The 140,576-nt window shown below is 33.7% G+C and overlaps 15 protein-coding genes and 2 long non-coding RNA genes across 44 annotated transcripts in view; 5 read left to right on the top strand and 12 right to left on the bottom strand.

The window, feature by feature from the left end:
* Positions 1–7,142, top strand: part of LOC102615607 (uncharacterized) — a 13,707-nt gene extending 6,565 nt beyond the window's left edge. For 8 of the 9 annotated variants that reach the window (XM_052437651.1, XM_052437650.1, XM_052437648.1 and 5 more), the window contains 6 exons: positions 1,968–2,373; positions 2,803–3,048; positions 4,793–4,862; positions 5,534–5,712; positions 6,332–6,398; positions 6,767–7,142. In XM_052437651.1, coding sequence (XP_052293611.1) covers positions 1,968–2,373; positions 2,803–3,048; positions 4,793–4,862; positions 5,534–5,712; positions 6,332–6,398; positions 6,767–6,915 — 1,117 coding nt within the window. In that variant the 3' untranslated portion in view covers positions 6,916–7,142. Of the gene's footprint in view, positions 1–1,967; positions 2,374–2,802; positions 3,049–3,281; positions 3,461–4,792; positions 4,863–5,533; positions 5,713–6,331; positions 6,399–6,766 lie in introns of those variants that run through there. The other variant, XR_008053277.1, reaches the window with a different exon arrangement.
* Positions 7,143–10,134: 2,992 nt separating this feature from the next.
* Positions 10,135–12,318, bottom strand: LOC102615910 (NAC domain-containing protein 83-like). The gene is made up of 4 exons (XM_052436061.1): positions 12,126–12,318; positions 11,564–11,835; positions 10,813–11,136; positions 10,135–10,374 (listed from the first exon to the last, which is right to left on the bottom strand). The coding sequence occupies exons 1-4, from the start codon at positions 12,277–12,279 to the stop codon at positions 10,135–10,137; spliced, it is 990 nt and encodes a 329-aa protein (XP_052292021.1). The 5' UTR covers positions 12,280–12,318.
* A 5,440-nt stretch (positions 12,319–17,758) lies between these two features.
* On the bottom strand, positions 17,759–28,257 carry LOC102614345 (ATPase family AAA domain-containing protein At1g05910). Of its 3 annotated transcripts, none has more exons than XM_006478619.4 (11): positions 28,090–28,257; positions 26,137–26,401; positions 25,017–25,118; positions 23,033–24,859; positions 22,758–22,946; positions 22,427–22,569; positions 21,282–21,527; positions 19,431–19,617; positions 18,748–18,813; positions 18,392–18,641; positions 17,759–18,287 (listed from the first exon to the last, which is right to left on the bottom strand). In XM_006478619.4, the coding sequence occupies exons 2-11, from the start codon at positions 26,353–26,355 to the stop codon at positions 17,899–17,901; spliced, it is 3,618 nt and encodes a 1,205-aa protein (XP_006478682.2). In that variant the 5' UTR covers positions 26,356–26,401; positions 28,090–28,257; the 3' UTR covers positions 17,759–17,898. The 3 variants fall into 3 exon arrangements, 2 of the variants coding, with proteins under 2 accessions (XP_006478682.2, XP_052293080.1); XM_052437120.1 differs by lacking the exon at positions 28,090–28,257 and adding an exon at positions 25,272–25,327 and having other exon boundaries at positions 26,137–26,264; XR_003065335.2 differs by lacking the exon at positions 17,759–18,287 and having other exon boundaries at positions 18,574–18,641; positions 19,412–19,617.
* A 1,636-nt stretch (positions 28,258–29,893) lies between these two features.
* On the bottom strand, positions 29,894–42,421 carry LOC102614635 (protein SEMI-ROLLED LEAF 2). 4 transcript variants are annotated; one of them, XM_006478622.4, is made up of 21 exons: positions 42,258–42,421; positions 41,445–41,611; positions 40,719–40,793; positions 40,181–40,296; positions 39,622–39,736; positions 38,980–39,108; positions 37,757–37,804; positions 37,363–37,568; positions 37,066–37,262; positions 36,687–36,979; positions 35,054–35,203; positions 34,620–34,970; positions 34,383–34,529; positions 33,554–33,629; positions 33,227–33,354; positions 32,891–33,091; positions 32,233–32,373; positions 32,023–32,151; positions 31,253–31,459; positions 30,201–30,384; positions 29,894–30,098 (listed from the first exon to the last, which is right to left on the bottom strand). In XM_006478622.4, exons 2-20 carry the CDS (start codon positions 41,577–41,579, stop codon positions 30,226–30,228), a joined length of 3,003 nt encoding a protein of 1,000 aa, XP_006478685.2. In that variant the 5' UTR covers positions 41,580–41,611; positions 42,258–42,421; the 3' UTR covers positions 29,894–30,098; positions 30,201–30,225. The 4 variants fall into 4 exon arrangements, with proteins under 4 accessions (XP_006478685.2, XP_006478683.2, XP_006478684.2 ...); XM_006478620.4 differs by having other exon boundaries at positions 29,894–30,384; XM_006478621.3 differs by lacking the exon at positions 42,258–42,421 and adding an exon at positions 41,994–42,239 and having other exon boundaries at positions 29,894–30,384.
* Positions 42,422–52,540: 10,119 nt separating this feature from the next.
* Positions 52,541–54,615, bottom strand: LOC102616203 (3-oxo-Delta(4,5)-steroid 5-beta-reductase-like). The gene is made up of 2 exons (XM_006478708.4): positions 53,876–54,615; positions 52,541–53,168 (listed from the first exon to the last, which is right to left on the bottom strand). Exons 1-2 carry the CDS (start codon positions 54,567–54,569, stop codon positions 52,711–52,713), a joined length of 1,152 nt encoding a protein of 383 aa, XP_006478771.2. The 5' UTR covers positions 54,570–54,615; the 3' UTR covers positions 52,541–52,710.
* A 3,598-nt stretch (positions 54,616–58,213) lies between these two features.
* LOC102615505 ((S)-8-oxocitronellyl enol synthase CYC2-like) lies at positions 58,214–61,309 on the bottom strand. Its single transcript, XM_052436411.1, has 2 exons — positions 60,495–61,309; positions 58,214–58,886 (listed from the first exon to the last, which is right to left on the bottom strand). The coding sequence occupies exons 1-2, from the start codon at positions 61,171–61,173 to the stop codon at positions 58,423–58,425; spliced, it is 1,143 nt and encodes a 380-aa protein (XP_052292371.1). The 5' UTR covers positions 61,174–61,309; the 3' UTR covers positions 58,214–58,422.
* Positions 61,310–64,111: 2,802 nt separating this feature from the next.
* LOC127900934 (uncharacterized) lies at positions 64,112–65,444 on the bottom strand. Of its 2 annotated transcripts, none has more exons than XR_008052838.1 (2): positions 65,210–65,444; positions 64,112–64,384 (listed from the first exon to the last, which is right to left on the bottom strand). It is a non-coding gene; the product is annotated as an uncharacterized LOC127900934 (long non-coding RNA). The 2 variants fall into 2 exon arrangements; XR_008052839.1 differs by lacking the exon at positions 64,112–64,384 and adding an exon at positions 64,697–64,874.
* A 3,197-nt stretch (positions 65,445–68,641) lies between these two features.
* Positions 68,642–70,737, bottom strand: LOC102615812 (3-oxo-Delta(4,5)-steroid 5-beta-reductase). Its single transcript, XM_006478625.3, has 2 exons — positions 69,939–70,737; positions 68,642–69,544 (listed from the first exon to the last, which is right to left on the bottom strand). Exons 1-2 carry the CDS (start codon positions 70,627–70,629, stop codon positions 69,081–69,083), a joined length of 1,155 nt encoding a protein of 384 aa, XP_006478688.2. The 5' UTR covers positions 70,630–70,737; the 3' UTR covers positions 68,642–69,080.
* A 1,233-nt stretch (positions 70,738–71,970) lies between these two features.
* Positions 71,971–76,692, top strand: LOC102616108 (5-oxoprolinase 1). The gene is made up of 2 exons (XM_006478626.4): positions 71,971–72,137; positions 72,716–76,692. Exon 2 carries the CDS (start codon positions 72,754–72,756, stop codon positions 76,546–76,548), a length of 3,795 nt encoding a protein of 1,264 aa, XP_006478689.2. The 5' UTR covers positions 71,971–72,137; positions 72,716–72,753; the 3' UTR covers positions 76,549–76,692.
* Positions 76,693–76,765: 73 nt separating this feature from the next.
* LOC102616395 (uncharacterized) lies at positions 76,766–77,430 on the bottom strand. The gene has a single exon (XM_006478627.4). The coding sequence runs from the start codon at positions 77,421–77,423 to the stop codon at positions 76,911–76,913; it is 513 nt and encodes a 170-aa protein (XP_006478690.3). The 5' UTR covers positions 77,424–77,430; the 3' UTR covers positions 76,766–76,910.
* A 3,827-nt stretch (positions 77,431–81,257) lies between these two features.
* LOC102616686 (uncharacterized) lies at positions 81,258–87,376 on the top strand. 7 transcript variants are annotated; one of them, XM_052438553.1, is made up of 12 exons: positions 81,258–81,480; positions 81,995–82,071; positions 83,212–83,287; positions 83,367–83,439; positions 83,539–83,590; positions 83,717–83,778; positions 84,024–84,087; positions 84,457–84,514; positions 84,603–84,689; positions 85,298–85,391; positions 86,199–86,302; positions 87,102–87,376. In XM_052438553.1, the coding sequence occupies exons 1-11, from the start codon at positions 81,398–81,400 to the stop codon at positions 86,289–86,291; spliced, it is 819 nt and encodes a 272-aa protein (XP_052294513.1). In that variant the 5' UTR covers positions 81,258–81,397; the 3' UTR covers positions 86,292–86,302; positions 87,102–87,376. The 7 variants fall into 7 exon arrangements, with proteins under 7 accessions (XP_052294513.1, XP_052294511.1, XP_006478692.2 ...); XM_052438551.1 differs by having other exon boundaries at positions 87,007–87,376; XM_006478629.4 differs by lacking the exon at positions 87,102–87,376 and adding an exon at positions 86,620–86,936.
* Positions 87,377–89,345: 1,969 nt separating this feature from the next.
* On the top strand, positions 89,346–92,970 carry LOC127900969 (uncharacterized). Of its 2 annotated transcripts, XR_008052884.1 has the most exons (4): positions 89,346–89,653; positions 91,623–91,689; positions 91,835–91,929; positions 92,329–92,970. It is a non-coding gene; the product is annotated as an uncharacterized LOC127900969 (long non-coding RNA). The 2 variants fall into 2 exon arrangements; XR_008052883.1 differs by lacking the exon at positions 92,329–92,970 and having other exon boundaries at positions 91,835–92,123.
* Positions 92,971–93,543: 573 nt separating this feature from the next.
* LOC102617196 (tetrapyrrole-binding protein, chloroplastic) lies at positions 93,544–94,861 on the bottom strand. Its single transcript, XM_006478630.4, has one exon. It carries the CDS (start codon positions 94,637–94,639, stop codon positions 93,788–93,790), a length of 852 nt encoding a protein of 283 aa, XP_006478693.2. The 5' UTR covers positions 94,640–94,861; the 3' UTR covers positions 93,544–93,787.
* Positions 94,862–96,034: 1,173 nt separating this feature from the next.
* On the bottom strand, positions 96,035–97,917 carry LOC102617489 (uncharacterized). The gene is made up of 3 exons (XM_006478631.4): positions 97,750–97,917; positions 96,498–96,963; positions 96,035–96,362 (listed from the first exon to the last, which is right to left on the bottom strand). Exons 2-3 carry the CDS (start codon positions 96,942–96,944, stop codon positions 96,210–96,212), a joined length of 600 nt encoding a protein of 199 aa, XP_006478694.2. The 5' UTR covers positions 96,945–96,963; positions 97,750–97,917; the 3' UTR covers positions 96,035–96,209.
* A 926-nt stretch (positions 97,918–98,843) lies between these two features.
* On the top strand, positions 98,844–117,415 carry LOC102617770 (eIF-2-alpha kinase GCN2). Of its 2 annotated transcripts, XM_006478632.4 has the most exons (29): positions 98,844–99,324; positions 100,497–100,565; positions 100,659–100,718; positions 100,805–100,910; positions 101,177–101,281; positions 102,383–102,799; positions 104,064–104,195; positions 104,284–104,370; positions 104,515–104,601; positions 104,694–104,805; positions 105,288–105,405; positions 106,176–106,230; positions 106,377–106,546; positions 107,228–107,412; positions 108,265–108,413; positions 108,554–108,803; positions 111,090–111,363; positions 111,443–111,536; positions 112,388–112,468; positions 112,629–112,685; positions 113,247–113,378; positions 113,456–113,539; positions 113,900–114,008; positions 114,321–114,457; positions 115,109–115,231; positions 115,795–115,880; positions 115,988–116,090; positions 116,372–116,491; positions 116,887–117,415. In XM_006478632.4, exons 1-29 carry the CDS (start codon positions 99,203–99,205, stop codon positions 116,995–116,997), a joined length of 3,735 nt encoding a protein of 1,244 aa, XP_006478695.2. In that variant the 5' UTR covers positions 98,844–99,202; the 3' UTR covers positions 116,998–117,415. The 2 variants fall into 2 exon arrangements, with proteins under 2 accessions (XP_006478695.2, XP_015385986.2); XM_015530500.3 differs by lacking the exon at positions 98,844–99,324 and having other exon boundaries at positions 100,659–100,722.
* Positions 117,416–117,508: 93 nt separating this feature from the next.
* Positions 117,509–121,102, bottom strand: LOC102618047 (serine/threonine-protein kinase-like protein ACR4). Its single transcript, XM_006478633.4, has one exon. The coding sequence runs from the start codon at positions 120,397–120,399 to the stop codon at positions 117,655–117,657; it is 2,745 nt and encodes a 914-aa protein (XP_006478696.2). The 5' UTR covers positions 120,400–121,102; the 3' UTR covers positions 117,509–117,654.
* A 4,065-nt stretch (positions 121,103–125,167) lies between these two features.
* Positions 125,168–134,023, bottom strand: LOC102618334 (uncharacterized). Of its 6 annotated transcripts, none has more exons than XR_370742.4 (9): positions 133,857–134,018; positions 133,344–133,491; positions 130,952–131,042; positions 130,695–130,807; positions 129,108–130,181; positions 127,858–127,895; positions 127,539–127,743; positions 125,919–126,028; positions 125,168–125,532 (listed from the first exon to the last, which is right to left on the bottom strand). XR_370742.4 is itself a non-coding variant. In XM_015530502.3 (9 exons), exons 3-9 carry the CDS (start codon positions 133,476–133,478, stop codon positions 126,651–126,653), a joined length of 1,743 nt encoding a protein of 580 aa, XP_015385988.2. In that variant the 5' UTR covers positions 133,479–133,491; positions 133,642–133,708; positions 133,857–134,023; the 3' UTR covers positions 126,233–126,650. The 6 variants fall into 6 exon arrangements, 5 of the variants coding, with proteins under 5 accessions (XP_015385988.2, XP_024954893.2, XP_006478697.2 ...); XM_015530502.3 differs by lacking the exons at positions 125,168–125,532; positions 125,919–126,028 and adding exons at positions 126,233–126,737; positions 133,642–133,708 and having other exon boundaries at positions 133,857–134,023; XM_025099125.2 differs by lacking the exons at positions 125,168–125,532; positions 125,919–126,028 and adding an exon at positions 126,233–126,737 and having other exon boundaries at positions 133,344–133,525; positions 133,857–134,023.
* Positions 134,024–140,576: the final 6,553 nt, after the last annotated feature.

The following is a 140,576-nucleotide window of genomic DNA, read 5'->3' as shown; positions in this document are numbered from 1 at the left end:
TATCTCACAGCTTGTGCAATACTGAAGCCATCAAAGTCAGGAGAGTAACTGATGGGTTGACTTGACTAAATATACATTGTTTGGATGCTGAAAATTTCAAACTAAATAGTTAATATTCACGATCTCATTGGTAGTTGCATTTTGGGCAAGGAAGCAGTTTTCTTTGATCACATAAAATTGAATATTTAAAAATCCGAATCACATTCATTTGAAAGGGATTTCTATTCTCAGCCCTACAACTCTTCCAAATTGTTGGAACCAATCTGCTGTCTTACAATACATGGAACTCTTTCATCTCCGTAATATCTATGTTCAATCAGGAACACCCATTGAGGAGAAAACTTTCCTTGTCTGTATCATCTTATATTTCTCTTGATTGTTCACACAACATTGGATTTCCTCATAATAGAGGTTCAACCCTTGCAATTTTTCAGCTTCTGTTAGTTCCTGAAGTGTCTTGAATTTATTTTTTTCCCCTTTGTCCGGTTTGTTCCTCTCTCTCTCTCTCTCTCCTCTCTCTGTGTCTTATGCTATGTTTACTTGCTGGAGCGGGAGTGAGGAGTGTGGATTCCTCCCACTTTAATGTTTACTCACATATTTTATGAGAGGAGTGGGAATTCCACTAAGTAGTCCCCACCCATTTTTAGAGTGGGGAGTTGGATTCCCACTCCCATAAGGAAAGGTGGGATGGGATTCCCACTCCCACTTCTTCTTTTATTAAATTTAATATAATTATATTTAATAAAATAAAATAAAAAATCTTATTTAGTAAAATAATATTATTGTATTATTTTATAAATTACATTTATTAAGAATAATACTATTAAACTTATTTAAATAAAATATTATTATATTTAGTTAAAAATAATAATTTACATTGACTCAAGTTGAAATTACCTAAAAATAATATTATATTATTCATAGAGAATTAATAATATTACTATATATTATCTTTATTTGAAAATATAATATTATTATATGTATTAAAAATAATAATATTATATTTATTTCATATTAATAATTAATAATAACAAATAGTTTATTCTAAGAAAATATTAATTTTGTACTATATTATTAATAATAATGTTTCATTTGTGTTGCTATTATCAATAATTTTTAATTTACATAATTAAGGATATTAATACTTATTATTATTAATTTACAAGTATAATAAATATATTTTATTAATTTTTTAATTAAAAGCTACAATACTTTAAATAAGGGTAAAACTATAATTTGAAATTATTTACTCCCAATCCAAGATAAAGTAAACACATAAATTAGATTCTGATTCCAACTCCATACTCTCATTTCCGTGTAAGTAAACACCTGCACCCACTCTCACTCCACACTCCCAATCTTAGGATTTCCACTCCTCAGGATTCCATTCCAATTCAAAATGTAAATGCTACCTTAAGTGAATGATTTGTCATTTTAATTTGACAGGTTTGGTTGGTAAGTCATGACCTATGACTGCTGTTGAATGTTTTCTATTGGATGGTTTCCTCTCTCCCTCTGTTTCTGTCTTTAGGGAATCTGTTCATGTCGAAGAGATAGATAACTTTGTGCATCAGATGATCATTTCTCCTTTAACAAGAAACTAATGATTGATAATTGATGAGAGAGCTTTTTTTGTAAGATATGCTCTTCTAGAAACTTTGCTGGTTCTTTATGCCTTAGTCATCTTATATACAGAAGCATTCATAAAATCAACCCATTTTCTAGATTTCTTGTATGACCCTGCTGTACCGCAGAGGTTAAGCCAGTTCAGCCACTATATTAGTTATATTAACCTGGTTTAGCTGGATTGGTAGAAATGGAAGGCTTCAGTAGTTCTATACATTAAAGAAACCATACATATTCATATTACTATTATTTTAATAATCCCGGTGGCATCATTTTCGACTTTTGATTTTAGAGAGTGTGCTGGATCTGATTTATTGATATGTTATTCTTGTGCTGTCCAGAGAAGTGCTTTCCAATAGTTCTAAAGATCATCAGTCAGCATCTGGAAGAATAAATGTGACCAACTCTAAGAGGACAGAAGAACCTCATGAACCAGTAATTCATGATAACCAAGAAGGATCTCATGTAGAGAGCTATATAGAAAAGTTTACTGGAAGCAGTGCAAATACAAGTACTAAATCACCAATGCAGACCAACAAGAAAAGACTACAGACCAACAAGAATGGATGTTCCATAAATGGTTTATCTGGTGATTGTGATGGGCCATGTAGTGTGAATGTGGATGCTCCTCCAAATGAAGAAATGGGCAATAATACTGACACTACCGTCCAAGTTGATGATCACCAAAAAACAATGATGTCCTCTTTAAAGAGTGATTTAAATGGCACAGCCGGCAGTAACACTAAGGTTTGATTTATTTATGCTGTTCAGCAACATGATCTTTAGCATAACATTATTTGCTAACTTTTCTCCTAAAAACAATTTTGATCATTGAGCTAGTCTAGAATGGGGGGTGTGTGTGTGTGTGTGTGTGTGCACGCGCGCTCGCGCAGCACACATTTCTCTTATGGAGTCGTTATCAATGGTTTAACATGAAGATTGGTAATGCATGTGGAATAAACAAGTTTGAATTGACTGATGAAGAAGGTTTGTTAAAAATATAAATGGACTGATGAACATGCGTAAAAGTTTATAATTTGGAATCTAAGCTAAACTCATGGTACAGGAATGAGTTCCATCATATCGTGTTTAGGGACCTCCTAAAGAATGAATTTTTTTTGTTTCTCTCTCTTTTAATCATATTTACGTCATGTGAGCCAATCTTTGGGTCTGCAGGTTGAGATAGCTGGCTCAATGAGGATGCCTTGCATTTCTGAATGCAAAGGTGAAAATTCTCCAAATTTGAAAGCTACCAGTGATATGATCCGTTCAGATGAATATGAAAAGCGAATAGGTGATTGTGCTGTGGTCACTGATCAATCCTACTCCAAAGATACTGACAGACTACAAAACAGCTTAGCCTCAAAGGGAAAAAAGTCACAAACTGCATTGAGAGTTCTTCTTAGCAGGAGGAATGAATTGGTATGCTTCTTTCTTTTGACTCATGCAAACAACGATTTGGATGTGTTATTCTTTTGAATGATGATGCACACAGATAGCAGGTTTATAATTTCAATGTAGCTTAATTGTGTTCTGTACATGAAGCTACAGCTGCATTCTATTGTGACCCCACAATAGATGGAAATAGGGTAAATCCCGAACTTGTAAGGGTGAGTATGCAATATTTCTAACAAGCTAGTCTCTTGGATTTTGAGGTTGTCACATGCTTGGGTGGGGGAGAATGTCATGGCTGGTATTGGAAGAAAATAAAGTGGATGTTGAGCTCATAAAGGACTATCAGCAATATGACCTACGAAGCTAGTTTCTGAGGTGGCAAGTGCCACCTCTGACAAATGGAAATGGCATGGAACCTAGCAAATAACGTGATCACACGGTAGAAATCCACCGACTCTAGATTGTTTCTTTTTGTAACTTTCATCAAGCCCTTTCCTATCAGCTTAAGCAGTAACTGAACCTAGCACTGATGTTAGTTTGACCATGTTTTCTTATAATTGAATTCTCCCTTATCATTAATTAAACAATATTAAGTTGTATTTGTGTTCACCTCACTTGCAATAATTAAACAATATTAAGTTGTGTTTGTGTTCACCTCACGTGCAACAATGTTAGAGCTTAAATACTAGGGATGGCAATTGCGTCCGCAGACTCGCAAACCTGCTCAAACCCGCCCGTTACGGATAATTTTGTGGGTTGCTGGCGGGTTTGGTAATACAAATTAAAACCCGCACTTGGATGCTGGTGGGTTTGGTATTAGTCTAATATTCGGCGGATACCTGCATGGATATCCACTTGACCCGCAGTGTTTTTTTAAATATTTTTAATATAATTTTAATTAAAAAATATTTAAATCTAAAAAATATATAAAGAAAATAATGCAATAATGCAAAGTGCCAAATAACCAAAGTATTTTTGTATGGTCTATTTTTCTTTAACTTAATGCATGAATTATTTCATTATTATAATTTTTTTTCGAGTTAATATTTAAAATGTATTATTCTTTGGAAAATATTAATTTTAATCATTATTGTAGGCATCATGTTAGATGGGTGCTAATGATGGTGAATGAAATGAATATTTTCTCTTGGAGCCTGTGTTAAATGATAATATGAAATATAATTGTTATTTTTAAATACTAGTTTGTGGTTTTTTTTAAAGGATTTGTGTATTTTATACTTAAATTTGAGAATTTGTCTTGGATTGATGTTGAAATTTTAATTTTTCATTTACATTAGTTAAATTTAAAATTGAGTATATATGTGGAATTTGAGGTTATTATTGTAAATTTATATATTGAATATTTGTGATTTTAAATTTACAAACCCGCAAAAAATCCGCCGGATACCATTGCGGGTTTGGTAATTGTCAAAACCCGCAGCGGGTGGGTTTTCTTAAAAAAATTAAAACCCGCTGCGGATTTCGGGTGGATTTGGTAATTTAAATTTTGTGCGGGTTTGGGTTTGATAATGGCAAATCCGCTGCGGGTGGTGCCTATTACCATCCCTATTAAATACTATAGTTGGGCCCTACCAATCGACTTTAAGATTTTAGATCAAGTTTATATCTAATTATATTGGATGTATTTTGGGACAATATTGTGTTTCTAAATGAATCTATCTCGTGGAGTCTTGAATAATTTAATTTTGTCTTGCTTCCATATGTTTGCCTTAGACAAATCATCACATTGCATCTTTACTTGTGTTTGCAGACTCTCCAACAGCGTAATTTAGAGGATGATATTGCCTTGTATGATAAAAGGATCCAGACCATTCTGAATGGTATGTTTATGCTTTAATGTTCTTGTTCTTTGTTTCACCCCTTGTTTCTTTTGATCTTATTTTGTTCCTTTCTATTTTATATAATTTGTTTTTTTTTTTAAAGTATCAGATGACATATTATCAAATTGGATGATTTGCATGTATTCTGGTTTTGTAGAGTAATTTCTTTGAACTTTGAACTATTCTGTGGTCATGTACAATTATGGTTGTTTGGTTCCTGAGGAAGAGAGAAAGGAGTGGGAATAGATTTTGGGAGGGGGTCTGGTCTGGAGCAGGTTATCTTTTCCAACTAAATTTAGGAATTAAGAGTCGGCATCTGATTTTTATTCTCTAGGACTCTTTACTTAGGGAAACAACCCCCATGCTCTTAAATCTCAACCTGAAGTCAGTTAATATTTTGTCGATTTAACCAAAAGAAGACTTGTCTCCTGGAAAGTATTATCCCTTGAAATCTATTAAATTAAAGGAGAAAATTTCAATATCTGGTGAAAATGCATTCTGGATAATCTTGCCTTGAATAATTATTCCTCATGGATAGTTATTTGTCCAACTTAAAAGGTCGAAAACCAGCTCACATTTATCTCATCAGAGGAGTTTCAGTATTTGTCACAGCTTTGCTTGTGACGTATAAATAACATTCCCTTTTACCTCTTTCTATGTTATTACCATAGGCGGTGATGATGATTTGGGACTAAAGATAGAATCTCTTGAAGAAGATAGCAATGGCATTCGCCAAGGAAGTCTTACCCATGAGAGGATTTGTCAACAGTTTGGGAACCAAAGCTCATCTCAGTCTATCGAAATGAAGCGATTGTCAGAGGCTGTTCTCGTCAATAAAAATTCATGTCAGGCAAGTTCTTTCATTATATTTCTAATTTTATTTCCTCCCCAATGTTCTTAGAAGGATCTTAAGATTTATCGTCTTCAGTTATTCTACTTTGTCATTGTGATCTGAGAGACCTTAGAATTAGTATTTTGCTTTTAAATTCAACCAAATTTTTTCTGGGTTTGCTACAAAGGAAATATTAGAGCTTTTCTAGGGTGTGCATAATCAGGTCACAAATAGTATACTGCTGAGCAAATGTGTGCTTCTTTCCTTGCTAGTATGCATATCATGGAGTATATCTGCGACAGAAGTAAATCAGCGTTGGTTTATTTTTTTAGCCCATCCTAACAAAGGACAAAAAATGGGAGAAAGAAGGGAGAAAATAAGCAAAACTTGCATGGCTATAGCTCATGTATGCACAGGATGCTGTTGCATGAAATCTTGTGATCAGGGATTCTTGATCACAGATCTCTGTTGCCTAGGTCAAGTCTGAGAGTCAGTGTTCGGGGTCTTCCATATATGCATCTACAGCCCTCACCCATCTTGAGTTCCTTTAAATTCTGTACCTTTCTAGGTATAAACAAATGATGTTTTGATATATTGTTCTCTCATAGATCTTTAATTTATTTTTTTCATTCAGCAGGAATTGGATGGTATATGCAATCAGAACAATTGGATATTACCAACATATCGGGTATCTCCTTCAGATGGTAAGATCCTTTAATCTCTATATGCAACCTGAAAAAGAAGAAATTATAATTACTTTTCTTAGTTCTGTAATGCTCTACCAATAAACTAAGTATGCAAATAATTCATCTCACAAGATCTAATTCCAGATCAAGCATACCATTTTAGTCATTTTGTTCATTACCTTAACACTATTTGATATTGAGGGGAGATAGATATAGGAGAGAGCTGGTTTTTAAGACAGTAAGCATGTCTCCTGGGATCTTGTTGTCAATGTACTTTGATGTATCTTGAATATTCCAGTTAAAGTTATCACTGAGTATGTATTATAAGCTAAAACAAAATTCTATTGCAGGAATTTAACTAATCTGATTTGTTTTCCCATTTAAAGGTGGATTCCAAGCACATGTAACCATGAAAGGAATTGATTTTGAATGTTCAAATGCCGGTGACCCACGTTTGAATCCTCATGAAGCTAGAGAATCGGCCGCATCACTGATGTTGGCCAAGCTGCGCCGTATGGCAAGTCAGATCCAGTAACTTTCTGCTTGATTAGTTTAGAAGCCTAGGAACGATATGAATGGTGGGTACCTGCAGTATAGCTCTCTTTTGTCATTAACCTGGCAAGTCTTTTTGAAATATTTATTCAACGAATGGACTCCTACTAGCTTCAGGAAAAGTCATTTCTAAACAATTCTCAACAATTGGATTGGATTCTTACTAGCTTCATTTATGATATGGCCGGTATACTTGCGCTTTTTAATACAGCTAACGTAATCGACTGAGCGAAAGTTCCAAATAGATTTTGAATAATTCAAAATTTATAAACTAGCCCAATTTCTCTCACTGGTAGCATGAGATGTCACTGTTAATAACTTAATATCAAAGCAAGGAGGGGTTTAGTTTTCATTGTTGTCATATTATGTGTGTGTTTTTGTGTATATATATATTAGAAAAAGGAAAAGAAACTTTCCAATTTTGATACTCCCTTTGGTGCTTAGTGGAGTAGAGTCTAAATGAATAGAGCAACAGAAAAGGATTAGAAGGTTTGGTTAAATGTACAGAGACTCCTTTGATCTTAGAAATGGTCATACAATCCTTTTAATTATACGTCTTAAGTATAGCGATTCAATTGTATTCCATCTGGATATAATTGTCGAATGGTGCGGATTTTAAAGTGAAACAGTAGCATCGTAATTATAATCATAAAGTTGCCCCATTCCGCAAGACCATCCACACCCAGCATCAGCCAAACCGTTGTTCAGCCGAGAGAGATAGGTAGATAGATAACACAAAAGCTTTCCAAAATCCTTGACTCACTCCATGGACATAGAGAAGTATTTTAAAAGTATGAGGATAGGTATTAGGACTTTTATGAGTTTCCAAAACCCTTACTCAAAGTGTAAATAGATTTTCCTAAACCTATCTAGTAGGATACGGATTAGGGTTTGATGAGTTACCATCCAGCGAAACCTTTTCAAAATCCTTCCACCACTGCTACGTGGGAGGAATATGAATTCTTCTTATAAGAGCTTGAGTGTCCTTTCCTCGTCATCATCCTCAATATTATCATTGGAGAGCCAGAAGAAGAAGGAGAGTCTTTGTTTATCATTATCGTCCTCGTCATCCATGCAGATAGAGACAGAGAAAAAGAATCGTGGGTCATTGTTTCTTGGTTATTTCCATAAATCTTCTTGGGAGCACAAAATGATTTGATGAGAAGGTTGAGAAAATGATTGATGAAAAGCATAAGAAAATCATGGAGGAAATATACAAGTACAGGACGAGAAAGAAGAAGATGATAAGAAATCGCGGACGACCATTAGGACTAACCACGGCGCCGATCTGAAAAACAAATTTAACTACTGAAGAAGAAGAAGAAGAAGAATGTTGGAGTGCTTGTGGAATGCGACAAGTGCGGCTTCATCGACGAATCCACTAGGACTAGCTCATCATCATCATCATCATCATCAAAATCAAAGTCGTTAACGATGACTCCACCAAATCCTGCAAACTTATAACGATTGCCTACCATTTCAAGTGCCCCAGTTGTTCGGCCGAGAAGACAGTACTTGAACATAAGCAGCAGGAGGACGAGGGCGAGTATCACCTTTCCGAAGGCGAACGGATCATGTTTCACCCTCGCTGACCTCACTTGATCAGACTTGCAGATATATATTTATATAATGGCACTTCCTGCAGATATCTACGTGACGATGATGCTCTCCAATCTTTTTTCCAATGATTTTCCTATTTCATTATCATCTATTAGCTAGGCCTTGTTTTATAACAATTTTAGTTCAATTCACATTAATTTATTTATTAAAATAAATCAACCACTTGTTTTATCGTTTACTGATTAATTTGATGCATCTATTTATTATTTGTTATCATGTGTTTACACGATTTTAATTTCCCTCGTGTTTTCTTTATATTATGCATGTGTATATGTTGTGTTCCTAATTTGTGATCACGACTATCAGTACTAAGATGTATATTATGATTTCTTTTGGTATTTATATGTAAGACGGTGCACATATCGAATCAAATTGATGATGTGCGTGCTTAATTTGCTTCAGCATATATAACACTCATCTCAGTAGGATCAGGATTAGGGTTTGATGTAGTTTCACAAGCAAAGCAACCGATTATATAGGAAGGCTGCACTTAGACGCATGCAGGAGGCAAGCCGTCGTACATACTATAAAAATCTAAAATTATCCTTATTAATAAAAAAAATAAAATCATTAACTTTCAAGAGATTCTTATAATTACTAATTATATTGAGGTAATAAAATAATAAAATGATGTTAATAATATAAAATATTTATTTTAGTTATCAATTTATTGTATTGTACAAAAAAAAAAATTGATTACGTGTTAATAAATGGTTAAATATATTTTATTATTATATTATTAATTTTTATTATATTGAAAATATAACTAAATAATGTATTATTTAATTATATTATAGTTAATATAACTAATAATAAATATTTGAATATGAATAAATATAAATAATTTTAATTTAAAATTAATTGTAGTATAAATAAAGATATAAAATATTATTACATATACTACATTACATATTACATCAAACAAAATATTACATTACAGCTTAGTATATCTTAATGCCATACAAAAAAAAAGGTCAGGACTATACATCACGAAGAAGCCTAGAAAGTCACTGCCCTGCCCACGACCCCTATTTAATTTGTTGGAATGAGAGTGATAGAATCATATCATGCGTGTTGACAAAAATTGCATTAGACAAGATCCAAGATCTTGATCCTGGATATGATATTTATCGGAAGAGAAATATCATGAATTTATGAATTTGACATTAACACGTGGCACCTGTTACGAATTTGGAGAATTAATTAATTCCCTGTTATTTCCCTGTTTCAGTTTGATGCATGCAGGGGGAAACCTTCCATCTCGAGAGAGAATTACACAAGGCGGAGCTAGCTCTCCAATATCCTTCATCACTACGTAACATTGAGAAGGAGAATAAGACTTTTTGTTGTCAGAAGAAGAATAAAAGGAGTGGTAAGAGTGTCCTTTCACCAATATCAATGGAGAACAAAAAGGACATGTCGCATAGGAAACCAATGATCATGACATTATTGGAAGGGCAACAACCGCCGGTGCGATCTAAAAAATAAATTTACCAAGTAAATGATAATAAAAATGTTGGAGTGCTTGTGCATGCGACAACTGCGGCTTCATCGACGAATCCATGAGTCCTCATCTTCACGTTCATCTTCTCAAGACAAAGACGGAGACGTCACCGCCACCAAATCCTCCAAAGTTGCAAATATTATTACCTAGTGCCCCAATTGTTCGGCTGAGAAGACAGTACTTGAACATGAGCAGAACGACGACGACGATGACGAGGAGGAGGACGACGATGACGAAGAGGGTGACGCTTGGAGTGATAGTTGGTCCAATATCAAGATTTGGACTCCCGAGGTCTCTTTCAATTAAACGCCGATTGATCTAATACTGATATATAGCGGCTGATTAGATTAGATTAGATTTATTTATCTCATTACAAGTTTGCAACGGTGGACCTATTATGGAGAAATAAGGTCTTAATTGAAATTAGCCACTTCCTTGGAAATTTTGCGTTTTACTTCTCTCTAAGGAGTAGCAGTTTTTTTTTTTTTTTTTTTTCCCTTTGGTGTATTATGATCTTCTCAAGTTTGTTGTGTTTCTTCATTTTGGGCTCCAAAATCATGATTAAGAAAATGAAATTAATTACATCATTAACAAAGTGAAGCAACATTAAGTGATGGGAGTTAAAATAAAGTTGAAAAATTTGAACAAAACCAAACAGAACAAAACACACAGTATTTTACAAAGGAAACAGTTATATGAACCTTAATTCTACTGCCAAGACCAAAGGGTGGTAAAGAGTTGCTCTGATGTATGTGCCTGCTCGAGCTGATGATCATGATCATTAAAGTAATCATAACCTGTGCTCATAGTTTGAGTTGAAAACGGATCATACGAAGCATATTGCTGCTGCTGCTCCAGTTGCTGTAAGGGTTGTGGTTGCTGCTGCTGCCGCTGTAGTTGTTGTTCAGCAACAGAATCAGCTAAGTGTTGCTGCATATCCATATTTGTCACGGAAATGCTGCTGCTGCTGCTGGCTTCAAAGTCGTTATTAACCCTTAATCTGTAGTCATTTCTTATGTCCTCTAGCTCTTCTTGTACACTTGGTTTCCCTTTGTACTTGATCTTACAAAGTGTCCAGTCCTGGAAAAATATTAAAATGTCAGTGACCTTAAAAGTTCTTCAGCATATGCATGAGACAAATCTGGAAGTAGTAGAAATTGCTTTTGTTTCTTACTTCTTAGGTCCCTTATAAATTTTTTATACCGATTTCATCCTTGTACTATATTGGCAACCGCTAAATGTGACATTTGAATATACAAATTGACTAATTTAATTTATGATACATGTACATGTGCTAGATTATCAATTTGTATGTTAAAATATCAAATTTATATTTCAATAATTTAACAATACGGATGAAATGGACTACTAACATTTTATAAAGACTTAAATGGAAAAAATAATTTGTAAAAGAAATGAAAGTGTTCGTTCTCCCCCAAAAAAAAAGGACCAAGAAAGAACTTAGTAGAATAGGAAAGAGCAGATCTGTACAAATTAATAAACAAACCGTTGAGAGGGAATGAAGAGTATATTCATGCATAATCCAATTAGTCTTGATAGCATTGCTGCGGTTTCTTCTGGTATCTTTAAACTTGTGAAATGTTAGAGGCCTTTTATAGCCAATAACATCAGCACATGATCCATTATTATTGGTAGCATAAATTTTCTTGACATGGCTTGTAGCTTTCCACCATCCTCGGCCTGAAACTTCTCTTGAATCATTCTCCCTCATGCAGTAGCAGTATCTCTCGTTCTCAGGTAAAGCTGAGGTGTTATCCCCTTCATCAGCATAAATAAATTTCAATGTTAGATACAAGTATGCAGAAAGAATAATCTGTAATGTTCATAATGTGTGTGTATGTGTGTGAGATGATCTTAAATTTGGGTGATAAATAAACTTGCGATAACACGTTCGGTTATCATGTTGGATATCTTGCATACAAAGTGAAATCACATTTTTGCAAAGACGACGTGATCATCAAATTATAAAGCAAATATGCTCATGATATAAAGTAATTGGTAATTGCAATATGAAAATGGAAGAAGAAAGGGGAATGAACATTACTCACATTGAAGCTGTTGAGGTTCAAGCTCATAAAGGTTTCTTTCAACAATGAAACTGAAATGGAGAGGCATTTGTTGTCCAGATACTTTGCTTTCTAGTATTTGAATGAGCTCCTCATCTGTTGGATTGAACCTGAATCCTTTAGGCACCATCATCATCTTGATCCTATAGAGATATTGTGTTAATGCAAGACTAGCTAGCTAGGTCAGTTCTCTCGAAGGCAACAAACTGATGACGCTTCTAGGTATTATATATAGAAAGAAGATGAGCCAAAGAAAAATTAAAAAGAGGGAGAAAAAGTGATGAGATATAAGTTTAATTTATTGTTACTTTTTTTTTTAATATTCATATATATTAAATAATAATATAATGTACTTTAAAGTTCAAAGTGTATATAAACTTATGACTAGATAGATATTCGGTGTGTGCATGTTTCCCTCTAAGTTGCTCAGTACTTGTTTAAGGTGCAGGGGACAAATGCTACTTTTATTCTTATTTTGACTTAATTGATTATTTAATCTCTATATTTTTTTAAAAAAAAATTAAATTTTATAATCAAATATATTATATTCTTGTCCTTAATTTTTCTTTACTTTTACAATAATATCCTTATAATAATATGTTTAACATTAATTAATTTATCTTTAAAAAGCTAATTTTAGCAAATTGACTAATAAATATAGTATGAAAGCACTAGTTTTTTTTTTTGCACTCATGTAGCAATCTTGCTAATTATTATTTATAGATACATTACTATCAGTAAACTCATATCAATGTTTAATATTCTTGCAACAATCTTACTAATAATTACTTTACAAAAAATTAATTTACTAAATAAATCCTAAAAGTAAAATAATAATATAAAATTGTGGGTGAACTTTTATGTTAATTTTAAGGCTATTTTAATAAATTATCATGTTTTTTTTTTCTTTTCGTTATCATCCGCAAGTATATATTGGTGTAAGGGTATTATTGTAAAAACAATAAAGGTAAAAGTCTAACATATTTAACAACAAAAGTGACTTAAAATATGATGACTAAACAAACACTTAAGTTAAAACATATGAATAAACGAGCATTTACCCCAATATTTAGTGCTAACATAGTTCTTTTCTACTTAAAAATGTAGTTATAAAGGGCAATATGCATAACAAAATATATTCTCGAAGTTTGATAAAACACATATAGGCTCGAACAATTTTTTTTTTTTTTTTGGTGACAGATAATATTATTTAGTCTGAATGCAACTTAATCTCTTCATCACTCATATAAGCAGGAGTTGAACCTCAAACTAGTGGTAGACTGCCCATAACCAATTACAAATATTAAAAGTGATATTTATATAAACGATCACTATGTAATTATATTCAATTCACGTGTAGTTGACCGTTACCCTTATATATATATATATATACGCGTACACAATTACGTACACGCGGCCACGGTGATGACGTGGTGTTAATGTGTTGCACAACTGTTTGATTGTTCGCAACATCAAGATTCACGACTCAAGTCAATTGTGTATATCTAAAATTGATTCTAACAATGATTTTGGGTATCAAAATCAAATCTCCATGTGATCTAACTTTTAGTGGCAAAATTAAATCATAGGAATCCAAGAGCTGGTTTGTTCATACCATATAATCTTCCTTATCAGGAACATGGTGGGTCCTTGTTTGTTGTATAAATTCATAATTCTATGTCGAGGATTGCATGCTTGTTCATGGAAATTTGTTTGAAAAGGGCTTTAGTTTTTGTTTTCTTAATGATATCTCAAAAGTCTTTATAGCCATTGATTCTTCAATTGAATACGGATGAACAATTTGTTACTTTTATTAATTTTTTGTAGTAGTATAAGGCACGGGGTCAATTGATGAGGTCAACTCCTTCGTACATATATATATGACTCGCTCCACAAATCAACTATTAGATTTATGGAGAATTAATTAATTTTTTTAATTATCAATTATTTTGAGATAAAAAATAAAAGAAATGAAATTATCATAATAAAAATATGATTTTATTAGTTATTAGTTTATTGGACAATTAATTAATTTTTAACCTTTTTATGATATCAAAATTCGAACTCGAATGATCAACTAAATAAAGATACTTGAAAAATACTTACCAATTCCCTATCAGTTCAGAAGAAATGATGTATATTATGAGTCTATAATTTTTTGTTTCTGTTTATCGTATGATTCACATGTCAAGATGAAACAAGTATCATTATTTGAGAATCAAAAAGATAAGTGCAAACTTAAGATGGATCTACTTACATAAAACGTTCAAGTGGAGAGACTTTTTGCTCGACCATTCTCAACCTACTCCAGAATAATTATACAAAGATATCCATTGTGAAAATGATGGGGGATCCTTAAAGATTTGGAGTAAATCAAAATAGATTTTAATGCAAGATCGAAGATATATATACTTGCAATGACTATCAATTTACAGTTGTCTGAAAGGAATTGTTGGATTTGTAATCTTGTTTGGTCCCATTTGAAATGAAAATTTGATGGTTGATTTTGGAATTGTAATTTGGTCAACAAAAGTGTTAAGAAAAGGAGCTCTCAGAATCAAATCGGAAAGATTTGTTGTATCAAAACGAAGATACATATTCAGTTTCCCTGAAAGACTTTTACAGATCCTGTCTTAAGTTGGTGCTGCATTCCAATGACTTGAGAAGAATTAATTGATGGAAGATGACAATTTGGATCATAACATGACAACACAGCACAAAAATAACGAGTTCCAATTTGACATAAAATGATATCATTTTCATGTACCTGTTTCCGTATATCCGTTATGTCAACATATATATTTAATTACGACTAGAATCCATGTATGAAGATTTGAAAAGAACAAAAATAAAATGTTTACGGGCAAGGGTGCACCTATAACAGAGATCAATGATGAAGAGAAACAAACTCTAATTAACATCTTGTTTGTTACACTAGATAACGTTATAATAATTTTAGAAAGTAAATGAAGATAAATTGAATTTCTTAAACGTAAGCGACCTTTGTGTATAAAAAAGGTAGAAATACAAGAAAATACTTAGTATTGTGTTACTTGTTTAGTAATCATATGTTATTTATTTTTGAGTGTTTTGATATGATAATTAAATGGGTAGTATTTGTGTGGTAATTTATGTTATTAAGGGAAAGATAAAGGTTTTTTTTTTTAAATTCAAGACCCGTTTGGGATTGTTTTAGGAAGTTAAAAGTTTATTTTAGTATCTAGTAAATTTTTAAAAAAACTACTTATACGCTATAGTAAAAACCACCTATCTTATAGTAGATTTTGAAAAGCGCGAAAGAGTAGCATTTCAAAATATGATTTTGAAAATCAGTTTTATACTTAATACAATGTATACATCCTCATAGATATCATAAAAATCTAAAATTATTCTTATTAATTAAAGAACAAAATCATTAACTTCAAAGAGATTATTATTGTTGCTATTTATTGAGATAACAAAATAAAATATAAAATTAATAATATAAAATATTTATCTTAGTTATCAATTATTATATATACACAATAAAAAATATTTTATATACAATTTATAAATGTGTAAATAAATTTTATTTAACATTATGTCAAATTCAGTTATTTATATTCTTATAGTAATTTATCAACAAGATTTACCAAACACATATAAGAGCTTTTAAAACTCACAACACTTTTAAAATATAAATTTTACTAGACGTTTAACTAATTCTCTTCACAACTGATTATTTCTACAGAACAGCTAACAACAATTACTTTAAAAGTTATCGTATTACTAAACTGACCCTTAGTCAATTTCTTAAAAATTTTACATCTGAACCCTTTATGTTATGGAAGTTTTATTATATCCATATCCTCTCGATGAGAACTATTCACAATTTTATTATTTAAAATTTATACGAATGGGTCTAACATAGAGCTAATAGAGGATATTCATAAAGATTTCGGAACGTAAATATTACTATATAATTATGAATGGCTTAATATATCATAATATCGACATGATATCATAATATATTATTATTTTTTGTTTAAAAAGCCTTATTATTATATGCAATCGCAAGTTTAGTATTTACTTCTATAAAAATTTATATTGCAGTAATAATTCATAAAATTCTTTCCCCGCCACAAAAAAAAAACAAGTTGATTAACTCCACTATAGAATGTTCTTTTTATTAAAATGTGAATATGGTGAGTTCCTATTGTTGGCTCTTCTAAAAGTTATAAAAAGATAATCTTCTAAGTTCTTATGCAACTTTTTCTTATTATCTCATTTGAAAAAATAAAAATAAAAATAAAAATTTCACGGGTAAATATTACATCACCACCTAGATTTTGGTAATCATTTTGTCGATACTAAGAACCAAAAAGAACAAGCCGTATCTTATGATATAAAGTTGGAAAGATAAACATGAATCATATCTTGGGTAACAAGTAGAAATGAGAATAGAAGTTTTTAATACTAGCAATCAAATCCCCTTCAGTTTATATGAGTTAGGTTCGAAACAATGAATCTTTACTTGATTATTAAATTTATTGTTCAGCGAGTCCTTAAAATGTACGCTTTTAGTGACCCTCATCTACTTATAATACAATGTTAAATTAATAAAACTAGAGAAACAAATTAGCTTTAATCATTACAATCTAAAACCATGCCGGAAGTAACGAAGCCAGAGCCAGTAGCTCAAAGCAAAGAAATCAATAAATATTTATTCATGAATAAAATCTATATGACTATTTCCCATTCAATTTTCGTGGATTAATATGGTCTAAATCTAATCGATTTTATCCCATGATATTGACTTGCTGAGCAAAATAAGTGTGAACCGAAGAATTTAGTTACTTCTTTTTCATTTGGAGTTTCTCCATTTTTCAGCCAATACCAAGCTTAATATAAATCGTGTAAAACGTGGAACAAAAAAGTATAAGCAGGAACATGGTAATATTTAATAAATTACTAATAAAACAATATATTTAAACTATAAAAGAAATCCATAAGACATGATTTTTAAAGAAGATAACCATTATGTTTTTGGTCACAAAATTGCGAAAGATTTGTGTAAGACTATCCCACAAGCTCAGTATGATGTTCGCTGTTAAAGACCAACAATAAGTCACAGAATAAGACCCACCAGATTTATTATTAAAAAATTAATAAATCCCAATGTGCGACTCATTGCTTTACCATGAGCCTTCCGACCAGCCGAATATGGACAGCCCCACAATTTTTCTTTTTTTTCCCACAAAACAGCTTCAACACAATATTTCTAGTTTCCTACCGAAAATCTGTTAATGCTTTCAAAAGTTTTACCATTGGATTCATAGCTAATAATTAGAACAATTGAAAACACAGCCAAAGTTGATCCAATTTAACTAAGTATAATAAGATTAATTTTTTCTTTCCAAAAAAAATTGATATTAATCCCCACATTTATCTTATTAGACCTCATTCTCAAAGTATTAACCATCAAAACTGTAGTGATAACACAGGTTTGATAAGACATAAGTGAAGGCTTAACAGCATTGCTCTCCTTTAAAAGAAGACTCGTCGAATGCAAACCTTAACTTGACACAAACATACACGTAGAGACAGGGAGACAGAGAGAGAAAGAGAGAGGGAGATTGCTTTCACTCACTAATTTGCATTGAAAAGAAAATCCCGACTTTACATCAACTAACTAAAATGCATTTTGTTTTTCTTTTCATTTTCCCCCCTTTTTCATATTTTGTTAAAAATAAAATAAAATGAAAAGGACAAGAGTTTAGAAATTTGCCTCATCCTCTGCGAACTTCGATAAAAACCCCAAAATTGAAGGCTTGGGATCATCTCTGTCTTTGATATCAAAAATGCCTTTCATTACTCGAGTATAGAGCCTTTCAAGCTGTGGAATGCCGTAACTTTCAGTACGCACCACGAAAAGCTGCTTGATAGGCTCCGCTTCTTGTACAACTTCACCACACAATATTGTCACATCCTGGGATCCACCCCCTTCTGTGAGACCACAAGCTTCCCTGGGTGCATCATGCTGGTTACCGTCAGCACATGAGGATTCCAGCATTTCAGTGTCTGCATCATTTGCCTCAACATCATCGCATGACTTTGTTTGTTGTACTGATTCTTGATGCCGTGATTTATCTTCTACCACTGTAGCTGATTTTTCAAAAACGCATAACATCGAGTAGAGTTGTGTATTTATTTCGTGTACCTTTCTTGTTAAAACAATTTTTAATAAAGATAAAGAGGTGTCACAATACCTGCGTGAGGAGCATCGGTACTCTTTTTTGGCCTTTTAAGAGCCTCATAGCTTTGATCAAGATTAACCTCTGGCTGGACATTACGTAGCCGTGCACTCGCTCGGGTAACAGTTCCTAGCTGCACAACAGGGGTAGTTGGGAAAATAGAACCCCCTAAATCATCTGGCAGAGGAGTCGGACCTCCTTGGGCAGCAATCTTGTCGCAGTAGCTTACGAGTGCCGGATCCATCTGTGACAACATTCCATGCACCTAAAAATAAAAAAAAATAAAAAAAGGGTGATGAGTAAAGGATATTACACTTTTCAGGAAAACATTCTATAAAAGTTTCAGAAAACCAAAACAGAAACGAACATACCGCATCCCGAAGCTCATAACCTCTACTAACAATCCTAGTGCCATTGTAATCATTTCCATTATATGCCTGGATTTAGAAGAAAAATTACATCAGTTTGCCACATTACAAACAATTTTCTGGACTTAAATCTGGGAAAGAAAACAAGCTTGATATACGTCCAGACAGCAGTGAGTAAATTATGTGCGCCATAGTCTTTGACAAATCTTGGTGATGCAACAAGAAATAGAAAAATCATCAATGCTGTTGCCCCCAAAAATAGAAAATAATATTTTCAGTCATTTGTACAGCTGTTTGTTTCCTGATACACCTTAATCTTAGAAAAGTGGGAGAAAATATGATTGAAAATATTATATTTATAGGAAAAAAAGGACATTGAAATCTTAAATAACTTCCAAAATGATTTAGAGACCACACACTGATACTACACAAACACCCGTGTTTTTCATAGAATGAAAATAGAGTTTATTCCCTCATTGCTTGCATTGCTCTGCTAGTTCCCTCATCCAAGAATATAAGTACTTACATAGCGTGCATTTATAAGTGTATGCACACTACAGAGGCTTATGTTCTATGGTTTTCCCTGGTCAATAATAAACCGAAATTTGATAGGAAACTGGTTCAACAAACAATGGAAATAACAAGAAAATTCAGTCAGATGACAAACTTTAGGCACATGTGGACACCTTTGCATTTGTCACAATAAGATCTACATCTTGCAGAAATGCTGAACATGTAACATAATGGCCAGAATCAACACGTTGCAGCAAGGTGGCCAAATCCATAGGGTTCTGGATAATTGAACGATAATTTGGAGCATCTTCATCTGTCACCGGATAATGAAAGGCACTAAATCGTTTATCATATAGCATCCTGCAACCAGATAAAAAGAACATAAATATCACTCCAAGCAATTCAAGCAACTGTTAGCATAATCATTCTTTTTTGCTACAAGTCAAATAATCTCATACACTTAGCAGGAGTCAATGTCTAAATGGTTGACGAATTCTTATTAAATTATAAAATGCTTGATAAGAAAAACAGAGACCTCAACTAATAATTTAAATATCAAACAAAGCAGTGCTTGCAAAGATAAAAATCAAGCTCAAGACCTAAACTCATACTTTCATCTTTGCAATTCTCAGAATATTAGTGAAAATAAGCTCAACACCTAAACTCATATTTACATCTTTGCAATTACCAAAAAATTACTGAAGTTTGTGGAATGTGATAGTCTTGTATGATGGAAGAAGTTGAAAAAGAAAATAATAAAAATAACAAAAATATCAACACATCTGCCTGGTACAAATGTTTGATATAGCTGGACATGAACAACAAACCCATTAGCCTTTACTATGAATGACTTAAACGAACAAAGGAACCACTTGCTTGCAATGAAACAAACAAATCTCAAGCCTAAATGGTCACCTACTTCTTTTTAAAATTAGAGCTCATTTGTCCATCTAGCTCAAGCTGCAAGCATACCATCAAACTCAGTTCATTAACAAGTTGGACCATACACTGAAACTTGGATTCATTATCATAAAGACAAATATGTTGCATGGAATCAGTGGGAGTGTCAGGCATTCGTATGTTGTCTAGGTATTTGATTCTAAAAAACTCAACATTAAGAGGGGCAATGGCTTGGCACCACAAACAGGTGCAGGGATAGATTTATTTCCAATGTAATTTACCTCAGCAGCAGATAGCCCTGGCAGAAAGAATTATTTTGATGACCTTCTCCGCCCCAATATAAATTTTAACTGTAATATTTTGCCTTTAAATTTTGGTCCTAATTGCAATTCCTTTGAGCAGTGATCATAGATAAGCTGGGTTTGTGTTTTCTATGGTTGGTTGCTAGGCAGCTATTATGGAACCCTTTTTTGTTGCCCTTGTGGACCTCTGATTCGCTTATGTATCATCTACCCTTATTTTGATTTTTCTTTTTCCTATCAGAAAAAAACAAGGCTTCACTTGGTTAGATCTGCAAATTTCAAAGCTCTCTAACCAACACTGGCACCATATTTCTTAACAAGTTCTGTGCATTATTGTCTCACATAGATACTACAGGGCATAATAGCATCAAACACAGAGCTGACAGACAAGCCATAGGGATTGAGCAATGCTTTTAAATTGCTTCATCAAGCTTACACGTACTTTATCTAGCAATATCACTGCAAAATTTCTAGACAAACCTAGAATCAGCAGTACAGGGCTTGAAATACTTGAGAGACCATAAATGCTTACACAAGCACTATGCAATTGACTAAGGTTAAAATAACTTAAGTAGAAGTGTAATATTCTAGAGCAAGTTCAATTATGACTATTCTGAGACAAAAAGGGGAATTCAGAAATCCCAGATGGGAAGAAATCATCACCGCCTGCTAAGATGTAACTAAATTCCTACCTTGCCTGAGCCTGGAACCTTGGCAGCACCAGTTCATATATCAATATTAACAATAGTTGTAAAGAGAAAAACAAGAAGGAAAACACAATATTGAAGAAAGGGCCAGGGGCATGAAAGACATTATATTTACCGGTTACAAATGTCTCTAAGACACATCCTCAATCGACGAAGGGCATGCTGCTCAGCCTCTACCTTTGCTTTTAACTCCGATGCCTTTGGGCCACTTTCTACTGTTGGTACTTTGGGAAGTTCAGGAAGGGACACCGATTCCTGGGGTTTTTTGCTCCTACCCTCCAGCACTACTGACACAGCAGCTTCAATTAGACGGCCCAAAAACAAGGATCTGTCTTCAGTTGATGGTTTCTCCACTTGATAGCTGACAATAGATAGTAATTTATACAATTATAACATTACGTTTCAGGTAGTTTATGATTTTGTAGCACAGAATTCGAAACTTATTTTGGAAATTGATTTCACAATCCAAGATATAGCTAATATGTTTTTGAAATGCCACATTTGTATAGTCTGATTCCTACAAGAAAAAAACACGCAGTATTCTAGCATTCCATGCAGGCACCATAAAGTAGTCAAATTTGTATTCCCTCCTATGAAATTTAAGACCTCAAAAAGCTTATTTTAGGTGCAGGCAGTTAAGGTGGATTTAAAGAATTCCCATCTCAATGAAATGACATTTAAAATGAACAGTCATTTAACTTAGAGAAAACTAACCAAAGCACAATAAATCGATAATTTACGTTAAACTAAAGTCTCTAAACCCAGCATTGAGAATATACAATTCACACAGATCCTTCATTGTATTTTCAGTAAGCCACTTTCTGCTACTGGGAGAATGAAAGACTTGCCTTCGAGTGTGCCCAAAAGCATTGAATTCATATCAGTTTGATGTTTGGCATTATTTCAAACACTAAATTGGGATAGAACAAAAATGAGTCCTAATATGGAGCTTACAAGTTTAACACTACTTTGAAAAGTCTCTACAAAATGTGAATACCTATGCAATATTGAACAACAATGAGTCCTAATATGAAGCTTCCAAGTTTAACACTACTTTAAAAGGTCTCTACAAAATGTAAATACCTCCACAATATTAAGAACACAGAAGCTTATTTCATTAAAATTATGAAATACAAGGGTTAGGTTGTCTACAACAGAACCGACTACGAATTTAGGAATCAGTTATCAACAGCCAATATAAAAGCTAGAAACAGTGCAGTGCTAGATTTGCATGAATAACGTGCTTTAAGTAAACCGTACACAGAACGCAGAGGAAAGACTGTAGAAGGATCCCCTTCAACTTCAGCGAGTGGGACCGAGGATGATCCAAGTAATAATATAGGCAAGTGTGAAGGCAATTCTTCTAATAGAGTCAGCAGAACAGCCCTAAGCTGTTCATGTGCCTGTAAATATATAATATTAGAACTCTCTTGATAGAAGCTTAACAGAATAAACTTTACTAACTCTAATGAATTGATCCAGAAAACAATATTTTAAAGTACTTGTAAATTTAAGCATGCACAACCACCTGCTAAGGTAGATATGATAATTTTACTGGAGAAATAAATATATAGATAAATACTTCACTCACGTTCTCCCACCAAAGATTGAACTGTGGTATATAGAGTATTGATGGCGTTGTTCTTCTAGCTTCACCAAATATATGCACCAATGCCTCCTCTGGTGTCTTGGCACTAGGATCTGAAAGAAGAGCTGGAAGACCAAGAGAATGAACAGGAAATTTCTCCAGTTCATGTAAAATTGCAGGCCCAAGATGATCCTGTTAAACTAAATCAGTAAGTATATTTAGTTTGCGAGTCTCACAGAAGATAATTTATCAAAATCAAAAGGTTCCAAGATTATTACCACACCAGTGCCTTCACTACCACACAACAGAAGCCGTGGCCTATATACAAGAGGAATGGCAGAGCCATGGGAAAGCATGCAAAGCTTCGTTAATTCTGACGACATACCAAGAGGAGGGAAAATATCAGATATATAATTCATAGCTTTCTGGAGATGCCTTTGCAGACATGGTGCAACCACTAAAGATAACGGCCTAGAGTGCACAGTGGCACCTCTGTGAGCAGCTGGAGTAATTGTTGACATGGCTTCTATAAAGTGATACTTTTCAACTGTAACTGAATCAACATCAATCAAGAATTTATCATCACTGGTGTAAACTTGAGGATATTTTTCACGGAAAGCACGAATGGCAGCTTCAGTGCACAATGCTTTTAAATCAGCACCACAATATCCTACACAACTAGCTGCAAGTTCAGATTTTAGTTCCCTTGAAGGAGGCTGTTTCCATTTTCGAGTGTGAATGTCTAATATTTCAGCACGTGCCTCACAACCAGGCAATGGGAAGTTAAATTCACGATCAAATCGACCAGGACGGCGCAATGCTCCATCAATTGCATCAACCCTGTTTGTTGCTCCTATCAGAACAACTTGTCCACGAGAATCCAGACCATCCATCAAGGCAAGCAAGGTGGACACAATGGAATTATGAATCTGCTCTTGCTTGCTAGACCTCACAGGTGCAAGTCCATCTATTTCATCAAAGAAGATGATGGAAGGCTGATTCCTCTGTGCCTCCTCAAAAAGTAGTTTCAATTGTCTTTCAGCTTCACCAACCCATTTGCTAAGTACATCAGCACCCTTACGCATATAAAAGCTAACCTTCTGGCCAGCCTTTGATGCAGCACAAGCTAAAGCTCTGGCAATCAATGTTTTCCCTGTACCAGGAGGACCACATAGCAAGACACCCCTGGGAGGAGTGATGTGATAACTAGCAAAGAAGTCTGGATAGAGTAAGGGGAAAAAAACCATTTCTTTTAAGGCATCTATATATTCGGAGAGCCCACCAATGTCATCAAAACTTACACTCTCATCAACCTGTAAGGGTTGAATGTCTGCCCCACCCTTAGAGCTTGGCCCAGCAGTTTGAATCCCAGAAGTCAATGCAGCTAATGTATCACCCTGATGTCCCCAACCTGATGCTGCAACATTTAATCCCCATGCTGTTGTCCCATGCATTTCTAGTCCTCCAAAGAGCCAAGGTGGTCCAGATCTGCTCCCACCTCGCCCCCAGGGAATAGCTGGACCTTGGTCCAACTCATCTACAAGAAGAGAGTCATCAGAATCTTCAGCTCTTGCTAGACGATGACGCTTAAGAACTCTTGATCCTCCCTTCCTTACATCTCTACCAACCTTGGTCCCAATTCCCTGATGTAATACCCTTCGAGGAGATCTCGGTCTCTGCTTGCCTTCTTCCACAGAAAGCCTACGGACCTCTGCACGATTTCGAAGATCATATCTCCTTCTTCCTTCCTGTTCTTCTTCACCTTCTTCATCATCACCATCTTCCTCGTCTTCACCCTCACCCTCATCCTCAGCCTCAGCCTCACCATCGCCCTCAATCTCATTCTGACCATCATCTGCGTCATTGTCAGATTCATTCCCGTTTTCTGTTTCATCTTGGCCAACTTTCTCTTCTGAAGAACCTTGCTCATCACCAGAATCTAAGTTCAACTGTTTTCTAGTTGCTACCATAGAACGACGAGGACGCAATCCCTCACGCCGAGGTGTTGGTTTAGCCTCTACAACCTTCTTACGCTTGGAAGGTGATAACTCATCTTGACTCATATTGTTTCGCATCCGATTTCTCAAAGGTCGATACGAGGGCCTCTGAAACAAACCATTCAAAGCTCAGTGCTAGACTAAAAAATTTTAAAATGCCAATCATTTTAGTTTTATCATAACAATTTGGGATCAGTTCTAAAACCATCAAAGCCAAGCTAATAACTGGTAAAAGTTATATGCTTAGCAAACTGAAATCCCATACCATTAGGTCTTCATCCTCTGATCCAGAACTGTCAGTGTAATCTTCAAGATTCACAGAAATCCTCCTCTTTCTGGTAGACCGCCGAAGGTTGAGTGGAACTGACTGCAAGCAATAGAGTGATAAACTTATAGAAGAACTAAAGAGCATGGCATCCTGAGAAAATAGACTCAATTTTTTTTTTTATCTGTTAAAGAAAAGGCATGAATACAAGTACAAAAAGATGATATATAATTAGGCCCATTGTTAAGAACTTACAAATTAATGTGTATGTGACCATCAATAAATATACTGCAATCATGAACTAAGAATGACTGAAATGAAGAACGCCAAAAACAATGTCAGATCATCTAAAACATCCCAAAAAAAGAAAAAGAGAAAAGATAACGCCTCACTTTTAAGACATGAAAGGTTATGTTCACACAAATTTGACCTCCTGGAGTAGGGATGTAGATATTAAAAACTACAAAACACAAAGACGAACTTCATATGTCCCGCACATCTACAAAGCAATGTTTTTAACTGCCAACTTCCAAGACAAACAGAACACTTGTTCATTTTCAACAGAAAAATTCTTTAGTTCACATTAAGCATAAAATTTAGTGATATCCACTCAGGAAGCTTAAATCTGCATCATTCATGAGTCTGATAACCTTCAAATTACTCATGACAGAAAACACATCATCATTAGAAAACGCAACTGACTCGGTCAGGATGTAAATAGTATCATGTTACATTCAATATAGTAACTGAGATCAGCCAATTAATCAGAGACTGGTTCAAAGAGATCAGAAGCAGAGATGTGCAACTGTGAACCATTGAAGATAAGAAATAGGTGCACTATTCAATGCAGGCAGAGGGAACAGAGGTTTGAGGGCCATAAATCAGGTCAGTCCTTCAAAATTTTGAATGCATTTGCAGTAAGCTTCCACAATATTTTCAATAAACCTATCATAAAATGCCTGCTGTCTCCATCAATGATGACAGACCAGGATTTAAGCATAAACCTATGCTTGAACACTCCTCAATTCCTTCACATGAACATGTGAATGAATAAAAATAAAAGATCATACTCTGTAAACAACAAACATTACAAAAGTACCAGATGGCTTAGTCAACTTACATTTTTATTTGAGGTCCGCACAGTGCGTTTTCCTGGGCCAAACATCCTGGCAATCTGGGAAGCTGCTGTCCTGGCCTTTGTCTTGCTTTTCCTTGGGCGGATAGGATTGTAATACAAGTATGTGCGACCCAATATTTTAGGTCTTCTCCTAAGTCTATCACTTGTGCGTACTGGCCCAGGAACAGACCCATCTCCTTGACCAGATCGTTTAGAATACATAGGCAAACACTAGCTTCGGTTATAATTAAAATCTTCCATAAACAACCTAAATACACACATAAAACATAATCAATACACTGCCTCAAAACCAACATACAAGCATCACAGATACTCAAAATATATAATAAATTAAGTTGCTGAAACTGGCAGAAATTGACACTAAACTTGTAAATTAATGCAGACCATCAAATCAGTACCAGAGGATTAATGAAGTGTAGAAAATTTAACAAGACATCGAATTCTGGATGGCTAAGCAAGTAAAGAAAATACCCCACAATTGTCCACGCTTATCTTAGTGCAGTGACCAAAAGCTTTATTAGAGAAACCAAAAATTATTAGAACTGAACAGATTGAATGCAAAAGGGGGGGAATACTCTTTTGAGCAAGCCTCAAAAATAAAAGCTCTATCAGATTACCAATTTATGCCTCCCCAACCAGAAACCCCTTGCTACCTCATTTTCCCTATATAGTCTTGCATTATAGGGGCACCAACCTATTTCTTCAAAGGGTGGCAACTGAGGAGATGAATATGTATGAAGTCAAATGGCTACATATGACGAAATACAAAGACTGCAGGAGGGTTGATAAACTCTCTTCAGGAGCCATATCACTCCATTCCAATCAGTCTATGCAGATGTTCCTCACCATTTCCTATCAAGTTTTGGATCTCTATGGGAATGATCTTTAGATGTCATTAGGCATTTCTTTGTTTGCAATTCAGAGGAGAAGATAAATTACTAATAAAACTACATTTCAGTATGTCACTATAAACAGAAATATTGGATTTGGTTTAGCAACTGCTAGAAATGTGACTCCCATAACAAAGTGCTTAAATGGCTGTCTAATATATCCATTCTAACCAAATTCTCCTTCCCAATTTGTACACCAGGCCAAATATGTGATGCACTCACACATCCAGTAAAGCTATTGCAGAACATTTCTATAGTCCCCTAAAATAAATTCCATTGAGTTGGGTAGACCTTTCAACTTGCTTTATCTCCTTGTGGCTTTCAAATTAAGAGTGTGTACATGTGTGCACATATAAGCATACATCAAGAAGTTTAACACTTAGTTTAAAACTAAGTACATTTTACCGAACCATCCAATGTAGTGTGCTACTCTTGATCTCCTTATTAGCCAAAGTTAAACTTGATATCGAAATAAGAAAAAAGACTAGTATGAAATACAATCGCTGGTTATTAGGTATAAGTGAGTGGGTGCGAAGTTAGTAACATTCAACAATTGTGCACTCAAAACTAAGTATAAGCACAACAACTACAATAATACCCCTAGCGTAGTTTAACCGAATGCTTTTAGTACCTGAAACAGAGCAACCTCAATTAATAAACTGTACCCTCACATATTACACAAAAATCAAATATTAGGAACCATTTCTTCTCATATTTCATATTATTTAAGCTCCTTCACATACAAAATCAAAAGCAACACTAATAGATAAACAAATTCATCATCAGCATGCAAAAACATTGCATGCAAGATAAAACTCAAAACTGCTTTCCCTCGACAATGCAAAATCTACAAAAAGATTTCAACGATACTACCTAATCAAACAAAACCACATCTCACACATACGCAGCCTCGAAACCAATTCACATTTCAATTTGAATTTTCTTTTTTTTTAAAAAGCAAAATATAAAAATTATAATTATAAACATTCAATATTTAGAGCATTAAAAATGAAAATAAAAAATAAGACGGACGACTGAGATAAACCTGATGATAGAGATCTGGCGCGAGCGAGCGTGCGTGCGTGCGGGGGAAGGGAGAGTGAGAGAGTGAGTGAGAGAAAGCGAGGCCTTAAACCTCAAGAACTGTTTGGTTTTCAGGAGAGCTTTTGAAAGTTTATAAAAACCTAAGAGAACGAGTTTGGCTCTGAGTTTCGTGAAATCACTGAGTTGAATTCACGAGTCACGAGATTTTGTTTAATTGTTTATTTTTCCTGGGAGTGGTCCCACGGACAGCATTGTCGCTTTCTGCCACGTCTTTTAAAATTTAAATGTTGGGGAATCCGGGTGCTTGACGACTTCGGGCCAGTCAGTGATTGCCACGTCACCCAGGACGTGTTTCTTACGACGACGTGTTAATTGGAGTGGTCTTCATTTTATGACGTGGCGAAGTTCAATTGGTGATACTGCAGATTGAAGTTAATTGCATTTGCAGAGTAGATTTTACGCTTCCTGTCAGATAAACACAGAAATATTACCTACCTTTTATCTAGTTTTTAGTGCTAATTAAAAACATGTTTTAAATGCACAAATACGTAGTAAAAATTTATTTGGAAATATGTATCATATCTTTTGTGTTTTTTTTTTCTTTCGCCTTTTTTCAAAGAGCAATGACCATTTAAAGCAGATAGTCTTTAAATTTATTAATTATCAATTATATAATTGCATTTACCCAAATAAAAAATCAATTTCCTAACAACTACAACAGATTTGATTCTTTTATAAAAATAAAAATATTCATCGTCCAATCGTTTTTTTTTTAATTTTTTTAAAAATACACAATTTTTTTTTGTTGTTGCTGGAATCCACTTAAAGTTACATTTTGTTTCATTTTTCCATTTCTGTTTGGAATCCGTTAAGAAAACTAATGGAAATTTAAAATAATGACCATTTTACTCCCCAAAACGAAAATTACAATTTCACCTTAAAAATTACCAAAAATAATCAGATTAAATCTAATTATTTTCCCCATCGATTAATAAAGAAATTAATTACACAACCATCAAATGCAGGTTTTTTTTTTAAATATGTATGTAATTAGAATGCTAAATTATAACAGTAATATTAAAAATAGTCTAATCTCGCAAACCATTAATTGAATTTAAGATAAGTAGAGTTTTATTATTCATTGGGTTATAATCTCTAGTAATTAAGATTTTTTTGTACTTCATTAACGTACCAATAATGATATTTATCATTAAATCTAATTATTTTTGACATTTTTAGGGTGAAATTGTAATTTTTATTTTAGGGGTAAAATGATCATTTTTTTTAGTTTCCATTAGTTTTCTTAATGGATTCCAAACAGAAGTGGAAAAGTGAAACAAAATGTAAATTTAGGTGGATTCCAGCTAAAAAAAAAAAATTATATATTTTAAAAAAAAAATTGGAAAAAAAACGGATTGAAAGTGGATATTTTTCCTTTACAAAACCAAGCTTGATCACTTCAATCAACAACCATAATGATACTTAACACATTTTTTTTAATATTTTTACTTGAGCATAGCACTTTGCATCAAGAACTATCAATAATTTATTTTGTGTTTCGTGATAGACATCTCTTGACCTTATTAATATTTTTATCATTAGTAAACAACACCATATATTAAGTAAAAATTGACACATTATATACCATATCATTTGAGATATAAAATTTTGTATTTAGAAAAAAAAATTATTTTTAGAAAACATTTGATACAAATATCATGAATTTTTAAAGTTACTGATATATTAAAATCTTCTACAGAGATAGAAATTAATAAATTCAATCAATAAATTTGTACAAAAAATAATTGACATGTAAGCATCTATTTATATAACCATCTACCTCGGAATCAACAAATCTTGCCAAGAAGTGATCAACATAATCGCATTTTCACAAATTACAACCCAGTTATCCAACTACTGCCTCTCCCTCTTCCTCTTGTTCCTCTTGTATTTTGGGGACTGGAAAACAGATGTACGACCAATCACACACTGAAACTTCGTTTACAACAACTGCCAAGTATATTACGAATGTGAATTTTCACTATAAAAGAATGGGAAAAGGAAAATCGACAATTTAAGTTGCGAAACAAGCATTTAGACTCAATTACACACTCGAATAAGATACAGCTTTAGCTCTTTAGCATCCAGCTGCTTTCAAGAATTTGTCGTAGGGGCTGGAAGGCGGTAATCTAAAAGAATATTGTCCGTACTCTTGAGAACAGATGGCAAGTTGGTCCTTTGTTCGAACTCGCTCAATACTTGGTAACCTCAAATTCCCTTCAGAAACTGCCACCTCCTGAAACAAGCCAGACAATTTTACATGCATAAAATTCCTGCCGGTAATCTATCTGCCAATACTAGATAATGCAATCAAAATATATGATACTAAATCCTTAGAGCCTTCATTTCTTTTCTTCCACTTTTGATCTTAATTTTGTTCTTTTTTAAATATTGCAACTTGTACGACCCAAGAGATCTTACCCTGCGAAACCTAATGTTAGGCTAGCCTTTTGATCAAAATTCAAAACCAAATCACATACGTTTTCCATTATGAAAAATGGTTCCTTCTATCAACATCTAAACAAGAAGAAAGGATCTTTCCCTTGATTGAAACAGTCCCATCCCTTTTATTGGAGCAAATTAGAGATGACAATAACATAATATATGCTAAGAGGCTAATAAAGGCATCTCAAATGAGGAAATGTAGAAATGTATCTAAGATTAAGATCCAAATCAACTTTCAAGCAAATTCTATATAAAATTACCCCTCAGGTTTATATATTTTCAGCAATCCTAATACTCAGATCGGCCTCTTAATCAAATGCCAAATTACATTATTTTATTTAGTGGCTCTCTCAATTAACATCTAAATAACCTGAAACCATCCATTATTTTTCTGAAGCCGTCAATGATGCTGATATTACCACAAGGATTTTGTTCAGGTGCGTGCAGTCATGCACCAGATTGTTTACTTATCATCACAGACCCAGAAAAGTCCAAGATGCTACAGCTATCAGCACATTTTAATCAAAATCTGAAGGATGATGGTTAATAGAGCTTTTTGCAGGGAGCCACAAAAAAAAAAAAAACACATACACACACAAAAGTAGCACATAAATATTGAATATTATTAGTGCTTGTATCAATAGAATGTATAGACTAACCATGATTGGTAAAGGGGGATCATTCTGATTGTATCCACTAGACACCACTAATGCTTTGACTTCTTGCTGAGTCTTGAAACTTTGAAGCACAGACATCTTCTGCTGTTTGCCTGTTACAAGGGCCTCACACTGACTCTTCATTTGGTCATAAGGTACAGTAGTAGACACAACTGGGTAGCTTGCAACTTGTCGGGCTGTTTCCAAAACCTATTATTCAGAGAAACCAGTACAATTTATGAGAATATGATATCTAGATATTTTTTTCAACCAAAAAGGGTAAGAATTAACAAAGATATTTTTTCAACCAAAGCGGGTAAGAATCATAAGAAGAGTACACCAAGCTCAATACCACAGAGGTTGGTCAGTAAGATTCAACATCTTAGAGAAGAAAATAGCATCGCAGTACTGCTATAGTTCATTTGTTGGGGTTTATCTTCACTGGACACATCCAGTTTGTAGACTAAAATCAGATTAGTGTATTCTTCTACAAAATAAATCTACATACATCTAAGATGTTTCAGGTAGTCTACCCTATTCTTTCTTCACTGTTTTCCCCCTTCCATGCTCTCATTTTTTGAGTAAAGCAAGGCAGTAATTATAATTTGCCAGATGCCCAAAACTATTCAGACATGATTTTTGTTTATTAAATAAAATGAACAAAATGACGTCAATAGTGGTAGCTAATGCAGATATAGGATAAAACTAAGTCAGTTTAGACTCAGAAAATGAAATTGAAAAAATATACACAAGAAAAAGAAAGGGCATCTTACAGAATCCAAAAGTTCATTAACACTTAAAATGTCAAGTGTATTAACCGATAATGATGTTTTTCTATCTGACTGACTTCCATTAGGCTCGGGAAGAGCCTCTTCATCTGTCAAGGCTGCTAACGGCATCACCTGTCAGAAAACCATAATTGAAAGGAAGTCAGCCATGATGTTCTAGACATTCATACGGAGACATATCCTGTTCATATTTACCTCATCAAAGGCCTGAAACTCCATCCGGGCAAGAGGAGAACATGGCCGTGGTGTCTCCATAAACAGTGGACCTCCTAATGGATATGCATCATCAGGTGAAAATCCCAGTAAAAGTTGTTTCTTCATGTCTGACAACTCATCCTGGAGGATACAATTGAAAAATTAAGATAAATCTTGCTAAAAAAAAAGGGTAAACACTTAAATAAGTATCTTACACAATGAATTTTTTGGTTTCCAAAGTTGCCCACATGTTTTCTTAAATTTCTCCAACCAGCAACTCTGGCACAAGAATGAGCCTGCCTATGCTACATACTCTTAAAATAATAGGTTTCAAGAGTTGAACCACAATTAAAACATGCTGACGCGGTAGTACACAATAAAAGAATTCAATAGATAGAAGCTCTTTCAATTATCCACAACCTTTCTCTAATTTATAAATAAAACATCAATGAACACAGGTTCTATCTTGGATCATTAAATGGTATTGTCAGGCCAAGGACGTAAATCAATCACACAATTGCAAGAAATTTGGAACCGTACCATGACCCTGTCTGCAATAACTCAATTGCTTTGCTAACTACTTTATAAGTCTATAGTCATACAGAGTATGCATTGTAAATTTCAGAATACTAGTGCATGAATATAAGCAGCGTATCACCTCCGACAATTTCTCAAATTTAGTCATGAAGTGAGATATCACAGTTTCCTTCAAATGACGGTCATCCAATTCTATTGCCGCCAGAGACTTCATTGCAGCATCTTCATCTTCCTGTGAACCATATGCTGTCTTCACCTTACAAGAATCTGCACATACGGCCTGCAGTCTGATATCTTCAACTAACTCAAGATAAGGATCAACCTGTTCAAAGGATGAATTGAAACAAACTAATGGTAATCGAAAAATTAATTATAACAAATAAATACAAAAACATTTAACCACCAAAGAAAAAAACTTGAATGATGTTACTAAAAGGAACAAGGAGTAGATACTAACAGTTTTTTCTGTTACAGATGCTTTAACAAGAGGAATTAGCTCTGGGAGATTGCCTGCCCTGGCTGAAAATATGAGCATGTATGATGCCAAGGTAAAAAGAGACCTCCTTCGAGATGGTCGCAGGCCACCTTCAATATGCATAAAGAGATGGGGGGAAGAAAAAGAGAAAGACACAATATCAGTAATGAATCTCAACAATATAAGTGCATTATCACACTTTCCCAGATAAAATTATATCATGATTAGCCCGAGTATCCAACTTGTATTGTTTTAAATGGATGAATAAATAACTAAATGAATGAAACCATAATAGAAGATAAATCTTACCTTCGTGGTCCAAAGAAATTCTCCTAAGAGAAAAAGCTAACTGAAAACACCGAATTAAGGCCACATGACTAGATCTCTGCAACCAGCAAAACCACATGGTAGATGTTAAGAACAGCTCAAGTACACAAAATATCATCATACTACTTCAGGCATGCCATAAAACATCAGACAAGGTTGTGAGTGAGACCAAGTAAAAATGGGTCCTGCCTTTAAAATTTCTCAATGGAGCAGAACTTTATCAAATTCCATCTTGTCCCTATGTGCCCACGTCAGCTACCAATCTATTTCTAATAACCATAGCTCAATGCCATGCACAATCAAGCGAACCTCAAGAACAAGAACATAATTCAGTTTAGGTGTACCATCTGCTCCACCACTAATGCCAGATTTAAGGTCCATGCTTGTTAGTCAAAAAGATAGCGGTCAATATTCTGGAACAAACCAATTTATTAGAGCATGTAGTTTAGTTGAACAAAGTTCAAGTGCAAGAGTTCTCCATGATGAGATCAAAGACCATGTGCACCAGCCATCAGTTGAAAGAGTTTCCGAAGTGAAACTGCCAGATGTCTTGGAGTTTTGACATGGCAAGTGCCAAACAGAAATTACACATTCAGTGTCATAAAAAGATTAATTATTTTGAAACTTGATTTTTGACAAATATTATATTGGCTGATAGGGAGTCATATGGGAAATATGACATACAAAAAGTATTCAAAAGGAAAACAGGAAATAAGATAACAAATAATAGAATACAATATAAACATAGCTGACAAAAGGATCACAGGAGATGAGATAATAAACAATAGTACACAATATAAACATTGCTGACCTTAGATCGCGTAAATAGCAAAGCAATATTATAGGTGTGGGCCATAGCCTCAAAATTTGCAGGGCTATTCTCTGTAGATGTTGCCTGAACCCAGATTGATGACAGCAAAAGACTCAGTTGGTGACTACTCAATCGAAACGAAGTTAGCTGCAGAAAATTACAGGCAAGTAAGGTGATTACATAGAATTTACAAGACAACCCCCTTTAAAACTAACTATATGAGTTCTGGGTTCTTACCATTTTTCCATCAGTGACAGCACGCTTAAAGCTATATGACTGATAAGTACATTGTTTCACATCCACATCTGATGTCTTACGCTCCTCCGCACTCAGACCTCCATTTAGGAATTCTTCTTTTTCTTTACCCTCATCCTGAAAGGAGAAGCTAGCACTCCTTACTTTCTGCGATGCACCGACCGGTAAAGCCCCAGAAACAGCATCGGATGTTTCTTTATTCTGTTCCGACCGTGGAGAAAGCAGGGATGGCATCAGCACAACAGATAAAACAGTGTGAGCCCCAACTCGGGTTTCATGATCCGGATGTGCCATTGCTAGCAGCAACTGATGAAATAGAGCTTCAGGAAAAGCCTGAAAAAGAAAATTCAAAATATAGATGGTTTTACGGGTTCTAAAAATTCAGCAATATATGGAATTTTAAAAAATTTAATTACCTTATTGCGATACGATATGTTTGGAATGGTAGAGATTATCTGAGCTGTCCGATGAACAGCAGAGATTGTTGTTCTTGCCACCACAGTATTATTTGACATATTCTCTAGCACTCCAGCCATCACATCAAGAATAGGTCCCACATCCCCGACCTGTTAATTACAAAATGTTTCCTAAAGTAAATAAATGTAACAAATTGAACAGCTTAAAAAGGAAATGTTGCTTCTGAATGGAATTTCACATGAATCTGATTCATTGCTCAGTTTATTTCATTAATACTCATACACCACAGAAAATGCAAGTGGAGTTGTCAATAAAGTGGGGGTCGATTAAGATGTTTCAAGAAAGAGCGATGAAGGGTAATTGCAGCACAAGGAGCAACTGGGTGCCTGAGTAGCTTTGCTAAGATTAAGAAGAAACTGAGAAGGATACAATCAAGAAGGCAACAGACAAATGAATAACCAAAGGACAAGGGGCTGTAAACAGAAATAGAGAAAAGAAACAATTGGAAAAAAAAAAAGGTAGTTCACCAGCCAGGAAAAGTCTAACAGGACAGCTTTTGTTGTGGGTTGATGACGATAGTGGCAATTTCTAATAACATTAAAATTATATTTCTGTTCTGAACTGAAAATATGCTTTCCAAGTGTGGTGTGAGATCAACAATCAACTGAGAAAATTAAAAATTAGAGAGCTATAAAACCTATAAGGTAACCACGCTCTTGGACAACAAATGCTATAAAACAACAATTCTGAAAATTATAGCAAAAATGAAATGTTGAGATAGAAAATAAATGATAAAAGAAAAATGTATGCATGTGAAAACGTGTATGCTTCAGAATAACTAGTAGTAGTAAAAAATGTACAGCATATTTTAGAAACTCAGGGAGGATTGCCCAACTGAAACGAATTGGAAGGCCAAAATTCCCCCTAGATTTTTTTTTTTGAAAGTAATGCATTGTTTTTACAGCAGAGGTCATGCAAGAAAGTACCCAATGATGAATCTAGCTCATCTAGGTGTGTTCCAGAAAATGGAAAGACAGCACATCAAATAGTCTTTTACCATTCAATTTCAGCATTTTAGTGGGCTAAGTAAAGCAAAGAAGCTAAAATGAGCTGGACTGCTCCAAGATCAAGTGAAGAGTTGCTAATTTTTATATTTGGAAAAGATAAGGCCACAACACTGTGGAAGTCTGCTGCCTTAGCTCCTTTTTGGGTGATTTGGCAAGAGATACTTTTTATAACAGATTTAAAGGAGAAAAAGAGAAAACTGATAGCTATTAGAGAAAACTCGATTTCTGTTATCTCTTAGGCCTCTTTTTCAAAAGATTTCCAAGAAACTTTTCATCCATCTCACTTGGGAAGTTAAGCTAGGATGTTTTCTTGGGAGTTCAAAAATGCTATTTTTCATAAGCATGAGAGGCAAAAGATAATTTTCGCAGGCTTCTGCAATCCTTTAACATGAAGTATTATTTGAGAGATTGTACTAACTTCAGCAGGATGTAATGGATTTCGATAAGCATGATGGGCATCACAACCACAATAAAATGTATTGATAATATACCATAAACTCCCTACATTTAAATGACGAAGTGACCTAACTAAATATATGGCACACTGCATAAAAAACTAACAAACCTTTTTTGATAGCCATGAGATGCAATTCTCCAAGGAATATTGAAGATCAGCATTTGTTTTAGCCATACCATCCCCAGAACTGGATAATTCAACTGAATTTTGCAGGCATTTTCGTAAATGTTTAATCAAGTCATTTATTGTTCCAATGATTGCAACAGATGCCAGCAGTTTTGCATTTTGTGCAAGTTTTGTGGCGATATCAACAATATTAGTCTGTGCAAGAGGTTGTTTGGCAACACTCTTATGATCCAAGTGCTTGACCAAGTTACATAACAAGAGATGGGAGTTTTCTCCTGATGTTTGAAAGAAAGAAAAATGTTACATGGATTATGTCAACACAAAAATTATTAGATAACTAACTGGAAATTCCATGTAAAACCTGATTCCTCCAAAAGTGACTGCAAATACAATAAGACAGAGCAAGCAACTCCAGTTTCTGTTGACCAATGATTTTCAGCATCAAAAATTTGAAAAAGAGGTTCAAGCACACGCCTCACTGTTGTAGTTTCCTTAGCCAATCTGGCCATGTTGTCTAAGCAAACTCTAGACCAGTAGGAGGGGCTCTTGGAAGTATCCCTGTAACAATAAAACATTTGAAGCAGAGTATATTAAAGAAACAAGAAACAAATCCTCATACAATGAATATACACTGAAGAATAATGAAGCAATTCCTTACATTGTTGGATCAGGACCAGGATTAATCATCGAATCTTTGAGGGAAGAAACCTTCTTACTCATATCGGGAAAAGATGAGTCATTATCTTCTTCGTTTTGTAGTCCTTGAACCCACTGGTCCTCAGATTGAGAATGTTGTCTGCCCTCCTTACCATTTGCTGGTTTCATTTGAAGGTCCACAAAATTCTCCAAAGTCACTGAAATAATCTATTTCAGAGTGGAAAATTACTTCAAATTAATAGGAAAGCAATAAAATGTTGCACACTTGCCAGTGCACATCAAAATGCAATTTAAGATATAAGAAGGTTCCCAAATTTCATCTTTAAACTGCATTAAATTGACGGCATCTTCCATAACCAAAACAAAGTCAATAAGAAAAGGAAAAGGCAACTCACCTTGTCAAAGTCCATTGACATGTGTGATTGCTCACCCATGAATTTCACCTAAAATAAGAATATGTGAAAAGGAAATAAGCAGGAAGTGAAAAGGATGCATGAGAAAGTAAATTGTACAGAGAGTAAAGAAAAGGAAAAAGGAAGTAAGTTTAAAGAAGATTACTAAAGCGTACAGAACTTTGATATAGGAATACAATATGCTCAAAGAATTCATATTAGGAAATGAAATGTCTAAATATGAACCCCAAACCCCCCCCCCCCCCCCCCCCCCCCACAAAAAAAAAAAAGAGGTTGGACGAAGCTTTTGAGGGGAGCAGAATTCAAGATTCAAAGATTAGCCATTCAAGTCACTGAGGCAGAAATATAAATCAATTCATCATCTTTGTAAGATGTTCAAGATCAGTTGAATAACAGCTTATAAATTCCATGCATAAGTTACCACTTAAAGTCCTCAAACAGATTTAGATTTGGAAGTAGCAGAACATAAGAAGATTACAAGCAAATTGCACACAACAACTCCGATTGGTATAGCTTTTTAAATAGAGCTCATTTAAGTAGGATTTTTACCCAAAAAAATAAAATTTGTTCTTTACCTGTCGCTTTTATTAAAAATTTTAAAATTACTTTAATAGACAAGTTTTTAAAGTTATGTTATCAAAGAAATGAAATAAGATTATAAAAATAAATAATGGGCATTTTAGATAATTTAACATTTTTTAAAAGATCTACAACCTCTACTCCCAAAAGCCCAAAATATGAAATAAGATTGTAATATAAATAATGGGCATTTTAGATAATTCAACTTTTTATAAAAGCTCTCCAACCTTTACTTCCAAAAGCCCAAAATTTGAGCTTGAGCTAATAAAGACAAAGTAACTTATTTAATCCCCAAAAGCTTTACTCAAAATAAAACCAAACAACAAAAATTTTGAAAGAGCTTTTGGGATTAAAATAAGCATTTATGGCCATTTAATAAGTTATATCAAATAGGCACTAAGAATAGGTCAAGGAATCAAGCATTAAACATAAGCACCAAAAAGCAATGAATTCAACAGGTCACGCATGATTATGACACTAAGGGGAAAAAATTAGCAACTGGAGAAAAAGGAAGCAGGGAAGGGGGGAAAAAAGGATCTGTTTGGGGAAGTTAATGTGCATTAGGTAAGTGCAAAAATCTATCTCCAAAAGTATACATGGTAATATGCTTGAAAGATAAATTGTACCATGTAAGCCAGAACTTGCAGCCCTGCTGAACGTAGACGTAGAGCTCTTTCATCATTTCCCATTTCTTGAGCCAATTGACAAAGTTTAGGAATGAGGCCTTCTAAGTTGAACATGTATGTACCATCCGTCTACTTTGAAGCAACATGTTAGTATCACTTGATAAACATCAAAACTACAATGATCTTGTATTTGGCTTAATGAAACTTTAATGCCTACAGATGAGTTCTCCTACATGTGGCTCACCGATGGGGTCCTTCCTATCTGATCAGCAAATAATCCCCGCCCCACTCCACTCCTTTTTTTTTTCCTCCCCCTTTTTTTTAAACAAAATGGTTTGGATAAAGATGAGAAACCTCTCCTACTAAACACCATTTATTTCCCCTTATTGTTACTCAAACTCAATTGACCGCAAGTACAAAGTGCATTCACAGCCAGTCAAGTTGCGGCCAGAGGGCGGCCACTCCATTCCTTGTCAATGCAACAAATTGGTTCATTGATGGGCTAGTGAATCATTTTCAAGGGCCTTTAATTGTTTGATGCTCATCTATGTATGTACAGCTTTTACTTGTATAGTCATGCTCTAACTAAAATATGTCAAAATTAATGTAAGACTCATATTTACTTTCATATCCATTACAAACCTGGCTATCTATAAAGTTGACAAGAGTACCACAACCCAGAATCTGCATTTCTTCCTGTCGAGTTTGCTCCAAAAGAGTCCGAATAATCCCTAGTAAACTACTCGCAAACAGTGGCCTGCAAGCATAACGTGCTCCATCAAATGTCATTGACAAAGTAAAATAATAATAGTATGCATGTCCAAAAAGAAAAGACAAGTTTTAGAAATGAAATAATGGAACAGATGATGGTGACAATCAACTAACAAAAGAGTAAACGGTGAAGCTTTAAAATGAGATATTGTGAAAATTTCTTGTATGATCACTAGAGTACTTCAAAGCAAAGAAGAAACAGGAAATAGAAACAAGGGAAAGCCAGAGATGATTAGAATAGAATAAAGTTCGTTGCACTTTTTCTTATACGACAAGTCTTAATCACCTTATTGGAACCCTCTTACAGTATTACGACAGCTAGTTCTTGTTTTTTCTTGATAGCTTGTTCACATTAACAGAAATTTTTTGTCCTAGCCTACAAAGAAATAAGCTACAAATTACAATCAAAATCTAAATACAACAAACTTACATTTGCTCCTTACACGATGATAGAAATTTCTTATAAATGCACACCACCACTTTTACGGATCCAAAGTTCTCATTCCGCAAATCCTTGTAACATCGTTGCTCTAGGAGAGTGGTTATCTGTCCAAAGAAACTGAAAGATCAGAGAAGAATAACAATAATAGCCAGAAATATACAGCCTAATTAGATTTTGGATTCATAATATTTTCTTTATAATTTCTCAAACATATTTATCATCGTATTTGAACCGCATCGACGTTCCCAGAGAAAGTAAAAATGTTTCTCTAAAATACTGTAACTTATCGAATGAATCAGAAACCAGAATTACTTCTGACAATGACTACTATATTCTTGATTTAACTATCATCCTGGCCAATAGCTTATGCACCAACTTTGAATTTTTATACATTACCTAGTCTTTTATTGATAAAGTTCCAATCCCGATTAGCAGATAGAACACTTCATCTGCACAACTTCTAAAGTTTTATAAACAGATCAATTTGGGCAGATATAATTTCAGTTAACAAGAAGATAAAACTTGCCTTGGGAATCCGTAATGGGTTCTTAGAAGCATATTCACAGAGCTTTCCAATTTTTCTATCATTTGGTTCAGCATCCTGCATGCAAAAGCAAAGCCAATAACATGGTTAGATGCCTCAATTCTCCTATTAAAGATTCTTTTTATCTTCAGGAAGATGGAGGGGAGGGAGGATTGAAGCAAATCAAAAGCCTCGGAAAATCTCTATTAGACAGGGCAGTAACATTCAAAATTTGAAATGGCATAATAAAAGTAATTCATAAATAAAGTTTAAAAAGCCTCTACTGGTGCATCCAAGTTATCTTCCAAAATTCACAAGATTTCTAATGAGAACTCTATTTTAGTTTCTACTATTAGCAGCAGTAGCAGAGATCCTGAAACGGAGTTCCATGTCGTATGAACTTTTTATGACCTGAATACAAACTTCAATTGTTTTAAAGTACCACTAGAGACATAAACGTAATATCACAAAAAGCAAAACGTCAAGAAAGCTAATATCAACATAGGCAATAAGACAAATCATCAATTCAGAGTCTTACAGTTCCGAACTCAGAATTAACTGAAAATCATATTGTACCCAACTTAAACAGGAAACAAGTTACAAATTGCTGCACATGTACATTACTAAGACCTAGTAAGCAACTCAAACTCAATTCCAACAGAAAAATATCTGAAACAAATACTTGCAAAACCACAATTCAAGTGACATCACAAAAAGCTGCTAGTTCACCTGATTACGCGGAAATATGTCTGCCAGCATCTTCTTGTACCGTTTCACCGGCTGTCTTGACCTTGCACGCATTGAAGGACAGAAGAAACAGAGGTTGCCGCAGACGGGCAAAACCCGCCTCGACATAACCCCCATGGTCTAAGGATTTTCAAAACCTCTTCTCTAATCTACAATTCAGATTACAATTTCCATGTTAAAAAAAAATTTTAAAAAGAATCCATTCACACATTGAACAAAACCAAAGTTCATCGGCAAAATTTGACATCTACTCATTCAATCAAATCAGAATTCAGTCCCCAAGTTGTCCATTCACTCACTGACGCACAAACTGAAATCAACCAACAATCACAAAACTAACAATACAAACTTAGAAACAAAGGGGGGGGGGGGGGGGGAAAGCATTTGAATTAAGCACATTTTAAATGGATTGAAATCAAGAAAACATAAAAAAATCAATAACAATTCAATGTTTGAAATTAGAACATAATAATGAACAAATTAATTTGCATAAAATGAAGCAAAATTTTAAAGAAATCAAAGCACACTCACCAGTTCTAATCACAAAAAAATAAAATAAAATAAAATTCTGCATGGAGTGCAATCAAATGAAGCTGAAAAGATCGCGATCCGGAATTACAATGCGAAACAAAATTGAGTAAACAAAGGCTCCATAATTGTTTTAAGAAGTATCTCGAGAACGTTTTACATTGAAAATTTTTTCTATTGTATATATCAATGAAGTAGAACAAAATGCGAAAAAAAAAAATCAAAATCAGATAAAACTGATGAAAAAAATTTGGAAAAAAGTATTACCGAAGAAAATAGCCAAATGGGGGAAATTTCGGCTCGTTATAATCTCCCCCAGGCGTCTCTCTGTTCTTTCTCCCTCTCAAATCATTCACGTGTTTTCTTACTTTTTTTTTATTTTTCTTTTTTCCCCAAAAAGAGATTAAAATTTTGTAAAAAAATAATAATAATAATAATTAATTGACACTCGGTGCTACAGTCACATGTACGTGTGATGAGAATGATGACAGCAGGAGATTTGACCGTTGAGACGGGGCTTAATTTTATCGCGGGTCCCTCCAGCGATGACATAATATGAAAACGCGCATTTAGCCATTTACAAAATAAAATTTGATTTTTTTAAAAAAAATTATAAGTATTTTTTTCCCAAAAACATTCAAAACTAGTATTTAAAAATAGTAGTTTGAAATGATAAATTACATAAGTGGATAACGTGTTTGATAGAATTGGTCATCGAGAGATTACTTTCAATTAATTATATATTTTCTTAATATGATTACATCGAATCAGTTTGCTCATTTACAGTTTATATAATAGATTTTGTGGTTGTAGCACTACATTAATATATATTTTTTCTTGAAAAAGGTTTTTTTTTTTTTTAATTTGAACATAATTTTGTTTATCGTGCTTTCTAGATCATCCTCATGAAATAATCGTTATCAAACAATTTGATGTTCATAGAAAAATATAAAAAACAATTTGATGTTCATAGAACAATATTAATGATGTTATAAAAAAAAAGTTTGTACGCGAAGCTGAAGTTAAACTCCAATTATAATGAGTGGCCTTTCTGTGGTTGAAATCTTAAGTTCGAGTTTCTATGAGTGTGCGAGTTAATAATAAAAATAAAAGGGGTTGTATGTGTTGTAGATAGAAGCAATACATTGTCACGTAACCAAAAATAAAGAAATAAAGATAAAAGGGGTTGCATATGATGCCTTTAATATCAAGAAACATTGTTAGATTACGCACAATTTTTACAATTTCACTTAAAATTATAGGTTATATTATTGCCATGCTGTGAAATGTACCGTCATTCTCTTCATGATCTTATATTTTAATTTCTTCAGAGCAAAAATTTTATGTGTGTGATAAATATAAAAAAAAAATAAGAATAATTAAATCATAATCATATACAATCATTAAATAATACATGACACTAAACTTTAAAACACTCATGGAGGGAGAATCCCAATTTAAAGAGAATGGGAAATATACCTTAAAAAAAATGATAAGATAAAGGCAAACAAATTAAGGTTGTTTGCGTGGTGATGGCTTAGAAAACGAGACAGGTGAAGGTCAGGGGCCAGCTCAGCTCAGCTCTGCTGGTAGAGAAAACTAAAAAGTAATAATGAGGGGGATTCAGGGAAGCACTAACGCCTAACGGTTCCGATAATTAAGGGAGATTCACTTTTTTGATTGAGTTTTTTTTTTTTTTTTTTTTTTGAAACCTTTTTTGATTGAGTTTTAAATAAATTTTTTTTTTAAAAAAAAAAAGCAAAGTGAACCTCCCAACTAATTGATATTTCTGCCTTTTGACTTTTACATCCATTTTTCATCATTTTGTCTTTTTCTTTTTCTTTTTTTATTTTTTTTTTACAATATATCAAAAGTTTTTGTATCACACGAAAACCATTAATTTATTTGTTTTTGTGATTAGAGTTGACAATTTTACGGATTTTCTAGATTTATATTCTTTAAATGTGGTATTTATTTGGCCATCACATTATTCATGCTCATAATATGCAACATCATTTGCGTTTTTTAAGTTTTTTTTTTTCTTTTTTTATTGTTTTGATTAAACCTCGACAGAGTTAGGAATTTATTAGAAATAAAAAAAATAAAGAACACAGTTAGAAGGCTTCAAATTAGGGGATAAACTAAAAATAAATAAATAATTGAGGAGGACAAAATGAAGAACATTACAATCATACTCTTAATTATTAACCAAAAATTCAACAAAATGATACTTAAAAAAAATAATCTAGATATCATCTAATCCTTTTCTATGGTTATCATATTTTCATCATATCAAATCAGTTTGCAAATATGGAGCTTGAATGCTTCAAACTTGTTTAGGGGATTATTCATCAGTAAAAAGTTGGAATTACTTTTCAAAAGATTTCTTTAAAAAAAAAAAAAAAGGTTGCAATTACGAGTTTACTAAGATTTTATATACATATGTTTATATTCTTATATCACAATGATTATCGAAAAAATATACTCTTATTAATAATATAGGGGAGAAATTCACCAATATTTCATATTAAAAAAAATAGTCCTACACAGTCTTAAGTTTTTTTATCCAAAAAAACTATCCCAAATGACTTGTCATTCATCACTTAATTGATAAAGTAATATAATTTATTTATTTAAATCTTATAAACAATTATTGTTCAATCCGTGCCTTCAACATGGTTTAGAGCAAACTATCTTTTGAATGGCGATAAATTCATTTTTAACATGACTTATGAAATTAAAGTCCTATTATGTAGCTTTGACTAAGTGTAACTCTATTTTTTTCCTTTTTTAAATAACAAATTTTGCCATACATTTGACATACTTTTTTTTATAGAAGAAAAATCGTACGTCACTTGACATAGATTTATAAATAATTAACATAGTAATAAGTCTTAATTATTCTCAATTTTGTTATTGATATTTTAAGATTACTAATCGGCCGCCACTTGGCTTGGGTCTCACCTAAAATCTACTAAACCAATATTAAAAAAGTAAACTGTTAGGTCATCAACTATGGTAATCAAATTTGTACATTATTAAATTTAATATTGAGTTGATGGAAATTAAAACACATGACCAATTTAAAAGTCTTGCTTCAAACTTTGAATAATCCCGAGCTGTACATCGCTGACCCCAATCCATTTCCAGCTCCTGATGTGGGCAACCTTTATACCTCATAAAATATCAATCTAAAATTCTAAATTAAACAACTCTATGTGGACAATACTTTATTTATTTATTTTTTTTTTTGGCGTCTTGGTAACACTTTTTGATGAGTATATTTTAAAAGAAGTTTAACATTATATACAAGATAAACGTGAGTTGTAGTAATGGCTTAAACTCATAACATAGAACTGGAGACTGTAACAAGATGATAAATCAGTTTTTTTTAAAAGATCGTATATTCAAATTAGTTGTTATTTCATTTTTTAAACTTTTCGTTACACGTATTTATGTGTTGGCTATGGTTATGTTGGAGCAGATCTATGGTGGAGTACGAATCTCATCTACACAAGCAAAGTGATAAATAGTAAAAACTCATTATAACTTTAATTGTTTGGTTATGAATGGGTGCTCTAACTTAAAACAACTCCAACATAACCAAACCCGTAATGTTTAGTTATTTTCATTTTTTTTTTCTATGTCACTACTTTTTAAGAGGCTTGGAAAGTAAAACTTGTAATTAAAAGATTTATAATTCAAATGTGAAAATTTAAAATTCAAAATCACTTTTGCATTTCTATTGAAGTAATTTGAAGTGATTTACAATTGAAGGATAAGTGGAATGATATAATTTAAAAGGGGGTCAAGTAACTCATGTTGAGAGAGACAAGCCCAGTCTCCATCTGTCTCCTGTTTGATCAATTAATTGTTATGGGGCGCAAAACAGTTGTCTTTGTCCGCTGTCTTTGCTATAAATTAACTACAATTAATTATGCAAATGCAGATATCCAAAAAAAGCATGTGCTTGCTTGTGATTTTATCTCTATTTATTGAGGAAAAAAAAAAACTTTGTTGTATGGATGATTGATGACTGTCACGTTCTGGCCTACAAAAGGGTACAATAATTATTTTTTTTAAAAAAAGGCATGTTGGTTCATTCAATGGCTACGGCTCAAGAATTTATGAGCATGTCCACTAAATGGAATCAAATGATACAGAAACAACGCATTGACATTGTTCTTAATTTTAACTCCAGGATATCAGGTTCATTCTTTTTATTCTTTAATTTAAAGTTTCCCTGACTTGTTATATATGTTTTTTATTTAAATTTGCTAATCAATTAACAATTTTATTAATTAATCTAGGAAGAAACTAGCTAGAGAGAAAATAGTAAATTATATTACGAATCAGACAGATTTTTTTTTCTCCCTTTTAAGAGAAAATTTTAAGTTTTTGAATGGGCTTGTAAATGTATTCACTGTGAGTGGTTTTCTGTGAGGCTCTCTATCGTCAAGCTTTAGCCCAACTCATTAAGCCCACTTGCATGCTACTGCTAAATCCCTCAACTTGGGGTTGTTTTTTTTTTTTAAGTTACGTTACATATTCTTTGATTTTAATCAATATCACATTGTATATAATTTTTGTTGTGGCAATAAATTTTGATTGCTGACGTGTTTGAATCTGGTTGCTAGAGGAGGATTGGACGTGTCCCTTTATGTGAGCAACTTAATCTGAAAACTATTTCTTTACATTTTCTCAAGAAGCATTATATCTGTTTTAATTGCAATATGGTGAACTTTTTGCATTTAACATCAACGTGAGAAAGAAATGGAAAACTCGTAAAATATTATTTGTCTTAATTATTTGCATATTTTATTTTTTTTTGTAAGAATAAAATTTGTTCTAATCATATACCAAATCTTGAATGCATAATATGTGAGAAATTTGCTCTCTCACACCAATAATACTAATGTCCATGAAACATCTAACATGGATGAAAAAATTAATTAAAAAAAAAAAAATTCTTAGTTGTTCCTTAAAAGTTTGCAACAATATTTTAATCTGGCTCTCTTTTTTTCTCCCTGTTCTTGGGGTTAGAATTTTGTTTAGTTTTAACAATTAATCATATATGAATCATGTAAAATATTGGAGGTAATTAATATGTAAATTTGTAGAAAACGAAAATAATGAAGTCGATTATCTAAATAATTGCAACCAGAAGAACTCTTCTTTCTGAAATCCCTTGTCCGTATAGAAAATTAACTTTGCATTTTTCAATCCCACAACGATGCTTATGGAGTGTTTTGCCATTATCACTTCATGAATGCATTATAGAGAAATATGAGAAGCGAGAACAACAGAACTATAGCGGGACACATCCAATCTTGCCTCATTTTCTATATGTTATTTTTTTCATATATATTTTTTTAGGTCTTTGGTTATTGTGTTTCATATTTTGAAAATTTGGTGATTGTGGATTTTTTTAATAAAGAATTTCAAGAAACCATTATGAACCGAAGCAATAAAAAAGAAAAAAAATTTCAAAATTTATAGGGTTATAAAGATTTAATGCAACAAAAAAGAAAAAGAAAAGATAATTTTTGAATTATCACGAATTCATAATTTTGAATTAGTACTGTAAAATTTTGAATTAAATGTAGCCAAATACAATATGTTTGATGCATATCACAGTGAACATGTTTTCTTAATCAAAAAATGACAAAAATTCTTTGAATTTTTACTGTTAAAAAATGCCAAACAATGTTCAACAAATTAAAAGTAGATACATGGGTAGTTATTCCTTAATAAAAGGAAAAGTTACTTGTCATGAGGGGAAACATTTAGTTTCGTTTAATATCAGCTTATGTGTCTAAATCTTCAAGTTCATTTTTTTGTATGAAGACACTTGACCAGTGCTCTTAATCTTATTGAAATAGTACTGATCAATATCCAACACATAGAAACATACCATAAAGCAATCACAAATCACTAGAATTTTTTTTTTTTTTTTTACTTGAAAATATTGCCGATCTCATTTATTGTATTTGCGTTAAGGTCATGGCTCTAAAGAGTAAAACAATTGTGCGGGTGTACTATAAGTGGAGGACTGACTGTAACCTCCAAAATTTTCCTATTAGCATCATAACCTCCAAAATTTTACCGAGAATTTATGAATAACTATATTAGCAAAAAAAATTAATTTGACTTCTTGCAAATTTATTAAACAAAAAACAACCAGAAATGAAAATAAAAATTACTGGTAATTTAAATCTTCGATTTCCTTAAATGCTTATCCCAAAAAAAAAAAGATAAAATGAAAATTATTACATAAACACTATCTTATTTTCTTCTAATTTCCTTTCTTTCATTTTCTAGTACTAAGCAAACAAACAAAGGACTGACAGGTGACAGCTTAAATCTAATATCTACAAAAATCTGAAATTCGACGAACTGGTTAATCACGATTACTATTAGCATCATAACCTCCAAAATACCACCAACAGCATTACTATTAGCATCATAACCTCCAAAATTTTCAGATTTAACATTTTTGCAAAACTAGATTTACCATAAACGTATCTGTTTTTAGCAAGATTAACAGTCATATCATGCATGATTTCATTTTGAAATTTTCCTTTGTTCATTTCAAGTCTAGTTTCATGGCTAAGCATCATTGAGTAAACTTCTTCTACTGTGAGTTGCTCTTTTTCAAGCCTAGTGAGAATATTGGTGACTAATTGTTCATAATTATCGTCTAATCCAGTTAACAGATGCATGATCAGTTCATTAGAAGAAATTGCATTACCTCTGATGGCTAAGCTATCAGCTATCTTTTTCATCTTGTTAAAATAATCACTCACAGAGAGGGAGCCTTTCTTTGTTGATTGGATCTGCATCTTCCGAGGCATATACCTCGCCTTAGACTGTGAAATAAAAATCTCAGCAAGCATTTCCCACAGTGCAAGTAAGGTTTCACAATAAGTCACCATGATCAGTACATTATCCACAATTGATGAAAGCATCCAGCTAAGCAGAAGCTTATCAGTCTTTGTCCAAGTGATGTACTCTGGATTTTCTTGTCTTTGTAAAACTTGAGCTCCAAATCTACTTGATTCTTCAGTTGATTCAATGATGTAGCGTTCTGGACATACACTATTGCCATTAATGAATCCTTCAAGACCATTAGCCATGATTGTTGCACGAACCTATGCTTTCCAAACTAGATAGTTTTAATGATCAAGCTTAATTGGTTGAACAAAATACGAAGCTGTGTTAATTTGATTTGCCATAATAGTCGGCTCTGATACCATATTAGAATTGAAGAACTTGTTTGGTTGAAGAGAAAATGAGAGAGAAAATGATTATGATTCTAAAAAAATCTTATTAGTTGATGAATAATTCCAGAATATACAACTGAGCTTGCGCTGCTCTATTTATACAGATTATAAGACGGGTGATACATCATTTTCATTTACTAACTGATTACTAACAAATATTTCTCTAAGCCTATTACAATATGCCACCTGTTAATACTTCAACAGTGCTAGAATTCTTGTTAACCACCATCCAGCTCAGATACACACACCATCTGCACTCCTTCACAAACTCATCATAAGCCAACTCAGCAACTCAGCTCAGCTGCACACATATGCTCTGTATATTAATCACCAGCAACATTATATAATCTAACAGTCGAATGCTGTCGCCTCTCGGTTTGTGAATCTCAACACTTCAATATATTTTAATAGCGTATGTATGCATTTGTGTTATTCTTTTCATCTCTTGAACTTGTTATGTTTTTTCTTGCCATCTGAATTGGCAACTGATTCTATTTTGGACTTAGTTGCTTCAATCTCTTTTTTCTAGAATTAATGATCAAATTCTCAACATTTGTAGGTGCATGGGAGTGCCTTAGGATAGTAATCCTTCTGTAACAACTAAAATTAAGACTTGGTCATATGAGTCTGGTTGGGTTGATATGGTTCATGTCAAATGATCATTTTTATTATGCTTTAAAATGCTAAAAATTTGGGAGATGTATCAAGAAGGAAAGTTGTTTCATTCTGCCCCTTTTCAATGGTAATTTATTGGCAGGTTTCAACTACTACTGTCTTCTCTGCAAATGTTTCATATTTTGGTAATTGATTTTGAAATGTAATTTTTTGTTTTCCCCTTGGTTTCTTAGCTTTCTTCATGGATAGGTCCACATTTCCGATGTACTCATTTCCCATCTTTAATTAATACAATTTTCTCAGTTTCTTGTAAAAAAATGAGTTGTTACTGACTTGTCTGCAAGTGTTTTGTTTCTTTAGAAGTAAAGATTCACAATAAATGCATTTTTGTCTTTTGGATCTGAAGAGCTTCTTGTTGTAAAAACCAATGGATAACTAGAAAATTTAAATGCCGTGAAGTTGACCGTGCACTCATGTCATATTTAATCTTTTTTGCAAAAATGAATCGGATGTAGGTTCCCATTAAAAGTGAAATCTCTTCCTCATTCTGTCTTCTGTCTATCTCGTTCTTACGGAGTACATACCTTATTAATTAAATGATCATTCCTATTGTGCCTTGCCTTTATTGAATCGATTGTTTCCCCTCCCTTTTTCAGGATACAAGGTAGCATTCTTCAGCTTTGGCAGATGGCTAAGAATATTTACTGTGATGAAGATGATTTACCCAGAGATGAACCACAAAAGAAGATGATTTACCCAGCGATGAATGCACAAAAGCGTCTTTTAATCAATCAGTATTAGTGGGTTCCAATTAGTTGAGGTGGTATAATCCCATCCTAAAAACAAGTTGTGGCTACGATTCACTCACATGTTGGGGAGGGAATTGAGTTAATTACTGTTAAACTAAATTTAAAAAAAAAAAAATTAGCTAAGTATTCATCTTATATTATTATTTTTAAAAAAACTATATTTTATCTATGTATTTTTAGCGTATTTGTAAATTTAGCTGTTGCTGCCAGCAATCTGCACTGTCCAGGAACCAAACCTTAGCAGGTTGGCCTCTTTGGCTCTTCAATTTTGTAATTTCTAAAAGACGTTTGCACCTGGCGTTGCTTGGATCCCCATTTAAACAATGTTGTTTCCTATAACAGCTTAAAAAGATAATGATAATGGCTTGGAAATTGGAATGGAGCTCTCCATTATTTTATTAATGCTTGTACTCAAATATTTAAATGTCTGTCATATTTGTCGGATAGGATTGGTATTACTGCCCCGTTTTCAATAATTAAACCACTTTCTAATCCATTTTTCTGTTGACGATCTCATCATACGCCTCTTCTGATTCACACCCAATTCCTTAAAAAGCTGAAAAAAGAAAAACTAAATCAGGTTTCTCTTTTGATATCTCAGTCGTGCGCGGGCCAATTCTAATGAAATCTGGTTTTTTAACGGTCTTGTCTTGAGGGATCGTTATTTTAGAATTTTTAAGGACCGCTGGATCTATGAAAAGATGGTTTGTTTACATCGGAATGATATACAAGTCAACAGATCTCAATGAATATGAAGAGAAAATAGGATTTATAGTTGCACAAACAGTTGAGGGTAGTTCTAGAGCTCCCAATTCCGTCATTTTGGGCCGTCGCCGTCGAGCATCTCCGTCCGGTGACCTCGGTTTCTTCTTTTTATTATGTTTCTCTCTTTAAATATCAGTCTTTCTTGTTTGGTTTTGTTGTGCAAAGCAACAAATCATTTGTTCTCAGGTTATCATGGCTTTGTTTTTTAGTTTGAATATTCGCCTAGCTGAGGCCTGAGAGGTTCCATTATTGAATTATATTTTCAATAAATTTTCAGTAGATCTGTCAACATGTCCACCTCTAAATAGTATTTGATAATTTAACCTAAATAAAACAGACATAATTGAAATAAATAATAAATAAATAAATATTTTATTTGATAAAAATAATTAATAAATATTTACTCTTACTTACTATCGCATCAAATGCTATTAAGGATCATCAAATAAATTCTTGTTGACTCTCGAAATCTTTGATCGTGTAAGACAAAAGAAAAATTATCAATTTAAAAAAATAGAATGACAATATAAATTTTTACTGCTAATAAAGTTATATTTATTTATTTATTTAATTATTTTTATTTTATATTATTGTCGGATAATATATAGTGTGGTGTTAATTTAACTATATTTTAAATTATTTATTTACTAGTAAGTAGTCATGCTATATTTACAAGTTATATTTTTTAATTAACAAATTTTTGCATTCAATTCGCGGATTTTGTTAATTTACAAAAGTAAATCCACATCCAATCCATGGACTACGAATTTTTAAATTTTGAATCTAAACTAATCCGCTAATTCATAGATCTAATTTTTGCGGATCAATTTTTTACAAATAAGATGGATTGAGAGGATTGTATTAGATTTTGAATACACCTAAAATTTACATATTTGTAACAGTGTTGGTTGTATTTGTATTGCATCATTTCCTACGTAAATTACCTTTCTTTTTTTTTCGGTTGTAAAAAAGAATCTACAAGTAATTTATTTGCAATGGGGCACAAGTGGTCTAAACGGATTAATAAGAGAAAGATACCGATAAAAATGAAGAGAGAAATTGTGCTCATTATTTGCTTTCTTCAATTTCTTATTATTATCTAAAAGAGTGTAAATTATATACTTTTAAAACAGATGTTATAACTAACAATAAGTTTGTGATCACGACCCTTGAATATATTATATAGATTTAAAAACTCTGATCGTAGATTCCCCCTCAATTATAAGAACTAGAATAAACTCTTGATCTTCATGGTATGATCTTCATCTCTCTCAATTTCTTCACCCACGTTCTAATACTCTTCATAGTATCAACAAACCCAAAGAACCCAAATTCTCTGCTCTTATTCATGCTACTAACATGCTGAAACTGTAAATGCAACACAGTATTAAGTGCCTCAAAGCAAGTAATCTCCTCCATTTTGGTCTTGTACAGCCCATGTTTCTCAACAATCTCATCCCATATTTCTCCTTTCTCCTCCATCATCTCAACCACATCAAACTTTTCTTTCTCATCAAACGGCACAAATTCAACGTCAAAGATTTCTGACAACAGTTTCCACAAGCTCTTCCATGTAAAAACATCGCCGTTTGTGCAGTTAAAAGCTTGGTTCTTGGCCCTATCCGTCGTTGCTGCCCATATTTGTTGCTCTGCCAGCACTCGGCTGTCTGACATGTCGCAAAAATGCTCCCATGTGTATTTGTTACCTGAAAGTGAAGATCCATGAATTGCTATTGGAACGAAAATTAGGAAAAAAAACAAAAAAAAAGAATGTGATGCTTGAGATTTGATAAGATAACTAAAATGTTTCCCGTGTGGTATAGTATGGGCAGCTGTTTGATTAAATGAATCAGCTGTTCGATGAATTGCCTCAGCGAACTGTCATGGTCATAGTCTCAGCATCACTCCCTTTCACAGCAAGCGGTAACGTGGCACATGATTCAGCTGAAGGCGGTGACTGGTGAAGATGACTCAGCAAGCTCGAGAATTATTCTCTTAATAGCTCAAGGATTGATAAGTACCATGCTTAGCATTAGGACAGTGGTCATGAGCCATTATCGAATGATCGATGAAATACAAAGTACGCCGGAAAATTCGAATTCTCATAGCTTGCAGCATTGTGTTCTTCAGTTCCTAGTCATTATTTGCATTTCTTAACTCCTTGGTCTTTTAAGTCTCACAGGCATCGATTATCTAATGTAATCTTGTCACGTACAATTATAACTCTTCAAAGGCATATTTTAAATTATGAATTTGAAGCTTGATTGTAAAGTTTAATTATAATATAGTATTAAATTATAGTTAGATATTAGAGTCTGACCACTCGTACAAATACACACTCGCAGCGACACTATAATCATTTTTCAGCCAAAAATAAATAAAAAATGGAAGAGTAATTAATTAAGGCCTTTACCCAAGTATCGAAACGGCAACCCTTGGTGCCTGCAAATGGTGGCATACACAGCCAAAGTGAGCAATGAATTGTTCAGGCTTCTTGAAGATGCACCGATTATGATCGACGAGCGATGCACGGAGTACGTTACAGCCGGCGAATATGACGCTGCAATGTCTTCAACCGCATAGTAAAAGTTTGGGAAAGGCAACCTAACCGAGTCCTCCTTAAACGGAGGATCGTGACCGATAAGTTGACCTACAAGTGACGGATCAAATACCGGACCCATGTAGTGCTTCGTCCCCATTAGCAAAGTAACGTGGCGGAGGCGAGAGCGTCCCTTATTCGAGTCTACGACGACGGACATCACATTCTTAAACATTGTTGAGTTATTGGATATGTTGATTTCTTCGCTTTTCAAACGCTGGAACATGACCCAAAAAAGATGAGTGACTTCTTGAGAAATCGAGGAGAGCTTTTGGGTTGTGTCAGTGGAGTCTAGGGCATCGAAGGTTATGTAATGATCGACGTGAGAAGACGGGAACCAGCTGGGCGGAGGTCGGCGGGCAGTGCCGTAGACTTTCCAGGGGCCGCCTGGTATTGTTGGATTATTCTTTAGAGCTTCTGCTAAGCTCAAGCCTGCCATGCCTGTCACCCCAATGATTAAGGCAACTGATGAAGAGGGATGTTTAGGGTTTTCATCTTGCTTACCCATGACACAAATTATATTTATGCCGTTAATTTCTATTTCTCATCAGACAAATAAACCTCGGCCTGGGGGAAAGATGTCAGGAGCTTTGACTTAATGAGGGTATTTATTATTGGCTGTGATAATTAAGAGATTTTTATATTACCAACTTGAAAATGATATAAATTTAATATTTAGCATAACAAATTTTAATTTTTAAAATGCATATAATCCCACCTCTTTAAATATTTATAAAAATTTTGTTTCAATGAGTATTCTCATTATCACAATTTATCTATATCTATATTTTCTTGAAAGCCAAAACTTAAAATTTCAAATTAATTTTGGATAATACCATATATTTCTCTATATTTAATTAAAAAAATTAAAAGATATCAAATAGATACAATTATTCGAAATGTTCGAATACTCTTCACTTTTACAGTAGTCTCTTATATTTTTATTTTTATCCTTTGGTATTGGGGATAAGGAAATAAATGCCAAAATGGCAAAAGCGAATCATATATGCATGGTCGTCACCCCACTCTTTGTTAATTTTTGTGGTTATCTTCTTGTCGGCTACCTTTTGTTTTTACCTAAAAAGTATAGCGAACCATTAATATTTAATATTTAATATTTTGTTAATCTATTTCATTTATTTCAAAACAGCAGTACCTTGTTTCAGTTGTTTGTCATCTGTTTAATGGAGTAGGTACAACTCTACATTAATAATATATTAACACGATACTTAATTAAGGTAGTATGGACACGATATTATGAAATTATATTGGGAAGCCCGAATCACTGTGGTAAAAACGCCGCCGTTTATGTAGTTAAAGGCTTGGTTCTTGGCCTTCTCAGTTGTCGCTGCCCATATTTGTTGCTCTGCTAGCTAGCAATCGGCTGTCTAACACGTCGCAAAAATGCTCCCATGTGTATTTGTTACCTTCAAGGAACGATATTTATTAATTGCCATATTAGAATTAATGAGGATTCCGGGGAAAAAAAATGTGAATATTGAGATTTGATTAAAAAAAAAAAAAGAAAATTCATTTTGCTCTATAGTTTGAGGCAAGTGTTTGATTAAATGAATCAACTGTTCGATGAATTGCCATAGTCTCAACGTGACTCTTTTGCCAAGCAAGATTGTGGAGGTGTAATATTATTACAGTCCTAAATCATAGTCAAATAGTAGAATTCGACCTCAGTTTCGTGTGAATGTCCTACCTAAGAATTATTTTTGTCATGTATTTATTTATTTGTGCTGTAATTAGTAGTTTTACGCACATAATCAAAACTCGTATAAAGTGCTGATATCCAACTATTTGTGTAAAAGGTTGCAAAATCATATATGTTATTGTACAAATAATGTCTCAAGTTAAATTTTTTTTTTCATCATTTATTAATTCTTTGTACAACATCGGAATTTCTAAAAAATGGCGATTATTTTCTGCACCAAAAAAAGGATGCATGCTTGCTTAATTTCATTGGATATAAAATTACAGATTACAAAATTAATTGGCTTTACCATGTCACGTTTGATTTTGAAAACAATCATATAAAAACATCCATAAAATAATTACTCATATATACCTCCTTAAACATTTATAAAATTTATCAAATATCCATTAAACGATCCAAACCAAGAGATCGAGCTTGCTCGTAATATGGACAAATCTCAAAGAGATTAATGATATTTGCCATTAAACGCATATATATGTGGACTATTTTTCACTTTTTCTTTCATTATTTACGACACTTTTCAAACTTTTCTATAGTAATTCTCACAATTATGTTGAATAACAAAATTTTTTTAAAAAAAGTTAAGAGATAATTAAGGCCTCTTACCAAAGTATCGAAACGGCAACCCTTGGTACTTGCAAATGTTAGTATGCACAGCCAAAGGGAGCAACGAATTGTGTAGGCTTCTTGAAGATGCACCGACTATGATCGACGGATGATGCACAGAGTACGTTATAGCCGGTGAGCACGATGCAGCAAAAAGTTGTGGATCAAATATCGTGTAAGTTGACCGGTAAGTGAGGGATCAGATATCGGACCCGTGTAGTGGATTTCACACCGGTTTGTGTCTGTGTATTTATGTGTGTGTGTATAATCAAAGACACGATGATAATTTTAAAAGTATTAATGAAACACTTCTATTAAAATTCTCTTGATGTTCGGATTTTTTCTTTGTTTATTTCCAAACATGTAAATATTCTGCCCAAGTAACATAAATTTCTTCTAAAATTTTAACGTAATGTTATTTGACCGCCTCAAGTTATCACATTAACTCCTATTTTCAACTTATTTTACTACTTTTCAGAATTACCATTATTAAAATAAAAAATTATTATTATTAATTTTATTTTATTTTCCCTCCTCTTCATCTTCTCTCTAGCATAACCATTACCCCCACCACTGCATCTACAATGAGTTCATCATCAAATGACCATCACATATTTTCTTCACCATCAATCCATCACTTCTACCACCATATGATGAGTTTTGGTGTTGGATTTTGTTAAATTTTATGAACAAATGATGGTTTTTATTATTATTGAAAATATTAGTTTTGATTTTGCGTGGTAAAATTTGTCTAATTTCAATATGGGAACTAATTGTAAGTTAATATTTGATTCAAACTATGAATCAGTTAAAAGAGAGAGAGGGAGAGAGACATGAGAGAGATGAAGAGATGAGAAGTTACTGTATTGAGAGCTTGAGAGAGAAGAAAAAAATAAATTTTTAATTTTTGTCATAGCAATATGAATAATATTAATTTAAAAAGTGATGGTTGACGAGATAAATTAGCGGGATCAAATATCATTTTTCTTTAACATATTCTTTTTTTGTAATTAGTCAATGGAATTGGTAATGTTTTATGTGGGCGTTTTTGTCTACAGCAAACTTGATCTTGGATTCAAATTTTTTAAAATAATCTAATCTCAATCTTTTTATCCTTCTACCAAATGCACTTATAAGGTCTACCTAAATGTGATTCATTCTATTAATTTGATTTATTAATCATCTTATTTATATTTTAACTTGTTATTATCTCTTATCTTATTTGAATTTAATTAGAACTAGTAACTATGAACTCGTGCGTCGTGGATGCCAAGGAGTTCAATGAAATAAATTTTTGGGTTAAAATGATGAGACAATAACCCATCACTTCTTACGTAAACATCAAGTTGTATATTTCATTCTATCAATTCAAGAGCTAATTGCTGTTTAGAGAGAGAGTAAAACAGAAATACATACGTATTATTCCATTAAACACTTACAAATTTTTTTTTAATAACTAACCTATGAAATTTTTTCAAAATAAAAAATTTATGTAACGAGTTCCAACATTAATATACCCACGTGCATAAAAAAAAATGACGGAGATACCCAAAAAAAAAAAGGTGGGGTGGGTAACTACCACGCGCATTATTTCTTTTGCCGTCTTGCGTTTTAGTTCCTAAACAAATGGCCAAATTAAAAAGAAAAAACTACTAAAGGCCAAGACTAATTCGAACTTTTGAAATAAAATTATTTATTTAAGAACCTTCCATTTTGTAATAATTAAATATAGACGAATAAATGGTATTAGCAAAATAATTACTTGGAAACTGCAAGTTCACAAATTTTTTAGAAAGATATAAATAAAATTGTGAAGATGAGAATACTATTTGAAACAAAATTATTAAGAATATCTAAAACCAGTTCATCGATATCATACTTTTTTATGCCCGTGGTACAATGACAAGTAAAAAAATAGTTGAGTTTACAACATTTTCAAATTGGTAATGTGGGTTGGCTAAAACATGACCGAACCAAAACATCAAGCCCAGCTATATTTACTTGCTACAACTATGATCTTGAATCTTGAATCTCATGGTATGATCTTCATCTCTCTCAATTTGCCGACCCACATTCTAATACTCTTCATGGTATCAACAAACCCAAAGAACCCAAATTCTCTGCTCTTGTTCATGCTACTGACATGCTGAAACTCAAAATGCAAGACAAGTTTCATTGCCTCAAAACAAGTTATCTCCTCCAATTTGGTCTTATACAGCCCATGTTTCTCAACTATCTCATCCCATATTTCTCCTTTCTCCTTCATCATCTCAACCACATCAAATTTTTCATTTTTCACATCATCAAACGGCACAAACTCAATGTCAAAGATTTCTGACAACAGTTTCCATAAGCTCTTCCACATAAAAACGTCGCCGTTTGTGCAGTTAAATGCTTGGTTCTTGGCCTTATCCGTCGTTGCTGCCCATATCTGTTGCTCTGCTAGCAATCGGCTGTCTGACACGTCGAAAAAATGCTCCCATGTGTATTTGTTACCTGAAAGGGAATATTCAAGAATTGCAATTAGGACGAAGTTTAGGGAAAAAAAAAATTGCTGAACTGGAGATTTGATAGGATAATTAACAGAAATGTTTCCTTTGTGTTAGGATAATTAACAGAAATGTTTCCTTTGTGTTTTATACTATGAGGCAAGTGTTTGAGTAAATGAATCATGTTGGGGAGACTTATCATAAGATTTATAGTTATCTAATCCAAAAGACTAGTCTTTTAGGTGGAGTGATCTACCTCTTTATAAACCCAAGTATCTCACATTGACACAACTCAACAATCCCCTTTCAGACGAAACCACTGCCGGACCTTTTGTCTGACACATTTGAGTTGTTCCACCATCACATTCCGGCTACTAAGATCTAGCCCTGATACCACTTGTTGTGGGACTTAACATAAAATTTTTAGGTATCCAACCCAAAAGACTAGTCTATTGGATGGAGTGACATATCCTCCTTATAAACCCATGTATCTCACATTTACTAGCTAATGTGGGACACAATTCAACAATCCTCCCTCGGAAGAAACCACCGCCAAACTCCGGTCCTTTCGTCTGACACACGTGAGTTGTTCCACCACCACATTCTTACTGTAGAGTCTAGCTCTGATACCACTTGTTAGGGGAACTTAGTATAAGATTTTTAGGTATCCAATCCAAAAAGACTAGTCTTTTAGGTGGAGTGACCTACCTCCTTATAAACCCAAGTATCTCTCCTTTTCTAACTAATGTGAGACACAACTCAACAAATCAGCTGTGCGACGAATTGCCCCAGTAAACTGTCATGGTTATAGTCTCAGTGTCACTACTTTGCACAGCTAGATTGTGTGGTGCGATTATAATACTTCTTTTATTATTTAGCTTAACAAGAACTCAATCCCGTCCCACTCATGTGAGTGCAGTATGATTTATAAACCTCTTGCTTTTACCAACTCAACTAGTTGGTACCATAATTTTAATACGGCTAGTCTTAAATTATAGTTAGATAGTAGAGTTTGAGTTTCAACTTCGTGGAAATGCCCTTACCTGTGAATTATTTTTGTTATATATTTATTTATTTTTGCTGCAACTGATAGTTCTACACACATACAAATGAAAAATTCGAGTCATGGATTTACACGTTTTTTAAATACAGACATACAACCCCTTATACAAAGATTTGTAAAAGAACGAATTTTAGTGTATAAATAATGTCTTAAATTAAATCTATAATTTTCATCTTTCGATAAATCTTGTGTACAACCTTGGAATCTTAAGAAATTAAGCACGCCTGTCACCGAAAAGGGATAAGAGGGATCACAAATAAATTAGCTTTACCATGTCAGATTTGATTTTGAAAATAATCATAAACTTATCTATAAAAATTCCTCATATATCCTCCTTGAATTAACTTCTATAAAGTTAATCGTATCCTATAAACGCTCGAAACTAATAGAGCTATATCTAGCTCTTAATTTGAATAAATCTCAAAGAGATCAATGAAATTTGCCTCTGAACGAACATGTTGACTGGTTTTTAACTTTGTCTTCGATTAATACGACTCAGCAAACTTTTGTATGGTAACTTTATAATTAACTTGGAGATAATTAAGGACTTACCAAAGTATCGAAACGGCAACCCTTGGTACTTACAAATGGTAGCATACACCGCTAAAGTGAGCAACGAATTGTACAGGCTTCTTGGAGATGCACCGATTATGACCGACGAACGATGCACGGAGTACGTTATAGCCGGCGAATACGATGCGGAAACGTCTTCCAATTCGTAGTAAAAGTTGGGGAAAGGCAGTCTGGACGAGTCCTCCTTAAAAGGAACTTCGTAAGGCATAAGTTGACCTGCAAGCGAAGGATCAAATATCGGACCCATGTAGTGTTTCGTCCCCGTCAGCAAAGCCACATGTCGGAGACGAGAACGTCCGCTGTTCGAACTTACAAGAACGGAGAGCACATTCTTCAACATCGTCGAGTTCTTGAATATGTTTACTTCTTCGCTTTCCTGAACCTGCAAAGGGACCCAAAAAAGGTTAGTGATTTCTTGGGAAATCAGAGAGAGTTTTAGGGCTGTGTCAGTGGGATCTAGGGCATCGAAGGTTATATAACGATCGACGAGAGCAGTCGGGAACCAGCCGGGCGGAGGCCGGCGGGCGGCGCCGTACACTTTCCAGGGGCTGCCAGGGGTAGTTGGGTTCTTTAGAGCTTCCGCTAAGCTCAAGCCTGAAATGCCCGTCACCCCAATGATTAGGGCGACTGATTTAGGGTTTTGATCTTGCTTTTCCATGTCACAAATTACATATACGCTGTTAATTGCTGTTTCTCAGTGGAGATATCAGAGAAACAAGAGGGAATTACTGTTGAAGAAAGCTCGGCCTAGTGGAAAAAATGTCACGACCTTTGACTTAACAATAAAGGGTATCTATAAATCAATAATGTACTACCATTATTAGTTCGAACTAAATGCGAAACAGCAAAAAGATAATGTATGCATGGTACCCCATTACTCGCCAGTCGCCACCTAACGTTTTTTTTTTTTTTAATTTATGTTTATCTTCTTGTCGGATAATTCTCGTTTTTATCTAACCACTGATATTTCGTCAACCCATTTACATTTAATTTATTTCAAACTGCAGGGTCTTTGTGATATTTTCAAACGATCGAGCAGACAGAACTACAAATTAATTTTTGTAATTTTTTTAATGCCTTAGCTAAATTACACAATGTTGTAATTTATAACAATCTAAGAGTTGTATTTAATAATGTAAAAAATATTTAATAACTAAATTACACTTGACTTAATTGATGCATCAATTAAGTTATTGTAAGTTACAACACTATGCAACTTCACCATACCTTTTTTGTTCTTTTTATCTAACACCACCTATCTCTTGAATTAATAGCATGAATACACGGGTTTTGTTAAGACCAGAGAATCTAGGATTTCTAGAATGATACTAATCTTGAGGAGTGATGGGCCATTATCCCTTAATTTCATGGTATATTCGAGTAGGATAGCAATGGTACCCGTAAATCCACATAAACGCACTCACTGTGGGTAATTTTGTGGGTTGTGGACGGATTTGGTATCACAAATCAAAATCCGCGCTTGTTGCAGGTGGGTTTGGTGTTTGTAAAATATCTAGTGGATACCCACATGGGTATCCATCAAACCCAAAACTTTTTTTAAATATTTTTTAAAGGTTTAATTTAAAAATATTTAAACCTAACGCATGTAGATATTGTTGATGATATTCTCCAAAGATGACGATATTGTTTATGAGGTAAGAAACTAAGTTTCTTTAACTTAATGCATCGATTATTTTATACTTATAATAATTTTGTGTAGACTATTATTCTTTAACTTAGTGTATAGATTATTTCATTATTATAATTTTATTCTTTGGACTAGCATTTAAAAAATATTAATCTTAATTATTATTGTAGGAATCGTGTTGGATGTGTGCTAATGATGTTGAATGAAATGAAAATCTTCTCTTAGAACTTGTGTTGAATAATAATATGAAATAATAATTGTTAGTTTTAGATACCAGTTAGCGGTTTTTTTTTTTTGAACTTGTGTATTTTATATTTAAATTCAAGAATTTGTGTTAGATTGATGTTGAAATTTTAATTTTTCATTTACATTGATTCAATTTAGAATTGAATATGTTATGTAGAATTTTAGATTATTATTATAAATTTTTATATTGAACACTTGTGATTTTAAATATGAAAATCGACGAAAAATACACCGAGTATCATTGCAGGTTTGGTAATTGTCAAAATCCGTAGTAGGTAAGTTTTCTTAAAAAAATTAAAACCGTCAACGGGTTACAAGTGGGTTTGGTAATTTAAATTTTGTGTGGGTGCGGATTTAGTAATGACAAACCCGCTTGCGGGCCGTGCCCATTGTCATCCCTAATAATTTCGAGTTTATTTTATGCATACAAAAAGTAAGAGGAATAAATTAAGTAAAACTCTCTCTTTACCCAAACAGCAAGTGTGGTTCCAATATATCTCAGAATTTTTATTTTAACCCAATAATTTTAAGAACTTAAAATACAAACAAGATGCCAAATAAATCAAATTAATAGGATACATAACCTTAATTAGATGGTTCACATGTGAGTTACGTAGTTTTAGTAGAGATAATTCAGAGTTTGAATAAATAGTTTTTAATTATTTTTGCCAATACCATTTATTCGTCTGCATCTAATTATTAGAAAATGAAAAGATATTAAATAAATATTATTATTTGAAAGACTCGAATAGTCTTGGCCTTTAGTAGTTTTTCCCTTTTTGATTTGGCCATTTGTTTGAAAAACAACAACAGGAATAATGCACGTGGGTCACCTACCTTTTTTTGGGGGGGGGGGGGGGGAGATCTTTGTCGTTCTTTTTTCCAAAAACATGTAGGTACATTAATATTGGAACACGTCACATAAAATTTTTATTTTGAAAAATTTCATAAAGTTAGTTATTAAAAAAAATACTACAAGTATTTAATAGAATAATATCTATATATTGCTGTTTTACTCTCTCTAATCACCGATTATATCTTGAACTGATAGAATGAAACACACAACTTGATGTTTGACTAAAGACTTAGAGATTTTGTTAATTATATTAATGTAAGAAGTAATGGGTCATTATTTTATCATTTTAACCGAAGAATTTATTTCATTGAACTAGTTGCCTAGTTGGCACCCACAAAATGCATGTGGAGTTCAAAGTTACTAATTCTAATTAAATTCAAATAAGATAAGAGATAATAACGAGTTAAAATACAAAAAAGATAACAAATAAATCAAATTAACAGAATGAATCACACATACATCGGTTATGTATTATTAAAATAACCTTAATTATTTCTTCATAAAGTTTAAAAAAATTCAAACATTAAAACTCATCATATGTTGAGGGAGATGATGTATTGATGGTGAAGAAAATATGCGGTAGTGATTTGATGATGAGGACGATAAACTCGTTGTAGACGAAGTTGTGGGGGTGGTAGTTATGCTATAGAGAGCGGGAGGAGAGAGAATAAAATAAAATAAAAATAAATTTTTTTATTTTAATGAGGGTAATTTTGAAAAAAGAGTAAGATAAATTAAAAAATGGAAGTTAGTAAGAAATTTTGAGTTGGTCAAATATCATTACTCTATATTAAAATTTTAAAACAAATTTGTGTTACTTGGGTAGAATATTTACATGTTTGGAAATGAAAAATAAAAAATAAATTTGTGTTACCACCGGACTCCGGTACTTTCGTCCGACACACATGAGTTGTTCCACCACCACATTCCAGATACAGGATCTAGCTGTGATACCACTTGCTGGGAGACTAAGCATAAGATTTCTTGGAATCCAACCTAAAAAAACTAGCCTTTTAGGTGAAGTGACCTACCTCCTTACAAATCCAAGTATCTCTCCTTTTCTAGTCAATGTAGAACATAACTCAACAAATCCGCTGTTCGATGAATTGCCCCAGTAAACTGTCATGGTCATAGTCTCAACGTCACTACTTTGCACAACTAGATTGTGTGGTGCGATTATAATACCTCTTTTATTATTTAGCTTAACAAGAACTCAATCCCGTTCCACTCATGTGAGTGCAGTATGATTTATAAACCTCTTGCTTTTACCAACTCAACTAGTTGGTACCATAATTTTAATACGGCTAGTCTTAAATTATAGTTAGATAGTACAGTTTGAGTTTCAACTTCGTGGAAATGCCCTTACCTGTGAATTATTTTTGTTATGTATTTATTTATTTTTGCTGCAACTGATAGTTCTACACACATACAAATGAAAATTTCCAGTCATGGATCTACACGTTTTTTAAATACTGACATCCAACACCTTATACAAAGATTTGTAAAAGAACGAATTTTACAGTATAAATAATGTCTTAAATTAAATCTGTAATTTTCGTCTTTCGGTAAATCTTTGTACAACCTTGGAATCTTAAGAAATTAAGCACGCCTGTCACCGAAAAGGGATAAGAGGGATCACAAATAAATTAGCTTTACCATGTTAGATTTGATTTTGAAAATAATTATAAACTTATCTATAAAAATTCCTCATATATTCTCCTTAAATTAACTTCTATAAAGTTTATCGTATCCTACAAACGTTGGAAACTAATAGAGTTATATCTAGCTTGTAATTTGAATAAATCTCAAAGTGATCAGTGAAATCTGCCATTGAACGAGCATGTTGACTGGTTTTTAACTTTATCTTTGATTAATATTTAATACGACCCAACAAATTTTTTTATAGTAATTTTATAATTAAATTGGAGATAATTAAGGACTTACCAAAGTATCGAAACGGCAACCCTTGGTACTTGCAAATGGTAGCATACACCGCTAAAGTGAGCAACGAATTGTATACGCTTCTTGGAGATGCACCGATTATGACCGACGAACGATGCACGGAGTACGTTATAGCTGGCGAATACGATGCGGCAACGTCTTCCAATTCGTAGTAAAAGTTGGGGAAAGGCAGTCTGGGCGAGTCCTCCTTAAAAGGAACTTCGCGCGTAAGGCATAAGTTGACCTGCAAGCGACGGATCAAATATCGGACCCATGTAGTGTTTCGTCCCCGTCAGCAAAGCCACATGTCAGAGACAAGAACGTCCGCTGTTCGAACTTACAAGAACGGAGAGCACATTCTTCAACATCGTCGAGTTCTTGAATATGTTTACTTCTTCGCTTTCCTGAGCGTGCAAAGGGACCGAAAAAAGATGAGTGATTTCTTGAGAAATCAGAGAGAGTTTTAGGGCTGTGTCAGCGGAGTCCAGAGCATCGAAGGTTATATAACGATCGACGAGAGCAGTCGGGAACCAGCTAGGCGGAGGCCGGCGGGCCGCGCCGTACACTTTCCAGGGGCTGCCCTGCGCGGTTGGGTTCTTTAGAGCTTCTGCTAAGCTCAAGCCTGAAATGCCAGTCACCCCAATGATTAGGGCAACTGATTTAGGGTTTTGATCTTGCTTTTCCATGACACAAATTATACATATGCTGGTAATTTCTGCTTCGCAGTGGAGATATCAGAGAAATGAGAGGAAATTAATGTTGAAGAAAGCTCGGCCTGGTGGAAAAAATGTCATGACCTTTGACCTAACCATAGAGGGGATCTACAAATCAATAACGTACTACCATTATTATTTCGTATTAAATTGCGAAGCAGCTAAAAAGATAATGCGTGCATGGTCCTTACTCCATTACTCGCCACCTTTCCTTTTTTATGCTTATCTTCTTGCAGGATAACTCTTGTTTTTTTCTAACAAGTGGTATTTTATTAACCTGTTTACATTTAATTTATTTCAAAACTGCAGGGTCTTTGTGATATTTTCAAACGATCGATAGACAAAACCACAAATTAATTTATTTAATTTTTTTTTTGCACCTTAGTTAAATTACATAATGTTGTAATTAATTATAACAATCAAAGAGTTGTATCTAATAATTCAAAAAATATTTAATAACTAAATTACACTTGACTTAACTGATGCAACTCTTTAAATTTTTGTAAGTTAAAACATTATGTAACTTAACCTTTTTTATTCTTTTTATCTAACACCACCTATCTCTTTAATTAATAGAATGAATACACAAGTTCTGTTAAGACCAGAGAATCTAGCATTTCTAAAAATGGTATGTCTTAGAATCTGAGGAGCGATGGGCCACTTTCCCTTAATTTCATGGTATATTCAAGTAAACTTCAAGTTTATTTTATGCATACAAAAAGTAAGGGGAATAAAATTAAGTTGAATTCTCTCTTTACCCAGACAGCAAGCGTGGTTCCAATATATCTTAGAATTTTTGTTTTAACCCAATAATTTTAAGAAGTTCAAATATAAACAAGATTTTGTTAATTATATTAACGTAAGCAGTAATAGGCCATTACCTCATCATTTTAACCCAAGAATTTATTTTCACTAAGTTAGTTGCCTACTAATTGGCACCCACGACGGGCACGTGGAGTTCAAATACTAATTCTAATTAAATTCAAATAAGATAAGAGACAATAACAACTTAAAATATCAAAAAGATAATAACTAAATCAAAATAATAGGATGAATAACATATACATCGGTTATGTATTATTAATGGAGATAACCTTACAAGTGCGTTTGTTAGAAGGATAAAAAGATTAAGATTAGACTATTTTTAAAAATTTGAGTCAAGATCACGTTTGATGTAGACAAAAAGGCCCACATGAAATATGACCAATTCCATGGACTAGTCACATGCAAAGAATCTGTTAAAGAGCGGTGATATTTGTCTCCTCAAACTTATCTCACCAACCATTATTTTCAAATTAATATTGTTTATTTTAGAATCGCTTATAGTGAAAAATAATTAATTAATTAATTAATTAATTAAAATTTAATATTTTTTCTTCTCTCTCAAGCTCTTAATACATTAACTTCTTATCTCTATCTTTTACATCTCTCTTATTTTTTTAAATTGATTCACGATTTGAATCAAATACTAACTCTTAATCAGTTGTCAAATTAAAATTAAACAAAATTCTACGTTATCATGCAAAATCAAAACAAATACTATCAATAACAAAAAAAAAACCCATCATTTGTTCATAAAATTTAACAAAATCTAAACATTAAAACTCATTATTTATTGATGGAGCTGATGTATTGATGGTGAAGAAAATATGTGGTGGCGGTTTGATGATGATGATGAACTCGTTGTAGATGAAGTGGTGAGCATGATGGTTATGCTAGAGAGAACAGAAAGAGAGAGAATAAAATAAAATAAAAATTATATTTTTTAGTCTTAATAAGGGTAATTTTAAAAAATAGTAAGATAAAATTGAAAAATAGAAGTTAGTGAGATAACTTGAGTTGGTTACATATCATTACTCTATGTTAAAATTTTAGAATAAATTTGTGTTACTTGGGTAGAATATTTACATGTTCCGAAATGAAAAAAAGTCAAAATCAAAACATAATCACAAATTTAAGAGAAAGGTTTCGTTAATATTTTTAAAATCATCATTGTGTTTTGATAATCCAATCAGAAATCTCTGACTATATTAAAATTAGACATAAGATAAATAACAAAAAAATAAGACTTTAGTACAATATATTTTTTCCTATAATATTTTAAAATATGTAGTTTTTTTTATCTTTGCGCTTATGCTTGATTTTAATATGATTAGAGTTCTTGATTGAAAATCCTTCTCTAGTAAGGGCATCTTTACTTTTGCTAAAGTGAGGATGCACAAAAAATACAAAAAAATATAGATTCTAATATATTAGAAGCTGTGTTTTCTTGTTTCTTCGCTTTATTAAAATGAGTATGCCTTTACTATAGAATGTGTGTGTGTGTGTGTGTGTGTGTGTGTGTGTGTTATCATTCTTTAGTGCCGATATTCTCACTTTGTTAATATGAGGGTGATAGTAAAATACAAAAAAAAATATAAATTTTAATACACTAACATATAAAAAAAATAGAATCTCCAATGTATTGAATTATGTGTTCATTTAATTTTTTACTAATATATAATCATTCTTTAGTGAGGATATCCTCATTTTTTTAATGTGAGGATGCTAGTAAAATACCCAAAGAAAAACACTTCCAATATACTAATAGATAGAAAAATATAGTATCTAATGTATTGAAATTTGTACTTTTTATTTTTTATTAATATCCTCATTTTAATGAGGTGATGATACCTTCACTACTTTATATATAAAGATTTTAATGTTATTAAACCACACGACTTTATAGTATATTCGAAAATAACTTTATTAAACTACACAATTTAACAACATATTTTCTCATTTAAAAAAATAAGGGCGGCCGCAACTGAGAACGATATATATATATATATATATATATATATATGAAATAAATGAGAGACATAAACATGTTGACTTGTACAGTTGTATAGCTGGTTATTTATGTGTCTTGGTATTTAGATTAAAAGAGGTCACATATGGCTACCACAGCTATACACGTGAACTTGCATCCAATCTAATTATGCTTAGTCATGCCATTGTTTCCGGCCAAATTTTGTTTAATCTTCATTTACCTTATTGATATGACCCATTGGTGGGCTAGACTGAGTGAGTTTCGGCCAATACTCTAATGTGGGTTGGCAAAACAAGACCGAACCAGAACTTCAAGCCCAGTTGCCCAGCTATATTTACGTTCTTCAATCTCATGGTATGATCTTCATCTCTCGTAACTTCCCCACCCACATTCTAATACTCTTCATGGTATCAACAAACCCAAAGAACCCAAATTCTCTGCTCTTGTTCATGCTACTGACATGCTGAAACTCAAAATGCAAGACAAGTTTCATTGCCTCAAAACAAGTTATCTCCTCCAATTTGGTCTTATACAGCTCATGTTTCTCAACTATCTCATCCCATATTTCTCCTTTCTCCTTCATCATCTCAACCACATCAAATTTTTCATTTTTCTCATCATCAAACGGCACAAACTCAACGTCAAAGATTTCTGACAACAGTTTCCATAAGCTCTTCCACATAAAAACGTCGCCGTTTGTGCAGTTAAATGCTTGGTTCTTGGCCTTATCCGTCGTTGCTGCCCATATCTGTTGCTCTGCTAGCAATCGGCTGTCTGACACGTCGAAAAAATGCTCCCATGTGTATTTGTTACCTGAAAGGGAAGATTCAAGAATTGCTATTCGGACGAAGATTAGGGAAAAAAAAATTTTGCTAAGCTGGAGAGTTGATAAGATAATTAACCATAAATTATCTATGAAAATTCCTCATATTAATCATAAACTTATCTATAAAAATTCCTCATATATGCTCCTTAAATTAACTTTTATAAAACTTATCATATCCTATAAACGGTAGAAAGTAATAGAGCTATATCTAGCTTGTGATTTGAAAAAATCTCAAATAGATTATTGAAATTTGCCATTGAACGAACATGTTGACTAGTTTTTAACTTTGTCTTTGATTAATAAGACCCAGCAAACTTTTCCATAGTAATTTTATAATTAACTTAGACATAGAAAATAAGCTGGAGATAATTAAGGACTTACCAAAGTATCGAAACGGCAACCCCTGGTACTTGCAAATGGTGGCATACACCGCTAAAGTGAGCAACGAATTGTACAGGCTTCTTGGAGATGCACCGATTATGACCGACGAACGATGCACGGAGTACGTTATAGCAGGTGAATACGATGCGGCAACGTCTTCCAACGCGTAGTAGAAGTTGGGAAAAGGCAGTCTGGGCGAGTCCTCCTTAAAAGGAACGTCGTAAGGCGTAAGTCGACCTGCAAGCGACGGATCAAATATCGGACCCATGTAGTGTTTCGTCCCCGTCAGCAAAGCCACATGTCGGAGACAAGAACGTCCGCTGCTCGAATTTACAAGAGCGGAGAGCACATTCTTCAACATCGTCGAGTTCTTCAATATGTTTACTTCTTCGCTTTCCTGAGCGTGCAAAGGGACCCAAAAAAGATGAGTGATTTCTTGAGAAATCAGAGAGAGTTTTAGGGCTGTGTCAGCGGAGTCCAGAGCATCGAAGGTTATATAACGATCGACGAGAGCAGTCGGGAACCAGCCAGGCGGAGGCCGGCGGGCGGCGCCGTACACTTTCCAGGGGATGCCCTGCGAGGTTGGGTTCTTTAGAGCTTCTGCCAAGCTCAAGCCTGAAATGCCCGTCACACCAACGATTAGGGCAACTGAGGAGGAGAGATATTTAGGGTTCTGATCTTGCTTTTCCATTACAGAAATTATCTATACGCTGTTGGTTTCTGTTTCTCAGAGGAGATTCCAGAGAAATGAGAGGAAATTAATGCTGAAGAAAGCGACGCCTGGTTGAAAAGATGTCACGAGCCTTGACTTATCAACAAAGGGTGTTCATAATGTTGGATAAATAAATATTTTACGGGTCCGGTTATGGTGTAATTGTAGAATTATGTTACAGTTGCATCCAGCCGTTGATGCACTTAAATGGAACTAAATGCCCTACCCGCGAAATGGATATGGCACGCGTCACCTCTTACTCCGTTACTCGTCACCTCTTACTTTCTAGTCTGATAATTCTTGATTTTCACCAACCAATTACACTTCCATAATCGGAACTAAATGCCCCACCCGCGAAATGGATATGGCACGCGTCATCCTTACTCCGTTACTCGTCACCTCTTACTTTCTAGTCTGATAATTCTTGATTTTCACCAACCATCAAAACTTTGTTAGCCTATTTACGTTTAAATTATTTCAAAACTGCAGCATCTTTGTGATGTTTTTAAACGATCGAGTAGGTGCAACTACAGATTAATTTGAGTAATTTTTTTTTTTGGTTTACCTTAGCTAAATTTCATAATGTTAGAGATGTATTTAATAATTCAAAACTATTACATGACTAAATTTACACTTGTTTTGATTGGTACAACTATTAAATTGTTATAAGTTACAACATTATGTAGTTTTTCTACACTCTTTGTATTCTTTACATCTAACATCAATTATCTCTTTAATTGATAAAATGAATACATGGGTCTTGTTTAAACTAGAGAAATTAAGATTTCTAAAAATCGTATTAACATAGTACATTTGACCTTGGAGCTATTGCCTAATAAATTATTTAGTTGGATCACATCCACTATAACCAATTTAGTTATCGGGCTTTTACAACATTGTACTACCAAAATAAATACATTATCATACAATCATTAAATCTTATAAGAGCAATATTTTACTTCTTTAATTGTAATATTATACTTTCAATCGAGATTTACTATTTTAATTAAAAATAATAAGATTTAATTATCTATAACTTGAACCAATCAGATAATAACATATTATTTATCACATAAGTTAAGATATAAACTAAGTATTTAAATTAAATAAGTATAACATTATTAATCTTATAAAACTCTTGCAAACTAACTCCATCATAGAGCCAACTCCACTTACTTTGCTTTAGACTATTCTTAACCAAAATGACTAACCACTCAAACACTAACACTAACGCCGTACAAGGACAAGCCTATACACACACACACACGCGCGCGCACGCATATATATATTGGAAATAACTGCATTTTTATAATTTTTTTTTTTATATACAAATAACATTCTGTAGACATTATTATGTATTTGGACACGTATCCCACACTAATCCAAATTACAAGGCAAATATAAGAAGTCATTAACAACTCAAAATTACGCGACGACAGATCGACGCCGGCGGCCACTCCTCCGAAGCCGGTTAACGGAACTTGAAGGTATATGCATATATTCTTCACTTCTTTGTGACTAATTCAAATTTTTACAGAATTTTCATTATTCATTTGCAACTGTAGTCTTATTAGCTTGCAATTTTGTTCTGTTTTTTTTTCCCTCCGCCATATCAATTGAAATGGGAGATTGCTAATTGAAGCGATTTAAGCAGCAATTTATGAGAGTGACGTCATTTTATCTTTTGTGGAAGTAGATTCTATCATCTTGGTTCTGAGTCGGTGTGCTATTTCAATCAAGAATGCAAAATGGAAGTTAGTTGAATGAATTCAGAACTGGAATATTAAAGCAAAGCCTGAATCTGTGTGCTATTTATGAGAGTGACTTCATTTTAATTTTTTTTGGAAGTAGATTCTATCATCTTGGTTCTGAGTTGGTGTGCTATTTCAATCAAGAGTGCAAAATGGAAGTTAGTTGTATGAATTCAGAACTACAATATTAAAGCAAAGTCTGAAACTGTGTGGATGCAGCTAGAGCTTTGTAATTGTCTGCTTGGCGTGGTTGTTAAAATCGACTAACTTTTTTTCTCTTTTTTTTTTTTTTTGGCTGTTAACTTGAATTCCAGGTTTTGAAATTTTCTGATTTTTGAAGTTTGAGTGTAACATGGGAAGTGTAAAAGAAGAGAAGCTCAGGTTTTGTATTGACAGAGGGGGCACGTTCACTGATGTTTATGCTGAGATTCCGGGTCAGCTTGAAGGTCAAGTTTTGAAACTTTTGTCTGTTGATCCAACAAACTATGATGATGCGCCAGTTGAGGGAATTCGGAGGATTCTTGAAGAATATACAGGCGAGAAGATTCCACGAACTTCAAAAATCCCCACCGATAAGATAGAATGGATAAGGATGGGTACAACTGTGGCAACAAATGCTCTTTTAGAGAGAAAAGGAGAAAGGATTGCTCTCTGTGTGACTCGAGGCTTTAAGGATTTGCTGCAAATTGGTAACCAGGCACGTCCCCAAATATTTGATCTCACCGTATCAACACCATCAAATCTTTATGAGGAGGTTATAGAGGTTGATGAGAGAGTTGAGCTTGTTCTTGAAAATGAGAAAGAGAATCAAGAATCATTAGTTAAAGGAGTATCGGGTGAGCTTGTTAGGGTTGTGAAGCCGGTCAATGAAAAGACTCTTGAGCCCTTACTGAAAGGTTTGTTGGAGAAAGGGATAAGCTGTTTGGCTGTTGTGCTAATGCATTCCTATACCTTCCCACAACATGAAATGGCTGTGGAGAAGTTAGCCCTTGGCTTGGGCTTCAGACATGTGTCATTATCTTCAGCTTTGACTCCCATGGTTCGTGCTGTTCCTCGGGGTCTAACAGCTAGTGTTGATGCATACCTGACCCCTGTCATTAAAGAGTACTTATCAGGGTTCATGTCCAAATTTGATGAAGGGCTAGCAAAGGTTAATGTATTATTTATGCAATCAGATGGAGGACTTGCACCAGAAAGTAGATTTTCAGGGCACAAAGCAGTATTGTCTGGTCCTGCTGGAGGAGTTGTTGGTTACTCACAGACTCTTTTTGGGCTTGAAACAGAGAAGCCCCTCATTGGCTTTGACATGGGTGGTACATCCACAGATGTGAGCCGATATGCTGGGAGTTACGAACAAGTCTTAGAAACCCAGATTGCTGGTGCCATAATACAAGCACCTCAACTTGACATAAATACTGTTGCTGCCGGTGGGGGATCAAATTTAATGTTCCAATTGGGGGCTTTCCGTGTGGGACCGGAATCAGTTGGCGCCCACCCCGGTCCTGTGTGTTACAGGAAAGGAGGGGATTTGGCAGTTACGGATGCAAACTTGATTCTAGGTTTTGTTATTCCTGATTATTTTCCATCCATCTTTGGTCCCAATGAAGACCAGCCTTTAGATATTAATGCAACCAGAGAAAAATTTCAGAAGCTAGCAAGTGAAATTAATTCCTACAGAAAGAGCCAGGATCCATCTGTAAAGGATATGACAGTGGAAGACATTGCACTAGGGTTTGTCAATGTTGCTAATGAGACTATGTGTCGTCCAATACGGCAGTTAACTGAAATGAAGGGCCATGAAACAAGGAACCATGCGCTTGCTTGCTTTGGAGGTGCTGGGCCTCAACATGCTTGTGCTATTGCTAGGTCATTGGGTATGAGAGAAGTACTCATTCACAGATTTTGTGGAATTTTAAGTGCATATGGGATGGGATTGGCAGATGTTGTTGAAGAGGCACAGGAACCCTATTCTGCTGTATATGGTCCTGAATCTGTTTTGGAGGTCTCTCGTAGAGAAGGCATACTATCAAAGCAGGTAAAGCAGAAGCTGCAAGAGCAAGGGTTCAGAGAGGAAAGCATTACAACTGAGACATATTTGAATTTGAGGTATGAAGGTACTGATACTGCCATCATGGTGAAGAAACAAATTGCTGAAGATGGTTCAGGATGTGGCTATGCTGTGGATTTCGAAAAGCTGTTCCAGCAGGAGTATGGATTTAAACTACAGAATAGGAATATCGTTGTATGTGATGTTAGAGTTCGTGGTATTGGAGTTACAAATATATTGAAGCCACAGGCCATCGAACCTACTTCTGGTACTCCTAAAGTTGAAGGCCACTACAAGGTTTTCTTTAATGGATGGCATGATGCTCCTCTATACAAGCTTGAAAATCTTGGGTATGGGCATGTCATGCCTGGCCCTGCAATCATCATGAATGGGAATAGTACTGTGATAGTAGAACCTAACTGCAAAGCCGTGATAACTAAATATGGCAACATAAAAATTGAAATCGAGTCTATTTCAAGCACCATTAATATAGCAGAAAACATTGCAGATGTTGTGCAGCTGTCAATCTTCAATCACAGGTTTATGGGTATAGCAGAGCAGATGGGACGAACACTGCAAAGAACTTCCATATCAACAAATATCAAGGAACGGCTGGATTTCTCATGTGCTCTCTTTGGTCCTGATGGAGGACTAGTTGCTAATGCCCCCCATGTCCCAGTACATTTGGGAGCTATGTCCAGTACTGTTCGTTGGCAGCTAAAGTACTGGAGGCATAATTTGAATGAGGGTGATGTCTTGGTATCTAATCATCCATGTGCTGGGGGTAGCCACCTTCCTGATATAACTGTTATCACACCTGTTTTTGATAATGGTAAACTAGTATTTTTTGTGGCAAGTAGAGGGCATCATGCAGAGATAGGGGGTATCACTCCTGGAAGTATGCCTCCATTTTCAAAGTCAATATGGGAAGAAGGAGCTGCAATAAAAGCATTTAAGCTTGTGGAGAAAGGGATTTTTCAAGAAGAAGGAATTACCAAGCTTCTCCTCGACCCTAGTTCTGAAGATTCTGCTCATAAAATTCCAGGGACACGCCGGCTTCAAGATAATTTATCAGATCTTCGGGCACAAGTAGCCGCTAATCAGAGAGGGATTTCCCTCATTAAGGAGCTTATTGAGCAGTATGGTTTGAAGACAGTTCAGGCTTACATGACTTATGTGCAGCTTAATGCAGAAGAAGCTGTAAGAGAGATGTTGAAGTCTGTTGCTGCTAAAGTATCATCTGAGTCTGCCAAGGATGGAGAGAGAAATTTTGTAACAATAGAAGAAGAGGACTATATGGATGATGGATCCGTTATTCATTTGAAACTGACAATTGACTCTGATAAAGGGGAAGCATTTTTCGATTTTAGTGGAACCAGCTCAGAAGTTCTTGGGAATTGGAATGCACCGGAAGCAGTAACAGCTGCAGCAGTCATATACTGCCTTCGCTGTTTAGTGGATGTCGAAATTCCTCTTAATCAGGGTTGCTTGGCGCCTGTTAAAATCCACATCCCCCCAGGCTCATTTCTCTCTCCAAGTGAAAAGGCTGCTGTAGTAGGTGGTAACGTTCTGACATCTCAGAGAATAACTGATGTAGTGCTTACAGCATTTCAGGCTTGTGCTTGTTCTCAGGGCTGTATGAATAATCTCACATTTGGAGATAGTACTTTTGGATACTATGAAACAATCGGAGGTGGAAGTGGTGCTGGTCCTACATGGGATGGTACAAGTGGGGTTCAATGCCATATGACCAACACTCGCATGACTGATCCAGAGATATTTGAGCAGAGGTATCCGGTCTTTTTGCATAAATTCGGACTTAGAGAGAAAAGTGGTGGTGCTGGACTTCATAGAGGTGGTGATGGGCTTGTGAGGGAGATAGAGTTCAGGCGTCCTGTCGTGGTGAGCATTCTTTCCGAGAGACGTGTTCATGCACCGAGAGGATTGAAAGGAGGAAAGGACGGAGCTCGTGGAGCTAACTATCTTATTACAAAAGACAAACGGAAAGTTTATCTCGGAGGTAAGAACACAGTTCAGGTACAACCCGGAGAAATTCTTCAGATTTTAACTCCTGCTGGCGGCGGATGGGGTTCTCTTTGATTTCTTAAGTGTTGCTTGGTGGGTTTGAATGAATTTTCATGTTGAATGTGATGGAGCATATGGGGTACAGTTACAAATTAGCAAGAGATAATTCTCTTTTCTACTGAATAAAAAGATCAACTCATGCTCCTGCTTTCTTTTTAATTTATTTGGCAATATAATTTTACTGATTCCATTTGTTCTAATCACATGAAAATCCAAGATTGCAAGCATTGCATTTTGGTAACTTTAAGTGCTTATATTATCATTTTGGTTTCAACATTCCTATGCGTTGTTGATTTATATGACATAACAAGAAAACTAAAACTAAAGTTCAAAAAAAATATATATATTCGTCAACATTTTGTGGGCACTCACAATCCTTACCGTCCATTGTGACAAAATCCTAACCGGCGACCCACTCGATCCTCCGCCAACTTCTCCAACCCATCAACTACGACACCAGCGCGGCGCACGGAATCAAACAGCGGCAACACCATGATCCTCTGATTCGCCGGCCTTGAGAGCTCTTCGGCGAGATTGATCATAACGTTATCGATACCGATTTCTCTCAGTTGAGACCCGAGTTTCTGGCCGACGACCACGACGGTGTTGGAATCCCAGAAACGGTGGCGTTTTGGGAAGGGGTTGAGCTTGGAGTGGTAGTGTGAGTAGAAGTCTTGTTTGGACGAAGAGGCCAAGGCGACGATCGTTGAGGAGCCGGCGCTGGCGGTGTCGGACACTTGGGCTGTGATTTTGCGGCATGAGAGGATGAGTTGAAGGAGATACCGGGGATATTTTTGACTATTCGTAACGGTAGAAGATGACATTTTGCAAGACTTTTGCAGGGAAATTGGCACTATATTGTGTGTTTTCAGTTGCGTTCGCACTTGCATGAGTGGGAATTGCCAACTGAATATATGATTCCATTAACGTAATATTATGCCAAACCTCAGGGACGTATTTGATAATTCTCGAATTATAGTCCTTAAATGCCACCCTAATTTTATCATTATTATATGTTTTAAACAGAAAACTGTAATTATAAATTATCCAAAAGAAATAAGGCAATCTTCTTACCAACTAGCGAATTTCTGGCTTTGAAAATTCATTTTGCATATATTTATTAGTAATTAAATTAAAATAATTATTAAATTATTATTACTAAATTAATTATTAATATTTAAGCAAAATAATATAAGGTAATACTATGTTCCAAACAGATCCTTAATCAATTATTATCCTTAGTGTTATTATTGTCTATTACAATAGTATAGAAATGATAAAAAATAATAATAATAAAGAAAAAGTATTACAAGAATAACAACAATAATAGCAGTAATAATAATAATAATAATAATAATTGGCACACAGGTATTAGATGACATTGTAGTTTATTATTTAGTAAAAAAATGACATGATATTCAAAGAAAAAACAAAGAGATGCCTTGTCGTCCCCCACCTTCACACAACCGACATCCGTAAGCAGAATGACTGGCTCATACTCTAGATGACACGTTGTTTATGTTTTAAGAAAAAACGACATGCCATTTGGTTTATTACTGCTCGAACGCCATGAAGTCTCTATGATTTCTTTAAAAAAAGATGCAATATTTGTAAAGTTGAATTCTGAATAATTTTAATAAACGCAAGAGATTGTTTACATGAGATTTTAATATAGTGTTATTAAATAAAATAAAATTATTATCATATATTTTATTTGTTACAATAAAAATTAAAATATATTTAAAGCTTCAATTAAGCCAAAATTAGCTATTCCACTTGTGTTTGTAATGCACCATTATGGCGTACGCAGTACACTATAAAATTTTCCACACATAATATAGCACAATGTAATACTATGATCTGAACACACCCTTATTTAATTATTGTCCTTAGTAATATTATTATTTATTATAATATTAACAATAATAATTATTAAATAATAATAATTAAAATTTTATTATTATTCAAAATACTAATAATACCATTAATAATAAAATATTTAAAATATTTTAACTAGCACGTTGGTATTGGATGAGATTGTTATTTATCGTTTGGTCTAAAAATGACATGATAGTCAAAAGAAACACATGTAGAAGACTTGTCGTCTTAGTTGTTTACATAGTCGACACGCTGAACCAATATGCGCTGGTGCATATTTTAGATGACACGTTGTTTATATTTTATCAAAAAATGACATGCCACTTGATTGTTTGGTGCATAACGTTTCTATGATTTCTTGAAAGAAAGCATATTATTTGTAAAATTAAATTCCAAATGATTTTAATAAATGCAAGAGATTGTTTGTTTTTAATAGTCACACAGAATTTTAATGTAGTATTATTAAATAAAATAAAATTATAATCCGTTTTATTTGTTACAATAAACATTAGAATATATTCAATTCCTGAATTGAGCCAAAAGTTGGCTGTTTTTCACTTGGATTTGTATAACAGACCATTTTGGCACATCGTGTGCATTATAATAGTTGTAACAATAATAATGCACCACAATCCAGATTCCCAAATTTTCAAACATAATATAATACAAAATTATGTTCTAAACAACCCTTAGTTAATCATTGCCCTTGGTATTGTTATTATCTTTATAACATAACAATAACAACAACAATAATAATAAAAATTTTTGTTATTATTAAAAATACTAATAATACTAAAATATTAAAACTATTTTAATCGACACACAACTATTGGATGACATTGTCATTTATCGTTTGGTCAAGAAACGACATGACATTCACTGGAAAAAAAAAAGTAGATGACGTGTCTTCTACGTCATTCACATAGTTGATATGCGTAAATAATATGCGCCGACACATATTTTAGACGATTCGTGATGCCACTCGGTGGATTGGTGCTTAGATGCCATGGCGTCTCTTTGGTTTATTTAAAACAACTCGTCATCTATATAGTGAATTTCAAATGATTCTAACAAATGTACGAGATTGTTTGTTTTTTAACAAATTAATACATAGAATTTTAATATAGTATTATTAAATAAAACTAAATTATACATAATTTATTTTATATATTATTTATTATAATAAATTTTATATTTAATACCTCAATTGAGCCAAAAGTTGGCTACAATATGGAACTCAGGTTAGTGTAGTGACCATTTTAGCGCATTGTGGTTAATTATAATAATAATAACAATAATGATGATAAACAATAATGCACAACAATTCAACTTATAAAGCTTCCAAACATAGATAAGTAATAAATTAATGTGAACAGTAACATAATACAATGTAATATTATATTCCAAACATATCCTTTAAACTAGGGATGACAAAATTCAGATCCGAATATGAATTTACACTAATATTTTCATATCTGAATCCACATCAGGATCTGCAAAAAAATATGTAGATCCAAATGTAGGTAATATCTACATGGATTGTGGATAGATATCTTGGATATCCGGATCTGCATAAACTAAAACATAACAATTTAAAAAATAATTTTAAATTTAACAATTTAACAATTTACCTAATAATATCAAATAAAATCCAATCATATTTCAATAATTAAAAATTCAATGCCTACAGTAACATACAACATCATAAATTCAGATACAAAAATACCATAACATAAATTAAAAATCAAGAACAACATAAACTCAAGTCTAACACCACCAAAAAATCTACAAATAAAATTAAAAAAATACCACAAATCCAGATAAAATAATGCGGATCCTAACATATTTTTTAATTTAATTTAACTTATAATTTTTTTTAGTTAATCCTATTATGTTTTTATTTAATTCATATATTATTTTATTTTAATAAATAATTTAATTAAAAAATAATACATATATGGATATCTGATTTTTCAGATCATTTGTATCTAGATCTGGATATGGATCCGCACGGATTCTAACTTTTAACATCCTAATAAATTATCCTTATTAACTAGGAAATAAAATCATTAATTTTAAAGAGATTATTATTATGGCCAATTATATTAAGATAACAAAATAAAAAATAAATTAATAATATACAAATATTTATTTTAGTTATCAATTATTATATATACTCAATAAAAAATATTTTATTATATGTGTTTATAAATATGTAAATAAATTTTATCCAATATTATGTTCCAACTTAATCATATACATTATAATGGCAGTTTAGTAGTAAGATTTACCAATCATATGTTACTGTTTTTAAACCTCAAATCACTTTTAAAAATAAATTTTGCTAAATGTTTAACTTATTATCTTTACAATTGATTATTTTTACAATATAAGTAACAATAATTAGCTCCCAAGAGCGTGGTCGGGTTAGTTGCAGTGCAGCTGTATCCTCTACTAAAACCTATGTTCGATTCTTGGGGATGGTAAAGAGATAAAAACTGTATTTAGGCTTGCCCACCCCCCTTACCTTTTTTTAAAAAAGTAATAGTAATTATTTTCAAAACTATAGTATTATCAAACTGGCTCATCTCTAAGTAAAGATGAAATAAAAATTACAAGTGAAGAAAAAACATTGTTATATAATGAAAAAGTGTATGAAATGGCAAACAAATGGAATCAATTTTGTTTGTAATATTAATAATTAACAAAAATGCTATAGTTAAAATAACAGTGAATTTCGTATGATAAAAATTTTAAAAATTTTGGCATCCCATGAATGATGAAATAAAAGAAGTCATCCGTGATCGAAAATCATTTGGGATTTAATTATTTCCATACATTGAGCTTGGGCCGGGTCGATTCTGAACTTCTGATCCATGCCCAGATTTATTTACCCGTCCGATAGACAGTCCAATCTCCAATGGGGCAGTAATAAAATCGAAGAAAATCTAATCAAAGATTTCAAAATTCAAAATCCAAGACGAGAATGCCGAAATCTAGGTTAAATTTATTATTTTTATTCTTTCAATTACTCACCCTCCAGTTTCTATCAATAATATCAGCCATCAGGTAATTTTGATCTTTATGCTTATGATTCTAATCCTTAATTTCATTAATGCACCAAATATTTAGCTCCATTTCGAAGTTAATAATTTGATTTTAATGCATTAGAAATTTGAATGTGGTTGTCTTTGTATTGTAAGTGGTAGCTTACTTACCATTTTATATATAAAAAATATGTTTTGTTCATTTATTAAAAGATTTCAAATTCATTTTACATGTTACTGTAACTTAAGAGTAAAGATGACGAAATTAGTATATTCAATTAAATCACTGGATTTTACATTAACTTGATACTTCAGAATTTAAACGTTTTAAATCTTGTAATCGTTTTTATTGTTGGATAATTGTGCAAATTGATAGCAAAGTAATATCCTGTTATGTAATCTGCTATTGACTATCCTTTATGTTTTCATATCCCTATTTGTAATTCTTTTTTTTTTTTGTTTGGGGTATATGGAACCCATTTATTTATCTGTTTATTTATTATTTTGTGCTTTTTCTCTATTTTTGCATTATATAGGAAAGATATTGGCTTTCAAGAAACACCTTTCTGTAAAACTACAGTCCAAGGAAGATATTTATTATCCGATGATAACGGTTAGTGTTTTCCTTTTCCTTATTTGTATCCTTCACTTAATGAGTCTTTAATCCAACTGTCTAATATTTTGTGCGTTGATGACATTCTACAGTCAGCTTGTATCCTATGGAAAATATCTTTTGTTTCGTGACTGCAGTATTTAAGTATAGAGTTGTGAGATTTATACGGTTTTTGGTTTCAGCTTGTATCCTATGGAAATATCTTTTCGTTTGTGAGTGCAGTATTTAATGTAGAGTTGTGAGTTTTATATGGTTTTTGGTTTCCTTGGTTAATCTTTCACGTGCTTCTTGTGTACCCTTGTCTTGCTTTAATGATTTTCTTTCATGGAACGTAATTTTTATTTATGATTTGTGGATATAGTAGTTGTTGAGTGAAATCTCAGTGCCATTATGCTATCATAGGTGAACCTGAGTTGGTTATGCTGGCAAAATTCCGGACACTGGAAGAACGGTTTTGAATTGAAGAGGGAAAATGAATCTACGTTTACTTTATTTCTTTTCACGTTTTTAGTGTTTGGTTGCTTTTAGCCTTTTGACTAAATAATCGTCTGTAGTTCATGGTCACTATTGATGCACATCCTTTCATGTAACTAATATCCTAGGAATTTCACTGTAATATGCGTAGACATGTGAGTAGACTGCTGCTTCATAGGGTTTCTTTTCCAGGTTAAAATATTGTACCTCACAATATTACACTTATTGCACTGCAGTCATGCCGGTGTTTAGTTCAACAAAACAGTGGAATTACATAATTCTAGATGCCTATATTTTTCCATTTCATATTTATGTCTCTTAACATTTATTTGTTTGAAATTTCTATGGAACTAGTGCCATATAAATTGCTATAATTACCCTGTTAAAAGAATTTCATAATTGTAATATTTATGATTTGAGAGGATCTTTTGTCAAGTGATTGTGAATTCAATGTCTAATTCTTTTATAAGGGGATAGTTTGTTGCTTCATTATATGTCTATGAAACCAGTCCCTTGAATTGCTGTAAAACAGGTGCGACAGATTCCAATTATCCATAGGATTCTCACTTTCCCTTCAGTTTTTCATAGAAGTTGCACTTACGAGACTACCGTATTGCATTGGTTCTTTTGATTGCCTTAGTTGCATAATTATTATTTACATTGTAGGATATGTATGTGATGCTGTGTCAATGGATCCACAATCCCGATGCTGCCCAGAGAAAGGAGAGAAATTCTCTTGTCAGTGAGTTTTCTTAAGCAGGCCAGATAAACGTTTACCATGACCATGAATACAAGATAACCTCGAAAAAATATGTTTGCAGGGGATGCAATCTTCTTTCACAGTGCTGCAACTCATATGAATATTGTGTTTCATGCTGTGTTAATCCTGCAAGAGTATTTCCTTAACTGCTTAATTGATTTTAGTTATTACTTTCCTGATATTCAATCATATAATATGCAAAATGTAACTTATTGTTGGGCGCTATCCTACAGACTCTAAAAGAACAAGTACTGAACGTGAAGATTGCGAAGCCAACAACTGCAGGTAAATTCTTACTTTGGGGTCTACACAATTCTGCATTTTCTTCAGAAGGTATTAGCTTCTAGGGTTGCTCTTCCAGCACCACTGTAGCAGTTCTTTCATTATCTGTTCTTTATGTCATTCTGATAGGAACATATGGAAGTGTTTTTGATTTCTGTGCTGGGAGGTGTCGTCATAATTCTGAGAGTGTGGTAAGAGCATCTAACTATTTTTTGCAAAGCTGTTTCTTTGTGTTAAAGAACTGTTCTTGATCGAATAATTTAAATATGTGGATTCAGGAATGACTTGTGGCCAAAATCGTAATGATCATTGAAAATATAACTTCGTGGAGTATATTATTAGCAAAATGAATGGAACTAAAACTTTAGAAGTCATTGGTCAAACTGCATCTTATGAGCTTGGATACTTATGTTTAACCTGAGTTTGAATATTTCAGGTTCATGAAAATGCTTATCTTAGTGATTTTCATCATTGCTTTTCAATGCCATCAAATGCTTCAGGTCAGTCTGGGTATGAATCTTTGTTATTCTGTATCCTAGTTAGTAAATTAGAGCTTAAATGTATTATTATTGGGCTCTTACCCATCATCTTAAGCTCTTGATCAAGTTATAACCTGATATATTATTGTACATAAAAATTGACTAGTTTGAACCTAAGCTGTAATTAACTAAATAAATATGAGAATGAAGTTTATAGATTATTAACACAAAAGAATCTTTTAAGTTGTTAACCCAAGCTCAGTGGAACTATCTACTTGCATAACTGCGTCTTTAAATTGATTCATTATTTTGTATAGTTCTGCTGTTTGAATGCATGTTAATTATCTTTTTAAAGAATAAATGGTATTGGTTGAATGTTCACTTCCACAGGGGCTGGCGTTACTCAGCTGGAAGGCAGACTGTCTGGAATTAGTGTTATTATTGGAAGGTGGGTCAGTTTGCAGATAATTTTTATTTCTTGATTTGAATATATGTCATAACTAATCCTCTTCAACTTCCTTTTTCATGGTTGATAGGCTAGGCGAGTCTTGTGATTCAGTCTGTAAGTCAAGTGGACAATCATGTGTACTAAATAAGCTTATTCTGCTTAATCAATGTGAGATGTGAGTTCTCTTCTTGTCTTGTTATTCTCCCCTCTAAAATTGATTTTCTTTTACAATTTTTTTTGGGTGGTTGTTCAGCATGAATGATTGGAATAGTTGATTTATTGTATTTGAATAGCTTTGTCCTGATAGATTTGTTTTACATGGCCATTTTGTTCCCCCCTAATAACTTTTCTAATTTGACATGTCGGTAGAATTGGTTGTATTTTACTTGTGTCTGATAAATGCCATAAGGGTGCATTCTAAAGGGATTAAATTATTGCACAAGTTTGATCATATATAGGATTTGTTAACCTATTACCAGCAGTGTTGAAGTCTCAACAATTTTTCATTTTGATTCAATTCTGGATGCAGCTTTTTCATCAAATGCTTTGGAATATTTTAATGATGCAGGAGATTAGTTTTGTTTAGTTGATAACCCGTTAATTATCTGATTAAAAAATACACTGCATGGGTTAGAATATAATGCAATTATGGCTTCATTGAATTTATTTAGAAATTTATTATTTATTTATTTTTTTAAAATCTTTTAGTGGTAATGTAGTATTTCTTGTTTGGATCTGACTCCTCTTATTGATTATTCTTTTTCTTGCTTTTTTCTCGAATAGTATTCAAAAGTATATGAGCTGTAAAAGAGGATGTCTGGCAAGCATGGGAGCAGATCAACCTGCTGAAGTTGCTGATGATGCTCCCAGCAATTTGGTATATTTACTCTTTTGCATCAAGATCTTGTATTGTGTTTACAAGAAAATTATGGACCATGATTTCACAATGAGTCTCACCTTGTTTCTGTTCTAAGATATTTGGACCACTTATACAACCACAATCTGCATCTAATTTTCTGATCTCGTAATTACCTCTTCCTCCAAAAAGCATTTCCAATTTTTCTTGATGCTTGTTCTCTTTGATGCTTCATGTAACTGAGCTTAGAGCCTTAGAGATTTTTGGAGACAATACACTGTCTATTTATAAATTAGGAAATGCCATTATGATGAACAGAGTAAAATTATGATGGATAACAACGTATTTAACTTGAAATTCCACAATCTTAAGAGGAAAGTGGAGTGTTAAGGGTGAATGGCTCCTTGGGAAACACCACAGGAATTGGAATCTTGCAGAAATTGATCATTACAGGAATTTGTAATAATGAGAAATTGAGGGACTTTTTTTTTCCCCCTTTCAAGGTCTAGAACTTTTGCATCTGCTTCTTACCACAAATCAAAACATCCTGCTTTCATATATGTTAATGCAGATTTTTGTATGATATATTTCATCCAAATATATTTCCAAGTAATGCACTCATTCCACTGAGCTCGCAAACTTCTTTCTCATGTCTGGTATTGTAAAAATACTGCTGTTGATTTCATGGAACAACCCCCAACTAGATAAAACAGTGTTGGACTCCAAAACTAGTGATTAGGAAATAAGGTTATGCCCATTAGTGATAATTATATCAATGAGTTGTAGAACTAAACTTGATTTTTAAATATTTGCTTTTGTGTTTCTCAGAATCCCACAGCATGCTTGTACACGCGAATACAATCAATGCTCTCTTGTGATGGTTCTCATCGGCATACCAGGAGACTTTGCCCCTGTGCATAATACAATGCTTGGTAAGTCTTGGCTTCCTTCATTTGCATATCAGATGTTTGAATCTCTTTATACATGTCAATACGATCTCCTACCACATCAAAATGTTTTGCCTTTCCTTTAGTGGCCGTGGTTCACTGTTGGACATAAGAGTCAAATTCATTCTTGAGTCTTTTCTATGATTCATTCAGCTCTTCCTTTGGCGGTGAAGTTGGGCCGTCTTTATTTTATATGTTTTCTAATATTGTTTTACGAGCATACATAAACAAGTGTTTTGAGTCAATTTTGAGTTGGTAGCTTTCAGATAATAAATTTTAGAATTCTTCAATCTCAATTGCAGCATCGAACTGGTAAAAGAAAATTCATCTTTGAAACCAATACCAAGCCTGTCCTTGGCTGCTATACCAACTGAAAGAGTCTTTCACAAATTCAATGATATGTATATTCTCAACATATATTTGCAGGAAATTTTTGTCAGGGTTGTAGGCATGAATGGTGATAAGCTATATAATACTGGTAATTTATTTGTTAACAGGAACTGTAGTTGAAAATATTTTATTGTGAGTCATTATGTTATTCACGAAAATTTTTGGCCATGGTTTTTGTAATGTTCTTTGTACAAAAATTTTGTGTGATTACTGCAGACTTAACACCGAAGCTCTTGGTCCATTTACTTTTATTTTCTTATTTATTATAATCTTATTAAAAATCAAGGAACTTCCTGCAGGTCTCCTTCGAGTTTGAATTGTTATTTATTTTTATCTTTATTATCTTTTAATGGATCTCAACGTGGGAAAAAATGTGTTGGCCCATATGATGAAGTTGAGACAATTGGGATTTGGAGCAGGGTTCCCGGAGCGTGGGATCACAGTGTCTACCCCGAACTCGTGCCCATTGTCATCTCTAATTTAATTCATGGTGATGGCAACGTTGCAAAATTGAAGTATTTTTGCTATGGTACTCTGTAAAGTTTTATTAAATTTTTCGCTTAGTGCAATATCATTTTTATTGCCGAGAAACTCGAAAAATATAACTTGTAACTGGAGAAACTTATTGAAGAATTTGATAAATGAAACAAGAAAGTTTTAGAGCTCTGATAGTGTTGTTTCAGCAGTTCCCTTGAGCATCGAACCCATTGGAATACTAAGGGATTGTTACATGGAGGAGGGGTCGGTATATTATTAATCATTAATGCTGTTTTAAATTTTCTCGAAGTACTACCAAAAAGAAGTAAATAAGTGCTTGTTGCATTTAGCAAGATTATTTTACGGAAGATAGTGGAGCAGAGGGCAAATAATAACAAAGTTGAAAAGTGTTTGCCAACAGAAACAGACACAAGAAAATCTCAAATCTTAATGGTAACTTTTAGAATTCTTGTAATTATCAAAGGGCATAATAATTATATCTTAGATTATTTGTTTCGCATTAATAGGTGAATGAATCTTGCTCACAAAGGAGAATGTATATTAACCAAAAACCAATAAAAAAAAAAGTAGACCAGCATTGCTTTGTCACCATTCATTCCAATCCTTAAAAGAATAACATGCGATATAATTGTTTATTCTCCACATTACATAAAAGGTTGAGAAAGTGGATAAAAAAAAAGATTAAAAACCATCAATACTCAATCGATCACTCTCATAATTACTTCCCACTACAATTACAAAATATTTAAAAAAAAATTAAAAAAAAAACCCAATTCCCATTTTTTAAAGGAGGAGGGAGTGGGAGGAGGAGTAAAGGAACAGCACAGAGCAAAGATCATTCTTCTAGTACTGTTGATGATAATGACTTTGGATGAAGGTTTTATTCTTAACTCAAATTTAAGTGGGTTGGATGTTTGTGTGATGCTTTGTTTATTTATTGGAAAGAAAATTTGGATGGGTTACTTAGTGGAATGGGTTGGAATGCTGCCGAATGATTAACGTAACTTATGATTGAAACATGATTTTTTGCATTGAGTTAAGTTATCTGAGAGAAGGCTACTTGATGTTTGCATTGGTCAGTTTGGCATATCTTTTGTGAAACTTTGCTTAACTTGATTCTTTGGATGTGAGCCATTCTATATGATGTAACATTTGACATGTGTGGAGAAAGCTGAACCGGCAGTACAACTTTTGGAAATAGGTAGAATTATAGAAACCCTCTTAACATAAAGATAGCAATAATGGAGAATGTTTGATATTTTTGATCACACATCATTACAAACTGTCGATACTTGGATGTTCTCTGTGCATTCTTCTTTGTTCTTCATTCTGTACTATTCATTGATACGCTTCCTTACATGCATGGTTTAATTATATTCAATGGGTTTATCACATGGATCCAATCATCCAAACACACGCAAATCCATATATAATGGTGATTTAAATCCAAACACTAGTCTCGCTTTGTGTAATTTAATTAACAGAATGAGAAGATTCAAAGAATCAGACACACACAAATACCTACGTTGATTCAAACACAAATCCGAGTTGCTTTCTGTATTTAGCATACAAATGAGAATATTTAAAGGAAAGACTAATCAACCTACAGGTTTCGACAAGGAAAATTTCTGATCCCCAGAGCTTAAAATATAACTAAATAATGTATTATTTAATTATGTTATAGTTAATATAACTAATAATAAATATTTGAATATGAATAAATAAATCTAAATAATTTTAATTTAAAATTAATAGTAGTATAAATAAAAGTATAAAATATTATTACATATACTACATTACATATTTCATCAAACAAAATATTACAATACAACTTAGTATATCTTAATGCCATACAAAAAAAAATAGGTCAGGCACTATACATCACGAAGAAGCCTAGAAAGTCACTGCCCTGCCCACGACCCTTATTTTAATTTGTTGGAATGAGAGTGATAGAATGATATCATGCGTGTTAACACAAATTGCATTACACAAGATCCAAGATCTTGATCCTGGATATGATACTTATCGAAAGAGAAATATCATGAATTTATGAAATTGACATTTACACGTGGCACCTGTTACGAATTTGAAGAATTAATTAATTCCCTGTTATTTCCTAAACTTAATTGGATAACTTGTGCTAGCGCATAATAATATACTTTTTTCTCTTTTTTGTTCTTTGGCTTCCACCGCAACTATTTGAAGTTTGTTGTTGGCCGTACTGAATTGATCATTTTAAGCTGTCTTTAGTTCTATGACTTCCTTGAAGTTTTCTCTCCCTGTGAGCTTACAGTAAAGAACACATATATCAGCTTGTTCTGCAATGGTTTCCCAATTGATTATGTGGTTAGAGGTAGCGCCTGTGATGGATCTTGTCCTCAATGATAATGCAGAGCGTCACGCTGGATCATCAGAAATCCTCTCTCTTTATACTAGAATTATGCACAAGTACTGTTATCATATTCTTATTTCTTCATGTGATTTAATTTTAATGCATTAATAAGTAGTGTGATGTGAAGTTTTTGCTGCTATTTTAAATGATGTAATGAGTGGTGTGGTGTGAAGTTCTGCTGCACTTTTAAATGTTGTGAAGTTTTTGAAGGTCTGGATCATTTGATGCATGCAAGGATAATGCAAACTACTGTTATCAGCTTCTTATTTCTTCATGTGATTAAATTTTAATGCATTAACGAGTGGTGTGATGTGAAGTTCTGCTGCACTTTGAAATGTTGTGAAGTTTTGAAGTTCTGAATCATTTGGCGCATGTATGTGATTTAATTTTAATGCATCAATGTGTAATGTGATGTGAAGTTCTGGAAGTTTTGAATCATTTGATGCATGTAAATAGATTTTCTAAGTGGAGAGGGAGGGATCACTTTGGTCAATTTTTTTCTGCTAGCCACATGGGTTAATTCTCTGGTTGACAAACACCAACTTCGCATTGGAAGAAAAAGCCGGGTGAAAACTAGTGACTGAGAGGTTGTTGCAGCTTGACAAGAAAAAAAGAGCATCTTAGCCTATTTCACTTGTTAAACTCAATCTAGTTTCAGCTGGACTAAACAGTTCCAAGTTCGTGTTAAATTTTATTTTACAATATTTTAATTCTGTAAGTGTACTTTTATTGTTCTTTTTTGTGAGATTGCAGCCTCTATTTGTATGTTGTAATTGATGTTTTCGGAAGATGGGGTTGGGAATAGGTAAAAAATCAATCCCTAAATTCTTAATGGGGTGGGATTGAGGTTGAGCTTTTGGATAAAATTTTCTTTTATTTCAATTCCAACCGCTCAAAAATTTATTCTAACTTGTAGAGATTCTTTTTTATTGTTATTATTAATACCTTGAATGCTATTACAATATGGTAACGATAGTTTTATTTGAGTTGTTTTCATTTTTATATTACTATACTTATGTATTAGTACCTACTGTAATAAGAAACAGGAAAATGGGGATGAGAAGGGGGAAATTGTTCCCACATGAGGATTATTTCTCCCCGCCTCACTGTTGGAGAATAGTGGAGTGGAAAATGGGGTAAAAATAAAAAATTGAGGGAATGGAGAAAGCCAACTCATCCCCACTCCATTTCCATCCACCAGTCAAATTGATGTCTTAACAGCTGGTAAGAAATGGATTTAACTAATATAAAGAATTGAAGCATTAAATACATATTTTGTATTTAGGTTAATGTAGGAAATTTACTTCTTAAAAGGGTAATATGACTTAACTTGGATTCCTTAAATCCTCCAAGTGAAGGATTAATAATTCCATTGTAATCCGAATTACCACAAAGGAATAGTCAGGGGAAAGGAATCCCGTCTACCGAACACTGCCTGACTTTCAAGGCACTTCATTCTTCTTCATTGCTCTCAGGAAGGAGTTTGGGGTGAATTGTATTGTTTTATTGTCTTTTATTTTTGTGATCAGAGGATTCGGCTTAAGTGACTATGGGAAGTTATGTGGTTAAGGGCCTCTTTAGTCAGTCATATATTATCACTTTGATATGTTAGTTCTAGCTGCCCATGTGGCCTTCCTGTCCGCTTTTGTAATTTCCTCTTTAGCATTTGCTGTTTCATACTGATATATAATGATCAAGTGCTTGATGTCAGTTTGAAGCTGCCTTTGATGCTTTCTAAACTGAAGCTGCTTTTGATGTTTTCTTGTGATGTATGATGAGGTTTCGAATTACATCAATTCTTTAATTCTCCTGCTATGTGGTTACAAACTATGTTCTCATTTCTTTGCTGCTTTGGAAACATTATATTTCTTGTCTCTGTCTTACGGCTGTATAATACTCAATTACAGATGATATTCCTCTTATGTACTAGATGTCCCATCATAGTATTTCCTGATTGAATGTAGCATGGAATGAGGATGTGCCCTTGCTTTCTAACTACAGCGTAAAAGTTTTGGGTTTTTGCAGGTCCAAAAAGGGGATGATACAATACAGCCATTGAGTATTGGGAACCGTTTTGCAGCGCAACCTGGAGGTGAGGGTATCATTGCTTCTTTGCATAAGTCTAAGCTAATCCAAGGGCTTTACATAAGTCTAAGCTGATATTTGTTGTTTCTTCCAAACGCTATTGTATTACTTTCAAAGTTGTTCAACTGATTTTTTTTTTTGTTTCTTTGAAGATTATGACCAAAACTTTTGAGGACGACCTGAAATATCAACAAAGCTTATAGCAGATTTACTACTGAAAAATCTGGTGGATATGGTAGACTTGGAGGTATTATTTTATTGCAGTTCTGCTCAGTTCAGTTTTGTGTCAGAATGTGGTAAATACTAGAGTAGAGATGTCTTCTGTTCAAACTTTATGAGTATTGTCCAAGGTGTATGGACCTTTTGGACCAGAGCATTAGACACACTTGATTTCTTGCCTGTGGTTCTAGTGCTGAACACGTTGCTAGTAACGTATCATCATCTAATGCCATATTTTCTTTATCATTTGTAAGTTTAAGATTTTCTATTCATATTAACCTTTTTGGCCATAGTTTTTGTAATGTTATTTGTATAAAAATTTTGTGTGATTACTGCAGACTTAACACCAAGCCTCTTGTCTTGGATCCATTTACTTTTATTTTCTCATTTATTATAATCTTATTAAAAATCAATGAACTTCTTGCAGGTCTAGTCCGATTTTTATTTATTTGTTTTTCTGTTTATGGATCCTGATGTGGGAAAAAAATGGATAGGCCCATGTGATGAAGTTGAGACAATCTGGATCTGGAGTAGGGGTCCCGGAGCGGGGGATCCAGTATCCACCCCGGACTCGTGACATTGTTATTCCCAAGTTTTTTTTTTGAATACTGTTTATACAGGACTGTAGGTATTACAATTAATATTTACACACAGATTCTACAATTGGGACCTTCATCGTGGCATGTACTCCTCTGAAGCGCTGCCCAAATTCTTCAAACCCTCTCAAATATTCAAGGGCTGTCTACTCTACTCACATTACTCCTCTGAAGCGCTGCCCAAATTCTTCAAACCCTCTCAAATATTCAAGGGCTGTCTACTCTACTCACATTTCGTGAGGAATAGACTGGCTCCACTCAATTATGTGATAATTAAGGAAGGATTGTAAATAAGCCCCATAAATACTTTTATGGAGGCTCGAACCCTTGCACTCATTATTCTAAGTGCAAGGGCTCTCCCACTGAACCAAAGGCCCATTGGTTCATTGTTATTCCCAAGTTAATTTATAGTGATGGCGCCGTTACAAAATTCAAGTATTTTTGCTATTATAGTCTATAAAGTTTTATTAAAATGTTCGCTTAATGCATTATCATTTTAATTGTTGAGCAACTTGAAAAATATAACTTGTAACCGAAGAAACTTATTGAAGAATTTTATAAATGAAAGAAGAGAGATTTAAAACTATGATATTGTTGTTTCAGTAATGCCCTGGGGAGCACCGAACCCATTGGAATATTAAAGGATTGTTTGGTATATTAATCATTAATGCTGATTTAAGCTCTCTCGAAGTACTAATAAAAAATAAATAAGTGCTTGTTGCATTCTGGTAATATTCAAATCACAAAAGCAACAGTCGGCCCAAAATCTTTCGAAGATAGCGGAGTAGAGACAAATAACAACAAAGTTGAGAGGTATTTGCCAACAGAAACAGACGGAAGAAAATCTCAAATCTTGATAATAACTTTAGAATTCTTGTGATTATGAAAGGGCATAATAATTATATCTTAGTTTTTTTTTTTTTTTTGTTTCATATTAATAGGTGAGTGAATCTTGTTCGCAAAGGAGAATGTATATCAAGGGTCACAAAAAAGACCAATTAAACCAACAAAAAAAAAAAAAGTGGACCAGTCCTGCTTTGTCACCATTCATTCCAATCCTTAAAAGTAATAACATACGATATATTTGTTTATTCTCAACATTACATAAAAGGTTGAGAAAAGTAGATACAAGAAAGATTAAAAACCATCAATATTCAATTGATCACTCTCATAATTACTTCCCACTACAATTACAAAATAATTTAAAAAATTAAAAGAAAACCCAATTCCCATTTTTTAACCATGTCTTGTGTTGTGGGTATGTGCTAAAAAAGGTAGAATTCACAAACTCTAAAAGCTGTAATCTGTCTTCAACACACTCTTGCTCAATGGCTTTGTCTTCAGAACTCCATTATCACCACCACCACCAAATTTACTTACTTCTTCTTCTTGCTTATTATCATCATCATCATCATCTTGCATGCCTTCAAAAGCAGGATGATTCAAGATACTAGCAAGCAACTGTGTCCCTCTCAAAGCATTTGTTAATGGCAAATGCCCCACGGGAGTTTCCTTCCCGTTCTCCCAAATAAACTCAGTAGGAAAAGCCCTGTAATTGTACTGCTCCATTTCAGTGTCCAGCTTCTTCATCCACCCAACTCTGATGAAAAAATTTGTAAAATCTTTGTTAACTTTCTCCCAAATCTTCTTCTGAACGCTGTACCCAAACTTGTTGTCACTGTACTGTCTCCAGAGCTCGTCGATGGCTTTCAAGTCGGCTTCTGCAATGAACTGAACTTCAGAGAAGAAGACATACCCACGTTTCTCTGAGGCTTCCCCGGCGAGGGCAATGAGCAGGCGGCGGGTTTCTTCATCGGCTTGCCGGAAGTTTTGGGCTTGTAAGTGTTGGTGAAGAAGGTCAAAGGAGATGGGCTCTGAAGTTGTTGTTGTTGTAGTAGTAGTAGTAGTAGATGTTTGTGATGAAGAAGAAGAAGAAGAAGTGGTAGATGGGGAAAGTGATGAGAATGTGATCATAGTATTTGCACTAGTTGTTGTAGTAGTAGTAGTATTGTTGTTATTAGACAGTGAGAAAGACAGGGAATTTGGGTTGGTGGGTTTGAGAGCGGCTGCCGGAGCGGCGTCGGGGTGGTGGCGCCGGAGGAAGGAATGGTGGTGGAGGGATTGGAGAGAGTTTGTGGCCATTATTGTTTGTTATCGTTATTACTTCTTTGTTTTTATTTTTTATATTTGGAAGAAATGAAATACTTGAAGGCAAAAGAGAGTGGGGATATGCGTTGTTCGTTGTGTAATGTCAAGGTGTGGGTTAATGAGTGCGTGTATTTGTGGATGGGGGTCAGGAGGGGAATCGAGTAGGCTCATCAAGAGAAATACAAGCAAGCATTTTGATTGGTTCGATGTGGGTGAGGCAAGATCCTCTCTCTCTCTCTCTCTATCTTACTTTGTCCACTATTGAATATATGAAGGAAAGAAACAAGAAAATAATAGGTGAATGATTTTCGAGTAAAATATTACTAAATTAATACTCGATAAATTTCAATCTCAACTCTATGTAATGTTCTTTCAATCTTAAATTGAGGCCAAACGTGTTAAATTATTATTGGATTACTTAGTATTCGTTTAACTTATGTATATTGTTCCAGTGCTATTAATTCATTGAGGTCTTGCTGTAGTTAATTTTTATATTCTTAAATATTATCAAAATTATTTTTATATTAAACGTTAAAGTGTGGATTAAATCCAAATAATTTTTAACGTTCATACTTTCTTTAAGATTTGAACTAACATAGTTCGTCAAATAAAATTCTCTAAAAACCACTCGAGACTCAACCAAGTCTCAGCTTTCACAGAGCTCATTACTTTTGTAGTTGTTAAAACTTTGATTGAACTTTCCAAGGATTGGATAAAAATTTTGTTTGACATAATCTATAATTCAAATAAATGAAAAATAAGGCATAATTAAAATTTAAGACTTTAATATGTAAACTATCAAATGTAGAGATAAAGGATATGGAATTTTAGGTAATTTTTAAAGAACACTGTAACTAATTGTATGATTAATCGATTTAATCTTCTGGGACTAAAAGACATTTATCTCAAAACAAGTATGGTATATTATAAGGATACTGTCACATTGACAAGTTGGGCTTCTTTAAAATATTTGTAAGTTGTTATTTTGTTATTTTTTTTGTAATTATTTTCGGGGGTGGAAGATGGGAGCATCGAAAATTAAAAAACAAAGTGTCGATGTAATAAATATGATTGAAAAATGTTAATGGTTCATTATGATTTTTAATATTTTTATTTTGGAAATAATTTTAGGTATATAATCAACAACGAAAAACTTTTATCAAAATGTTAGATATACTAAGATGTTCTTCTCAAATAAGATGGTATGCTCATCAAGTGATCAATGATTTTTCACAATTTTTAAAATAACTTATTATATTATTATCATTTTCAATACACATGGTACATGATATGTGACATTATTTGTGATGATGAACCTCTTAGCATGAATTTTAAGATATACGCTAATACTTAATTTTTATATAACGCATATGAAATTGAACGTTGATATGGAATAAACGAATAGGTTCATCGTTCATATTTGAGTATATCAATTTTTTTTTTCATTTTTTTTCATTTTTCTTTTTGGCAAAACATTAGAGTCATTTGTATATCCAGCATTGAAGTCCATTGAAATTTACAGATATGTTCATTAGAAGCCCAACCAAAAGATTCACACAAATTATCAATCATCATGGATTCTCACATCATAGCGGCGTCCCAAACGATGTGCAGTTCCATCAGACATAATGCCCTCTAGTGTCTCATACTTCTTGTAATTTTGTTTAAGGGTTTCTTCTTGCTGATTTGCGAGCTGCTCTTCCTGCTCCAGTTGTTCCTACACGAAATGGATATCGCCACTTAGATGAGAAAAAGGCAGGTCCAGAATTTCGGAGACAAGTTCGATAAAGAAAAATGCACGATGAATAACTAAAAGCGACTGCAGTAGTTATTGTAAGAACACGAGACTTACCTTGAGCACAAACGAAGCTTCAGCGGCATGTTTCCGAGCAAGGCGCTTCAACCTTTGTGCTACCTCAAAATCAGGATCATTGGGATCCAACCATTGGAATTGTATTCTTTGACCAGGTTTTGCCGGGTGATCATCAAACATCTCCACTTCAGCAGCCCGTGCCCTCACAGGCCTTGGCATTCCTGACATCATGAATGGAAACTCGTGCAAAGATGTGACCACATCCTTGGCTTGCTTCAAGTTCTCCATCTCCACCAAAGCACAGTGTGGGATATTCCTGAACTCTGTGTAGTTTGGGATAAATTGAACGTTTTTGACATTCCCAAACTGATCGAGTGCGGTTCTAATGACAGGTTCTGTAACTTGAGGCGAGAGGTTGTCGAGGTAAACTGTCCGCTTCACCTTCTCAAGAAATGCAGCATACTCCGCCTCAGTTGTAGACCCCATGTAGGAGAAGAATACAAATCTGGAAAAAAAAAAAACCCAAAAACAAGAGCCTGATAAGTCACTAGTTTTTAAAATTTCAACCCACGGAGAAAGTTGAATACATCCATCAGTAGAAACCAAAGATATCCATCCACCACATCAAAATCCCAAACAATAACTCACAATACAGTATACAGAAAACTAAATGATTTAGCAAGTGTTCAAATACAAAACCTTCAAAATTTGCAATGTTGTATTGAGTTAGAAGCATAGGGTCCTTTGAATGACGCCAAACATTCTGGCATTGGTTTTACTATGTTTCCCCACCACCAATACACAACTAAAACATAGACCCATATAGAAACCAAACATGAACCTACAGTGGTATGTATAGATACTAACACAAGCAGATTTCGCAAAAAAGTGGCAATGCCACTAGCTAATATTTGTTGTTTCACGTTCACTCCAGTATGAGGAACTCCAATTGTCAACTACAATCAACTAGCAATAACAGAATCAATCAGTCACAAATGAACAAGTTTTCATTACCCTTTTCATGTAATCTTATTTTCAGAATCATGATTTTCATTTATTTATTTATTTTTTTGCATGACAATCACTAGACAATAAGTTCAAGGTTAAAATTCTGCCCACATACTAAACTCTGAACAGCAATTAATCAGAAATTATTTCGTAATACGTCTTACGATTTTTCTGCATAATAATCTCTATTAAAACATCAAATTCAGTAGCTTTGAATAACATTTTCCTTAATAAACACAAAAGCAGTAATCACCATTAAAAACACCGAAATTATTCGATATACCAGCAAAAGGTGCGAGGGTGCGAGCAGCGGCGGCTGTGGCGTGAGAACAACGAGGTGCGATGGCGTGGGAGACCGGGAGCGGTTAGGGATTTTGCTTTTCCCGTCCGACGAGAGTTGGGAATGAGGGTACTTTCAACCATTAAATAAGCAATACTCATGAATGTAAGGCCGTACAGATTTCATAAAGTGTATGATAATTCATTTACAAGATGAACCTAAAACCGACTAGTCATGTACTTTTACCTCCGATATTTCATATCAATTCTGATTATATAAACGAATTGTCATAAAAATTTCATATTCTATGACGACATGTACCTATGTGATAAATTAATAACCGACATGTCATAGATAAAAGTTGAATACAATCTTTAATTACTAACTTTTTCTATCTTGAAAAATAATTTTAAATAACTAATAGTTAATATTAGGATGTTTGAATTTTCTTATAAGCTATGCCAATGAATCAAGTTGTATCATGTAGTACACAATAAATATTAAATAATTCAATCCAATGAAATTCTATTTTTTTCATAGAATAAAGTAGAGCAACAGCATATATATATTTCTTTTAAATTTGGACACTCATACAAAGTTGTATGTCATAATTAAAACAAAAATGAAAATAATAAAGAAAGAAGTCTATGAGCTGAAGCTTGAGTCCCAAGTAAATCCAATGAAATTCTATTTTTTTCATAGAATAAAGTAGAGCAACAGCATATATATATATATATATTTCTTTTAAATATGGACACTCATACAAAGTTGTATGTCATAATTAAAACAAAAATGAAAATAATAAAGAAAGGAGTCTATGAGCTGAAGCTTGAGTCCCAAGTAAATCAACAAAATTAATAATAAAATTAATTAATATCATACTCATAGTATTAAATGATTGGTGTTATAAGCATAATTTACCTAAATGTTCAAATTAAGTAAGCATAATATTATTTAAAGAGGAACAAAATTTTTGTAGTAAATTTATTTTATTTTTATACATGGTTTATTACTTTATTTATTCATTCTATCGTACAAAAATTAAAATAATTATTGACGTAATATTAATAATTTTATTTTCCAATTTGACAGTGCGCCACCAGCTTCAACTTGACAAGTTCTTTTTTTCCAAGCGAAATTTTAAACGCAAACTTTAAATATTCTTCTCATTTATTATTTCCAGTTTTCCACTATCAATCCAATCAATATTAACATAACGCTCTCGTTTTTTTACTATCAAGTTTCAAGATCCTTGAAATTTCTACAGCTTCATTGAGATGTGAAAGTGAATCATCGGCGTTGAGTAAGCTGTTTCATTTTTGGAGGGAAATAACAGAAGGGGTTCTTGGGTTTGTCAAGTTTCATCTGTTTCTGCATTTATTTGTGAATTGGGTTTAACGAGTGCATTCGAGAAAGAGCCAGAGGAGGAGCTGTTGCCGCTTCAATTCATTTTTTAATGGGGAAGAAGAAGAAAGGAGGAGGGAGTGGGAGGAGGAGTAAAGGAAGAGCACAGAGCAAAGATCATTCTTCTAGTACTGTTGATGACAATGAGCTTCTCTCTGAGGAGATCACCGCCTTGTAAGTCATTCTTGCTGTTATTCAAGTGACTTTGGATGAAGGTTTTATTCTTAAACTCGAATTTAAGTGGGTTGGATATTTGTGTGATGCTTTGTTTATTTATTGGAAAGAACATTTGGATGAGTTATTTAGTGAAATGGTTGGAATCCTGCCGAATGATTAATGTAACTTATGATTGAAACATGATTTTTTCCATTGAGTTAAGTTATCTGAGAGAAGACTACTTGATGTTTGCATGGGTCAGTTTGGCATATCTTTTGTGAAACTTTGCTTAACTTGGTTCTTTGGATGTGAGCCATTCTATATGATGTAACATTTGACATGTGTGGAGAAAGCTGAACCGGCAGTACAACTTTTGAAATAGCTAGAATTATAGAAACCCTCTAACATAAAGATAGCAATAATGGAGAATGTTTGACATTTGATCAAACATATTTGATCACATATCATTACAAACTGTTGATACGTGGATATTCTCTATGCATTCTTCTTTGTTCTTCATTCTGTATTATCATTGATATGCTTCCTTACATGCATAGTTTAATTATATTCAATGGGTTTATCACATGGATCCAATCATCCAAACACACGCAAATCCATATATAATGGTGATTTAAATCCAAACACTAGTCTCGCTTTGTGTAATTTAATTAACAGAATGAGAAGATTCATAGAACCACACACACACAAATACCTATGTAGATTCAAACATAGATCCTAGTTGCTTTGCGTATTTAGTATACAGATTAGAAGATTCAAAGGAAGACCAATCAACCTGGTTTCGACAAGGAAAAACCTCTGATCCCCAGAGCTTAAAATAAATAAAAGGGTTTAACAATAGTATATGAACTCTTAGGACATAGTAATTGTTATAATTGCAAGATGACTGCTTATATGGTGTGATGGGCAAGCTGGAAGGTGATAGAGTAGGGTTTGGAAATAAGATGAAGACTTAGAAGGGGATGATTTAATTTGAAGCAACACTATAGGAAATTAGGATTACGAATAATCTACACTGTCTGTGTATTTGATTGTTTTATTGCTCAAAGATCCTATTTAGGTGACATTATTTTTGCACATAATAGCAAAATCCTGTAAAACAATTTTGACAATGCTGTCAAAGTTTCTTGCCCCATTTTTTACACTTTTTTTTCCCTAAATTGTGTTTTTAGGTGTGCCATATTTCAAGAAGACTGCAAAGTTGTTTCAGGATCTCCTCCTCAAATCCTTGTCAAGCTCAGGTTCTGTTAACCTTGAAGGATATTAACTCAAACACTTTAGTGATCAGTCATCTATCCTTGATTAAATTTTGCTTTATTTGAAATTTGGAGCAGGCCTTACTCAAAGGATATGGGTTATGAAGATCTAGATGTTTCTGCACTTCTTTTAGTTAGGTTGGTGAGTTGGTGTTCATGGTTGTTTCCTTACAGTGTCCATGCACATTGTTTATTAAGATTCTTTTTGTTTGCTTCTTTATCAGGTGCTTACCAGGATATCCTTACAAGTGTCCTAAGTTGCAGATCACTCTTGAGAAAGGTTTGACAAAAAGTGATGCTGATAATCTTCTCTGTCTTCTTCAAGATCAGGTATTGCATGACTTTTGGTATCGTATGCTTTATCATGAATTTTGTTGCGGTGACAATAATCAGTGATGCTGATGATCTATTTTGTTAAATAGAAACCTTTTCTTGCCTGTATTGTGCTGCCAGAGTTTGTTCACATTGACAATTTTGTGTACTGGAAGTCAAAGTTTCTATTATAGCAGCAGTTTTCATGCACCACAGTTCAGTTTCCATCATCAAATATTTGTAGACTGATGCTTTAATTTCAAATTTTTTTTTTTCGGTTGTAGGCGAACTCTAATGCTCGAGAAGGAAGAGTAATGATTTTCAATCTGGTGGAGGCTGCTCAAGAGTTCCTCTCTGAAATTGTTCCACTTGGCCAGTCGAATGAATCTGTAAGCTTTGCTACTTCTGTGGTCCCAGAGTGTCAGATAAATTTTAATTTCTTATTCTACATGTATTTAAATTATTCGGTGTAATCGTTTGTTTCTGTACTTATGTCTGCTCAGTGATTCATTGATTCCTTATTTTAAATTGGCTATGCATATGTCATTATTATTTTACTGAGTTTTTGTTGTCGACTTTGTTTCTTTGATTTTTTTTATTCTCTGAAAATGATTTTATTCCCCCCTAACTTCCTTGGGGTTGATTGGATATTTGTTTTTTCAATTTCAAACAATTTGGGAGCACTAAATAGGGGTAGATTTGCAGGTTGTAAATGGAAATGATCTGGCATTAGCTTATGGGATTGATTGAATATTCTTTCTGAAGAGACATTCCTTAGGGGATCCTTGTTATAGCTCTCCAGAAAATCACAAATATCTGCCCTGCATTCTGCTTTTTTGAATATATCCAACCATCCATTCTGTAAAAGAGAAGATAAAATATTGATTTCAACCCCCCCCCCCCCCCCCCCTGCCAACTGCTAAGGTGTCCTATAATAGCTTGGAATATATGTATTAATCAAGATGAACTTGAAAACATAAACCATATTATTTATATGATATTTGCATTTGATGGTCTGAACTTCAACCCCGAAGTATTTTAGCCTTAATCTTAATGTGGACATTGACATTTTCTGTTATAATATCTATAAGATATTATATTTTTTTGGAATTTTTATGGATAAAATGCAGATCATTGGGTATATTTCTTGTATTTCAAGCTGAGTTGATAGAGAGTAAACTTTGAAGCAAATGATTTTAGGATGATTTATCTAATTTAGAGTGCAGTGGCCTTGCATGTTATTTAATTTGGAATGTGGGGAAGAGTGGGGTGAGGGGGTGGGTTGGGGCCTTGCGTGAGTGGTGTTTAAAAGGTTAACACGGTGAACCAACATTTTAATTTTTTGTCTGGTAAATTGAATCAGGACCTAAACTTCAGTCATACTTGTGGGATTAAAATTTGCTTTGGATTCTTTTTCAGATTTCACTGTCCTTTTGCTTTTTCTTTCTTCTTTTCCTCTCATGTCTTTGATTTACCCTCTTCTTTGAAAGGTACCAGGCTTAGTAACAGAGAGCAGCAGCCAGTCATTTGAGGGCAGTGCAGTCTCAGCTAGCAAGAGTTGCTCTTCAAAAGTTCCATTTGTCTATGGCTTCATAGACCTTTTCAGTGGCTGTGGAGAGTCATGGCACTGGGGCCTTGGAATAGATGAAAACAGGGGGGTTGTTCCTTCTGTGCCATCCCATGCATCAGATGGTTCAAATTATGAGGTTATGCGGAGAAAAATTGATAAGAATGTAAAGCCATTGATGATTCCAGATGCAAACCAAGGAACAGCACTTATTCCTTCTGCTAAACTGGACACAGTTAAAGAAGAGAATGAAGATGACAATAGGAGCATTTCGACTACTGATTCAAGCACATCTCCAATGGAGGAATGGGTAGAAAATGGTATCAAAGGCGAGAACAGAGTGAGTGATGATTGCGTGGTCTTGTTTTTCTTCCATGTTCATGTCTGCAACTAACATTGTCATATTGCATATTATCTTCTTAATTTTTCATATTAACCAGTGATATTCTTCCATATTTATTCTCGATGAGTTAATTATATGTACTGCTTTATCAACATATTCAGAAAATAGTGCAAGATTATATTTCTTAGATGATGTTTTTCCTTTATTTGAATAATTAAATGCATATGCTTCATTCTTTTCAATTGGAGTCCCTTTTCTGCACTAAATAGTGGGAAATAATGGATTTTGAGTAAGGAGTACCTTCACATTCAAAATTTGTGAAAAACTTCAGAAAACATATAAAGTATTTTTGTTTGTTTTGTTCATTCATGCAGTTTGGTATCAATCTCTTGATTTGGGAAATAAATCTTGTTCCTTTAACTACTTTGCCTTCTTGGATTGTGACTGTTTGTTTAAGTTTGAAAGGGCGCTAACTTTTGCAAGTAATACTGTTCATCCAAAAAAAGATCCCTAAATTTTCATCCCAAGTGATGTGCCATTCATCATGTGGATGGTCGGATAAACGAGTAGATTATCTTGAAAATTATGAGGGTTCGTCCACTCGATGAATGTTATGTCAATTGGGACGGTTGGAATTAATAGTAATACTCATTTTTTTCAGTAACATTGTAATTTGTTTAATGTAGTCTCCATGTTTTTCTTCTATGAGAAACAAACTTGTAAGGAGAAATGAATAGGCAAATGATAGACTCTTACCTATATTTGCTAGGAAAGAGATATGATTATATTAAAGAAAATCAATTTACTCGATGAACAATACCAAGCCGTAAAAGGGTTTCAAAATGAGAGAATAATATGTCCACTCATACAATGCTACAATAGAAGTCCTATTAAAAAAAAAGAAAAGAAAAGGATCCTTTCGAAAGAAAGTCCGAAATTCTTGCTTTTCTAGTGTTGAAGTTTTGTATTAAAAGATGATCAAAGAAAAATTGATACTGCATTATGAAATTTTGTTGAGCTTGGATTAAATTAAAATATAAACCATCAAATGAATCACTGTTTTTTGGCACATCTGAAGCATATCATTCCACAAAACCAGTGTGCTGCTCAAAGTGACAAGCTTCATTTTCGTTTTGACCAAGCCACATTGAATGTCTAATATGTTATGGCTACTTAAAGCTTTCTCCATGTTTTTACAATTTCCAGGAATGTGCATTTGTTATTTTGAAGGCCATTATTGTGATAATCTTCATTCTCACAGGACAGTCTTCTTCAGGACCATGGATCCAATAATGATGGTGGTGATACTGAGATTGACCGTTTAGAGTCATTTTCTTTTGCATCCTTAGGTCAAGATCAAGCATCTCAAGATATTGAAAAAGATCTAATACTGGTAAACTTTCCATGCACTCTTACACACCCTTACAACATGCTGAAATTAATCGAAGTTCTGGACTGAGTATTTGCTTATCTTACATTAGGTTCATCTTCTTCGGCTTGCTTGTCAGTCTACAGGGTCATTGACAGATGCTTTGCCACAGATCGCCACTGAGCTGTACAATCTAGGTGTATGTAATTTGATATGTACTATACAGGGAAAAAGTCTTCTTTTTTTTTTTTGAAAATTTTTTTTTATGATTAATACAAATTTAGAAAATATTATTCTGCCTACTTGTTATTAAACTGCAATGCTCTCTGATGACTTGGTTCAGATCTTTTCAGAACGGGGGCGGGATTTAGCTTCCAAACCTTCTTCTCAATTTAACAAAACCTTCAATCAAGTTTTCCATCAGAAGATGGTTTGTTGTTCTTTTATCACCCGCTTCACTTGCCACTTGATTTTTCCATCAAAAGTTGATTAACATTTGTTTCGCTTTTATTATATTTTTAGGTTTCATCAAGAGTATCTCAGTTTTGGAAACCTTCAGTGGATTCTGGAGGCCCTAATATGTCTCTCCCAAGCTCTCGATATCTTAATGACTTTGAGGAGCTACAACCTCTTGGTATTGCACTCCTTTCAGTTCTTTATTTAGTTTTAGAAAATTAAAAAGTAAATAAACTTGGATTAGATACTTTCGTTTATGGATGTGGCTAGGGCTTTCTTTGGGTATGGATAAGTTGATTTCTGGTATTTGAAGTTTCTCTGCAAATAGTAGAATTTCCCCAAAGTTCAGACATTGCACTGAGAGGAAAGTTGACACTATAGTAAGAATTTGGCACTTTATGGAGATTTTTAGAGATGCATTTTTCCCCCCTTCCGGAATTGATGCTATTGCTTGTTTAGACATTTGCTTGCTACTTTTTCGTTGGCTACTGCACAGTTTAGATTACTGTTTAAATTTTAGATGACATGTTTTGACCCAAATATTTTTCTTGGTTGTGGGATATTTTTTCCATTTTCCCTTTTTTCCTTTTCTATTTTATGGGAAAAATAGCTTTATGTTTTCTTTTGTTTACTTACAAATTTTCCTTTAAATTGCAACAGGCCATGGAGGTTTTGGCCATGTTGTATTGTGCAAAAATAAACTGGATGGAAGACATTATGCAGTAAAAAAAATTCGCCTTAAGGACAAAAGCTTGCCGGTCAATGACAGAATTTTACGGTAAATTTACTTTTTAATCTCAAAAGAGAGATCAAAGTTGTTCATTTCAACTTAGTGCTACATTTTAGGTTTTGCAATGTTTTGTAATCTATTTCTATCTTCTTTTGAGCCTCAGGATACTCCATTTTCTTGGTAGTTCTATTTATCTTAGACAACTTATTATTATTTGAAATTCCTATCCATAAGTGGTACTCCAGTTCAAATTACTTTTATTATAACTCATTTTAAATAGAATGTTGATGCAATTACATGTTTAATGATTTATCCAACCTTTGCAATTTACTTATTTATTTATCTTCCAATTTCATTTTTCCACTCTCCAATATTATCTGTCTTGCTTTTTAGCATCTTCTGGTTCCCAGGATTAAAATCTTTAGGTGTTATTTCTTCCCTTCTAATATTCTATAAAATTTTCTCTCTTTCCTATCAAGGGGAGGAGAAAAAAAAAAAAGAAAAACTTTAGCCATTATTTCAACCACTTGACCATGGAATATTTTATGCAACTACGATGTGGCTCTCTTTTTTTTTTTTTTTTCTCCAAAAGAAATTAAAATGTTGAAATAGTTTCCTCTTTGTGTTATCATATACTATGCAGATTTTATGGTGTCAAGTTATCTAACTTTGGTGTACAATAGTTTTTTAGTGGAAAATCAAGTGAACCTAATTTTATATTTGGGTTTTCATTTTCTGTTGCTCTTGATATTTGCTCCACTTTTCTTTGGGTAACATTTTAAAATCTGTTTGTGCATTATCTATGGTGAGGTACTCAGGGAAGTAGCCACACTTTCACGTTTGCAGCATCAGCATGTTGTTCGTTACTATCAGGTAATACTTTTCTTTTCCCTAGTTAGCTCTCTGTATGTTTTGGCAATCACTGTGTCCCTGCCGTTTTTGTTTTCTTTGTTTTCTGTTGGCTTTTATTCAATTAGTAATACAGAAATCATGATTATAATTCTGGTAAAAACTTCCAGGCATGGTTTGAAACAGGAGTTGCTGATTTTGATGGTGACAGCATGTGGGGTTCTGGCACTGTGGCAAGCTCCACATTCAGCAACAGAGCTGCAAGCTCAGCTGATGTCATCGGGCAGGAGAATAAGCTTGAATCAACATATCTATATATTCAAATGGAATATTGCCCTAGGTAGAAACAATAATTCCCTTCTATTTTCTTCTCAAGAATTGGATCACATATTGTTTTCTTTCTTTGTGTTTTGCAAAGATATGTTTCCTTGGTGGGAAATAAATAAGAGCAGTAGTTTCAGCAAAATTGTGCAATTAACTGTAGAAAAACAATTGATTTAAAAAATTATTTTCTCTGCACATGCTTGTTCTTGGGACAAGTACTCTCACTTCATGACTGGTGTTATGAGCCACATTGTTGGCCATGAGCGTTGAATTGGCATGTGTTGGATCTTTGTCCATACTTGCAATACTTGGCACTTGAAAATCACCTTTCTATAAAATATGATATTGGATTACTTCATGTATTCATATGATATTGGATCCTAGTTCATGTATCATTTAGAACAAACTTGCCTTGAATTTAATGTTTTGAGGTAAATAGTATATTTCATGCTAGGAGATCTTTGATCTAGTTTTTGTTTCTTAATGAGTTCTTGAACACACACGCACCACACTTAGTACAATTTTTTTTCTTTATAATTCCAAAATTGTTTGTGATTCTAATTAATCTGTTGCTTCTTCATTTCAGCTTCATAAATCTGTTGAATGGTTATAGTTATTTATTTACTCTCCTTTTGATAAGCCGTAGTGGCCATGTTGTATTGTGACTTTCTCCTCATCCACTTTCTCTTTCTTGAAGAACTCTTCGTCAGGTTTTTGAATCATACGACCATTTTGACAAAGAATTAGCATGGCATTTGTTTCGCCAAATTGTGGAGGGCTTGGCACACATACATGGACAAGGAATCATCCATAGGGATTTAACCCCAAATAATATCTTTTTTGATGCTCGCAATGATATTAAAATTGGGGATTTCGGTCTTGGTAAGATCCTGAATTTCTTTTTGGTGATTGAATATGGGTATTGTTAATAAACCTGTGTCAATTGCAAAGGGCAATATTCCTGCTGATATTATCCTTTTGAGTTTTGACAGCAGAAGGTGCCAGTGCACTTTGTTGGAGGGATAATTGCCCAGTTTGCATTGTTGAACATGCTAGTACTGCAGCCAAGTGATACCAACATATTCACTTGCAAATGTGTTTTAAATGAGCTAGATTGTCTGATTTAAACCTGGAGTGCGTTGCACATGTGCTAATGGTACATTGTTAATATGATACTAAGTATTTCATCTGGAAATTGAAAATTATCCTTGTGATAATATTACATTTTAAATATTTTTTGCCTTTTCTTTTTAATCTTTGTTAATGATTCTTTGAATCTTATTTGTGCTTTCATGCCTGTGTAGTATTTGTTAACTTGCTATAAGTTCATACAAGTTGTCACCTTCGCTTTCAATTTGAGTTGATTGTCCTTATTTTTCAGCTGTTCTTCAGAAGCAACTTTTTAAAATAATACCTGTGAACCTTTAAAAACCTATTTGTGCTCACTTACAGCGTACTTTTTTGTCGTTCTTATATTTCATGTGCTTCTCGCTCCACGAATGTGGGCTGAAGTCTTTCTTCGTAAAATCTGATCTTATTTCTTCCTAAAAGATTAGATGTTGAAATATTGAAAACATCATGGGACATAATATTGTACATTTCTTCTATTTTACCATGTGTATAGCCATTATAATTAACTTAGCTATTCATGGGTACTAAATGTGGTTGAACCAACAAGAAGGGAAAACAAAATGACAAATCAAAATTCTTTTCTTGCTATTTTCTTTGCTTCAGCCAAGTTCTTGAAGTTGGAGCAGCTGGATCAGGATGCAGCTTTCCCTACGGACACAGGTGGAGTTTCAGTTGATGGTACTGGTCAAGTTGGTACCTATTTTTACACTGCTCCTGAAATTGAGCAAGGATGGCCAAAGATTGATGAGAAGGTGAATGTTGGTCCTGGTTGCTTTTGCTTCTGCTATTTTCCAGCCAGAATGCTATTCATTTGCCGTGCTCAGCTTTATAGTTATAATTCATTTCGTGCAAGATTATATGATAAAACATTTGTGGACTTCTTTTATATCAGGCTGATATGTACAGCTTAGGAATTGTTTTTTTTGAGCTATGGCACCCCTTCAGTACAGCAATGGAGAGACAAATTGTTTTATCTGATTTGAAACAAAAAGGGGAGCTTCCTCCATCATGGGTAGCTAAATTTTCAGAACAGGAATCCTTGTTGAGGCGCCTAATGTCTCCAAGTCCATCTGATCGTCCTTCAGCCACAGAACTCTTACAGGATGCATTGCCTCCACAAATGGAATACGAGTTGTTAGATAGTAAGTAATTAAGACCTCGTACAGACATGAAATATTCATGGTTGTGCATTTGTGACTCATGGTAAGATTGATAGTTAGTTAATTGACCTATATTTGACTACGACTAGGCATATAGTTGGTATATTGGCTCGTCAAATGGAATAAAGAAAGCAAGAATTTAAAAAAGGCGAGTCATTGTGATACAATCCTCCAAAAAATAATTTTCACGTAATATCTCTGAGATGTTATCATAGTTTATTTTAACTAAGGTGACGTTTGTTCTTTTCTCTGAAATCTAAATAAACCTGAATTAGTATGAATTCTGAATAGAACTGAATATTTAAATCTTAATGATACGTTTGCTTTTGTTGGAATTGCTAAAAATAATATTAAGTTGATCTTTTTTAACTTAAAAAATCTGAAAACTATTTTTTTACATTTACGCTCTTACAAATTAAGTTAGACAAATAATAAGCATCTCAAAAAACTTAAATTAGATAATATATTATCATAATATAAATCATGTTCAATTGAATAGAACCCTTTATATTCTAAATTAGTAATGTTGATCAATTTTATTGTAGTTCGTGATGTTTTTATGTAAAAATATTCATAAAAAAATTATGAAGATAAATAATGCTAATTTAAAGAAAATAAAAGATACAAAATAATAGTAGTCTACCACTATAGTATCACAAGTTATAGAGATGGGTAATAATGCTAATTATTAAATTTTATTTGGTAAGGATGTAAACTAATTAATTAGATATGGATATTTTGGAGAATACCTTTTAATGATAGTATTTAGACTTTTTAAATTTAGCAAAAAGTTAAAAAAAATTAGCTTAATAACTTAATGATTGAAAATTTTCATTGAGTTGAAAAAACAAATAAACGTAATGACTTAACCGATTGAAATTAAGTCAATTAAGTGATTAAGTAAAAAATACAAAGACCTCCCAAGTAAAAGTAGTTGTTGTGTTTACATAATTCTAGGGCACATGGGGTCTATTGTGCACCTGATATTGAAGTACCAAAAACATATTTATGGAGGTTTGGGTTTCCTCGAATTAACCCATTTATCACTTGTTCTTTTTATTTTGTTTGATTTACTATTGCAGACAATTTGTCTGTAACACATTGATTGACATTATCTCATGTACAAATTAATTTTTATATCGCTTATCTGTGATCGTGGAGTTTCATTAGTGCTAGCTCAGCCTTTTTATGGAGTCACTGATTGGATTCTTGTTTCAGTTAATCTTGGAAAACTGAAGATCTCGCGCTGTTATTTTCATTTTTATCTGCAATGATTGTGTAGTCATCTGTAGTGATCAATATATTTGAGTTGTCACCTCTATATTGTGCTTCTGTGAAAGATTTGGGTGGGCAAAATAATTACTAGTAGTCCTTCCTCTTTAAAATTCAGCTATTTATTCTCCTATGTTACTTTGAACTGTTTTTAAATCCTTATCTATTATACCATCAGACTTTGGCAACACTACATTCTTGGTAGACCACAAAGTTGCCTAGTCAAATACAACAAGCAACAAGATGTATACTTTTTAATGATTTTTTCCACTTTTTCTGTGTCCTTGTATATTCTCTATTTCTACGAGATGAGATAATTATTTTCCTTCGTTAGGAGGCAAGTGACACCTTGTTAGTGGACCAGTTATTTGATATTAGTGTTTCTTTTACAATTTTTTAAGCTAGAAATCTACATATATTTACATGCAAGAATTTCAACTGAAGTTATGTTCGAGCACATGGAAATTTTGTTTACTTGGAAAACTAGTTTTATGTCCTATATGGTTTTGATGTTTGATGCCCCCTTAAATATTTTTGGAGCTGGCTTAGGAAGCATTGTAGAAATTCCACGGTTTTGGTGTTGTATGGCCATGTGCTTTTATTAGGAAGCCATAACCACTGGTCATGGGGGAAGAAGTGTCACAAAATATCTAGTTTCTGTATGACTTACATTAACATGGTTGTGGATGGGGATGAATGGAGGAAAATGATTCTTATAGCTGACATGAACTAATATTGAATTGGGGCTTAGTTGAGTAACCTATTCTACATTCTCTTGGATGAAATCTCTCAAACAATCAATGACATTGGGTATAATATATTCACACAATTTAATGCCTTACTATTAATTTTTCCGCAACTTATTATGGGAGGCTTTTGCTTATTTGTTATTATTATTCTCTTCAAGTAGATACTGAGTTTAATGTCTTATATCAGTTCATGTTGTATCTAATTCATCAATATGCTTGAATAAACGCTTTTTCCTGATCGTTTCAGATATTCTACGGATGATGCATTCCTCTGAGGACACAAGTATATATGATAAAGTTGTGAGTTCCTTATTTGATGAAGAGACATTAGACATGAAGCATCATGCTGGTACATTGAGGTTGAACAGAGATAATACTTCCTCTATCCAGTACTCAGATTTAGACACAGAACTCCGTGACTATGTTGTTCAGGTCACTAAAGAAATGTTCAGACAGCATTGTGCAAAGCATCTGGAGATAGAACCCATGTATCTGTTGGGTGATTGTCCACAGTTCAAAAGGTTTCCACCTTAATCCAACTCATTTTCGTCTTGAGTGCTAGAACTGGCTCTTAACTAAGTGTCTTTTTTGGATGAGAAGGAACACTGTCAAACTTTTGACGCATGGAGGAGATCTGCTTGAGCTTAGTCATGAGTTGCGGTTACCTTTCATTCGTTGGGCTATTTCAAACCAGGTATTGAACATATAGCTTCACCCGAATCAATGTCATGAGTGCTATTTTTCCTTGGATTGGGATCCGTTCTTGTCCTCATTTTTCGTAATCTCTCAAGTATTTGTTGGACATGACAATTAAAGCATTCTATGGTGAAGATTTATTGTCTTAATATTTCCCTTATCAAACCTCAAAAACATGTTTTGTGGCTTTATAGATTAGCTCTTTTTTTACTTTCAATTCCCCTTCTGCGTACATCCAATTTCTCTAGCTAGTGATCAGGAGATCAAACTGAGAAATAAGTGCCACTGCAGCAAAACTTTACCAAGAGGAAAAAATTCATACTTTTATTGTTTAATTTTCATTCCTCAGCGACTACTATATGTTAACTCCCACTCATTGTTGTACTGATTGGCTGATTGCAAAAATTGTTAATTCTTTTTTTGTTTTATTTTCTTTAGCAACTGTATAGTAAATCAAACTGTTTTGGATTATGAAATTTGCCATTGATGCAGTTTTCATTGATGTTGTGTTTCACCAGTAATTGAAGTCTCCCTGTTGCAGTTGTTCATGAGTTGGTTCTCTTGAAAGCGGATAAGGTTTAGGAAGACCAAGTGTTATTCATTTATAACTTTTAAAGTACAATGGTGTTCATGGCACTTGTTAAGTTAATTTTTAAATGGACAAATCCTGGCCCTAGAAACATAGATTTTCTTTATCAATGGATCCTTAAAAGATTAGGAAGATTGAGATTAGGAGAGAATCCAAGTCCGTTTGCTCGTGTTCATTTTTTATTCCTTTTTGGGTACTTGCGGACTGGTAGTTAAATTTTTTTTATGGAATAGCTAATGTATACTTTTACTTTATTGCAGAAATCTTCATTTAAAAGATACGAGATATCATCTGTCTACAGGAGAGCAATTGGTCATTCTCCGCCAAATCGCTATCTTCAAGTATGGATTACCTTAAACATTGCATTCAACATAAGAGTTTCTCGTCTGATTTGAAGTGATTACAAAGAAAATATTTGAAGAAATGTACTGCAATTGGTTTACCTGCTTGCCACATTGATGCATGTTAATTTCCTTTTCTATGTCTGTTTACTGTCAATAGGGTGATTTTGACATTATTGGTGGTGCATCAGCTTTGACAGAGGCCGAGGTTCTCAAGGTGCAGTTTCAATTGTCTCATCTATAGATTTGTTTCATTGGTTCATATTTTACTTAAATATGATAGTAAAATATTGATTTGTAAGGCTTCCCTCCCTTGCTCCAAATAAGATTGGTTTGAACCAAACTTACATGGGTCCAAGTATCTTTAATATTTGATTGATTTAAATTTATCTTTCAAGTATGATTATTTTGAACTGATCTCCTGCCTTGACTCCCAACAAGACTTTTGTTTAAGAGTCTACATAAATTCCTATTTGCATTAATGGTAGAAAGCAAATCCTGGTTAATTAAAGGCTGCACTACTTGATGTGCAAACATTTTATGTATTCACAAAAAACAGATCAGGCCTCTACATTTATTTTACTCCATGTCAGAATCATCTATAGGCTAAATATGAACTATCATTGTCAGACATTCAAAAATAACAAGCACATGCTAGCATACTGTTTGTGTACGATTTATGATTGAGTAATTTTCAGTTAAACAATTTGTTGGCTGTTAGAATGCTTTATTATGACTCCCCTTCTTAACCACCCCCCCCCCCCAACCTTTTTGGCAGGTGACAATGGACATTGTTACTCGTTTCTTTCATGCAGAGTCATGTGATATTCATCTCAATCACGGGGACCTACTGGAGGCAATTTGGTCCTGGGCAGGAATCAAGGCTGAGCATAGAGAGAAAGTGGCTGAGGTATATGCATTATTGTGTTTATGAGATATGCGTGATTGAACATGCGATGTGCTGACACTTATTCTTTCTGGATGAAGCTTCTTTCTATGATGGGTTCTTTGCGTCCTCAATCATCTGAATGGAAGTCAAAGTGGGTGGTTATTAGGCGTCAGCTTTTGCAGGTTTGAAGAAACATATAGAATATCTTCTACATTGAGTAGCCTAAAACTTTTGCATCAACATACTAATAGCAGGAGATAGAATTGTACACTTTGATGATGTTTGGAGTCTATGGAAATTGAAATGGCCAGTTTAATTCTATATCTGATGTGTCCATTTGTGAATTAAAGAGTCTGTCAGAGAATAATATTAATATGTATTGTCTCGTTAATGACAAGTAATGTTAATATGTTCGGAAAAATTATCCATTATAGTAAACTGAGTCCAAATAGATCTGAATATAGAAGATGATTCATTTAACAGTTAATATAATTTTCTTTAAATTGATTCTATTGCTCTCTCATATATTTTAATTCCTCCAGGAACTTAATTTAGCAGAAGCTGTTGTAAATAGGCTGCAGACTGTTGGTCTGAGGTTTTGTGGATCTGCAGATCAGGCCCTTCCTAGGTTGAGGGGTGCTTTACCAACTGGTAATCTTTGATGTCACTTCCTCTTACATTTCTAATTATCCTTCTTGAAGGGCAGGGGTTTTCTTACTTTAGGTGCACAGATACAAAAATGTTTTATGTCCATACATAAAGTTCTTCATCTAGCTTTAGCTACCACTTTCTTTAGATGGATCTTGGTTTTTATTGGATATCTGGTTGACTTTTGTACTTTTTGTATTATTTTAAGACATTTCATTTCCTTTGACAACAGAAAAAAGAAAAAAAAAAGGTGCACTTTTCTTACTGTTGTGTGAGGAAATTTGTTCTTATCATCCATTATCTTGCACATTGCAGATAAACCTACTCGCAAGGCCCTGGATGAGCTGTATGATCTCTTTAGCTACTTGAGAATTTGGAGGATTGAAAAAAATATTTATATAGATGCGCTAATGCCACCTATTGAGAGTTATCATAGAAATTTATTCTTTCAGGTAAGTTAAATACTTATATTTGTTCCATTCTGCCTCCCTCTTTCTCCTAAATTTTCCTATACTGAAAAATCGGACTCATTCTTTTTTAACTGCCGCAAACCAGAAAGTTTGCAATAGTTATTTTCAGTATATATCCAAAGGATAGTAACTGCTGCTAAACTGTACGTGTATGAAATTAGAGCCCAGCTTGACAACCTTGGAGTTTGCTTGTCCTAAGCATGGCCTGGAAGTTGCCTGATCTTGATTATATTCTGCCTATACCACATTATTTTTTAAATCTCTAGATTGTGCCCTCTATGTGTGTGTGTCTCTGTGTTAGTTTTATCGAGTCTGGAACTTGAGGATCTAGTATTTGGCCATTTTTGGTGATTTTCCTTTTATCTTCTTATCCCTTTGTTGGAACTCTTTTGTCAAAACATATTAAGTGCTAAAAAGTAAAATATATATCAGTAAATATGTTGCATCCGTAATCTGATTGAGCCTATTTAGTTACCTTTAAACATTCCAGTCAAGCTGTAATTGAACATTGATTATTATCAGTTATATATCAGATGTTCTCTGTATGTTATTTCCGTAGATCTTATAAGCACATAAAGAAATAATTCACCGTCATGTGTATTTCCTCAACCAAACTCAATTTTCGCTGTCCAGGTTTTTTCAGTGAAGGAGAAATATCCTGCAACACTTGTTGAAGGTACATTGCTTGCTGTAGGTGGTCGCTATGACTATTTACTACATCGAATGTGGGATCGCGAGTATGTAGGTTATGCACCTGTGAGTTCTCTTTCCTACTATTTTTTACATCAGCATTAATAATAAATGAATAAGCACCCTTCACTCGAACAATAGACAAGGCAATAGTTGCATGCATTTGGTATGCTGCCAGTGCAAGAAAAAGTATACTGAGTTCCTTTTATCTTTCACTGACTCAGGGTCATGTCCAGTCATTATTCTTATTCTGTTTTTTGTTTTTGGATTGAAATCAACAGGATAATTGAATGTCAATTCATGTTATTTGTGGCTTTCTTTTAAAATTACTCTGAAGCTTACATAGATAACGTTCCATGTTTCTCTGAATGTTTGTAGCTGCTTTTGTAGCTTATCTGATTATGTGATATTATTATCGTGGATTTCAAGGTCCTTTGATTATTCTGCTGTTTTTCTGTGAACATAGTTTTTGACCTTATGGAAATTCCAGATTCTAATGGAAACAGAGTTTCAGAACAGAAAATTTAGTAAATCACAGGCCACATTGAGATAAATAATTTAAATGTGAAATATATGAATTTTATATCTCTTTCAACTTTTCCTTATTTATTTATTCATCTTTCTTTCAGAGAACAAATCCTCCAAGTGGCGTTGGGGCCAGCCTTGCACTAGAGACAATAATTCAACATTATCCAGTTGATTTTAAACCTGTCAGGTGCATTTTCTTTAACTTTCTATCATTTCTATTCCTTTCTTACCTTTTCAAGCTTCTAGTGTTCTCATTTAAGATTTGGGCTATCATCTTTCTGATTATTGCTACAGAAATGAAGCTGGCACCAGTGTTCTTGTTTGTTCAAGAGGAGGAGGTGGCTTATTGGTTGAGCGCATGGAGTTAGTTGCTGAACTATGGGAAGAAAATATTAAGGTCAGTTATTAAGAAGTCTGGTGAAGTAAGCCATGCTAGCTTCTCAAAAAGTGTCTTTAAGTTTCTTCTTCATACCTCTAAATTGGGTAGGTGCCTGGGGGTAGTTTTATGAATTTCTATTGTTTGCTATTTGTTTGGAGATGATATAATTTGTGTAGATCTTGTAGATCTAAACCTTTTAGAGCTCATCTCTATACTTTCTGATGTTTCAGTGTGCTCCTGCTTTTTTGGACATCTTGCTGAATACTAGGTTTAATAAATCTTTTACTTATCATTATCAGGCTCAGTTTGTCCCTGTACCTGATCCAAGCCTTACAGAGCAGTACGAGTATGCAAGCGAGCATGACATAAAATGTCTTGTCATACTTACAGACACGGGTGCTCAGAAAGGTTTAGTTAAGGTAATTCTGATTTGACAATCTGTTTCTGAAGTTGTTATTGCAGTTCTTTAGAAATGTACCCTGAGGACCATAAGAAGATAACAATCTTTTATGACCAATTTTATAACATAAGACATACTCATTCGACCTTCATCACAATAAACACCCAAGTTGACTTGGAAACTCAGTGCAGGTTTGTATATTCTTGGCAGATCTCCTCTACGGATAAAAGCTGGGAAGAGATCAATGAAAATATATGACATATATAGTTGTTTTTTTATGTTACAATGACAATTAATATACTCTAGTTTTATAATTGAACCCGAAAATATAAACATCCTGGAATTATGTATTTAATACCTCCTGATTGCCATTTTAATGTTCATCATAATGTAGCAATTGAATTTTATGTCCAGGTTCGTCATCTAGATGTTAAGAAGGAGAAGGAAGTTCAGAGGGAAAGTCTTGTCAGGTTTCTATTGGATGCAATAGCTTCGCAATTCAGAAACCCATCCCTTTGGAGTTAGGCCTTCATATCAAAGATTAGTTTTCAGTAAGCCACAGCTCCAATTGCTACTCTGCAACACATTAGGAAGAATAATGTAGCTTGAGTTGCCTTAGCAAATACCCAGTAAAAAGATTAAAGTTCTGGGACAAGATCGCCTATACTGTTTTCCCTCGTAGCAGAGTTTGTTTAAGCATTTTGAAAGGCAGACGAAGTTCCAGCCATGAAGTTTTGCAGTTTTAGTTTTAGGTTTTTTGTAGACATCTTTATTTACCACCAGATTTAGCAGAGTTCACTACATAAATTGATAGGATACATAGTGTTTGCAGATGTATATTTGTATATAAAGTTCTCTTTTTGGTTTTTCTGTTCATAACTGTGTATAAAGAACAACTAGTTTATGGATACGTCATCACTTGATCACACGAGTTAAAATTTTCTATGTTTCTCTTTTCTTTTTTGTTTATTGTCTTCCTTGAAATAATTAAATATGGAATTATATTTTGCATGATTCTGGTCTCAATATGTGCGCTAACACAAAATAAGATGGGCAGTCATATCACTGATGGCAGTAGTTGCACAAATACCGGAGAGAATTACATTTTTTTTTTTTTGGGTTAATTTACCAACCACCAATATCATGTTGAATCAAGAATGCAAAATGCATTTTAAGATCATCCTAGAAATTGTGCTGCAAGTACAAGTTTTCTTGAGGAGAAGCAGGTCCAATTTCTTCCTCCAAACTCCTTAATCCATCGCCGATGCTTCCGGCATTGCCCATATTTCTTGCTTCCAAATTTTTCCCATCAACATCTGCATCTGAGACTGAGGACTTTCTCCTTTGGGAAGAAGTAACACTGGGGAACGTTATCCATGATGGAGCCCTAAATTCGAACCTCTGGTCCTCGGCTTCTGCTACATCAGTTTCCGAGGTTGAGCGGTTCGATGATCTTTGTGAGGATTTCTTGTGCATTCTGTTACTTCCCAAAACAACCTCAGTTGGCAAAATTGGTTGCTCGCTGCAAGGACTGCCCATCAGTTGTGCAAGAGCACGTTCAAGCGCTGTTGTCACTTTATCCATTGATGGCCTCTCCTTACCTCTCATTCTGACACATTTGCAAGCAACATTTGCAATCCTTTTCAAGGCATCAAGATCAGAAGGAAGCTTCAAGACCGGATCTAAAATTGCAGTTATGTCTCCTGATTTGATCAAAGGAACTGCCCATTCAACTATATTGCCTTCTTCAAATTGCATGTCAATGGCTTTTCGACCACTAAGGATCTCCAAGAGTAGCACACCAAAGCTGTAGACATCAGATTTTGTTGTGAGGTAGTGAAGTCTGTAGTACTCGGGATCAAGGTAGCCAAGGGTACCAGCTGGTAGCTCGGCTAATGGAGAACTACTATCTGCAGGTCCCAACAGAGAGAGACCAAAATCAGCCACTCGAGCATTGTGTTCCTCATCAATAAGAATGTTTGATGACTTTATGTCTCGATGAATGACAGGCGGACAAGCATAACCGTGCAGGTACTCAATACCACGAGCTGCTTGAACTGCAATCGTTACTCTTCTAACCCAATCCAGTTGCTCCTTTAATGCCTTGCTCTTTCCATGAAGATGTTGATGCAAGGAGCCATGAGCCATGAACTCATAAACCAAAAGCCTTTCTCTACCTTCTTCACAATAGCCAAGCAGGTTGAGCAAATGAGCATGGTTTAGTCTTGATAAGAGATCTAACTCCGTATGGAACTCTTTTGAATTCTTTTGCCTGTCTGAAGTTGCTATGGCTTTTTTAACCGCAACAACCGTCCCATCTTTCAGTACCCCTTTATACACACAGGAGAAACTTCCCTTTCCCACTTCTTCTTTGAATCCCCCAGTGGCTCTCTCAAGTTCCTCGTAAGTAAACATCTGAGCTCTCCTTATCTTAAGGTCATCGAAATCAGGACGGATTTTGCCATTATCCTTCTGATATGGAGAACCAGCACCATTGGTTTTCTGGGACTTTGACGCTTTACCAGAGCATTGACAGTTCCTTAACCTGTATCGTACGTATAAAATAGAAATTAAAGTCACAACAGTTATCAAGAAAACTGCAATGGTAATCTCAGCAATAATGACTGGCAATTGCATTGACCAAAATTTTTCATTCTTCTTGGTGGTGAGACCATCGGAGAATTGTGAAGAACAATTTTTGTAGCATTCAGCTGAGAAACAACTTGAACAATTATATTCACATACTCGATCTGATTTCAATGTGCATTCAGCTGTTTGGTACATTTCAACAGGACAACCATTGCTACAGGTAATGCAGACATGGGCATTTGGGGACTTGCAAGGTGCGTTTTCTTGACTAGCTTCATAATAACCAGGAGCACAAGGAGTCATTTTGCAAAGCCCAGGAGAGACAGCTAAAGGGAGGGAAGTAGGAAACCCAGTACCCCAGCAAACTGGAAGCATTGATTTCTCAGCTAGAACACCGCAAGTGAAATAATTCCCAGCAGCAATATCATAGACCTTAATGCCAGTTGGAACTGGGGTGCTTGGTTTGATGATAAAACCCCAACAAATCACCCCGCGATCATAGCTCTTAATTCCACATGCATGAAACTTTCCTCCTACAATAGAAAGCATTGGATCACTTGGAGGCAAATCAACATTCCCTTGACGTGAATAAGCCACAGAAACTTCTTCTTCAAGGTCCAAGCTCCGCCCCCAACAACGGGTTCTAGAATCCAGTCCCTCTAAAATTCCACAAACATGGTAACCACCAGCTGCAACCTTTTGAAACTTCATTTCTTTGGGAATTAAGCTAATGACTCGACTACTAGACTCATCCCCCCAACAGAAAACAGTTCTGTTCTGTGAAAACAATCCACAATTGAACTCAGAACCAGCTGAAATAGATTCAATCTGGCCATCAAATACATAGTTCTTAGTCATGTTATATCCCCAACAATCAACATATGAATAGTTTCTCCACTTTCCAGTTAAAGGCTTTCTCAAACCGCACAAATGGTAATCTCCTGCGCTTATTTCCACGTACTGGGCTCCTTTGATTATAGGCTGAGGAACTCCCATTTGAATATAACCACTGCTTCCCCAACAATAAGGTTGGTTAGAATCCAGTAATAGTCCACAAACAAAGCCATCACCCGCAGTTAGACCAATAAACGGGAAATGAGCCGGAGTTCCATAGATTATGGCAGAATTGGATCCATAACAAGTGACAAGATGAGACCTATCTGACTTTAAACCACAGAATACAGGACCATTTTCACCATAAGAAATAGCAATTGAAGACATTGAGCCTAGACCATTCACTAAGCGCAATAAATTAGATAACATCAAAAAATGCACAACAAATCCAGTCTTCAAAATTTTCAAAACCCAATCACCTTCCACAAAACTGAAATTTCCCATCACACAAACCTCTCTTAATTATCTAAAGAATACAAAACCCACTCCAGCCACACTATTTTCTTTTACTGCACCAAAGTTGCATACTTTCTGTTTAAACCAAGAAGAAAATTTACCATCTAAAAGCGATAACAGCAATATAACTCCATCGACGTGCTCCCTTTTGCACCAAATAATATAAACAACTGCTTTCGTAGGTATAAAAAGGCAGTGGATGATAAAATGCGACCATTAGGGGGACCAAAAAAGAAAAAGGCTTACTTATACAGCCAAGCGTACCAAACCTAGATCAAAAAGCTCCACAGAGTCTCACAAGCAAAAAGTTTTCGCTGCGTTTTTTCCGGAACCCATTTGAGAAAAAGCTATGCTTCTTTCACTTTCACCACAAGAGAACAACTTTAGATATCAACAACCTTGGATCAAGAAAGTACTGCAACCTCTGCCATCAAAGTTTAGTTTCATCTCTCTTGGTTTGCATGCAGTTGCAGAAAAGCACTTCTAACGAAAGTGCTTATGGAGAAGTCTTTGATTCTTGGTGGTGGTGGTGGTGGTGGTAGTTGAAGCTTGGAGTGTAATGTCAATGTTGATGCAAGCAAAAGAATGGAGAGAAAGAGAAAGGGAGGAAGAGAGGGGAAGAAAGAGAGGGAGCAATAAATGTGCATAGAAGTGGAGCTTCTCAAAATGGGCAGTGTGTGGTTGAAGACATTAAATGAGAAGTAAATGCAATTTGATGTTTTCATGCCTGCAAGGAAGTATTACAGCAAACTTTGGCCAACCTATAATAATTTTTTTCATTTTTTTTTTTTTTTTAAAAAATTACTACTTTCTTTGTTGGCTTGGTTAGTATCTGCATGAAAATTAAAGTGTGTACGTATGTGCATGTGTCCTTTTGGTTTGCTTTCTTGTGTATTTATTTTCTCCTCTTACATGCATTTAAACTTTTTGTCATCCTTATGTCTTCATATATTTCATGCATGAATTTAAAAAGAGAAAAACAACCAAAATGGTTGTCTTGAGCTCGCAACTTTTATTTCCAATAATTTGATTTTAAATTTCTTTTAGAGTGACTACTTGATATAATGTTAAAAGAGTAGTAAAATCACACTGACCTCGCTCTTTTTAAGTGATGATAATAGCCGTATTTTTTTCTTTATCTCAATAGCACATAAAGCTTCAAACACATTAAATTCATTAAAATGGATTCTCTGTAGACTCCTCAAAATGAGAGACTAGAGAAGATGAATTATAGGTAACAAATTTTTTATTAGCAAGGGTCATCATTGATTTGTGGCCGTGCACATCTCATTAATTAAAGTAACTCTGATTAAAAAAGAAATAACTATCAAAAGTTCAAAACAAGATATGTTTATCCGAAAAAAAAAATCTAAATAGTGAAAATATTGGCTTTAATAAAAAAGACGTTCACTTCAGTCTATTTATAAAACACTTTAAAATTAAAAAAAAAAATACCTCCTACAATTAAAGTAGGAATAAAATCCAGTTAAAAAAAAAGATAAAATTCACATATAAAAAAACTCTAATATAAAGTAGAGATAAAACACTCAAAAAGAAAGAAATAAATTATAATTAGATTGATGGTTTTCTCCCTCACCAACAAAAAAAAAAAAAAGGGGAAGAACAATGTTTTGATAGCCAAGAGTTATGACATAATTCAAAGTTAGATGGCTGTGTAATTAGTTATACTAAACAAAATGTGTAGAATTTCTAACTCTGATGTTCCTTAATTAGGCCATCTTAATATCAAAAGAAAAGAACTCCATTAACAATAAATTACTAACCAATTGAGAGCTATACACCATACACTAGTTATTAAATCTTACCATCTCATTGACAAACACAATTTCAGCACAAAAGTAGTTAAACCTTACTATCACTTTGACAAATAGAAAGGACAAATTGTTCAAGAAATGCCTTTTCAACAATCTCTTCATTAACAAATAATTTGTTGATGCGGCTAATTTGATAACTTTATACCTTACATATTTAAGAATATGTGAATTTTTTATTTTTTTTTTGCAAATCACAATTGTTGATACGTTTCTTCTTTTATTTTCTTTTCTTTCTAACATCATACGAACAATTAATTCCCACAAAGTGAACTTTCTGATTGGAAAAGTTTCCAATTCAATTAAACAAAATTCTCTTCTACTTTTGAATTAAAAATTGCTCCAATTAAACCCGTCTGAAATTTATATATATAAAATAATAATATATAAAAAATAATTTTTACTCAATTTTTGTAAAATTAAAAACTTGAATATTGTCTTCTTTGTCTAAAATAAGTATGAGCATTACTAAAATACTCTTCTAATTTTTCTCTTCAAATACTAATTTGTTTATTTATGTGGTAAATAGAGGTGTGAAAAAGTAAACTTCCTCCTAAAAGATTCTTCAAATGTAAGTAAATTTATATTATTTTAATTAAATTTTTTGCTCTACTAAAATAATAATAATTATAATACTTTTCTTCTTCAAAAATAAAAAAATAATATAATATTAAATTATAAATGAAAAGAACTCTTCAAATGATACTATATTTTTCCCTCCTTAATATTAAAAAGAGAAAAAAGAACAACCTCATTTAAAAAATTTTAATTTTATTTTTAATTTTATGTAACTCTTCAAATCATAAATAAATTTTATTTAAAGAATTTTTTAGCGGCGTTCTAAGATAAGTTTAAAATAAAAACAAAAATACGTACCTATTCAAAAAGGGTAGGGACCACCCCATTTGTTGTATAATGCATAGTGAGGTGTTCATAAATTTGAAACTGACATTTCACATTAATTATTCCATATCTTTGTTTTAACCCATTTCTTAATGCTGTTCACATATATTTGAGTGTGATCTATGCTTCTTGGGATTTTTATATTTTATGTTGATCTGATCTTTCTATCAATTAATTAAGCTATACTCAAAACTGGTGTGAAAACTTCATATTTTTTTCAATTAAAAGAACAGATCCAAACAAACTGTCACTTTTACCTTAAAACAAACTGCAGAGAGAAATGTTTTTAAGAAAGGATAAATCACATGAGTTATATATACATTGCTTTTGTCCAATTACATTCTCTTTGGTCCTCCTTACAACTTCCTTAAGTTAAGCAATTAATTCTGAACGGTGTCTACCCACATACTATTTTTTTAAGGGATTGCTTTCTTTGACATGTTTTATTTTAACTCTTCTAGTATCTACAATATATATATATATTTCAAAGCTTTTCAAGACGTCATGACCAATAATGTAATTTTTGGATTAGTGCAAAACGAGATTAGCAAGGCATGGAACTTGAATTCGAAATTTAAATATATCAATTTCGGAAGGTAGTTAATTTATATATTTACTTTTTTTAAAACTTCTGGGATTTTAATCTATTGTTTTTCAAACAATTTTATTTAACTGTCCATCCAAATTCAAATTTAAAAAGATAATGAGTTAATGGAACAAAAAAAAAAAAATCACTCTAATCACCCAGAAGTCACAAAATTTCACCCAACTCTTTAATGGTACTTTAATACAACTTTCATGTTTCATTTGCTTGAAACAACACACGTACAGATATACGTATATATATATTGAGAAACGCATAATTTGTTATAACCAAGAGGAGAAAACTCGAGCTTAATTCTGCCGACAATGAATCGGAAAGACCAACTTTGACCTTGAGCCCCACAAAGAATTAAGACTTTGTATAACTTGAAGTGAAGAATTAATATGAAAAATGTAGGTCATTAATTATGATACACCAATGAAAATTCTTTCCTCGAGAGGGACATGATGTGATTATTAATTTTAATTATTGCGACTGTTGGAGCCCGAGTTTCATTTGGACATGTCACCGGACGACACACGGCTTTCGAACCATCCATAAATAGTTTTTCATCATTAATGATGTCCAATGAAAACAATTCACTTTATAATTAAATATTTCACCTAACTATAAATTATTTTGATTGATTTCAGAAAAATATATGCAGAACTCTCATGTAAGGATCACTTTTCATTAAGGCTGTTCATAATCTTAATAGAAGGTTTGGATTATGAAGATTTTTAACTGTAGTAGAAGTTAAGACGTGAAAAAGTAAAATTACAAACACAAACCGTTGCTGCATAATTACACAAGATTCATAACAAAATAGTAAAAAATATTTGAGCCATAGGAATGACTTTGTTTATGAAGTTTTAAGAATGATTTTAAGTAATGATAATGATTAATGATGATCATTCACATGTGTTTCTTTGAGCCTCAACTTGGAATAGGAGAAAATCTTAACAATACATACTTTCTGAATAATTTCAGATAACAATCAAAATCTCTCCTTGTTTGTAAAAATCAATTATTTCCCCTTTCGTATTTCAAAACTCATCAATAATTCTTCAGAGTTCAAAGATTATGTTAACTTTCGATTCCTTTTCTTTTATTATTTCACCTCAAGAATCAGACGCTTACGATAATTTTTTTTAATTGATTAATTGCCGGCAAGCACTTATGTAAGGGTCAACAATTGATCTATAAAAAAAGTTTTTAATCATATCTCTTACCCTAGAGCAAGAAAGTTCGCAGATTAAAATATGAAAGAGAAAATTATTAATTTAATAAAACACTGGGGGGAGAGTGTTCACCATTTTCCCAACAAATTTTTTATATTTAAATTTATAAATTCAGCCATATTTAGTTTTACACAATCCAACACTCCAATGTATTTCTAATTTCACAACTTTTAAATTACACATTTGCTAATCCGAAATATAAATACTACATAAATTAATTTATGTTCAAAAAAACAATTCAAAGCATAAATCGTACTGGTAGCCATCGTCAATATGCTTTAGTAATGTTATCAGATATACATTAAATAAAGAATTATAGAAAATAAAGCCTAGATGAATACATAAAGACATAGTTTTGTTTCAAAACAATCCAAAACAAGACTCAGTAACTACAAGGAACAACTATTTTTTCTATAATTATTTTCTTAATTTATAATTAATTGGTTTTGTCACTGCAGAGGGAGAGTATATAAATGTTCTAAGGAAATAAAGCATCTTGAAGAAAAACCTGGTAATTTTATCATCTCTGTCACTGTAACTACTCTTCAAAGATTGTATAAACCTGCAGCATATTGACACCATTAAAGAAGATTGCGAATTAGAATGCCTCTAAGACAGTTTTTAATAAGGTTGGAGCAACAAAAAGCAAGACATCGTAATGATCCCACGTGATTAATAGAATTTAAAGGCACATACTGTATCCTAGTTCCTGAAAGTTACCCTTGAAATGAAGTTGGTATCAAATGTGGATCCCAGAAACTGTTATGGTTTTGAATTTATATGATTTTAAACATGATCTCTTAATTAGCCAACCACAAGTAGTTGAAATCAAGTCGTTTTCCTTATTCTGCTGAGTCTAATACTCCTACTTTTTCAAATGTTATACAGAAACAATGGAAACAAACATTAATTTCATTAAAGAGGTATGCATAAAAGCTTCACACTTACCATATATATCCCAGCTTTTAAATAATTGAGACATTATGTCTATATCCCAGCTTTTAAATAATTGAGACATTATGTCACCCAAGGCGGCACGCATGCAGGTCATCGACTCACTGGAGAATGAAAGGATAATTGTTGATAAAGACGTAGACACTATATGAAGCAAGCAAAATAAATCACGTACGCCAATTAGAGCATATAATTCAGAAATTACAGGAAACTAAAATATAAGCAAGCATCCCATAAGCGGATCTCCTTAAAGAGAAACATAAAGAGACACTGGAAAAAAAAAAAAAAACAATCTAATAATAGAGATATAATTCTTAAAGAACAATAATATCATTAAAACCAAAACCATAATACAATCAGAGTTAAATTGAAAACTTCACAGATCAGAATGCAAAGGACCTCAAAGGAAAAGTTACAACGTATGAAAGGCAATCAAAATCTTCTCCATCTCAACCGATGCAGCAGCAAGTCTTATTCCTCGACTACCAAGTCAACCAGTTTGCTATTATTATAATTTGTACTGGTTAGATGCAGAAAAGTAGGTCCCCCCAACCCTCCCACCATCTTTTTTGCTGCCATAATCTACAAATTGCCAGAACTTGCTCATTGAACTTGATACCTTGGCCCCTGCCTATCTATGGGAAACAGGAAAACTCATTGCAAGTCTTCAATTGGGTAACTCTATAGAGGAATCAAACCCCAAGATCATACAGATGCGGAAGCTAATTACAGGCCAGGCCATTTGACAAATCCCTCGGGGGTGCAAAAACAGTGGGCATTAACAAAGGGACACTTAACTCCAAGACTAGACTGCTGTACCAGAAGGGAGAGGCAGGATAACAGCATTAGGGTTTAAACCTTTAGTCATGTTTTCATAAAAATATCAGAGAGAGGGAGGAAGAAGGTAACGAAATACATATAAATTGCCTAAAATTAAAGAGTTGAAGTGTTGAATCGGAGCATTATGTAAATATGAAGCTCAGAAGACCACAGAAATATTCCAAGCTGTTGTCTTTGATCCAAAAAAATACAGAAATCGGACATACAAAAGCATCAATTCCAAAACTAGCTGCTGAGAGGAAAGACACAACTCTAATGCAGTTTCCTCCCTACTGAAATCACAATCTGCCATTTACCCTCCTAATGAGGGGCAAGCGGTATATATTCATTTTTTTTTTTGGTTTTTTTTTTTTGGGTGGGGGGAATCTCCTCATACAGAAATCCGACATACAAAAGCATCAACTCCAAAACTAGTTGCTGAGTGGAAAGACAACTCCAATGCAGCTTCAGTCTAACTCAGATTGTCCTCATATACAAGATGAGACTTCAATGCCAATCTAAGTTTTAGCTTCATAGTTTTCAAAGGATTTTTCATCAATTATACTCTCAAGATAACCAAAGATTGGTTATCTTGCTCTAATCAGGACCCAAAACGCTATCTAAGGGAGCAGTTTACTAGTTATAAAAGCTAACATTTAAATAAGGTAACACTCGATCTGCAGCTTCTCAAACTATTTAACGCATCCTTATAGTGTTATCTTAAACATTATGCAAACCAATCAAGACGAGGTCATGTAAGCAATAGAACAATTAAAGGGAAGTCCAAGAAAGAACCTTAGAGACCAGCCGCATGGACCTTCTACGAAGTACCTTCGTAGCCATATTCTTTATGCTTCTTAAAATCTTTGCATCCGGTCTACTATGGTCAGCTTGATCATTGTTCTCTATACGAGGCCTCTTTTTGAGAAGTTCTTTGTCAGATTCCATATTATCAAGACTTGAACAAGTTTTCTCCAATGAGTCGTCAAACTGTGAGGATCTGAAAGACACAAATACATGCACATAAAGATGGAGTTATTTGTCCAGATGCTCAGATCCTTACAGGAAAAAAAAATATGATAGAGCATAGAATTTCATTGAGAAGAAAAATTACTCTGAGCCCTCCCCTCCATCAATAAGTTTGCTCCTTTCCTGCAAACAACAAAATATAAATGCAATTCAGTGGTCACGAGGATTATACCAAGTATAAATACAACACATATCTAGATATCTTAGAAGCAAAATTAATGAGACAAACCAAACTAATAAATTTTTAATTGAATCATCTCTTTCTGGCAAAAATAATTGGTTGACCTGCTAAATGTATTGCTCCTTGTTTGTTAGGAGGGGAAGTGGGTTCGAGATCATCAAACAGTAGCATGAAAAGGAAATATATCCAAAATAGAGGATAACAAGATAATGAAACTTCTACACATAACATCATAAACAATAAATCATCTGTACGAAGCATGTCCTGTATAAGTTTCGCAAAGTAAAGATGTCATGCATAAAGTTAATCTCTTAATAAAACAAGAGAGACCAATTTCATATGATAAAGTTACAATTTGCAACAATCATAAAGACATTGAAAAGAAAATATAGAAGGCATTATGCTATTACAACTACTGAGTTATTGGGAGCTGTCAATCTGTGACCACTTTATGAATTACGTAGAACAAGAAAGATATTGTTGTCTGACAAAACAGGGCCATCGGCCAACATACACTGTTGGATCATGGTTTATGCTGTCACATGGGATCTTACAGCTTTTGAGTATGGGTTCATTCAAAGAAAGGGAGGGAAGAAAGGCAATAGTATCTCTATTGTCCTGTCAGTGATAACTCTTAGCAAATAAATGAAGTAATTAAGTCCAGAGCTGAAGAGTTAATGATATTATGAGAAGAAAAGTACATAAGGTTGATTCTGAACCCAGCTTTTATCCTTATTTTCAATGATTATTATTCATACAAAAATCACAACCCTGAAGACGTAAAACCACTGTTTTCAGCTGATATATCTATCTCAAACGTTGTATTTCCCCAAAACTCCACCATGTGAGGAACAATATTGCAAATTGCAAACAGTAAAATCAGACAAATATTTTTAGATTTTATCTTTAATGTAATGTTCAGCTTTATTGCTTGAAATCTAAAATGTGGAATAGGACACCATGTAACATTAGGATATCATGATTCCAAAAATTTTATAAAACCTGTGCTACAAATACGTAAGAAACCTTATTACAGGCACGCAAACAATTTGAAAACCTCTAGTTGTCAAGCCTACTTTATAGTAAATATACTGCATTTAATTTATTTATAGCAGTAGCATTCCAGCAGGGAAGTAGAGAAAATAGGGCTATACCAACTCTTCAGCGGGTATTGGCAAAATAGTCCCACAAATGTCAAGATCAGGCTCACTTGAATTGGCAAATCCACTTTGTTCTGTTTCGGTATTTCCAGGCAATACTGAATCCAGGAATTCACCATTTTTATGAGGAATGGATAATCCATTCTGTTGTATCTCAGTTTCTGACGGTGGCACCTCTCCGGAACTGCTTGCTGCGCATCCAGCAATTGCCAACTGAGAGTTCACAAGATTGCAACTGTTCTCCTGGTTTGAGTACTCACAATTTTCATTACTGGGCTTCTGATACTCAAAAGAGGCAAGACTTATTGGACAATCTGATGTATCTACAGTAGAATTACCAGCTAACTGCTTCCTAGGAGAAATAACATCTGATTCAATAGTTGTCACACATCCATTATCGTCAGTACAAGAATGAATACCGTCACGTGCATCAGAATTTGGTTCAGATGACACGACTCCTTGATCTTCCTGTACATGCTCTGACAAAACCACAGCCAAGCCACTTGGTTTTATTGCAATAGAAGTTAAAGATCCGTCTCCCCCCTCTGGATGATTGAGCACCACATCTTTATTTTCCTTTGTTAATATACTTGGGGAAGACTCGGATTGCACATTACCATCCTTACTTTGACGTGCATCTACATTCCGCAGAAAGGAACTTTTATTCTGGTTATTACTCTCTCCAAGGCGCCCCAGCTCCTGATGAAAACTAGGAGCCTTTTTATGGCTAGTGTTTTCACAAATGTTAACCTCATTTTTCAACTTATTAATCCAGTCTGATGGATTAGAACTCAAATCAACACAAAGTTTAATCCCTTCTTCTGAGCGGACATAGAACTCCAATGAAGAGGAAGACAATGAATTTTCTCTAGGGCATTGACAATGATTTAAATCTGTATGCTGAATGCCACACATATTCTCCACCCGGCCATCTTCTACTATTCCTGAACAATTCTCACACAACTTTGTTGTAGGACACTCCTTACTATTGAAATTACTCCTATCACATTGAAAAGGAAATGGAGAGTTTGACAAATCCTGGAACAACATCGAGCAACCCACACCTTCCTGCAATGGCAGGTGCATAAAATTTTAATGAAAACCACCGAAGCAGCAATACAACTAGATAGAAAATTCTTCTTTTTCATATGAAAATAATCCATGTAATAAGAGTCAATAACATTTTCTCTGTTTCTTACAGAAGAGATAAGTTGACTTTTACGTAATCCTTAGCATCTTTTCTATAGTTAGTGGAAATAGTTAGTGGAAAGCAGTTGCAGTCAAGTTCGAAAACAGTTGGGGTCAAGTAATGCTTCTCCATGTTTGAGTTAGGAAAAGGAACAATTATTCTTGTTTCCAAATGAAGGGGCTAAAAAATGGATTCTTCTCATAGAACCAAAAGGATAACCCACATATGAATTAAACACAGGAAAATACATAAAGCATTTTAGCAGTCTGACCAGTAGGTTAACAGGAGAAAAAAGAAGCATCATGCAGGGCCTATGCAACTCTATATTCCAGTCAATGAACTTTTGGGTAATAAACTTTGAAGGACAAAAAGATGTAGGAAGACAATTAAACCTTATCATAAGCTTTATCCTCGATACAACGATCCAATTCATTACTTCTAACAGTATGAGAAAAACGTCCTATCTTTCCTTCTTCTCTAGATTTGGAGTGGAAGCCATTATTATCTGCAAAAAAAACCAAGCAATAACTTGTTTATTTTCTACATCAATCCTACCACAAATCAATGATAACACCATAACTGTGATTTTTAAATAATTTTACGAAATTTGAAACACAGACTCTCTAGGCTATTGCCAAATAATACCCACCTGTTCCAGCAACAACCGAAGAACAAAATGGAGCACCATGCAGCGGTCCTGTGATCATAAGTGGATCTCCGGTAGTCTTTGAACACATATTCTGAAAATTTGTCAGATATCAGAACGGTGAGATTATTGGCATCAATGAAGGTTTTTCCAACTCATTGAAAAAGGGAAGAAAAAAAAAAGCTCAGAAAGACATTGACCTAAGAAGCAAGCCTACAAAATGAAATCAGATACAAAATTCCCATAACAAGTAACACAGTTTGGACAAACAAGTAGAGCGTGCTGACTAAGATGTACATATGACATCCAGCTTGGTTTCCATTCAGATTTAGCAACTTCATGTTTAAAATATCAGGGATTATTGAAACAGTCACTTTGTAGCTTCTGGTAATATAATGAAATGCAAAAATAAAGGTCAGGCAAAATAGTGAATCCTGTCGCCAAAGACGATTAGTAGATGCAGCCGCTGTCTAAAAATATCCATGCAAATAGCATACTTTGAACATAAGTAATTTTGTCATACAATCTCATAGCTCCGTAAAAGTCCCAAAACCAGAGGAAGATAAGATTTGCAGATACGGCATAAATATGAACAGGGTACATTAGTGCATATCAAATCTATACGAAATTATTAATAGAAAAATTCTGGTACAGCACTGTAATACACTGAGCAACTCAATTTGCTACAATTAATTAAAGCCCAACGAAAGCTCATTCATCCTCAATGAATTAAAACTATCAAACTCAAGCCTGAGCGCCTTGGTAGCAAGTCAAGCTCACTGGACACCATGCTAGGGCATCTTTGAAAAAGGAAAACGAAGAGTAAAGAAAAGGTTGAAAAAAAGAAGAAGAAGAAGAAAGATTAGAAGCCATGTAAAGCAGCTTAAAACAGGGACACATAAAACCAGAGCTTTTGGTGCAGAGTAGACCAAGATTGTACTACCTTAAACAAATCAAAAGGTTGAGAAAGAAAATCACCAGTCAATTCCCATTGGCTCAATCATACTCCTACTAAAACATCAAGCAATAACAATAATTACACCTAGTGAATGTGATAACACTGCAGATACTTCGAATACATGCTTCCGCAATGGAAGTCTCGAGAAATAATCTCATACTTGAAGCATGTCACATAAGCAATGGGAGATATTTAAATATAGTCAAGAAACTTGGCTGGAAGTGGGTTATCCACGCGGGGGAAAAAAGTTTTAGAGAGTTCTAATACAATGAAGTTTTTCCATGGTACAATGTCTATATAGCTACAGTGGCTGCCATAAGTGTCAAAGTTGGGTGAAACTTGAGAAATTGAAATGAAACAGGTAAGTTGTGAAACGTAACGTGAAGCTTGAGAAATATCTATAGTTGTTCTCTGTTTTAGCCATACACAAAAAAAGGGGATATCAAACATATCCCAAACTTCTCGCTCCCACCGGCCGGCTGATGGAAATAGACTTACTACCGGAGATATTCGTGTTACTTTGTTCCAATCAAACTCATTCAAACTTGTGAATAAAAGAACTCCAGTGTCAAAATCGTGTCTGGGGATTCCTGTTAGACAAGTAATAAGATGTCATGACTATGAAGTTGCATTGCCATCCAGCTTAATGAGCATTAATATGGGCCGACTTTTTCATGTTCCACCATCCGTTGTAAGTCAACTGAAGGCATCCTGAGGTTTATGAGATAAGCATGCCAAAATCTTGCCAATTAGCGCCGAAACTTTCCAATGACATCTCTTTCATAACTGATTTTCCTTTTAAGCACAACCTCAATTCATGTTGAGAAAACATCCTAAAGAAACTCATCGCTAATTAGTAAGTGCCAGTCTCCTTCATATAGGATGAAAATTTTAGAATTCTCAAAGATTTGTAAGGCCCCACTTGATTCTGAAACACAACACCACGCTCTAAAAATCAACTCATGCATATAAATGCAACCTAATCAAATGGGGGAAGATCTGCTCCAATAAACAATTAACAACTTCCAAGTAAAGTAAGGCCATCAAGAAAGATCCATATAACACTTTGCTTACATCAGCAAATCTAGGATATCGGTCTAGATCCACCAATTATAGCAGGGGGTATTAACAATCTAATGTCCGTATTACTCCTATGCGGTTGCACTAGCTAGTCTCTGTACATGTAGTAAATTTGCATCTCGAAAAGAAACTCTTAGATCACATTAAAAAAAAAAATCTATTTGAGTGATTAATATGCAGAAATAAGAGCAAATAAAAAAATACAGAAATGCTATCGTATATTGCAGATACCACAATCATGAAAAATCAGCCAAAACGCTACATAAAGGCACTTAAGTGACAGATATAAGAAATACTACAAAATAATGAACTGGACAGATGACAACAGCAGGAAAATCAATGGGCTCAGAAAACAACCTCAAAGTAAGAGGCGAGCAATTTCGCCATTTCCGAGCTCGATTTCCTCGCAGGCAAACCATATTTCTTGCACAGACCTTGCAGCTCCTTCCTTGAAAGCTTTCTATAGAATTGCTCATCTCCTTTGTTCCTCATCTGTGTCTAAGTCCTAACAATCAAGATATCTTACGTTCAGCTGTTATCTTCCGAAAGACAACATTTCAACGACCAACAACGGATAAAAAAAAGAAGAAGAAAAAAAGAAAAACAAGAGAAGATTTTGGATAAATACTTCACATCAAATAACAGAATCAATTACCTACACAACATAAATATAACAACAAACGTGTAACAGCAAAGAGCGAGACATTCTTTCTGTTTGGTAGCTGAGAAACCAAAGGAAAGGAGAACAAAAAATGTTTGAATCTCAGAGCTTGATTCTTTATTTTTTTACATTTTGCATCAACTATACGGAAGAAACTTTCTAGAAGAGCGAGAGCACAATGAAGTAGAAGCGAAGTATGCATTTCTTACCAAATCGATAAATTTCCGGGAAAGTTGAACGAGAGAGCGAAGGAAAATGCAGGGAAAGTCGGCTACAGACTTCAAAATCTGCTTTGGACTTTTGTTCTCTTTCGCCCGATAGTCATGGAGATATACTTGGAACTATTGAAGCGAGTATGGAATGGTAGTTTTGTAATTAATGAAACACGTAGTGGCATTCGTTTCCGTGAATATTAACGCCTAAACCAAACGGATCATGACCGGCAGTCGGCACGAAACTAATTAATCACGTCGCACATAAAACGCAGGACAAAATATCAAATTAATCCATAGTAAACTAATTTCTAGTCAATTGCAAATTAAAAAGATTATCGGGAGCAGCTCTTTCCACGGTGAATGCGTCATGTGGCCATAATCATTAGTTTGTCGTATTATCTCGGATTCATTTTAGAATTTCTCAAGACCAGTGTGCCATATGCTATGTGATGTGGTATCAGATGTGGGTAATGAGTTATGCGACACGCAAAGTTCTATTTTCTAATTTGGGATTAAATAGGTTGCCCATTGTCCAAATTTATGATTATAGAACTAACACTACTAATATGGAAGACAAACTAATTACTATAAATCTTCACTAAAATGATCAAGTATTTGATTACATATTTACATATTGGTTAGGAGTTAAAACCATCCTAAACATTCCAAGAGTTAAGAATTTCATGGATAACTATACATATAGTGGTGAATTGGAGTCTTTAATAAAAATAATTTCATGGATAAGAAAGATTCTCAACAAAAATTTTCACCGTCATCTCTTTTCTCATTGGTAAATTTGGCAAAGATTTTGGCAACTATAATGACAAATTAAATTCCAAAATTTGATCATGTACTTGTTCTTTTGCAAACTTAATTTTCAGATTATGCACCATTCCATTCCATATTTTGAATTTTATTCATATGAAAAAGCATATTATCAAGGTAGGCAGCCCAAGTTCAATCAAATTGCTCTTGCGTGTGTTGTATCATCATGATTTTGTTAACAACTGTAAATAAAAAAATAAAATGATATATGTATAGAATGCAAATAAAATTCAATTTTTTGGCAATATAAATGATAAATTAAAGCTCAATAAATAAAATATAATGCTGGTAAACGTAATCATAAAGGAAGTAGAAGGGGATAAGTAAGGAAATCAGGAGAGGTAAGAATTTAATACTTTACTTACTTTTGAGTATACAAGTATCGAGAGTAAGTATAGCATTACTGAAGTATCATTTATACGAAACGGTGAGATGATAAGAGTTGGATATTTGCGTAGGGCCTTGGCATTTGGCAGAAGGATGCATATCATGCGTTGCAGTTTCGTATCATATTGTGTTAAATTACACATGTCCAAACCCAGTTATTGATTTATTGGGATGAAGACTTGAACCCATTCGAAATCATTATCATTACCATGTTACCCGAACCTATCTATTTTACATGCTATTTTTGATATGATATCTTTAGTTTAAAACAAAAGTAGCAATTTGTAAAATAGAGTTCTTTAAGAATATATTACCAAACAAAAGAAGATATTAATATTCTTCATCTTTAATGTCATTAATTAAAATCTTGCGAGAAAAAAAAATTATAGAAAGATAATCGCTTTACATGAGAATACGTGAATGTATAGTGATGGTTACAAATTTGACAATAAATACTTGGGAAAAATGGTGAGTTTTGATTTTGATAATGCCGATGTTGTAAAGTAAGAGCGAATTTGCACAAATAAGGTAAAACTGATGCAGAAAAGGGGGGAAAAGGCCAATCAGAAATGCTGACGCACAGAAAAAGAGGAGAAAAGAGAGAGGGAGAGAGGAGATGAAAACCCTAACCCTAACTCCTCATTCGAAACACCTTGTCATTCTTTTGATATTCCTCTTGAACTTACTTCTCCATTAGCTTTGTTTCTTCAATTTCTTAAGCTCCAGTTTCACTCCCAGAAGACCCACTTAGTTGTAGCTTATTACTAGTTCTAATTTTCATAAAACATATGCGGAAATATATATTAGAACTCCGAGAGAAATGCTTTACTTCAAATTTGCCACTATCGTATGGTTAAGTGAGGATGTCTGAGAAATGTTCCAGCTGCTAGCCGGCGGTGTTTAACTTGTAAATTTTTCTCCGAAATCTGCCTCATTCTCGTGCCGGCGGTGTTTAATTGAATTTCTTTTTTTTTTTTGGCTTAAAATTTATAGTCACTAGCGCAAGCACTCCTTTTCCGGCGGCCTGAACAAGCCTTAGCACCCACCAGTTCACATTGCTATTATGTTCTCCAATATATGGTCTTATCTTTTGTTATTCTAATATTTCAACATTTAATTGAATTTTGTTATGATTCTTCATGTTAGTTGATTAGTGAGATCAATGACTTGGCCACTATTCATCTCTCTTTGTTATTGTTGATAGTGATTTTGCACACTGAAGGAAAGAACTAAGGTAAGCCAAACAAATCCTTCTCACTAAGATCTGAGCACAAAACATTTAAAACTTACGAAATTATTGCAAATGGATGGCTATTATTTGCAAATGTATGTGTTAGAACTAGGATGACTACAAAATGGAGGTGCATGCGCTTATTTTCCATTCCTTTATTAGGATCGGGGTATAATCATTTACAATTTGCTGTTATTAACTTGTTGGATAAAGTGAGTTTACTTTATGTCTGTATCACTTAGCCTGTTTTTTAAAATGTCTCAGAAATTTTGAATTTGTATGTTTTTGAAATTTTTGTTTGATTTTACCAATAAGTTAATTTATGGTCATGGTTTATACTAGGGGTGGGCATAAACCCACAACCTATGGATTTACCCAAACCAAATTAAATGGTTTGGGTTGGGTATGGTTTACCCATGGGTTATGAACAAAACCCCAACACTCAAATTTTTCAAATGAAATAAATGAAAACAAAATAAATGAACACAAATAGATAAAATATTTTATTATTTATCTTAAAATAAATTTTTATTTGTCATTCAAGTTTTCTTATAATAATTTTTTTATCATTTTACTAATAATTTTCTTATATATTTATTATAAGAAAATTTTCACAAAATAAATAAGTACAAAAAATTATTATTATTAATTTTTTTGTTCATATCAAAACATATATTTCTTATTTTTAGTGCTTTATTTTTTATTTAGTTTCTATTCATGTGATTTATTTAATTTATAATAAATATAAATAAAAGAGTAGTTGAAAATAAGGGTAATATTGTAAACTAATACTATTAGGGGGGTTTTTGGCCATTATAAAAACAGAAGGAGGAAAATGATATATGTTGATTACTGTAGGGAGGAAAGTGACAATCTCCCTAAAATTAAGCATATAAGTAGACAACATAACGTAAAACTACCAAAATGATAAATAAAAACAAATATTGCATAATTAAATAAATAACAAGTGGCAAAAATTTATTATTAGATTGTTAATGTCATGTTTGTGAAAGTTTATTATTAAAGTGTACGTTCTTATTTATTGAGAAATAATAATTTTTATGATTAAATTTTATTTTGATTTTCTAGTATTCTTTAATTTAAGGATTAAGTTATTGTAAAATTTATAATTTTTATGCATTATATTTTTTTATATTTTAATATCAATTTAATAATTAATAATAATTAATAATTATTATAATTTTGATATAATTAAATTTTATTAAAATAAAAATTATTTTGATAATAAAATTCAAACCAAACTCAAATCAAACTCAAATGATTTGGTTTGAATTGAGTTAAAAATATTTAAGTTGGTTTGAATTGAATTTAAATTTTTATAGTTTGGTTTGAGTTTAACCATGCCCACCCTTAATTTTTACATTGCAACAAAAAGTTTAGAAAGTAATTTATGCTTACAGACTGATTGTTTTATATATTTGGATGGTGCAGTTATTGTTTAATATTATATTATTTGGTTGGATAAGCCTGTCTGACATGAGATTTATGTCTGGATTGCTTATGTCTCCAAATGCAGGAACCCCAGGGCAAGGCATGTTGCTTTCTCAAGGAGGAGAAGAGGACTTTTTAAGAAAGCTCCGGAGCTTTCAACACGTTTGTGATGCTGAAGCAGTTGTGATCATTTCTATAACAGGAGCTCATGATCTACTCCAGCTCAAAGTTTTTCTCCTCTTTCTTTCTTTCTTTTTCTTTTTTTAACTCATGTTAATTAACAGCCATATAGAGTTTCGTTTAGTCACTTCATATCAATTCATTCTACTTTTTGCTCTAGGATTTGTGTTTATGAGTATGGTAATAGTGGGATTTGACGTACTTTAGTTAGCATCTTTTTAAATCAACTCAATAAATAATAGACAATACATATCTTACATGTGATATAAAATATACCCTCACACATGAAAAGTATATATATAGAACACACGTCCTGTTTGTCTGAGGGTTTATCTTACATTAAATGTAAGATAAGGGGATTCTAAACAATATAAATATTAACTGAATAAAATTTTATTGTTTTTCTTATCATGCCACACCTGGAGACACACAATGAAAGACATTGATTAGCCATATTAGACGACAAGTTAGAGTCACCTTGGAAAGAGCATAAATCAATAATGAGAGCTTGGTGTTTTGTTTGGTGCTATTTTTAATAAAAGCTTACGATTTTTTTTTTTTAAATGAAAAATACCTTCATTTCAACTTAAAGAAGAAAATAAGTACAACAAGTGGGGAGGGTATGAACCCATCTAAACAATAGTTTCGAGCATCTCTAGAGCTAGCTTAGCTAAAGAGTGGGCTATCGCATTATAAGATCTATTAGCATATTGGACACAACCTGAGCTAAAGCTCTTCAACAGTTTCTGCACGTCTGAAATGGTCCAAAAAATCTCGGATCTGCAGCCTTGATTGTTGTTAACTAACTTAACAATCTCTTGAGCATCTGACACAATCAAAGACTCTATACAAGCATTCCTTGCAACCTGCAGCCCCCATTCAACTGCTTCTGCTTCTGCAAAACACACATCACCATAGAACTTGGAAACTTTGATTGCAGCTGCAATCACATTCCCATCTTCATCTCGAATTACAGCCCCTGGACCTGCTATTTGCTTCTCCGAATTGGTGGCAGCATCAACATTAACCTTATAGAATCCTTTTTGGGGAGGATTCCAAGCCTTTAGCATCAGAGATCTTGGTTTGCCTATATGAGTAGCTGCTGGAATCTGGGTTCTTCGATAAGCTTCCAGCACAACTTCAGCCTTAGAGACTGTCACTTGGGGGCTTTCTTTTACTCTTTTAAAAATTCATTTCTTTCAGGCATTCCATATCATCCATAATATCGAAACCAGCAGCTCAATATCATCATTACTCCTTCTCAACTTCAGACCAATCAACAAGCTTAAAATGTCTTGATCAACACAATCCTTCAAATCATCCTCAAATCTAGTAATTTTCTAGATTTTTTGCACCACCTTACAGCCCACTAAAGCATGAAAGACTATTTCCAGCTTATTGTTACAAATTTGACACACAGGCTCCTGAATCACCTTCCTTTTCCATAGATTGTCAGCCGAAAGGAGAAGATTTTTTGCAGCCCTCCAAGCAAAAATCCTGATTTTCTCTAGTAAGGTGAGCAACCATATTGTATTCCATTGGTTCTGCTCAGCTGCTGAACTTGTCGGCTTGGCTGGGAATTTCAGATTTAAAGCAATATGATATCCACTTTTAACCGAGTATTGGCCTTTTTTATCGTAGTGCCACATTACTTCATCCTTCATTGGTCTCCTTGGCAGCAGAATTTTAACAATTGCTTCCGCATCTATTTTGGCAAAGTGCCTGTGAATCAACCCTTCATTCCACCCATGCTCTGCATTTATTAACTCAGCCATTAAAGCATCATCTGGTAAGCTAGGTTTGAAAATCGGTTTGAAGGTTAAGGGCCTAGGCAGCCAATTCTCTTTATGCAATAGGATGCTTTGGCCATTTCCAATCCTCCATCTATAACCCTTGGACATGACTTGCCGTCCCCATAAAATGCTTCTCCAAATAAAAGAAGGATTCGATCCAAGACTAGCCTTCATAAAGTACTTGTCCTGGAAATATCTCGCCTGCAAAGTTCTTGCCACAAGGGAGTCTGGAAATTGCAGGATCCTCCAGCCTTGTTTAGCTACTAGCGCTTGGTTGAAACTTGAAAACTCTCTGAACCCCATTCCTCCTCTGCACTTAGCCATACTTAGTTTGCTCCAACTCTACCAGTGGATGCCCTTTTTATCAGTCCCTGATCCCCACCAGAATTTTGCTATTATTCGCTGGATGTCATCACATATGCCCATGGGAATCTTGAAAACGCTCATTGCATATGCGGGAATAGCTTGAGCAACCGCCTTGATTAAAACCTCTTTGCCACCCACTGAGAAAAATTTGTGCTGCCAATTGGAGACTTTATTATGGATCTTCAACTTGATATCGGTAAAGAAACTACTTCTCTTTCTCCCAATCATAAATGGCAAGCCTAAGTATTTTTCATGTCTTGAGACAATGTTAAGCTGGAAGATGTCTTTAATTGTTGCCGCTTGCCCAGCCTGAATATTGCCGCTGAAAAACATTGAAGATTTGTCGAGATTGAATAGCTGGCCTGAGGCTGCAGAATAGTAGTCGAAAATTCTCTTTAGATTTTAGCAATCGGTAACTGAGGCTCTCGTGAATACTAGGCTGTCGTCCGCAAATAATAGATGAGAGATTTTAAGTTCCTT

The sequence above is a fragment of the Citrus sinensis genome, chromosome 3 (genome assembly GCF_022201045.2).
Source record: "Citrus sinensis cultivar Valencia sweet orange chromosome 3, DVS_A1.0, whole genome shotgun sequence".
Lineage (NCBI taxonomy): Eukaryota > Viridiplantae > Streptophyta > Magnoliopsida > Sapindales > Rutaceae > Citrus > Citrus sinensis.
The sequence above is the reverse complement of the archived record's forward strand: the minus strand, read 5'-3'. Positions and strand labels throughout refer to the sequence as shown.

Excerpts from the sequence above, each read along its gene's own strand:
- LOC102614635 (XM_006478620.4), bottom strand. The coding sequence starts at position 41,579 with ATGGGGGTTATGTCGAGGCGGGTTTTGCCCGTCTGCGGCAACCTCTGT. Across the intron at positions 37,263-37,362 it reads CCTGGTCCTGATCCAACAAT|GGATACTTCCAAGAGCCCCT; the intron begins GTAAGGAATTGC and ends TTATTGTTACAG. Across the intron at positions 31,460-32,022 it reads TTAATGAACTTTTGGATTCT|GTTTTGGAAACAGCCCGACA; the intron begins GTAAGATGCCCT and ends TCTGAATAATAG.
- LOC102616203 (XM_006478708.4), bottom strand. The coding sequence starts at position 54,569 with ATGGGTAAGCAAGATGAAAACCCTAAACATCCCTCTTCATCAGTTGCC. Across the intron at positions 53,169-53,875 it reads GTTGCCGTTTCGATACTTGG|GTAACAAATACACATGGGAG; the intron begins GTAAAGGCCTTA and ends CTTCACTTTCAG.
- LOC102617489 (XM_006478631.4), bottom strand. The coding sequence starts at position 96,944 with ATGGGGTCTACAACTGAGGCGGAGTATGCTGCATTTCTTGAGAAGGTG. Across the intron at positions 96,363-96,497 it reads AAGCTTCGTTTGTGCTCAAG|GAACAACTGGAGCAGGAAGA; the intron begins GTAAGTCTCGTG and ends CATTTCGTGTAG.
- LOC102614345 (XM_006478619.4), bottom strand. The coding sequence starts at position 26,355 with ATGTATTCTAAACGATCTGGTCAAGGAGATGGGTCTGTTCCTGGGCCA. Across the intron at positions 22,570-22,757 it reads TCAATCTTTGGTGGGAGAAC|GCACATGAACAGCTTAGGGC; the intron begins GTGAGTGAAGTA and ends ATATATTTACAG. Across the intron at positions 21,528-22,426 it reads GTCTTTCCTCTGCGTTCTGT|CTATCAAGTGGAGAAACCAT; the intron begins GTACGGTTTACT and ends ATCTATTGTCAG.
- LOC102616395 (XM_006478627.4), bottom strand. The coding sequence starts at position 77,423 with ATGCAAGTGCGAACGCAACTGAAAACACACAATATAGTGCCAATTTCC.
- LOC102617196 (XM_006478630.4), bottom strand. The coding sequence starts at position 94,639 with ATGGCCACAAACTCTCTCCAATCCCTCCACCACCATTCCTTCCTCCGG.
- LOC102616108 (XM_006478626.4), top strand. The coding sequence starts at position 72,754 with ATGGGAAGTGTAAAAGAAGAGAAGCTCAGGTTTTGTATTGACAGAGGG.
- LOC102617770 (XM_006478632.4), top strand. The coding sequence starts at position 99,203 with ATGGGGAAGAAGAAGAAAGGAGGAGGGAGTGGGAGGAGGAGTAAAGGA. Across the intron at positions 99,325-100,496 it reads TCTGAGGAGATCACCGCCTT|GTGTGCCATATTTCAAGAAG; the intron begins GTAAGTCATTCT and ends TTGTGTTTTTAG. Across the intron at positions 104,196-104,283 it reads TTGAAAAAGATCTAATACTG|GTTCATCTTCTTCGGCTTGC; the intron begins GTAAACTTTCCA and ends ATCTTACATTAG.
- LOC102615812 (XM_006478625.3), bottom strand. The coding sequence starts at position 70,629 with ATGGAAAAGCAAGATCAGAACCCTAAATATCTCTCCTCCTCAGTTGCC. Across the intron at positions 69,545-69,938 it reads GTTGCCGTTTCGATACTTTG|GTAACAAATACACATGGGAG; the intron begins GTAAGTCCTTAA and ends CTTCCCTTTCAG.
- LOC102615910 (XM_052436061.1), bottom strand. The coding sequence starts at position 12,279 with ATGATGATGGTGCCTAAAGGATTCAGGTTCAATCCAACAGATGAGGAG. Across the intron at positions 11,137-11,563 it reads CTCTTCATTCCCTCTCAACG|GACTGGACACTTTGTAAGAT; the intron begins GTTTGTTTATTA and ends ATATTTTTCCAG. Across the intron at positions 10,375-10,812 it reads ATGATCATCAGCTCGAGCAG|ATCAATCGGCGTTTAATTGA; the intron begins GCACATACATCA and ends TATCAGTATTAG.
- LOC102615505 (XM_052436411.1), bottom strand. The coding sequence starts at position 61,173 with ATGGAAAAGCAAGATCAAAACCCTAAATCAGTCGCCCTAATCATTGGG. Across the intron at positions 58,887-60,494 it reads GTTGCCGTTTCGATACTTTG|GTAACAAATACACATGGGAG; the intron begins GTAAGTCCTTAA and ends ATTCCCTTTCAG.
- LOC102618334 (XM_015530502.3), bottom strand. The coding sequence starts at position 133,478 with ATGAGGAACAAAGGAGATGAGCAATTCTATAGAAAGCTTTCAAGGAAG. Across the intron at positions 130,182-130,694 it reads AGGATAAAGCTTATGATAAG|GAAGGTGTGGGTTGCTCGAT; the intron begins GTTTAATTGTCT and ends CTGCCATTGCAG. Across the intron at positions 127,744-127,857 it reads GATGGAGGGGAGGGCTCAGA|ATCCTCACAGTTTGACGACT; the intron begins GTAATTTTTCTT and ends TGTGTCTTTCAG.
- LOC102616686 (XM_052438553.1), top strand. The coding sequence starts at position 81,398 with ATGCCGAAATCTAGGTTAAATTTATTATTTTTATTCTTTCAATTACTC. Across the intron at positions 81,481-81,994 it reads TCAATAATATCAGCCATCAG|GAAAGATATTGGCTTTCAAG; the intron begins GTAATTTTGATC and ends TGCATTATATAG. Across the intron at positions 83,288-83,366 it reads GGAGAGAAATTCTCTTGTCA|GGGATGCAATCTTCTTTCAC; the intron begins GTGAGTTTTCTT and ends ATATGTTTGCAG.
- LOC102618047 (XM_006478633.4), bottom strand. The coding sequence starts at position 120,399 with ATGGGAAATTTCAGTTTTGTGGAAGGTGATTGGGTTTTGAAAATTTTG.